The sequence below is a fragment of the Anomaloglossus baeobatrachus genome, chromosome 6, assembly GCF_048569485.1.
Source record: "Anomaloglossus baeobatrachus isolate aAnoBae1 chromosome 6, aAnoBae1.hap1, whole genome shotgun sequence".
NCBI lineage: Eukaryota > Metazoa > Chordata > Amphibia > Anura > Aromobatidae > Anomaloglossus > Anomaloglossus baeobatrachus.
The window spans coordinates 103,219,082-103,363,260 of NC_134358.1; the positions used below are offsets into that span (position 1 = coordinate 103,219,082).

The 144,179-nt window shown below is 46.4% G+C and overlaps 2 protein-coding genes across 3 annotated transcripts in view; both read right to left on the reverse strand.

Annotated features, from left to right (window-relative positions):
- Positions 1-7,096: 7,096 nt before the first annotated feature.
- On the reverse strand, positions 7,097-96,043 carry ZC2HC1A (zinc finger C2HC-type containing 1A). The gene is made up of 9 exons (XM_075353153.1): positions 95,884-96,043; positions 66,406-66,473; positions 43,634-43,750; positions 43,086-43,227; positions 39,853-40,001; positions 31,611-31,710; positions 29,439-29,538; positions 12,023-12,124; positions 7,097-9,925 (listed from the first exon to the last, which is right to left on the reverse strand). Exons 1-9 carry the CDS (start codon positions 95,897-95,899, stop codon positions 9,739-9,741), a joined length of 981 nt encoding a protein of 326 aa, XP_075209268.1. The 5' UTR covers positions 95,900-96,043; the 3' UTR covers positions 7,097-9,738.
- A 42,509-nt stretch (positions 96,044-138,552) lies between these two features.
- PKIA (cAMP-dependent protein kinase inhibitor alpha) overlaps positions 138,553-144,179 on the reverse strand; it is an 86,009-nt gene continuing 80,382 nt past the window's right edge. For both annotated transcript variants that reach the window (XM_075353155.1, XM_075353154.1), the window contains exon 3: positions 138,553-139,688. In XM_075353155.1, coding sequence (XP_075209270.1) covers positions 139,609-139,688 — 80 coding nt within the window. In that variant the 3' untranslated portion in view covers positions 138,553-139,608. The remainder of the gene's footprint in view (positions 139,689-144,179) is intronic.

The window sequence follows — 144,179 nt, forward strand, 5'->3', positions numbered from 1 at the left end:
ATAAGCAGAGGACCAGAATGGTGACATAACTACAAGATAACAACCAGGAAAGGGGCAATTACTGCAAGATGGAGAATCAGCATGACTAACAATTACAGGATAGGGACATTACTACAAGATGTTGGCCAGAATTACTATACAGTATTTATTGTAAAAAGAAAATTACTGTATGGGGGCAATTTGGAGAGGAAAAAAAAAATGTAAAAAACAATGTCAAAATAAAGGATGAAAAAAAATATTTTGTCACTAAAAATGCTATTTTATGTCTAAACTAAACATAAAAACTGAACTGCATGGTTGGTATCTCTGCATCCATAATGACCCAAGCTATAGAACTGCACCTTTACCAGTTCAATTAATGCCATTTAAAGAAAAGAAACAAAAGAAAATAATTATAATATATATATATACACATACACATACATACATACATACATACATACATATATATAAAAATTATTAAAAAGGTGTATCGAAAAAAATAATGGTATCACTAAAAATATTATCTCGTCCTACAGAGAAAGCGGCCAGTCAAATTAATTTTTGTTCTATGTGCGGACCATTTACCCAGCCGAGTTTGAGACCCCTGCTATAAATGGTTGACAAGTTCTTATTTACAGAAGAGGCACAAATTTTGCTCCAACAGTTGAACTACTGTGTGACATAGAAAAGACGCATGCACAAGTACATACACAAGCAGAGAAATACTATAAAGTGGATTAATACTTTATAAAACACGCATACTAGTCAAGAAAGCACAGCGTTTGCTTTGGACAGGTTTTATTTGAGTATTACAACAATTAACTAAAAGGGCTCTGTACAGTGAAATGGTCAATCTGTAACCCAGCAAATAGAAAGTATGAAACTGACCACTATATTAATAGTGTTTTATTAGATAAAAAATGTAGTGACATGAAAAACAAGAAGGAACGCCGTACTCCGAACACGATCTTGTAATGTGATAAACATGGCTGCTTATCTTAGTGCACAGTACAGGGGATCACAACGCATGGACTGGACTGATAACCTAGAACACAAGACCCTATAATATACAGATATTACCAAACTTAGAAAGGTACCCAGCATTTACACAAACATTTTATGAATAATAAGGGCTGCTATGTGCTGCTGATCAGTGTCTGGGTCCTGAGACCGCTGCGGGACCCCCACAATGCTCCCAGTTCCTGTAGTGGTGTAGACACCCATAGGCTTATTACTGTTGAGCATGAGGACCGCAGCAGTTGCAGGAGCTGCTCACTTCTGAGCTGTGTTAATGATCAGTGGGGGTCTCAGAACCTGGACCCTCATTAATCAGCAGCCCAAAATAATACAGTTTTGTAAATTAGACTTTCCCTTTACAGTATTCCCTAGAACATAACATTTCTAATAAATATCAAATGGATTTGGTACCAACAACAATGTGCTAACACAGGAGAACATGGTGCTACAGAACATGTGTTCCACGTATAAGTGTCTAGGTCCTCTAGTGACTCTAGGAGACCATGGTCCCAATTCAGCGCAGTTTACAAAATGAAGGTTGTTATCTGGATGATACGGCACAGGATATGTTACCTCTTCATTGTACACAAGGATATGTGTAGATTATACTCCTATTACTAGGAATATGGATAACAGATGTGATCAAGCTCATTAGATGACTGGTTTCACAAATGGAGTTTCTGAAAAGACCACTAACATTTTTTATGGAGTTTTTAAACCAAAAATGAGAAGGGGATGGGGAGATCTTTCCTGTATATTTCCTCACTTATGAATTCACTTCTGGCTTTAGCTTAAAATACTGCATCAAAAACTGCAGTGGTGTTTTTTCAAAAAATGTGCTGTGCGAATATCTCCTTAAAGAAGATTAGAAAATAATATTTGTAACATGGAGATACCATATAGCTATCACCAACATGCTTATACTGTCAGCTTTTCAACTAAAGGCACATCTTATATATAGTGTTCAGCCTAATACAAAGCTTAAAGGTAATCTGTCAGATGATTTTGCAGTACAATACTGTACTAAGGTTATTGTTAAATAGGGCTTAAGGAGACCTTTCAGGATCAGTAAGTTTTATAGCTCTACCTTATATTGTTATCTTGCTTTAAGCTCCTGAGAATTCAGTGTCTGATGCACACTAGTTAAGTATATGTAAATACAATGGGGGCAGCAGTGCAAATTCAGTGCATATTTACTATCACTGATACCAGCACTGTCAGGTAGGAGGAGAGAGTCGGGCATATGCAGTTTGTATTTACATATTCTTGACTAGTTACTACCTCACACTGAATTCTATGGAGCTTACAACAAGATAACAGGAAGAGGGAGAGCTATAAAACTTAAGGCAATGTCTCACTAAGCAACATCGCTAGCAACATCGCTGCTGAGGCACGACTTTTGTGATGCAACAGCAATGTTGCTAGTGATGTTGCTGTGTCTGACATCCAGCAACAACCTGGCCCCTTCTGTGAGGTCGCTGGTTGTTGCTGAATGTCCTGAACCATTTTTTAGTTGTTGCTCTCCCGCTGTGAAGCACACATCGCTGTGTGTGACAGCGAGAGAGCAACAACTGAATGTGCAGGCAGCAGGAGCCGGCTTCTGCGGACGCTGGTAACCAAGGTAAATATCGGGTAACCAAGAAGCCCTTTCCTTGGTTACCCGATATTTACCTTCGTTACCAGCGCCCGCCGCTCTCATGCTGTCAGTGCCGGCTCCTGCTCCCTGCACACATAGCTAAACTACACATCGGGTAATTAACCCGATGTGTACTCTGGCTAGGAGTGCAGGGAGCCAGCACTAAGCGGTGTGCACTGGTAACCAAGGTAAATATTGGGTTGGTTACCCGATATTTACCTTAGTTACCAAGCGCAGCATTGCTTCCACACGTCGTTGCTGGCTGGGGGCTGGTCACTGGTTGCTGGTGAGATCTGCCTGTTTGACAGCTCACCAGCAACCAGTGTAGCGACGCTCCAGCGATCCCTGCCAGGTCAGGTTGCTGGTGGGATCGCTGGAGCGTCGCTTAGTGTGACGGTACCTTTACTGATTCTGAAAGGTCTTCTTAAGCCATATTTAAGGATCACATTAGTATTGTCCTACAAAATCCCCTGACAGATTCTCTTTAGGGGGCAGTGTTTCATGCAGGGATGCAGTCTGGGTTTTTGTTTTTTTAAAAAGGGTTTTATCATAATCATAAATAGATAAAATGGTAAAAGCAAGCAACAAGCAATTTAATGCTTACAAAAAATCCTCTCTGCTTTCAATAAAAGCAGTTTATCAGTGGTGGCTGTTATCTAGGCAAGGAGCACGTGCTTACAAGCTGTTTGCTATATGGCTTGCAAACGCTAACAGCTTCAGTGATACTTCAATGCTGCAGAGGCAAACCAGTCTCTGCCTGCAGCATGAAAGCACACACAATTCAGGCCAGGGGTCACCCATAAATGAGTCAGGATCTGGCTCAACTGTACGTTGCGGTGCCCTGAAGTAATCAGACAAGTCTTATGGAAAACTGCAGCACTCTTATGGGAAAAATTAAAGAAATGAAGAAAGGAGATATTCTTCATATAGTTGGCTCTTATATCCTCATACTGAATTATCAATATTTAGGAGCAGAACGACTCCGGCAAGCTCAATACCAGGCGGCAGAGAAGCGGTGTGCTCCTGAAGAGAGATATTGAGAGTAACCTTTTAAATCCCTTTGTCAATTACAGCATCATCAGGCTCTACATTTGGCATAACACAATATATAAGTTGTGCCCTGGATGCCCAACAAAAAAATGTATCAACTAACTGCAAGATAGGTGACCCATGGGGATTCTTAGGCAGGCTTTACACATTGCGACATCGGTAACGATATATCATCGGGGTCACGTCATTAGTGACGCACATCCGGCACCGTTACCGACATCGCAGCGTGTAAACCCTCGGAGCGACGATCACCGATCGCACAAACGTCAAAAATTGTTGATCGGTGACACATCGCTCCTTTTCATAATATCGTTACTGCTGCCAGTGCGATGTTGTTTGTCTTTCCTGCAGCACCACACATCGCTGTGTGTGACACTGCAGGAATGACAAACATCTCCTTACCTGCGTCCACCGGAAATGCGGAAGGAAGGAGGTGGGCGGGATGTTATGTCCCGCTCACTTCAGCCCCTCCGCTTCTATTGGCCGGCCGCTTAGTGACGTTGCGGTGACGTCGCTGTGACGCCGAATGCACCTCCCCCTTGAGGAAGGGATTGTTCGGCGGTCACAGCGACGTCGCCAACCAGGTATGTGCGTGTGAAGCTGCCGTAGCGATAATGTTCGCTACGGCAGCAATCACCACATATCGCATGTGCGACGGGGGCGGGTGCTATTGCGCTCGACATCGCTAGCAATTGCTAGCGATGTCGCAGCGTGTAAAGCCCGCCTAAGAGGAAGGCCCCCAACAATTATACATGACAATGGGGGACCGGTGTCACGGCACATGCACAATCACTGCTCCATTCATGGTCTATAGGATTGGCGGCATATAGGGTCACAGGAGGTACACTAGAACCACATTCTTAGGATTGGTAGGGGTGTCTATCAATAAAGTACAGGCTCCATCCCCCATAACTGTGTTGAGGAGAAGTGTAAATGAAGCAATGATCAAACATTAGTTATATGCAAATTATATACGCGTTATAGGAGTGGAGGGTCTCTGGACAAAAAGTTAAAACGCAGTTTATTTGAAGCTTTTCCCATAATAATATTAACGTCATGGTGTTTAACTAGCGGAGCTCCACTGTGCCTGAGCCAGAACTATGAAACAGCCTCAGAAAATAGAGAGGTGGAATTTAGCCTACAGACTGTCTAAGGGGCGGCTATGAGGTCCATTATTAGCTCATTAGCACCGTAAATGCACTCACACCAGCAGACATAGACTTGCATATGTTCATATAACTGAATGCAGAACACACATACAGACAGTATATAGCTATAAACGCTGTTACCCAATGTAGCGATGGCTGATTTTTTTCTATTACAAATGCATTACAATGACTTAAGGTGCGGCTGATACTTCACTACAACTTTAAAAGTTTAAGTTGTTTCAAGTTCTTTAGTAAAATTAACATGAAATTAAAAAGTTTGACTTATTACTGAAGTCATTGATATCCCACCTGAGTTTCACAAAAAGGCAGAATTCTTGTGCAACACTTGGAATTTGGCTTTTCTGGATTATTAACAAGCTTTGTACTAAAATGTCCAACGTTTGCTATAACCATGTCCAGACGTCTGCTGTGACTGATAAAATTGACAGAACTGAGTCTAGTAACTGTGGCCTTACATTTCACATATAGCGACTTATGAAAACATTGCTGATCATGTTTTTTCGGGTTCGCTCAAACAAACATACTAAAAAAAAAAAAAATCGCAGATCTGCACTGCTACATTGAATAACGTTGGTCCGAGTGCAATATTTACTTTCTCGCATTGGCACTCATCCAAGCTATACGCCAGTGTGAGCAAATCCTACGCGTAAAGCGGGCTTTACATGCTACAATATATCTTACGATGTGTCGGCGGGGTCACGTAGTAAGTGACGCACATCCGGCATCGTAAGTTATATTGTAGCGTGTGACAACTACGTGCGATTGATCGTTAAAACGCTCATCGCATGCACGTCGTTCAATTCCTAAAAAATGAACGTGAGGTTGTTCAATGTTCCCGAGGTACCACACATCGCAGTGTGTGACACCCCGGGAACGATGAACAGATCTTACCTGCGTCCTGCGGCTCCCACCGGCAATGCGGAAAGAAGGAGGTGGGCGGGATGTTTACATCCCGCTCATCTCCGCCCCTCCGCTTCTATTGGCCGGCTGCCGCGTGACGTCGATGTGACGCCGAACATCCCTCCCACTCCAGGAAGTGGATGTTCGCCGCCCACATCGAGGTCGTATGGACGGGTAAGTACGTGTGACAGCAAACAATCGTTTGTACAACACATTCAACAAATTGAACGTGCCGCACATACGATGGGGGCAGTTACGATCGCATACGATATCGTATGCTTAATCGTAACGTGTAAAGCAGGCTTAAGAGATACCACAGAATAAATGGAGGTCCTCCAGAGGGAGATAGGACAATAAAGTGTCACTTTACACAAGCCAATAATCAGACAATTGAGCTTTAAATATAGCACTCACTGATCCTCCGAAAAAACAAAACTCTTGTTTATGGGCTGATTAGTTCAGTTATGCTGGCATCATTAAAGGGAACCTGTCAGCAGGTTTTTGCTACCTCATCTGAGAGCAGCATGATATAGACAAACAGATCCTGAATCCAACAGTGTATCACTTAGATTATCGGCTGCAGCCGTTCTGACACAAACATTTTTAGCTTTACTCATGTAGCAGAGCTGAGAGAGCTGCCCCTGCCCACACTAGGCTCTCTATAGAGATTGTGGATTGACAGTGAGGTGTCAGAGGATGGGGTGTGCTGGCCTGCCTTGCGTGTGACCTTGTAGTCCTCACAATGATAAGGGTCTTACAGTCTAAAGGGAACCTGTCACCAGATTTGGGGCCTATAAGCTGCGGCCACCACCAGTGGGCTCTGATATACAGCATTCTAACATGCTGTACATAAGAGCCCAGGTCGCTGTGTAGAATGTAAAAATCCCTTTATAATACTTACCTAAATGGCCGCTGTGGTGGAGTTGGGTCATATGGGCGTCTCCTTTCTCCGATGCGGCGCCTCCTCTTTCGGTCATCTTCGTCCTCCTTCTGAAGCCTGTTTGCCTCATGCGTCCTATGTCATACACACTCGCCGATCCCGCACAGGCGCACTACAATACTTTGATCTGCCCTGCTCAAGGCAGATCAAAGTGCGCCTGCGCAGGACCTCAATGCCAACGAGTGTAGATGACGTAGGACGCGTCATGCACCCCGGCTTTAGAAGAAGGAGGATGAAGATGGCCAAAAGAGGAGGTGCCGGCACCGGAGAACGGAGACGCCCATATAGTCCAACTCCACCGCAGCGGCCGTTTAGGTAAGTATTAGAAAGTCATTTTTAGGTTCTACACAGCGGCCTGGGCTCTTATATACAGCATGTTAGAATGCTGTATATAAGAGCCCACTGGTGGTGGCCGCAGCTTATAGTCACCAAAACTGGTGACAGGTTCCCTTTACACAAACATATCAAATAAACAACAGATCGGACTGTGATAAGACAGTCATCCCTGAATTTTCTGTGTTAACCCTTGCAGCATGCTGGCTTCAGTGTACATAGCAAAAACCTGCTGACAGATTCCCTTTAAAATAGTCACTGTAGGCTGCAAACCTTCCAGTGTAAAAGTGATATGCAGCCACCAATATGCAAACAACATGGGAAATCACATCAATGATCGTTCTGCCTTTATACAGTCCATGTAAGAAGATGCAACAAAAAGCACAATCAACTTGTTATAAAATTGATCAGCACTCGTTATGGACAAAGATCTCTCTATGTAAAACCCCAAAAGGCTCCATTGACACATTGACTTACATCTGGGTTTTTGATGAGAAGCCAATTGTTTTAACAAAAAAAAAAAAAAAATGTACAGGGCTGTGCTTACCATTAAATATTATGGAAATGGTGGATGCAGATGTGAACATAGACTGAGCTGTCATCCCTGTACAAAAAATTGGATTCAGCAGAGGACACAGAGGTTGTTTGAAAATAGCTTATACTGTATGTGTGCAGGGACGATCAGACTGACCCCAGATGTCGGGGAGTTTGTATGTTGGATTTTAGCAGTGGTTATTCTACTATTCACATAAAAATAAACTTGCACATACAGCAGAGCCCAATCTACAACATACATGCCTATGGTGGAGGTGCGTGACTGAGCTGGCAGATACTGTATTGGATGGGGTAGTCAGCTTTTTAGACATCGGTGACCAAAATGCATTTCCAGTGGATAAAACTCTTGGTGATTGTAATTATCATAAGCAATCAACCTGGTTCTTATGTTAGAAACGCTTTAGAAGGACTAGCTAGGTCCCCTTTGTGAGGGGAGCATGGGATCGAAGGGGCAGCATAGGGTCGGGGAGGGGGGGGAGCTTAGTTTTGAGGGTAGTTGGATAGGGTAGAAGGGAGCAGCATAGGGCCTGGTACTCCTAAAGTGGAAAATGTACATTGATTACCTTGATAATCTGCAACTGAAACCACAAATAATCACCCATAGATATCACCCATCACCGAGTATTGCAAAATCATGTTTTTTTCAATGGTGGTCACCTCTCACTATACATCTGGGGATATGTTAAGCCAAAAGCAAAATGTAAGGAACGGACACAACTGTAGTTAAAAAAAAAAAATAAAAATGCGTTTGCATAGCTGTAAAACAACAATAAGATTAGACCTCCTGATAGCACGTATTGCTTTTCCATGTCAAAACACGCAGCTCCTTAAATGGAGAAGGTGGCGATGGGATCGTAAAATTTAGAACTTCTTGTACAAGGTCTGACTGGTGAATACAGAAATTGTACAGATATGAAAATTAAATCTGAGAACTTCCCCACAGTTATACTATTAAGAAGGAGAAGTAATGTGAATGGGAAGAAGCTGATGATTCAAGCCAAGATTTTCCACCTTTCAGGATGACTTAGAAAAGGTGCCAGAAAATTAAGATCTTCCCTTGGTTTTTTTATGAAGATTTGGGTTCTTATAAATCGGTCCAAGATGGGGCCGCAATGATCAGACTGGCCATGGCTCCTCCAACCAGAGAGTGACCACTTTATATACTTGTATGCAGCAATCACACTTGGCTCGGGAGACTCATGGCCAGTCCGAGCATGGAGGTCCGATCTTAGACTGATTTATACAGTTGTCTGAATGAAACCTTTTGCAAAAAAAAGTTTAATTTGTTCTTTAAAAATGGACCATGATTTTGTAAACCAAAAAAATGAAAGAGTAAAGGACAAAAACTATAGAAAAGTAATAAATATAAATAAAATAAGACATTAAGATAAAATGGTAAAATCCTTCCTGTAGATTTTAGAGCACAAACAAAATGGACCGTAAACTCAAAACTGTTCATAAATCGCAGCCATACATAACTAATAAAAAGTCCCATAAAACGAAAGACCTGCAGACTCGGCATTCTTAGAACTATCCTAGTACTAGTGAACATGCAGTTATTATAGCAAAGTAAAGCTTCCAGTGCCAGACTTAAGAGTGCAATAGATAGGGCCCTTGTGGTAAGCTGGCCATAGACACAGGATAACAGTTGGCCAATATTTAGCATTCCTGTTACCCCAAAGCAGCCACATATGGTATTCAAAACAGCAACAGGAGATAAGCGGCTGCCAGAAGACCCAACCTCTCTGATCTGCCCAAACCTCAGGCGTTGGGAAGTATCTGAGAACCACACAGACATCCGACCCATGGTCAGAAGCTGAAGGTCTAAGTTCTTCCATCTAAAGTCCCATCTCCGGTCCTAGTGTTCTTCTCCGCAGAATTTGCCGTCACCACATCTTACTAAAATATTCACAACCATTAGTGACTTTTACAGGTGATACAGATTTTTTTTTTTTTAATTTGGATCCAACTTTAATATTCTAGCATGATAATCAGATATTCATTTTCTTTTACTTGTTGACCGCTTTGCCGACGTAGACTGAGTTTCCTCATGGGCTTCCTGTATTTCCAGTCATCTATATACCATACATTTCAGCAGTCTTGGTAAACCCCACTTTTAGGTGGTAGAAGGTTTGGCTTTCTGTAGGATAAGACGCTCAGAGAATCATTCTTCGTACTCCACATTCACAGCAGAACTTGGCTGACTGAACGGGGTATTTGGTGCCACACTCATGGCAAAACTTTGTCATCTGCCCTGATCCATTGTTATCTCCAGTTTTCATGCGGCCTCCATTTATGGCATCAGAGTGGTCTCCAGTATCATAACCCATTTTGTTATCAAGCCTAAAAAAAAAAAAAAAATTAAGGAGAGATTCACATGAAATTCAACATTTTATGAGGTGTGATCCAGTTAGTGTCTACAATTAAAGCTGAAAAGTGTATGGCACAAAACGGTCATGTCCATACAGACTTCAATATTAACACTATCAAGAAACTAAACCCCTTGAGGAAAGCCACCATACAGTACATGTTTGATGGATGTGGGTCCTGCATGTATTGTGCAGATACAGCTCCATAATGTGTGCAGCGTCATACTGCCTGTACCTGAGCCTAATGCCGGCGTCAAATGCTACGATCTACCGTGCGATCGCACGAGCGATTGTACCCGCTCCCGTTGTTTGTGCGTCATGGACAATTAGTTGCCCGTGTCGCACAAAGTCGTTAACCCCCCGTCACACGTACTTACCTCCTGGACGACGTCGCTGTGGGCGGCGAACATCCTCTTCCTGAAGGAGGAGGGACGTTCGGTGTCACAGCGACGTCACACAGCGGCCGGCCAATAGAAGCGGAGGGGCGGAGATGAGCGGGACATAAACATCCCGCCCACCTCTTTCCTTCCGCATTGCCGGCGGGACGCAGGTAAGCAGTGTTCGTCGTTCCCGGGGTGTCACATGTAGCGATGTGTGCTGCCCCGGGAACGACGAACAACCGGCGCACAGAAGAAGAAACGACTTTTTGAAAATGAGCGACGTGTCAACGAGCAACGATAAGGTGAGTATTTTTGCTTGTTCACCGTCGCTCGTAGCTGTCACACGCTACGATATATCAAACGATGCTGTATGTGTGTCACTTACGATGTGACCCCGCCGACATATCGCCTGATATATCGTACCGTGTGACGCATTTTGGATGCAGCATGTTTTTGCTGTGTCCAAAATTCTACGTTGTACAGTACAAACACAATGGATGGATTTATAGAAATCCCATGCCCACTGTACGTGTACGGCCCGCAGCAAAAAGAGACTTGCGATGTGGCTTTCCGAGCCGCAGCATGTAAATTCTTTGCTGCGGAGTTGCAAGCGTGCTCTTCAGGGAGAACAGAGAAAAAGACCTAATCGTGGGCTCGAGCAGCTGCAATCTGCTGCTGTGGAGGACTCACGGCCCCGCAGGTCAGAACCCGCCGCGTCCAAGACGCCACATGAGTATTTTTGATTAGTATTTCATCAGTATTTGTATGCCTAAACTAGGAGTGTCTCAAAAACAGAGAACCATATAATCAGTCTCTCCCATACATGTGTGCGCTCGCTTTGCTGCCCACTCTTGTGTTCCGTACGAGAAAGCTACTACTAGATATGTCTGGAGGTATTGTATCACAGAGAAACAAAGGATTAGTAGTCCGAAATAGGTCATACTGGATACTTAGCTTTCCCCGACACTCATTTATCGGGGTCCCTATACACATTACACTTTCAGGCAAACCCATCAATATCAGTGGATTTTGCCAACGTTCGTCTAATGTGGATCCATTACCTTCCCATGAGCTCTCCAGAAAGACTTCACACACATTACTACAATACATACAGGCACATTAGATAGATATTGTCTGTGTAGGGTCTGACAGCTCACGGATCTGATAGCACAATACATGCGGCACTGCCACGATCGTTCAACCACTAAGCGCTCATGGGGAGTTCTTTTCAGTGTAAGCAATTTTACATGTGGGCATTTTTCTTGCGTGAACAAATGAAATTCTTATACACGGGACATCACATATTCACACAGAAAACACTATAGTAGTGTTTATTAATAATAATAATAATAATAATAATAATAATTTAATTTAACACCCCAAAAATAGATTTAAAGAATAGGCTAAGGCCGGTTTCACACATTTGGCTTTTCGCAGGTTTGCTGGTTCCGGCGCACACCAGTACAGTGTATACAGTACAGTGGCAGCACTGTAACTTCCGGGTCACATGCTCCGGTCACATGACAGCATGTGACCGGAGCTTGTCGCGCTGCCACTATACTGTATACACTGTACTGGAGTGCGCCGGAATGAAAAGCTGGATGTGTGAAACCGGCCATAATGGTTCCAATTTTACTTATGTAAAATCTGAATCTCCCTTTACGGTCACTAGGAGGAATGGAGCCCGGTACCGTGAGTAGTTTTCTGCGTTGTACGCTTTCCTTTTGTTGGCGGACAGCCCTGGAGCTGGGTTTCTAGCCATGCTGGGTGGTGTTCTTGACTTTAATGATCCTCTACAATGAAATAATCAATGGTTACAGATCAGGTGCAATGGAAATGCTGCAAGATTGTATATATAATTTCGCACACGTTAACTGGAGAATGATTTATAGTACAAGGAATCTGCATAACATCTTAAATTTTATCCCCGTGTCAATTTTGTTCACAATGGATTTCCCTTCTTGGGAGCAAAGTATACAGTAAATCAAAGATGTTTTTTTGTCTTAGAGCTTGTACACACTGCTCTGAAGCTGCCAGATTATTGGGACCAGCAGCACAACCAGGCTACTGATACCAAACTGTCAATCATCTGGAGCGCCTTCGCATTGTTGTTCGTTTTGCACCATTCATACATTTCTGTACCTACAGTGCACTTGCCTTGTGCTACAATATTACAGGCACTTTGCTAATTACATCATGGATTATGACAGCATCATTTTATGTATGAGACGTGAAAAATATTTAGAAAATTTGTTTTGATTTTATCGCATGCAAGAAAAAGGAAGGTAAAGTTCATCTCCAGAATGTCAGGAACATAAAGCATTGCACATTCCTTTCAGGGGTGATCGTCCTCCCATGACAGCATGCAGCAATGCAAGGAATTCACAATTCCCTTCAGTCTGTGGTCTGTTATCTCATCGGTGAGAGATAACTTTTTAGCTTGGTATAAACCCTTTTGGGCCAACTGGAACCAGTGGGGGTCTTAAAATTGTTTGTTGGAGGGTTGTAGTGTTTCAAACCTTTACCAATAATGATTGATTGCGCTCAGTGAGAGAAACAAAATTATAATCTTACTTCCTATAGGATAATTAATCCGGAAGAAAAATAATGACTTCAAGAAAATGTAACTTGTAAAAGATTAACTTTTTATTATTTAAATTTTTATTTTCTTAAGAAATAGATTAAAAAAAACTTAATAAAATAAAATAATGGAGCCTCCAATGCAAAAAATACACATAAAAAGAGGCTGCTTGGGATGATAGGGGGTGTGTGTGCAAGAAGTCACATGTATGAAACGCGCGTCGGGCTTTAGAGGCGAGCTGGGAGTGAATACTTACATCTGATCACATACAGGTATGCAGCTGGGATTCACCTATTTAGTTTGGGCATTCACGCTATAGCAGGAATTTAGATGCAAATAATTTAGTGGCAGGAGGTGTCCCTGGTGGGTCTATTTATTTGTGTATTATTCACTATACTATGAGTGCATTGACACTTTAGTTACCCATATAATACTTGGGATTACTAGCAGCAAATTGTGTATAGCTGTGGTGTTGCCATTTTTAGGAGTGCTTTTAAGGGTGTATTTCTCTGCCTACCATCCCTAAGCAGCCTCTTTTTATGTGTACTTTTTGCATTGGAGGCTGCATTATTTTATTTTATTTATTAAGTGTTTTTTAATCTATTTGTTAACAAAAAAAAATTTAAATAAATAAAATAATATTCTTCTACAAGTTACATTTTCTTGAAGTCCTTATTTTTCTTCCAGATTAATTATCCTATAAGAAGTATTTTTGAGCCTAACTGAGTTTTTCAAATTACTATAATGACATGAGACATTTGATTAAAAATTATAATCTTGTAGTTTTTTTTTAACTAAACCTTACCATACATGGTCTCCAGGTAGGGCAGTAGTTATTTTTCAATATCTGCGTTCTGAATCTGTGTAGCGCCTGCCAGTAACGCGACTCCGCTAGCGATTGTGGTGTCACGTTGATAAGTCACATAGACCAGTGGCCCCAAAGTGATGCCCTGTCAGCGGGACATCAACATACTTTCCTACCACTTGTACATAAAGGGGTTCTACGGTGAAACCAACCTAAAGGGTTATTCCCATGTCCAAGATCCTATCCCAGTATATAGTATATAGTAGGTGGAAAAATAATAATATTAGGAAAAATGAAGTACAGTTCTTCTGAGTCATAACCATGGATACCTAAGCTCCTGCAATGCCCTACACTTTAGCTAAGAGACATGGTAAATAAGGAAAGCCATACCACATTTCTAATTGGATGTATTTGCTAATTTTATTACACCTACTAATAATAATAATCTTTATTTCTATAGCGCCAACATATTCCGCAGCGCTTTACAATTCAGAGGATCGTATATAAGCAAGTAACAGTTATAGAAAATACAATAATTAGAGCAAAAATAAAGACAACCCTGCTCGTGAGAGCTTACAATCTACAATGAGGTAGGGTGGGGGGGGCAAGGTACAGATGCTTATTTACAATGACAATCCAGCCATCTCAAAGAAATGGGGATAGACAAAGTTTGAATGAAACAGTCGTCAGCCAATATCCGTGATACTTTTGGGTGCGGTGCAGTTTGACGGAGAGTTATGTTCTGAGAAGTCGTGGAGGGACTCTGAATTGAATTCGATTAGGGAGTGTCATAGGCCACCCTAAAAAGATGTGTTTTTTAGGGAGTGTCTAAAGCTGAGTAAGTTGTGGTTCATCCTAGTTTCTTGGGGTAGGGCATTCCAGAGGACCGGTCAGGCTCAGGAAAAGTTTTGGAGCTGGGAGCGGGAGGTTCGGAGTTTGGATGTTAGTTGAAAGTCGTTTGCAGAGCGTAGAGAACGGGTGGGGTGATAGACAGAGAGGAAAGTGGAGATGTAGGGGGGGTGCATTGTGGAGAGCTTTGTGGGTGAGAACAAGCAATTTTAATTGGATCCTATGATATATGGGCAGTCAGTGCAATGATTGGCACAGAGTGGAAGCTGGGATAGGATTTTGGAGATGGGAATACCCCTTTAAGCAAAGCATACTTGACAGATTGCTGAGCGGTGGGGTTGGATAGCTGAGATTCGCACTGACTGTCAGTACGGGGCACTTTAATTCCTGTTTGATGGCAGTGTGCATGCTTTACTGCTGCTCAATTCCCTGTAATGCTGTCTAGCAGTGTGCTCGGCTTGTTCCAGTAACCTAATAGAAATGAATGGAGTGGTCATCGGCATCTGACCTTCTGCTTCATTTTGTTACGGGGATTAAAGTGCAACAATGGGGATAAAAACATCCCCATTCTGAAGATCTGTGCAGATTCCACAGGTAGACCCCCAACCAATGAGTAAAGGGGGCTTTACACGCTGCGACATCGCTAATGCGGAGTCGTAGGGGTCACGGAATTTGTGACGCACATCCGGCCGCATTAGCGATGTTGCTGCGTGTGACACCGATGAGCGATTTTGCATCGTTGCAAAAACGTGCAAAATCGCTCATCGGTGACATGGGGGTCCATTCTCGATTATCGTTACTGCAGCAGTAACGATGTAGTTCGTCGCTCCTGCGGCAGCACACATCGCTATGTGTGACGCCGCAGGAACGAGGAACCTCTCCTTACCTGCCTCCCGGCCGCTATGAGGAAGGAAGGAGGTGGGCGGGATGTTCCGGCCACTCATCTCCGCCCCTCCGCTTCTATTGGGCGTCCGCTCAGTGACATCGCTGTGACGCTACACGGACCGCCCCCTTAGAAAGGAGGCGGTTCGCCGGTCATAGCGACGTCGCCGGGCAGGTAAGTATGTGTGACGGGTCTGCGCGATGTTTTGCGGCACGGGCAGTGATTTACCCGGGTCGCACAACAGATGGGGGCGGGTACCCACGCTAGCGATATCGGGACAGATATCGCAGCGTGTAAAGTAGCATTAAGTTACCTATTGTACCATCACCCATTCCCTGTAGACTGTGAGCCCTCGCGGGCAGGGTCCTCTCTCCTCCTATACCAGTCTGTCTTGTACTGTTAATGATTGTTGTACGTATACCCTCTTTCACTTGTAAAGCGCCATGGAATAAATGGCGCTATAATAATAAATAATAATAATAATAATAATAATAATTAAGTTGTCCCCTATTCAGAGGATAAGGGCTATCGTGTTTTCACTGGACAAACCCTCTATTTGGAAGGATCGGCTTTGGGAGTGTTGGGAATAAAGAGGCATCGGGGCATTCGGGCTACTAAGTAACAAGCTCATCTTGACTGTCCAGTCACTTTGAATAGATCTGCAGGTAAAAAAATATGGTGGGACAACCCTTTCAACAATCCCCTGATTTGGCAGAGAATAAGTGGGGCCACCAGCAAAAATGTGCAGCTATGACAACCTTAACTCTAAATTGGCCCTAAGCGGTGTTCTAGCCCCCCCCCCCAAAAGGGCTCAGAAGATTAACCCCTGTGTTGTCTGAGATATCTGCTTCAGTAGCATTACATGATCCTGCAGACTGACAGCGAGGACAAGTTTACTTTTATTATTCCCTCCTAGGTTTAGGGTTCCTTTAAGGCATTCTACAGTCAAATGACTGTCCTTAAGAGATAGGACTGTGGGAAGATTGGATTCAATAAACAGGAGGTTTTCCCTTCGTGCTTGAATTAATCACATTGTTATCAATATTGTACTCGCTTCCATCTTGTGTCATGTGGGAGAATTACTGTAATTAACAGACAGCCCTGATGACCCACGTGAAATTGTGTTTTCTATAAATGTCTTCCTGGAAGAGATAACATCTGTAACTTTCTTAGACTGCAAACAATGAGAAAATTAATTACCCTACAATAAAACCCTGGTAGGTTTGTATACTATGACTTGCAAGTTCTTGTCTCCCGATCCTGGGCCACGTCAGAGAGCGGATCAGCGACACCCAGCACCCTATAATCAGGAGAAGCTTCGCACTATACCGGCGCACTTCTTTTTTTAAAAAAGAAAACTTTGTTTCCGTAAATCCTATTTACTACTACAGAAATGAAGAAAACAGCAGAGCTCAGGGCACACGACTGTTTCCAGAGACCCAACCTTCTGTGGCCAGTGTGCAGAGACCGACATCCCATTTCCCACAAATGGCCGAGATATACAGTCAGGGCCAGAAATATTTGGACAGTGACACAAGTTTTGTTATTTTAGCTGTTTACAAAAACATGTTCAGAAATACAATTATATATATAATATGGGCTGAAAGTGCACACTCCCAGCTGCAATATGAGAGTTTTCACATCCAAATCGGAGAAAGGGTTTAGGAATCATAGCTCTGTAATGCATAGCCTCCTCTTTTTCAAGGGACCAAAAGTAATTGGACAAGGGACTCTAAGGGCTGCAATTAACTCTGAAGGCGTCTCCCTCGTTAACCTGTAATCAATGAAGTAGTTAAAAGGTCTGGGGTTGATTACAGGTGTGTGGTTTTGCATTTGGAAGCTGTTGCTGTGACCAGACAACATGCGGTCTAAGGAACTCTCAATTGAGGTGAAGCAGAACATCCTGAGACTGAAAAAAAAGAAAAAATCCATCAGAGAGATAGCAGACATGCTTGGAGTAGCAAAATCAACAGTCGGGTACATTCTGAGAAAAAAGGAATTGACGGGTGAGCTTGGGAACTCAAAAAGGCCTCGGCGTCCACGGATGACAACAGTGGTGGATGATCGCCGCATACTTTCTTTGGTGAAGAAGAACCCGTTCACAACATCAACTGAAGTCCAGAACACTCTCAGGGAAGTAGGTGTATCTGTCTCTAAGTCAACAGTAAAGAGAAGACTCCATGAAAGTAAATACAAAGGGTTCACATCTAGATGCAAACCATTCATCAATTCCAAAAATAGACAGGCCAGAGTTAAATTTGCTGAAAAACACCTCATGAAGCCAGCTCAGTTCTGGAAAAGTATTCTATGGACAGATGAGACAAAGATCAACTTGTACCAGAATGATGGGAAGAAAAAAGTTTGGAGAAGAAAGGGAACGGCACATGATCCAAGGCACACCACATCCTCTGTAAAACATGGTGGAGGCAACGTGATGGCATGGGCATGCATGGCTTTCAATGGCACTGGGTCACTTGTGTTTATTGATGACATAACAGCAGACAAGAGTAGCCGGATGAATGCTGAAGTGTACCGGGATATACTTTCAGCCCAGATTCAGCCAAATGCCGCAAAGTTGATCGGACGGCGCTTCATAGTACAGATGGACAATGACCCCAAGCATACAGCCAAAGCTACCCAGGAGTTCATGAGTGCAAAAAAGTGGAACATTCTGCAATGGCCAAGTCAATCACCAGATCTTAACCCAATTGAGCATGCATTTCACTTGCTCAAATCCAGACTTAAGACGAAAAGACCCACAAACAAGCAAGACCTGAAGGCTGTGGCTGTAAAGGCCTGGCAAAGCATTAAGAAGGAGTAAACCCAGCGTTTGGTGATGTCCATGGGTTCCAGACTTAAGGCAGTGATTGCCTCCAAAAGATTCGCAACAAAATATTGAAAATAAAAATATTTTGTTTGGGTTTGGATTATTTGTCCAATTACTTTTGACCTCCTAAAATGTGGAGTGTTTGTAAAGAAATGTGTACAATTCCTACAATTTCTATCAGATATTTTTGTTCAAACCTTCAGATTAAACGTTACAATCTGCACTTGAATTCTGTTGTAGAGATTTCATTTCAAATCCAATGTGGTGGCATGCAGAGCCCAACTCGCGAAAATTGTGTCACTGTCCAAATATTTCTGGACCTAACTGTAGTAACCATAAACTCCAAAATCAAAAGTTTAAGGACATTATGTCAGTGGGATTTAAAATGTGACCATCGTTTAATTTTTATTTCATAAATCAATAGCACACATGAAAATAAGCAACTGTTTAATATATCTTATTAGACAAATTTGCTTTGGTCTCTGTCAGAATTGATCAATCATTATCAATATATCTCAATTCTGAGGTAAAATCTGTATTCAGTTAAGACTTTCCCACTACTGAGATACGTAGGAGATAGCAGATGGTGCTTATGAGATTCTATGATGACAGAACGAGGGAGGAGCTAGATACAAAGGGAGGAGCTAGTGGTAGGGGGGGGCAGATGAAGAGTAAGGAGCTAGATGAAGGAGCTAGAATAAGAAGCAGGAGCTAGAGGGAGAAGCTATATGCAGAGGGATGGGCTAGAAGCAGAGGGAGGAGATATATTCAGAGGGAGGAGTTACAAACGGAGGGAGGAGCTAGAAGCTAGATCCAGAGCTCCACCCCCTCCTCTCTTCTTTCTACATAGAATCTCATCATCTCTCAAACACGCACCTTTTACCTTGTGTTTCATCCCTATTTCTGTAAGTTCTTGGGACCAGTACCCTCAATCATTTTTTTCATATCCTAAATTAGTTTGCTAATTTTTAATGGAGTTGTCCATTTCTTGGACACCCCTTCACATTCTCCTTGTTCACCCCCCTTAAACTAAATAAGCCTATGGTGCGGTCGTAATTCCAGCAATGTCTGAGTCGCATTCCCCTGGCCCATGTGATATTATTATGACACACGGGTCCTGAAACCAATCAGTCCCGGCTTCCTCCACCCCGCCTTCAGACATATGAGCAGGAAGTCAGCATAGCGCTTACAATCTGCTCAAATGTCCAAAGGCGGAGAGATAAACGCTGGGCGGTGATTGGTCGTGGGGCTTAATAGTCATAACAATGTCATGTGGGCCCCGGGAACATCACTTCGGACATTTCTAAAACCACGGCTGCAGGAGGGGAGTATAGGCTTATTTATTTTTACAGGGCCGAACAAAGCGAATGAGAAGAAGTTGTCCAAGTAGTGGACATTCCTTTTAATTACAAGATTGTATGTATACCCTCTGAAGAATAAGGCGATGCAGAATATGTTGAAATTATACATACGTGGAAAAAGAAAAAAAACATTAGATGTTCAACTGATCAATTTCTTTCTTCTACAGTTGAAAAAAAAGCCTAAAAGTGGCATTCAACCTCTCACATTAATAAAGGGCAATAACATGAAGAAAAGTTCCTAATATCTTTTCCACAACAACTAGACAAGGGGGGGTGGGGGGGAGATAACAATATGATCTTCCTGATATCACTTGCACACCCCATCCTGTCACCTAACCTGAATATTGCACCTAGATTAATCCGATATGATTCTGGCCTTTTATATGACATCATAACATATCATATAAATCCTTTGTAATTAAAGATTTACACATAAAGAACCGTTACTGTAGACTTTGCACCTCTGCCAACCTAAGTGAGCCACACATGTTTTGTAAGAAGAGCCAATCTAATATATAAAGCTGAGTGTAATGTATGAGTGTATGTATGAGTGTGAGTGTGTGTGTGTGTGTGTGTGTGTGTGTGTGTGTGTGTGTGTGTGTGTGTGTGTGTGTATGTATGTATGTATGTATGTATGTATGTATGAATGAATGTACCACTGGCTGACTATGGGTGGCGTGTGTCTTCCAGCTGAAGTTGCCAGCGTTCAGCTACAGCCAATGGGAAGACACCACACCCTTCTTAGTTCCCCTCCTGTCCGCTGACCTCTGCCAGAGATAGTTCTGATTTCCTGGCTCCTGTTACCTCCTATTCTGTTTAGTGATTCCTGTGTGCTGACTTCTGCGTGTTTTCTGACTAACCTTCTGCCTGCTGTTTTTGTACCTCATTGCCTGATTTGGATTTGACCCTCTGCTACGTTTTCTGATTACGTCCTTGCCTGCCGATTCTGTCCCTGTTCTGCTATTCCTGGTTTGACCCTGCCTAATGACTACTCTCATCGGACTGCAGCCTTCCACAGGTAGTGATCTCCAGGGCGCTGTGTAATTCCAAATCCCTGTATAGGGATTAAAGGGTTTCAGGGTTCTGGGGGTCCTGCTTGGTGAGTGGCTTCCCTCTAGCCTGTCCATTACATCCCATCTGAGTTTGTTGATCCAGGCAGGCGTTACAGTATGTATGTATGTATGTATGCTAAAGGAATCCGCACCGTTGCATTTACAATCACAAAATTTTGCACAGACGCCTCATTTGACCCAGGGAACGTCATAGACTATGTTTTGAGGGGAAAGTTTGACCCCGCGCTTTACAGTTATACACCAAAAAAAAAAAATGCTTACTTACTGTTTGGATGTGTGAGGTAATATATTGGTTGTTTTGCTGGATATTTATCAGGTGGACTATAGCAACCAATCACAGCTCTGCTTCTATTTTGCTACAGGTCATTAATAGGAGCTCTGATTGGCTGCTATAGGCAATGAAGGACATTCTTAGTATAAGAAGCTTATGTGTCAGTTAATATGATTTTGGTGGTGTGAGAGTGGGAGAGAGAGACTTAGTTACTATCCCGGGCAACGCCGGGAACCATAGCTAGTCAAAAGTATAAATAATAATTTTCATTTGTATAGCACCAACATATTCCACAGCCTTTTACAATTCAGAGGGAACCTATACAGAATAAAAAAATGAGAGAGAGAAAAAGAGAATGTGTACATATATAGATATAAATAAAGAAAGTGTGGAAGAGAGAACATGGGATAGTTCGTTAGATTAGTGAGGTAAGAGGCAAGTCTAAAAGAAAAGTGTTTTTATGGCACACTTAAAACTGCGGTTATTGGGAATTGGTGTTGCATGAAAGAAATCCTGGAGACGGGAGTGGGAGGTTTGGATTATAGAGGATATTAGTCTTAGGTTATTAACAGAGCAGACAAGATGGGTAGGGTGATAGACAGAGTTAAGGCAGAAGATGTAGGGTGGTGCAGAACTGTGGAGAGTTTTGTAGGCGAGAGTGATAAGCTTATATTGTACTCTGTAGTGGATGGGCAACCAGTGCAATGACTGGCACAGAGCAGAGGCATCGGTGCAGTGGTTGGACAGAAATAAAATCCTGGCTCAAATTCAAATAAGATAGTAATACTTTTCACAAATTCTTAAAGGGCCACTCTGCTACCAATTAGTAATTTGTGTACATAAAGTGTATTCATATAGTTACTGGTCACTGTCTTCTGCAGTTTCCAGTGTTGTTCCAGTCTGCTCTGGCATCATATGACCACATTTGTAACCTGCCATCTCACACAGTTTCTGTGTGGACTGGAGGTGACTTTATCAACCAAATACATAAGACTCAGAACAAGGTTCTCCTTTTGAGTCTCAGACTTAGGCTATGTGCCCACGGGACTCTGTATCTGCAGATTTTTCTGCAGCTAAATCCGCAGCATTCCCCCGGAATACGCAGCTTTTCATAGGTGCTCATTTTGTGTGGATTTGTTGCGGATTTGACGTGGATTTTGTTGCGGATTTTGCGATTTTTTTTTTTTACATTCAATTGAATAGGCAAAATCCGCAGATAAATCCGCAACAATAATTGACATGCTGCAGATTTTTCCGCACGGAAATCCGCATGATTTCCGCTGCAGAAAAATCCGCAGCGTGGGCACAGCATTTCCCAAATGCCATAGAAATGGCTGGGGAGTAGCTGTGCTGCAGATTCCTGAAAAATCAGCGGCATTTCCGCGAGAAATCCGCGGCAAAATCCACGCATTTTCCGCAGCGTGGGCAAAGAGCCTTACAGTAAGAAATTTACCTTAGGGCCACACAGCAGACTCTGTGAGCCGGCAGGTTACAAGTGCGTCACGTGATGCCAGGTGGGAAGGCAGTGGAAATGGCAAAAGATGGCAATGTATTTGGAAACAAACATTATTGATTACAAACAGAAGGGATTCTGAGATAAATCGTGAAAATAAAAGTCTTTTATTTATAAATATATATATAAATAAGTCTTTTAGAATAGGGGAATTGCCAATTTTAAGGGATTGTTTAGAAAAGATCAAATATAGAATTGGTGGAGTAATACCAGGATCAGCTGTTGTAAATGATGTACGGAGCGGCACACCACGGCGCCCCACACTGTTTAGTGGCCATGGCTGGGCGCTGCAGATCAGCACAGAACAGGAGCTGACCTGCAGAACAAGGAAGAGGGCAGTACACGGTGTATGGAGCTAAGGTCCGGCTGCCAGCAGCGCTGCAAACTACTGATTGCTGGGGGGAGAGTGTCGGACCCCACTGATCTTATATTAATGATCTTCCCAGAGAATAGCTCACTTGTATAAAAGTAGTTTAAAACCTCTTTAACTTTACAGTATTATGAAAATCTCCATCACATGATCTCTGCGTCTAAAGCTTTTAGTAAAAGCCAAGCTGTCAATAAAAGCAAGTAGAGCGTGCACCATGACATTACCACACTGGAAAAAAAATAACGCAGCGGATTAATTTCATCCACCTCATCATGGTCCATGTATTCTGTATAGGACAGAGACTCACAGACACTGCCCTATTATAAGGAATTGTCTGACCTGAACCTATTAGGGAATTCTGTGTTAATTAATGGAGGTTACTCTGTTCAAAACCCTCAACCCTCAACTTGAGCAGAAAGAGGTGAAGATGGCATCTCCGTGTCTGCAGGACCCATCATTATAGGAACAGTCCAATCATTTTGAAAAGGTGCGATGTAAAGCTTCATTTCTACAGTTATGACGCTACATGGGAATAAAACACTGCCTGTGGATTATCATCACTAGTGACAGCCTCTATGAAGGTCCTCTCCGCTCTGCTCCAGTCTGTTAATGTTAGCGTGCAGGACCTCTCTGCTCTACTCCAGTCTGTCATTGTTAGCGTGCAGGTCCTCTCCGTTCTACTCCAGTCTATCATTGTTAGCGTGCATGCCCTCTCCGCTCTGCTCCAGTCTGTCATTGTTAGCGTGCAGGTCCTCTCCGCTCTGCTCCAGTCTGTCATTGTTAGCGTGCAGGTCCTCTCCGCTCTGCTCCAGTCTGTCATTGTTAGCGTGCAGGTCCTCTCCGCTCTACTCCAGTCTATCATTGTTAGCGTGCAGATCCTCTCCGCTCTGCTCCAGTCTGTCATGGTTAGCGTGCAGGTCCTCTCCGCTCTGCTCCAGTCTGTCATTGTTCGCGTGCAGGTCCTCTCCGCTCTGCTCCAGTCTATCATTGTCAGCGTGCAGGTCCTCTCCGCTCTACTCCAGTCTATCATTGTTAGCGTGCAGATCCTCTCCGCTCTGCTCCAGTCTGTCATTGTTAGCGTGCAGGTCCTCTCCGCTCTGCTCCAGTCTGTCATTGTTAGCGTGCAGGTCCTCTCCGCTGTACTCCAGTCTATCATTGTTAGCGTGCAGATCCTCTCCGCTCTGCTCCAGTCTGTCATTGTTAGCGTGCAGATCCTCTCCGCTCTGCTCCAGTCTGTCATTGTTAGCGTGCAGGTCCTCTCCGCTCTACTCCAGTCTATCATTGTCAGCGTGCAGGTCCTCTCCGCTCTACTCCAGTCTATCATTGTTAGCGTGCAGATCCTCTCCGCTCTGCTCCAGTCTGTCATTGTTAGCGTGCAGGTCCTCTCCGCTCTGCTCCAGTCTGTCATTGTTAGCGTGCAGGTCCTCTCCGCTCTACTCCAGTCTATCATTGTTAGCGTGCAGATCCTCTCCGCTCTGCTCCAGTCTGTCATGGTTAGCGTGCAGGTCCTCTCCGCTCTGCTCCAGTCTGTCATGGTTAGCGTGCAGGTCCTCTCCGCTCTGCTCCAGTCTGTCATTGTTAGCGTGCAGGTCCTCTCCGCTGTACTCCAGTCTATCATTGTTAGCGTGCAGATCCTCTCCGCTCTGCTCCAGTCTGTCATTGTTAGCGTGCAGATCCTCTCCGCTCTGCTCCAGTCTGTCATTGTTAGCGTGCAGGTCCTCTCCGCTCTGCTCCAGTCTGTCATTGTTAGCGTGCAGGTCCTCTCCGCTCTGCTCCAGTCTGTCACGGTTAGGCCCTGTGCGCACACTGCGGATTTACCGCGGATTCTGCCGCAGAATTGCTGCAGAAAATGTGTCTAACATTGCTGCAGTCATTCCCCAGTAAATCCTATGGGTTTTAAAAAATGCTGTGCACACACTGCGTTTTTTTTTATACCCACGGATTTACCCGCGGATCTTCCGCTGCGGAATTAATGAGCATGTCACTTCTTTTCTACAGGCGGTTTTTGCCATAGATAATGGTAAAAATCCACGGGAACCAACCTGCGGAAAATCCATGGTAAATCCACAGAAAATCCGCGTTTTTTTTACCGCGGGTGCGGGTTTCTTTAAGAGGGTCTGTTTTTTTCTTAAGAAATAGTCACTATCTAGTGCGCACATAGCTTTAAGGGTGCTTTACACGCTGCAACATCGCTATCGATATATCGTCGGAGTTACGGTGTTTGTGACGCACATCCGGCGTCATTAGCGACATCGCAGCATGTGACAGCTAGGAGCGACGATCAACGATCAACGATTGAAAAAAAATGGCAAAAATTGTTGATCGTTGACACGTCGCTCTTAATCATAATGTCGTTGGTGTTTTATTCCGCAGGTTGTTCGTCGTTCCTGCGGCACCACACATCGCTGTGTGTGACACCGCAGTAACGACGAACATCATCCTACCTGCGCCCACCGGAAAGGAGGAAGGAAGGAGGTGGGCGGCATGTTCCGGCCGCTCATTTCCTCCCCCCCTCTTCTATTGGGCAACCGTTTTGTGACGCCACTGTGACACCGAACGCACCTCCCCCTTGAAGGAGGGATTGTTCGGCGGTCACAGCAACGTCGCTGAACAGGTATGTGCTTGTGACACTGCCGTAGCGATATCGTTTGCTACGGCAGCGATCACCACATGTCACACGAACGACGGGGGCGGGTGCTATCGCTCGCGACATCGCTAGCAATCGCTAGCGATGTCGCAGCATGTAGAGCACCCTTTAGACTGCAGGCCTTCTCTGCTCTGCTCCAGTCTATCATTGTTAGCGTGCAGGCCCTTTCCGCTCTGCTCCAGTCTATCATTGTTAGCGTGCAGGCCCTTTCCGCTCTGCTCCAGTCTATCATTGTTAGCATGCAGGCCCTCTCCGCTCTGCTCCAGTCTATCATTGTTAGTGTGCAGGCCCTTTCCGCTCTGCTCCAGTCTATCATTGTTAGCATGCAGGCCCTCTCCGCTCTGCTCCAGTCTATCATTGTTAGCATGCAGGCCCTCTCCGCTCTGCTCCAGTCTATCATTGTTAGTGTGCAGGCCCTCTCCGTTCTGTTCCAGTCTATCATTGTTAGCGTGCAGGCCCTTTCCGCTTTGCTTCAGTCTATCATTGTTAGCGTGCAGGCCCTCTCCGCTCCCGTCTGTCTTTGGTAGACTGCAGGCCCTCCCTGCTTGCCTCTAGTCTGTGATTATTGCCCTCTGCCCCACACAAACATGGGGAGAACATACAAACTCCTTGCCGATATTGCCCTTAGTGGGATTTAAACCCAGGACTCCAAAGCAACAGTGCTAACCACTGAGCTAACCCTAAAGAGTACAACAGCAACACAGTCTCCTCTCTGCACAGAAAATGCGTGCCTACTCAGCCTGAGCATAAATGTGTATGGTGACAGCTGGAAAGTTATTTCCACAGCAATTCTTAGATCTAAAGCCAAATGTGTATGGAAGCCACTTACTCCTCTCTCCTCATACAGGACACATGCATGCTCTGTTAAATTGATCGTGCATGCAGGTGGCGAGAGATAGCTGTCAGCTGAATGAGCATTTGACCAACAGAAACATCCATCTGATGTGCATAAGCCCCTGACAAGTGCAGAACACAGCTCCGATCTCAACGTAGCCCACGTTAGTTGCTGTCTGTGCCTACTGGTCCGGTCTACCAACCAAGACATCTCAAAATATCCCATATGAAGATCTAATTGTATTGTAGGGATTCCCAGATCAAGGACGACCCCTGACATGTTGGAAGCTTGGCCAATATATTGACTAAACCCTCATATTTTTATACATCTTTTTTTATTGCACATTTTTCCATTTTTATGCAGGGTGTAGCTGGACCTTTAAGTGTTAGCAGGGTGAATTGGGGTCCTTGTGGGGTGCACTTATATAGTGCTGGGCAGCCCGCCTGCTGTAACAGTACAGGGGTCACTAATAGGCTGTATCCGCATGCACCTGTGTGACCGGTGCCCTATACAAGCTTCATCTGTGTATCTATACAATACGAGGCAATGACCCCCTCCATGAACGGCAGGTGTGAGCGGTTGTTTCATCAGTATTTTGCACCTTTGCTGCCCCCGCCTTTATCATGGGGGCTGCAGCAGCCTGCGCTACATTAGTATTATAACCTGGTTTGCCTGTTTTCTGTGTTTTTTTTTTTGTTTTTTTATTTCCTTCACATGAAAACGTAATCTAATGATAACTCACATCTTTTATTGATTAGGATACAAGGGGCATTAATAGTGAATCTTACTGTAACAGATAATCTCCTCCATATTCAGAGGCCCATACCAGCAAGTAAAGGGTGAACAGCGACACCCAGTGGACAGTAGGTAGAATGCACATAATGTAAGTCACAGGGAAGGGATTTGATGGTGATCTGTAACATTCACCATTGATTTTATTTTGTTCCCTTTATAATCATACATATCTACAAACATATACTGTACATTACTGTAACAGTGGTCTGACCGCTTCCAGATAAACAGCTCTGAGAATATTGTAAAATAATAAAAAAGTTAACACTCACTTTACCTATTCCTTGCCAATTCAGTGTCACTGATACCCAGGTGCCCAGCTGGTCTCTGTACGTCCTGATCCATCTGGGCATGGATGTGACTACTGCAGCCAATCATTGTCCCCAGCTGGTCTGTGTACTTCCTGTTCCATCTGGGCAGAGATGTGACTGCTGCAGCCAATCATTGTCCCCAGCTGGTCTGTGTACTTCCTGCTCCATCTGGGCAGAGATGTGACTGCTGCAGCCAATCATTGTCCCCAGCTGGTCTGTGTACTTCCTGCTCCATCTGGGCAGAGATGTGACTGCTGCAGCCAATCATTGTCCCCAGCTAGTCTTTGTACTTCCTGCTCCATCTGGATGGAGATGTGACTGCTGCAGCCAATCATGGAGATGTGACTCCTGCAGCCAATCATTGTCCCCAGCTAGTCTTTGTACTTCCTGCTCCATCTGGATGGAGATGTGACTGCTGCAGCCAATCATGGAGATGTGACTCCTGCAGCCAATCATTGTCCCCAGCTAGTCTTTGTACTTCCTGCTCCATCTGGATGGAGATGTGACTGCTGCAGCCAATCATGGAGATGTGACTCCTGCAGCCAATCATTGTCCCCAGCTGGTCTCTGTTCTTCCTGCTCCATCTGGGCAGAGATGTGACTGCTGCAGCCAATCATTGTCCCCAGCTGTGACCAACACTTCACAGATACAGTGCTATTTGCAAGCACATGTCCCTCAGGACCAAGCAAAAAGTAGAGTTGATTTGGTACTTCTTACTTGGTCCATTCGGAGTTATGTACTAAATTATGTGAATGAGGGCTTCAGTATATGTACATGTTGTGGCCAGCTAACTGCGTATTAGGGGGATACAACAATGGCTACCTGCCTTTAATGAGCTTTAGTCAAGAAATCATAATATCAGGTGTGGAGAAAATTACCCATAGACTTAGCAATGTCACAGAGTCTGAGCTGTCCCGCATTCAGACACCGCAGCAGACTCCCCACAATCACTGCCACCACTGCAGATAGGGAGAACAGTAGTGAGGGCCTGGTGATACCACGAGCACAGGATCACTGCACCCAGAATTACCGAGTAAAGAGTATCTGGAACCACAATGATGTCCACGCAGTGATACCCCTACAGTACTGCACTATTATCTAGCCTGGTATGGCTCTGTACTCTGCTAACAGAAACATATAAATGACGGCCAGTCAGGAGCCTGGCAGGTGCAGCCATCTTGCCCTGTGGCAACCTGGATATTGAAAGGATGGAGACATACATTGTACGTAGTCGTACTTGCCAACACTGAGACAAAGACTGAGAAGTTTCAGGAAAATGGGGAGACGTCCTAGATGAGTTATGAAGCCTCCCAGGAACGCACAAAGCTCCGGCACATAATCTGGCCCATGTTTTTATTTCTTCGTTGTGATACCGATCCTCAGCGCTCAGGCCACAATCACCGGTAGCACAGCGTATCGATGGGGAATGTGGCGGGATTTGTGAATAAATCGCATATTCATGTCAATAAGTGGAAATCTCTTGGAGAACAGTTTAGAAAATGATCATGTATGGCCTCAAGTGAGCCAAGAATGATGTCCTCTATGTAAGGCAAAGGTAACATATGAGTGGTATCGTATACCAGGGATCATTGATGGCCTTGGTGAATTCTGGTTGTCATGAGACTGGAGAATTGGGCTAACAAGCTCTTTATGGCTCTTAAGCCGTATACATAGGTAATTCAGCTACAGCACATGGGGCGAAGAGGAAACACATGGTGCTGCTGCAGTTTTGGGATCTGCAACATTATTTGGGGTCTGAAGATGTTTATGTCATAGACATATGTGATGGCAACACGCCTGTATGAACACCTTCACATTTATTGATTGCCCTTCTTTGCTGGTCCTGTTGCGTGCTGTTCCGGCATTTACGTCGCACTCCTGTTCCACTTTCTCCAGTGCTCACTTCATCTTTGAACTTTTGTCACCATAACATACACATTAAAAATACAACTACAGTATCACCCATACGTAAACATTGATAGCACCTACCCGGTCTGAGGACTTGATACCACAGAGTTTTTCTGGCCTGGGGGAAGTGTCTGAAGACGGCTACCTGTTACTGCAGCAGAAGGTTTTCCTGAGGGTATACCTGAATGATACATAAAAAAACGTAAAAGAATAGAGCTGAGCAAGAAGATCCGCAGCCACCATGTCAGTAGTGTCTGGACCTGATCCCTGTGAACCTCCTCCGGCATCTCTTCTCATTGGTAAGCTTGGTGTGACGCATGGAGACCACGTCTCAGAATCTGAAGATGTGAGAAGAGCTGGTGATGCCGGTAGGTAGGAGGGCTTTGTGTGACCCTGATTCCAGCCATGTGTTTCTTACTGGGCTTCCTCCTGTTATATTGATAAAATCACAGTTTCTCTTCTACAGATCAGTCTTCTCACTTACGAGCTGTGTATAACTCAATCCCTACTATTGATTAACAGCTTTCTCCATACACTAAGCATAGACAGAAAGCTGCAATCAGTGGTGAGGGATGGGGAGAGGTGGAGCTCCTAAATATGAAGGGCTGCAAGGCACGAGCTCACCATTGAGAGTACTAGCAGAGCTGCAGCAGATAGAGTTGTATTGTATCAAAACTACAGCAAGTAGCCCAGTAAGTGACACATCAATGGAATCCCGGCCTCTGCCCCTACCTGCGCTCATGCTCAGCTTCAACTTGGTGACAGATTCCCTTTAAGACTTCATTAGGTTACCCCAACTTGTTATCCTAGAGAGTATATAGACGTATTACCACTGATACAAAAAGGTACCAGCATTTCATGTATGCATACCAGGAGGAAAATAAGACATTTGTGTAACCTCATTATGCAGCATAAATATAAAACATAGGGGAATTTACTAAGACGGAAATGTCACACTCCGGTATGTGTCCAGAGCACAATGTAGAGACAGGAGACACATCAGTGTCACAGAGGCCAATGATTGATTGGCTCTCAGTGACAGAAACAAAATTAAAATTTTGTAGTTGTGATACCTTTTAATGGCTAACTAAAATAAAAATAAAATATGATGTTATAAAGCAAGATTTCGAGACATCTCAGGTCTCTTCATCAGGCATGGTATGACAAAATATCTGAAGAAACACAAATATATACACAAAACAGGGCAGAGCGATGCATAGTAAAAGGACATTTAAATAAACAAACACTGAGCTTGGAAAGTGAATCCTTAATTAGCTTTGATTAGTGGTGTGAGAGTTTTGTTGTCCCAATATCCATGTAGGATCAGAGGTCTGGTCAGTCTCTGGAATAGACTCCTCAGATTTTGTAATGAGTCATAAATCCTTCTGAGAGGTTGAGTCCTGTGTCCACAGAGTTAATTTACAGAGTTTAACTCAGTGGACACAGGACTCAAAAACTGAGGAGTCTGCTCCTGGGGGCTGAGCTGGGGGCGGGTGCAGTAAAACTCACCGAGCTCCAGCCAATGGCCAGTGCTGCAGCTGCACTGACATAGCTGGATTTCAGTGCTTCAGCCATTTTCAATGGCTGAAACATTACACTGGCTGTGATTGGCTGAGCGGCGTTCGTCAGCCAATCACAGCCTCCGTAGGTCCGGGAAAGACACACCACCCCTCCTGAGGTCAGGTACAAGTCCTCTCCTTCCCGAATCTACAGTTTTTGAAAACCGATCGCGGTGCCCGGGGCTCCGGGGCCGTGATTTCGCCATGACGGATGTATCCGTCATGGGTCTTTAAGTACCAGGGCACCATGACGGCTAGATCCGTCAAAGGTTGTGAAGGGGTTAAAAGCTATGACAACTACAAAATTTTAAATTTTGTTTCTCTCACTGAGAGCAATCAATCATTTTTCAATTGGCTAATACGGTACCAAAACCTTTTTTTTTTAACTAAAAACAGAGGCCAATGTCATGTATGGCAGAGCTGTTCTCCCAAAATCAACTGACCTGTTTATACAGAGAATCAGTAGGAGCCTAAAGGGCAAATTAAGTTATTTGTCCAATGCTACCTAATGATAAAAAAACAAGCGCAAATGAGAACTATGTAGACTGGTGTCATTACAGTCTACATGAGGCTGCGGCTTAGACCCCGGGCACAGGGTTGCCACCTGTCAGACACTTTCCTGACATCATAATGGTAGAACTGTGCGCGGCTCTGACTATATCACACACAACACACTATACATAAAGCGTCATACCTGAGGATGGTTTACCCAAGCTCGGTGGTTGGGGTAAGCGGGAATTTGTTGTAGCCATGGAGGCAGGGGAATTCGTCTTCTTCAGTGATGGGGGCTTGTACTGCACGTAAATACACATACAACACAATGAACACATCATTTATTTACTTCACTCACTTATATTAGCGCCATTAATTCCACAGCGTTTACAGACATGATCATCACTGTCCCCATTGAGGGTCACAATCTGCACTCCCTATCAGTGTCTTTGCGTGGGTTTCCTCCGGGTCCTCCGGTTTCTCCACACTCCAAACACGGGGAGAACGTACAAACTACTTGAAGATGTTGTCTTTGGGGGCTGTTGAACCCAAGACCGCAGCGCTCCAAGACTGCAGTGCTAACCACTGAGCTACCATGGAGTACTAACCACTGTGCAGGTAATAAGATCAGGGTTGCTGTGCATCCAGAAATCAGTGCTACACGTGACAGCAGCTCATTTTCAACAAGAATGATGGCCCAATTTACCAAAGTGATTAAGCCAGAATTCTGACGTTAATTGCTTTGAAAAGTTGCTACATTTCTGTGCAATGTAGAGAGTTTTGCTATTTTTATGCCAGTTTCGCCAAGCTCCAGAAAAAAAAAAAAACAGGGAGCCTGGGCTCGACACCCCATCTCGTCTAATTCAGGACACGCTGGGGCGTTCCTCATGCCAGAAATCCTACTCCAGTGTGTGATGAAGCGCCTGGAAGCGCACACCACTCGTCAGACACTCCGGATTCATTAAGAGCCTGGTAACCAATCAAGAGCATCTGTCTGCACCGCATCAGGACCACCGCTGGACTAGATCATAGATTCTTTGTGATCGGCAAGATCCCTACCTGAAGTCATTGAATAGGAACTATGGAAGTAACTACTGAAGGACAGCAGACAGAAAACTGGAAGAAATATACTGTTTTTAGCAATCAGACTATCGCAGGCTGCTGCACCATGTGAATGAGAACCTAGAAGAACAACATGACAAATAATGTAGTGCATTAGTGTACCTGATCTGCTTCTGTTTCAATGTCTTTACCAGATCTGTCATGGATAGGGGTACACCATGTCACAGTGGGATCGCTTTTACGCTTTTTTAGATCAAAATAGTACTAAGTACCCTATATTATTACTGTTTACTTACTGCAGGGTATACAGTATGTATCAGTTGTATTGACACGCAGTCACCACTAGAGGGAGCAATGCACATTGCTTTTCTAGTGAGGTCATCCATAAACGGTATACTGCTCACGGCAGACCTATACATGCACTGATCTCAGCTATAGCCTTTGTACTGCATGTACTTATATTGCACCTTTGGGTATATTTTTTTCTCCAACTGAATGCATGTATTCCACGCTAAAAATAATTTTTGCAATTGTACGTCATTACAAAAATGTCTTCTTTTTATTCCTTAGCCTCTGTGTTGCAATGTCTATTGCTGACTGCAAAATGAGCTAGCTGAGAATCTGTCAGTGAGCGCTCTATGACAGGGACTTTTTTATCTGCCTTTTTTGTAGTTCCTTAACCCTCTTCATGACTTACATGTACGGTGCAAGTCAGAAGCAGGTATATGGAGCGGACTCATGGGGTGAGCCTGCCCCATACTGGGGAAGAGATGGCTGTCTACTACAGCCAGGGCATGCCTCTAACTATTGGTAACCTGCTAGATCCTGTTAGCAAACTCTGACAGCGGGATTTAACATGTGCTGGCATGCGGCTGAGCGATTGTAAGAGTTAGGCCGAGGCCAAACAGGGATTTGTGCGGGTCCTCACATGACACTCGGCTCTCGCTCGCAACGGGATCTGTGGTCTAATCGTGCGATCAGATCACAGTTGCGCGGAGGGGGGGGGCCGACACTGCAGAAGGGAGCGCCAGCACTGCGAAAGGGAGCGCCAGCACTGCGAAAGGGAGCGCCAGCACTGCGAAAGGGAGCGCCAGCACTGCGAAAGGGAGCGCCAGCACTGCGAAAGGGAGCGCCAGCACTGCGAAAGGGAGCGCCAGCACTGCGAAAGGGAGCGCCAGCACTGCGAAAGGGAGCGCCAGCACTGCGAAAGGGAGCGCCAGCACTGCGAAAGGGAGCGCCAGCACTGCGAAAGGGAGGGCCAGCACTGCGAAAGGGAGGGCCAGCACTGCGAAAGGGAGGGCCAGCACTGCGAAAGGGAGCGCCAGCACTGCGAAAGGGAGCGCCAGCACTGCGAAAGGGAGCGCCAGCACTGCGAAAGGGAGCGCCAGCACTGCTGAGGAGTGGGAGGGATTTATCTCCCTATCTCCTCCTTTGGCGGCTGATGCGAGAATCGCACTGCTCTCATGTTACACTGATGTAGCGCGAGAGCAGTGCAATGTTTCTCTCGCCCCATAGACTTGTATGGTTGCGAGTTAAACACGATCGCATTGCACCCACAGCATGCTGCGACTATTTTCTCGGTCCGATTAGAGCTGAAAAATTGAGTAATATTGGTCAGATTGGAATGCGATTTTTTATCGCATTCCACTCGCACCATTTTTCTCACCGTGAGTCCTAGGCCTAATTGTGCAATGGTGCGTTCGTGACGTTATCAAGGGTCGCCAATGGGTTGATATGTCAGCAGGGGGTCTGCTGAAAACCTTTGTGCTTGTCAATATAGCCTGTGGCCAGGCTTCAAAGGAGACAGTGGTTTTCCCTAGCAGCAATGCTGTGGTATAGTCTCTGGAATTGCTGTATACAGCACAAGTGATTGGACGATCGCAGCTTCATGTCCCCTAAAAGGACTATTAAGAACAGTAAACATAAAAAAACAGATGTTTTTAAAAAAAAAAAAAAAAAATAATATATGAAAAAAACACCCTATAAAAAGTTTGAATCTCCCTTATTTTCCCCCATTAAAAATAAAGAAAATTAAATTAAAGAAATACACTTGGTATCGCCGCGCTCAGAAAAGTCCAATGTACCAAAAAATAAAAACAATTAACCCTATAAGCAAAGAATTTAGTTTTTTTGACTGCTGTAATACCAAAAAATGCTTTAACAGATCAAAACATCACATTTTTGTAAACTTCAGATTTTTTTCACCACTAGAATGAAAAAAAAAAAAACGGACATGTTTGATATCACCGGAGGAGGAAGCACTGACAGCGCTTCCTTTACAGAATACATAAGTGTTCAGAGCTGTGTATACAGTGATCGGGAAGGCAGAGACAGTAATAAACCTTCTCTGCATTCTGTACGGAGAGTCTGGCTGTGTCCAGCTACTGCAGCTGCATGATCTTGTGCAAGAAGGATGTGTTAGAACGTTCGTACAAACTAAAGAGCGGACCGCCTGGATGTTTAAAGTCTATGGGCCGTCAAGACGAAGTTAAATTAGCACCGATACAGAAGGTGCTACCTTCAGTGCAAAATCCACACCTGTGGTCCCTGTACTATCTTGGATCTGTTCACATTTACGTTGTGGCTTCGAATACAATTGTATATACAATTGTTTATCAGATCCATTCTGAGATGGACAGTAGGTAACTCGGAAAGAGCTGTCGACATGAAGTACTGTAGGTGCCATTGTGCTCGGCTGGGGTCACAATGGACAATAACCAGTGGAAAATCACGTGCCATGCTGGGCCCCCCGAAGAAGCCCACGTGAAACACGCATTGGGGTCCTGGAGGTGCATCCCTCCACAGACAAAGAGTGATTATGGTGTTCTTCTATAGGCGGCTAAATACACTTTGCAGGACTATACATATGCACTTAGATTGGGTTAAGTACTTACAGCATGGCACGTGATTGCCCACTGGTTATTATAGATTTGTAGTGCATGACTGGACTACCCTTCTCTTCTGTGTGCAATATCTACAATTTGTCTGCTATTTTGCATTGGCACTTTATACCCACCTCCTATAAATTAGTCTGTCTGGGTGTGCCTTCTCTTCTGTTATCCTCATCAGCACTATTTTTTAATTTTTATCTTGTACTAGCTGTAGTACCCTGCATTGCCCGGGATAGTAACTGTCTCTCTCTCAGTCTTTGTCTTTCTGTGTCTGTCTCTCTCTCAGTCTTTGTCTTTCTGTGTCTGTCTCTCTCTCAGTCTTTGTCTTTCTGTGTCTGTCTCTCTCTCAGTCTTTGTCTTTCTGTGTCTGTCTCTCTCTCAGTCTTTGTCTTTCTGTGTCTGTCTGTCTGTCTGTCTATGTCTCCTTCCCCGCCTGTCTCTCTCTCTCTCTCCGCCTGTCTGTCTCTCTCTCTCCGCCTGTCTCTCTCTCTCTCCGCCTGTCTCTCTCTCTCCGCCTGTCTCTCTCTCTCCGCCTGTCTCTCTCTCTCCGCCTGTCTCTCTCTCTCTCCGCCTGTCTCTCTCTCTCTCCGCCTGTCAAATTCAAATTCAAATTCAAATTCAAATATGCTTTATTGGCAGGACCAAAATGCAGTTAGTGTTGCCAAAGCAAGAGTAATACAGTAAGTAAGGTGGGAGGGGATCAGGGTTATGGGGAGTTGGGAGGCACAATTTGGGCTCTGACAGTCCATTTAGGGGTCTTAGGTTCCCCTCAGCTTATGACATGTGGTGACATATTGGGCGGCGATCTCCACCATTGATTCCTCTTCCCCCAGTAGGTTGCGGAGTTTCATGTCCTCATCCATGGATGGAAAGCCCGGGCTATGGGTGGTAAATTTCTGGAAGTGGGAGGCCCTCACTGCTGAGTATTTGTCACAGTGCAGTAGGAAATGCGTCTCGTCCTCCAGAGCCCCCTGCTGGCAGTGGTGGCACAGTCTGTTCTCTCGCGGCTTGTATGTCTGTCGGTGCCGCCCTGTTTCCACCTCTAGGCTGTGGGCACTCAGTCTGTACAGACTCAGGGTCTGCCTGTCTTTGGGGTGGCGTAGCCTTTCCAGATATGGGGCCAGAGTGTAGTCCCTCCGCAGTGACCGGTAGATGGTGAGTTTCTGGGAGTTCTCTAATTCACTCTTCCAGTCCTCTATGTATTGCATCTTGCGGCTCTCTGAGATCTCTTTTATTTGGGCTTTTGTCAGGGTGTGTTGCTGACTTTGGTTGCCGCAGTTCTTGGCTTGCTCTGGGCTCCGGCTCAGCAGGGCTTTATGATGGTAGGAGCTGGGGTTGCTGTTCTGTATGTGCGCCTGGTGTGATAGCGCCCTCTTGTGTATAGTGAACCATAAGGGGAATCGGCCCAGCTCTGCCCGACAGGCTATGTTTGAGGTGCTGCGATGGACTTGGAGGAGATATTTACAGAACTCCATGTGGAAGACTTCGGTAGGGCTGGAATCCCACTTTGTGTGGTCTGGGTAGGTGTCTCTCTCTCTCTCTCCGCCTGTCTCTCTCTCTCTCCGCCTGTCTCTCTCTCTCTCCGCCTGTCTCTCTCTCTCTCCGCCTGTCTCTCTCTCTCTCCGCCTGTCTCTCTCTCTCTCCGCCTGTCTCTCTCTCTCCGCCTGTCTCTCTCTCTCCGCCTGTCTCTCTCTCTCCGCCTGTCTCTCTCTCTCCGCCTGTCTCTCTCTCTCTCTCCGCCTGTCTCTCTCTCTCCGCCTGTCTCTCTCTCTCCGCCTGTCTCTCTCTCTCCGCCTGTCTCTCTCTCTCTCTCTCCGCCTGTCTCTCTCTCTCTCTCTCCGCCTGTCTCTCTCTCTCTCTCCGCCTGTCTCTCTCTCTCTCTCCGCCTGTCTCTCTCTCTCCGCCTGTCTCTCTCTCTCCGCCTGTCTCTCTCTCTCTCCGCCTGTCTCTCTCTCTCTCCGCCTGTCTCTCTCTCTCTCCGCCTGTCTCTCTCTCTCTCCGCCTGTCTCTCTCTCTCTCCGCCTGTCTCTCTCTCTCTCCGCCTGTCTCTCTCTCTCTCCGCCTGTCTCTCTCTCTCTCCGCCTGTCTCTCTCTCTCTCCGCCTGTCTCTCTCTCTCCGCCTGTCTCTCTCTCTCCGCCTGTCTCTCTCTCTCCGCCTGTCTCTCTCTCTCCGCCTGTCTCTCTCTCTCCGCCTGTCTCTCTCTCTCCGCCTGTCTCTCTCTCTCCGCCTGTCTCTCTCTCTCCGCCTGTCTCTCTCTCTCCGCCTGTCTCTCTCTCTCTCTCTCCGCCTGTCTCTCTCTCTCTCTCTCCGCCTGTCTCTCTCTCTCCGCCTGTCTCTCTCTCTCTCTCTCCGCCTGTCTCTCTCTCTCTCTCTCCGCCTGTCTCTCTCTCTCTCTCCGCCTGTCTCTCTCTCTCCGCCTGTCTCTCTCTCTCCGCCTGTCTCTCTCTCTCTCCGCCTGTCTCTCTCTCTCTCCGCCTGTCTCTCTCTCTCTCCGCCTGTCTCTCTCTCTCTCCGCCTGTCTCTCTCTCTCCGCCTGTCTCTCTCTCTCCGCCTGTCTCTCTCTCTCTCCGCCTGTCTCTCTCTCTCTCCGCCTGTCTCTCTCTCTCTCCGCCTGTCTCTCTCTCTCTCCGCCTGTCTCTCTCTCTCTCCGCCTGTCTCTCTCTCTCTCCGCCTGTCTCTCTCTCTCTCCGCCTGTCTCTCTCTCCGCCTGTCTCTCTCTCTCCGCCTGTCTCTCTCTCTCCGCCTGTCTCTCTCTCCGCCTGTCTCTCTCTCTCCGCCTGTCTCTCTCTCTCCGCCTGTCTCTCTCTCTCCGCCTGTCTCTCTCTCTCCGCCTGTCTCTCTCTCTCCGCCTGTCTCTCTCTCTCCGCCTGTCTCTCTCTCTCCGCCTGTCTCTCTCTCTCTCTCTCCGCCTGTCTCTCTCTCTCTCTCTCCGCCTGTCTCTCTCTCTCCGCCTGTCTCTCTCTCTCTCTCTCCGCCTGTCTCTCTCTCTCCGCCTGTCTCTCTCTCTCCGCCTGTCTCTCTCTCTCCGCCTGTCTCTCTCTCTCCGCCTGTCTCTCTCTCTCCGCCTGTCTCTCTCTCTCCGCCTGTCTGTCTCTCTCTCTCCGCCTGTCTGTCTGTCTCTCTCCGCCTGTCTGTCTGTCTCTCTCCGCCTGTCTGTCTGTCTCTCTCCGCCTGTCTGTCTGTCTCTCTCCGCCTGTCTGTCTGTCTCTCTCCGCCTGTCTGTCTGTCTCTCTCCGCCTGTCTGTCTGTCTCTCTCCGCCTGTCTGTCTGTCTCTCTCCGCCTGTCTGTCTGTCTCTCTCCGCCTGTCTGTCTGTCTCTCTCCGCCTGTCTGTCTGTCTCTCTCCGCCTGTCTGTCTGTCTCTCTCCGCCTGTCTGTCTGTCTCTCTCCGCCTGTCTGTCTCTCTCCGCCTGTCTGTCTCTCTCCGCCTGTCTGTCTCTCTCCGCCTGTCTGTCTCTCTCCGCCTGTCTGTCTCTCTCCGCCTGTCTGTCTCTCTCCGCCTGTCTGTCTCTCTCCGCCTGTCTGTCTCTCTCCGCCTGTCTGTCTCTCTCCGCCTGTCTGTCTCTCTCCGCCTGTCTGTCTCTCTCCGCCTGTCTGTCTCTCTCCGCCTGTCTGTCTCTCTCCGCCTGTCTGTCTCTCTCCGCCTGTCTGTCTCTCTCCGCCTGTCTGTCTCTCTCCGCCTGTCTGTCTCTCTCCGCCTGTCTGTCTCTCTCCGCCTGTCTGTCTCTCTCCGCCTGTCTGTCTCTCTCCGCCTGTCTGTCTCTCTCCGCCTGTCTGTCTCTCCGCCTGTCTGTCTCTCCGCCTGTCTGTCTCTCCGCCTGTCTGTCTCTGTCTGCCTCTTTGTCTCCCCACCGATATCATATTACCTCACACATAAGCTTCTTATACTTTTTATAGCAACCAATCAGAGCTGCTATTAATAACCTGTAGCTTCCAGCTCCATTGACTTTAATGGAGGCAGGTTTTTTGGAGAGTAACCTTAAAGCGCGGGGTTACATTTTCTCATCAAAACATAGTCTATGACGTTCCCTGAGTCACATGGGGTGTCTGTTTAAATATATAATCGAATAATCGTTTGTCGCTCCCTGTATGGAGACAGGCAATGAAACAGAAGAAAACTGGTACTGTGGGTGCGGAAAGGTAGACATGTCTGTGTATGTGACACCCTTTACCCCCCAGCTTTTTGTGTGAGTGCTTTCATCCAATCAGAGGTCCCATGGCCATAATACATTTGCGTATACGTGCCTCTGGCTGAATTATACACTGTTTAGCGAACGGGTGATTTCCAATTACAATGATCTAATAACGAGCAGCAATTGTTTTATTCCCCAGCTAGAAAGAGCATTTATGGTCCCATCGTCCGGTCGCTCGCACCATTTATACTCCACAATTATCCTGCATGATGGGTTGGAACTGATAACATTTATATGATCTTTTTGTGTAAACCTGTCCTGGTTCTCCGATGGCTGACAGCGCATACAGTCTAATTACCTGCGTCCGAGGAGCGGCTTTCCCTTTGGGATCTGCCCCTAATTTGCCTTTATTGGCTATGCGGGCCGCTTGCTCCTTGCAGAAGATGATGTGTCTGTCAGCGGCGTTCTCATTAAACCTTCTCTGACAGTACGGGCACTGAACATAGTCTGGAGGAATAAAGCGGAAAGAAAACCGACAGCGTCAGTGATTATTAATAGCCAAACTCAGAAAAACACAACTATGCATATTTTGGATGAAATATGTGTGATGTCAAAGCTCAGGCTCTGCACCGGAGATGCAATTCATTCCGGTCACACCCCAAGGAATAAGATGACCAAGGGGAATAACATGTGCCCAGTGTACACTGACAACTGCTGTTTAACATTACAGCATTGAAGGAACAAAGCCCATTAACCACTTCACGAACATATAATGTATATTTAGGTCTATAACAACAAGTCTGCAGTCACTATGTGTCCCTCTATGTGACTGCAGACATATGAATCCTCACATCACGAGCACTGTGCAAGGAGTCTAGTCTGATTTTTGGCCAGGAGTCTACATAACACATACTTGCGGTCACGTGACCACATTTCCCATCTCTGACACCGGAGAATACTTATGTGGCGCCCCTGAGGCTCTGGTCGCCACAGGGTACTGCACCTCAATTAAGGTGCGGTATCTAACTCAGGTAAGGAGGGGGTTAATCACCGGTGTTCCACATTCACACACTACATAGGAGCCTTCACATAGGGTGAGTTGGCTCAGGGTAGGCAGGGGGTGGCCATACGATCATGGGACTTACCGGTCACTGAAGCCAGCCACCTGGGGGGTGGATTCCACTTAGAGTAGAAATAGGCGCAACACCTGCACTTTAAAAACAGACCCGTCAGGACCATAGTTCTGGCAAGACATCTCTGGAAATCGTGGACTTTACTGGCCCAGGGGCTTGAAGCAGGAGCTCAGCCGGGGTACCTAACTGCTGAGGGGGACACGCTAGAAATAGGACTCTCTCTCTCCTTCTCTCTTAAAACACCGGTGGTGACCCCTTACCGGATCTGGGATTGACCGGAGCAAATCACGGAGGTGACCAGTGTGACTGTGCTGGCAGCTGAACTTGTGAGTAAACTACACCCTGAACCTGCAGAGACCTTGTTGGCTCGTCCTTACCGGCGGCGCCGCCCAGCGCTTAGGCGCCAATGGCCATAAAACCCTCATCATCGACCCGGGGCCTGCTCCGCCTGTGGGGAGTGACACCATCCCGGCTGCCATAACACCTGCCCCAGCGAGGAACCCGGCAGCAGCGGCTATTCCCTGGCCACATACCACATCGGCGTCACGACAAACTTTTCCCAATACCGCACTTCCCCCACCATTTACTGTACGCCTTGGGGCAATGGAACTGGGCAAGGCCACCCCGTGACAACTGACCTGACCCGAAACGGCCCTACGACAAGGAGTTTAACCGCCTGGCCCGTGGGGAGCTACACTTACAGGGAGCGCAATATGAGGATTCACAAATCTGCAGTCAAATAGCTTTACTGCAAACTTATCATTTTAGACCAGACAAACTCTTTCAAGAGCAGGCTCAGGACCTGAGCCAACACTATCCCTGGCAGAGGCTAGCTGTGTTACAGCAGTTACGGGGCCTGCTGCGATCACTGCGGTTTAAATGCTGCTGATGGCAGCAGTCTAATGACTGGATTGCTGGTGTGCCCATGCAGCAGCACCCATCCCTCCACAATGCAATTGCAGGGAGCAGATGGGTTGCCAAGGCATGCCATGCTGATCCTCATATGAAAACTATCCATTCAAGAGCCTCAGTTAACGCAAACCTGTCATGAGATTTATGCCTCCCGAACTACAGGTAGCAAGAATCACGAGTCTGGATGAGCGACTACAGCCAGGTATGTTTTACTCTCAAATGTTGCGGTGTTTCAGAGTACAGGTAGTTAGAAAAGTCGACCAGGGAGAGACTTGGTTAGTCCTCTGCAGTCCCCGGCCATTTTTCTCTGCCACGCTCTAGGTGATTGGCAGGTCTCTCCTATGTGTACACATATTCAATTCAAATGGCTTGATGGAAAAATAAAAACATTCTCCCTTAGAAGAGGAAAAACCCCCGAAAATATAAAAATTAAATGAAAGGATTAAAAAAGTCAAAAACTGAAAAGGACATGCAACAGTATAATGGAAAGCGATGATCTGTTATCTCAATATAGAAATCATGTATCCAGATTTGTTTATTATAGATAGATAATTTTTTCAGAAAGTGGCAATTCCGCCTCAGCCCTTGGATGTCGTAGAGCTGACTTTCCAATACACAGACTGGTAAAATATACGACAGATGCATTAACAGTACTATGGCCCCACTTACACCAGCTTATCTTGTATTAACACTGGCATCTATTTTAGTGTCCACGAACAGCAGACTTCAGAAATAAAGCACCAGAAGTCAGGGTCAGATTGCAGACTTCCACGATTGGCAGTCTGTAATCCGCTCAGAGCTCATCTTCCATAGCCGGAACGCTGCAAAGACGAGGATTTCCTTTACTCTATTTCTGCAGCTAGGTCAGATTGCTACTCAAGCTAGTTAAAGGGGAAATACCAAAACTGCCTAAGGCCCTGTACACACTCTGTGGTTTTTGCCACGTATTTGCCGCGGTTTTGCTGCATTAATTGCTGCAGAAAATGTTGATAACCTTCCTGCAGTCCTTCCCCACGAAAACCTATGGTAAAAAAATGCTGTGCGCACACGGCGTTTTTTTTCCCCTACAGGTTTTGCTGCAGAATTTCTGCAGAAAAAAGAATGTGCATGTTACTTCTTTTCCGTAGGTACCTGTGGTTTTTGCCATACATAAGGGTAAAAAAACGCAGGTAACAACCCGCGGCAATACCGTGGCCAAACCGCAGTAAAACTGCCTGCGGTTTTCGGGTGAGGTTTGCTGCAGTTTCTTATCGCAGGTGCGGTAATCTTTCAGAGGGTGCGGAATTTTCTTAAGAAAATTCCATTTTCTAGTGCACATTGGGCCTCAAGAATCAAGAGTCAAACTTCAAGGTCTGATCCTTTGGTTCTCCAGAGAGGGGTCCCATACATAAGCTTGCAGACATCAGACCTGCAAACCCAATCCTGGAAAGGGGCAGCGCTGTATGGGTATTTTATGCCCAATTTCCCTAATAGAAAGCTGAAACTGTCAGTGGCTACCGGTGTCCGATCATTCATAGAACACCGGTCCATACCCTTCAGTACCTACCGGGGTCATATGAAGGTGGAGGCGGGGGAGGAAGTTCTCCGCCTTCTTTTAAAATTTGATCAAGCCCTTTAGCGGCTCGGATTGTGGCGATGAACTCCTCATGCTTCCTCCTCCAGTTGGATTGCTTCTTTGGAGGTTCAAGCTGAAACAGCGAAAAAAATATATATATATAATTTAATGAGATTGACTGGAAGAAAACAACTACAAAAGGCAATGGATGAATCTAGGTGTAATCAGAGACCAGCTGCAGCCCTAAGTAATGGCTGAAATCACGATGACATCAGATCCCTTGTAGTACATGACATCACTGCAGTCCCTGTACATACCCTGGTAACCTCGCAACCTTAGAGGGGATGTCCAGACATACGATACTGATCACCTACCAGAGGGGCGACTTGCTGTTGGCAGAGCTAATCACAGCTGATCGGTGGAAGTGACGGGCATGGAACCCCCAATGATCTGATATTGATCGCCTATTATGAGGATGTTATCACTATTTATGACCACACAGCCCCCATAAGAATATAATATCCTTTTCCAATACTTACTTTTGCCTTTACTGGTTTAACAATGGAGATTTCGGTTCCTTCTGCTCGCTGCCTGCTGGAGTCAAACACTTTCCTTTTTTTAGATGCGGATTTTTGGCATATCGGAGTATGTTTTTTCTAAAGAAATAAAAAAAGAACAGGTTTTTAGGGACACAATACTGCATTAGGACCAATAACTGTCCATCTATCGGACGGCCTCTGCGGCCCCTGTACCTGCAGGAACATGACTAACTCTGGTGGTCAGTGCTTTTCTAGAAGCTCAGAGGGGGGTCTCAGAACTATTTCTGTGACCCTACAGGACAACTGAGGCCATGGCAGCAATTCCATTGTCTGTCGGCATCCATGATACCCAACAAACCACATACTGAACCGACAAAAGGTCCAACAGGCGCCATCATTACACCCGTTGTTTTACCAGAAACAAATATGACAGAATCATGACCCAGTGCAACACAGCGACATCTAAAGCTTCATCAAAGTGTGAGGATCCCAAACTGCCCCCTGCATCTCAGCTTCCGGGACCCCTGGCACATTTCTGCATGCCGCAGACTGGAAAGAAACAGTTGTACAGCTGGCTGCAGAATGAGTTAACAGAGAAGCCACCAGTGAGCTCATTCTCACAGAAGGGTCTGTACGGCCTGTTTTACACTTTTTACATTCACAGGTTCGGGTACTAAAGATGTCTAGACCAGCCGCAAGTCTCCTAAAATGAACTCACCAGCCTCATATAGACCCACAGCCGGTCCAGACACCATGGTCCGATTCTGGGTCTTTCTTCTTTATTAAGCTGATCTATTACCACAACAAAATACAACTTTAATGTCATTAATAATCAACTTACAGTAGTTCAGGAGACAAGAGATAAGGTGTCAGACCCTGCTGTTGGTATAATGAGCTCACTGACAGATTTACTGTTAACTCATTCTGCAGTCAGAAAAAGACATGAACCACACATCCAAAAAATCATACTTTGATCTAATGCCGCTAGGCCAAAATTGATGTACCTGAACATGAGGTTCTTGGTTTAACATTCTTGATCAGACTGTATGAAGCCACTGCCACGTCACAGGGAACCTCTGAGTGGGTCCCTAACTTATTTGAAACCTTAAACAGTGCGGCGCTGCGTGCCAACCATCGCGACAGTGCACCAGCGGGGCAGGTGACCTGATGCCTCACAACAAGGCTGTGTCCCCATGAATCCAGGCCACACCGACACAAAACCACCACAACAATGGCCACCAGACAGCACCAACACCCTGTGGAAGGAGCTGGCTGATTCACTTTCCACAAGCTTACAGTGTGTGAACTGAGAGCAAAAAGGCAGAATCCTCCTTGCAGTCTCCTGCTGATTAAAATGCCTAGACCAAATGGGAGGAGTGCTGGTCCAAGAAACAAACCCAGAGGGGATACACCAAGCAATGCAACAGCTGGAGAAAAAGAAATGGACCACACATCCAAGTGATGCTTATGGAAAGTGAGTTGGCCAGCTCCATTCATATGAGTGCTGTGTGGCGGCCATTGCTGTGGTGGTTTTGTCGGTGGGGCATGTCCTGGAGTCATGGGGGCTCAGCCTTGCAGCACGGGTGTTGTGAGGCACCAGGTCACCTGTCCTGCTGGTGCATTGTCAATGCGGTGGTGGTTAGCATGTGACGCCGCACCTTTAAGGCTTCAAAGAAGTTAGGGACCCACTCAGAGTTTTGCCGTGACGTGGCAGTGGCTTCACACAATCAGAATGTTAAACCAAGAACCGCATGCTCATCGTATTATTTTTGGATGTACGGCCATGTCTTTTTCTACAACTATGGCATAATAAAAAGAACTAGACTACATTTCTAATTGGAGGTAGTTGATAATATTCTTACACCTACTATATATTGGGATAGGATCTTAAATTTATTCATTTTTTAAAATTGATGATGGCAGATTTTCCCCATATCACAATCTGTATTAAAGCTGGGTTCACACACAACGACGTCGCTGTTACGTCACCATTTCCTGTGACGTAACAGCAACCTTACATGATCGCTAGTTAGCTGTCAAACATGTAATTTTAAGCAGCGACGGAGCAGCGATCATAGCGACCTCGACGGTCGTTGGGACGTGTCACACGCGTCTCTGTGCGACGACTAAGACCTTGATAGAGGCGCGGTGTTTAGCCCTAGACATGTTTTGCGTTGCCTCTTTTCACGCCCCTCTGTTCCGATTGGTGATCGCTACAGCGCCTTTGCGTTGCCTTTTTCACGCCCCTCTGTTCCGATTGGTGATCACTACAGCGGCACCGGATTGGGTGACCGTGCCAAAAAAAGGAAGACACAAAGAACGACACACTAGCGACACCAGACATAGACTCCACTACGTGGAACAAAGAATGGAACTTAAAGAATGAAATCACTGTAACGCCTTCGGCAAGTTACCCAATCGGAACGCTGTTATGACCACCAATCGGAGTTGTGGGGGCGTTGTAAAATACACAGTAAAAACACGCCCTGGTCCTGCCTTCAGTCCTACGTCACTGCCTTCAGTGTCGTTGCGACCGTCGCTGCTGCGGTGTCAAACACAAGGATGCATGTGGCGCAGCGGGATAGCAGCGATCAAAAAATTACCTGGAATATTCAAGAGCGAGCAGCGTTCTCGCAGCAGGGGTCTGATCGTTGTTATGTGTCACACACAGCGGCGTCGCTGTTGAGGTTGTTGCTGCGTCACAGAAAATGGCAACTTAGCAGCGATGTCGTTGTCTTCGTTGCTGTGTGTGACACCACCTTAAGGGGTACTTCACACACAGCGAGATCGCTACTGAGATCGCTGCTGAGTCACGTTTTTTTATGACCTCATTAGCGATCTCGCTGTGTGTGACACTGAGCAGCGATCTGGCCCCTGCTATGAGATCGCTGCTCGTTACACACAGCCTTGCTTCGTTTTTTTATTGTTGCTCTCCCGCTGATAAGCACACATCGCTGTGTGTGACAGCGAGAGAGCAACAATCCTGAATGTGCAGGGAGCAGGAGCCAGCGTCTGACAGCCTGCGGTAAGCTGTAACCAAGGTAAACATCGGGTAACCAAGGTGGTTACCCGATATTTACCTTCGTTACCAGCCTCCGCAGCTCTCACGCTGCCAGTGTCGGCTCCTGCTCCCTGCACACACTAAGCTAAGTGGTGTGAGCTGGTAACTAAGGTAAACATCGGGTAACCATACCCGATGTTTACCTAAGTTACCAGTGTCTGCAGCTTCAAGACGCCAGCTCCGTGCAAGCGCAGCGTCGCTTGCACGTCGCTGCTGGCTGGTCACTGGTCGCTGGTGAGATCTGCCTGTTTGACAGCTCACCAGCGACCAGGTCAGATCGCTGGTCGGATCGCTGCTGCATCGCTAAAGTGTGAAGGTACCCTTAAGGCCCCTTTACACACTGAAACTTTCTAGCGATCCCAACCTGGCCGGGATCGCTACAAAGTCTCTGGTGAGCTGTCAAACAGGCAAACCTGGCCAACGACGCAACAGCGATCCGGACCTGCAGAACGACCTAGCTAGTCATTGGGGACGTTGTAAAGCAGCTTTTTCAAAGGGAAGTCGCTAACGAAGTCGCTGTAAAGTCCCCTTTACACACTAAAACTTTGCTGCACAGCGGGAAGCAAAGGACCAAAGAATGGTCCTGAACGATTTGTAGCGATCACAACTTCACAGCAGGGGCCAGGTCGCTGATGTGTTTCACACACTGCAATGTCGCTGGGGAGGTCGCTATAACGTCACAAAACCGGTGACGTTACAGCGATGTCGTTTGCGATGTTGCAGTGTGTAAAGCCACCTTTAGGCTAGGTTCACACCCTGCGTTTTTTTGACGCTGCGTTTTTGTGCGTTTTTTGCGGCAAAAACCGTACAAAAACGCACCCGCGGCAAAAAACCACGGCAAAAACCACGCGTGTTTTGCCGCGATTTGGTGCGTTTTTGCTTATTGCGTCTTTATGCGTTTTTTTTTATCAGTGAACAAAAAAAAAAAAAGGTCTGATGTCATTTCCTTCTTCAATATGTTCTTCATTCTCCACTAGTGTATGCAGGAGAGCAGACAGCTGCATAACTACAAGGTTCATCATACTCCATCCAATAGTGTATGCAGGAGAGCAGACAGCAGCTGCAGAACTACAAGGCTCAGCATGCTCCATCCAGGACTGTATGCTGGAGGGAGAGTCAGGGGGAGCAGACCTACAAGGCTCAGCATCCTCCATCCACTAGTGTATGCAGGAGAGCAGACAGCAGCTGTCGAACTACAAGGCTCAGCATCCTCCATCCAATAGTGTATGCAGGAGAGCAGACAGCAGCTGTCGAACTACAAGGCTCAGCATCCTCCTTCCAGGACTGTATGCAGGATTTCTTTGCCCCCCCAAACAAAAAAAAATGACGTGGGCTTCGCCATATTTTTGTATGCTAGCCGGGTACAGCAGGCAGGTACGGGCTGCCCACAACCCCCAGCTGCCTATTTGTACCCGGCTGGGAACCAAAAATATAGAGAAGCCCCTTTTTTTTATTTCATGAATTTCATGAAATAATTAAAAAAAAAAAAATGACGTGAGCTTCGCCTAATTTTTGTGTCCAGCCGGGTACAACTAGGCAGCTGGGGATTGGAATCCACAGTGCAGGGTGCCCATGCTTTCTGGGCACCCCCACTGCGAATTGCAGTCCGCAGCCACCCCAGAAAATGGCGCTTTCATAGAAGCGCCATCTTCTGGCACTGTATCCAACTCTTCCAGCTGCCCTGATGCCGGGTGGCTCACTGGGTAATAATGGGGTTAGGGCTAGCTGTATATTATCAGCTGGCCCTAAGCCCGAAATTTATGGTGTCACGCCAAAATTAGACATGGCCACCATGAATTTCTAGTAAAGATAGAAAAAAACACAACACACAGAAAAATATTTTTATTAGAAATAAAACACAACACAATTAGTGACTCCATCTTTATTGAAATAAAGAACCCCCCCCTCCGCAGTAATCCTGGGTCAAGGGTCCCGCGCCGTCCAATCCGGATCCAATATTATCTGATCGGTTTGCTGGAAGGCAAAGCGATCAGATGATGTCAGGTTCTAGGGGCTGAAGCACATCACACATCAGCTGATTGTATAAAAGCCGTTTATACAATAAGCAGATGCATCATTGCAAAAAAAAGTAAAAAAAAATACTCACTTATGTGCTGATTACCGGCAGCTCCTGGAGCGATGGGGCGGGAGTCTGATCCTGTCCGATTGCTGCAGCAGCTGCCGGTAATCAGGGATGAAGTCTCCTGACGTATCCGCTGATAGGTGAAGCCGGCCGACCGCTGGCGTCAGCCCGAGACTTAGGCTGGTTTCACACTACGTCTTTTTAACATCCGTCGAAAACGTTTTTTTAACGGAAGTACGGATCCTGTGCAAATCCTTTTTCATGCCAATGCTTTTTCAATGGACTCGCGTCCACCTGCGTTTGCGTGCGTCTGCGTCCGTTAGACGCAGGATCCGTCCTTTTGCGTTATTTTAACATGTTTCAAAAACGCAACATGTAGCGTTTTTGAGCTCCGTCCAAATACTGCAAATTGCTGGATCCTGACTATAACGCACTCTCTCTCTCTCTCTCTCTCTCTCTCTCTCCCTCTCCCTCTCTCTCCTGCTCCTAGCAGCTCCAAACACTCCTAACCAACATAAATATCGGGTATCCAAGCCCGATGTTTACCTTGGTTACCAGCGTCTGCAGCTGTCAGAAGCCTCCTCCCAGTCTAGTTCCCCTCACTCCCGATCACATGACTCCAATGCCCGCCCCTAAACATCCAGTGCAGGATCCTGCAAAATAACATATGCGTTTGCATACGTTATTTGCTGTAAAAACAGGATACGTACTTCCGTTAAAAAAACGTTTTCAACGCATGTTAAAAAGACGTAGTGTGAAACCAGCCTTACTATCAGCTGATGTGTCAGGTGACTGCATCAGGTGATCCATTGCGAGGTCCTGCATCCTGCAGGCATACGTACCCGGGGAGACTGCACACACCCAGAGCGGCGATACCGGGAGGAGGATCTGGGAACGGGCATGGCACCGGGAGTCTGCAGACAGGTGAGTATAACTTTTTTTTTTTCTACTGTTCACTTTTGCCGCTTCCACCTCCTGCCTGTACATGACGCCGCACGGCAGCTGACATGCACAGGACGGGAGGTGGAAGCGGCGGTGACGGTACCGGGAGGATTCACGCTTCTGTATTTACTGACAGAAGGAATCCTCTTCCTGTACATGTCACTTTACTACCCACCTCCTGCGTTTATAGCTGCGTTTTTGGTCTTAGAAACGCACCAAAACGCAGCTATTTGCGTTTCTCATTGCGTCTTTCAACATCCCATTGCACTCAATGGATGAAAAGCGCAGTGAAAAACGCGGGAATACTTGACATGCTGCGTTTTTGTGGCACCACAAAAACGCAGCTGAAAAAAAACGCTGTGTGCAGACAGCAAAAATGAAAACTCATACACTTTGCTGGGGAAGCAAAGTCATGCAGTTTCTCTGAGCAAAAACGCACGCGAAAACTGCGCAAAAACGCCGCGAAAAACGCACTGTGTGAACTTACCCTAAAGCTGGTGTCACACATAACGACGACGACAACGACGTCGCTGCAACGTCACCATATTCTGTGACGTTGCAGCGACCTCAACAGCGACGTCGCTGTGTGTGACACATAACAACGATCAGACCCCTGCTGCGAAATCGTTGCTCGCTCCTGAATGCTCGAAGTCATTTTTTGATCGCTGCTATCCCGCTGCGCCATGCTGATAAGCTGATAATCCTTGTGTTTGACACCGCAGCAGCGACGCTACGCTACGTCTGAAACCACACAACGACCGTCGACGTCGCTATTATCGCTGCTCCGTCGCTGCTTTTTCTAACATGTTTGACAGCTTACTAACGATCATCTATGGTCGCTGCTACGTCACAGAATATGGTGACGTTGCAGCGACGTCGTTGTCGTCGTCGTCGTTATGTGTGACCCCAGCTTTAGTATATAGAAATCTTGCAACTTTCACAGTGGCCACAGGGACTCTAAATTCCTATTGTTTCAGGAAACAATACATGTACAAAGTCATAATGGACCCTTATCTTTGCATTGAAGCATCTAATTGTGATGGAAGGGGGAGTAGGGTCAGCTGTGTTGTGCCTATTATAGATGATGTGTTATCAGCTGAGTACAGAGGCCATGCCTGTCCTTGTAATTATCCCTCTGATGATAAGAAGTCTGCTGACAGCTATCTGAAAATACAGGAATTATGAGCCTAAAAAAGTTCTAAGGGCAAATTGCTATTTTTTTTTTTAATAAAAATAAAGATCATGAAAAAAGAAATAAAAAAAATTGACAAAAAAAAGTAAAGACAAAAATATAATATAAACAATGAGTTCATCACATGAACAACAAAAACAAAACAAAACAGAGATGAGCTGGGATATTTATCCCAAATCTGCAGGGGGAAGATATTCTACACCATTTCCAACCAATCTGGACCTACCCTTAGGCCTTGTTCACACATCCATGTTTCCTGTACGTGTGATATTATACCCTAGGGGGCAGAACACATGTCCGTGCTTGTACAAACTGTGTGTCCGTGCAAAACGTGTGGAGACGTGGGTTTTCCGGAAGCGCAGATGATAAGGGCCAATACAAGTCTATGGGTCCGTGAAAAGCACGTACGGCACACAGAGGGCATCAGTGTACCATCCTTGCGCTGTACGCATTTAACATTGAAAAGTATAGAAGCTTTGTTATTTATTGATTGATTGATCCATACATGAGATACACAGAGGACAATGTTACCATTATGTCACATACATGTTTTATAACGAAGTGTGAAGGCCGCAGATTATGTCCTCACAGCAGATTTTTACACTGAGGTTTGCAGAGTCATCCACACATGAATTAACCACAACTTGGGTGTTGGCTGCCAGACGGAGATCCTGGGTGGACGAGTGATGGGTCATTTACCGCATTATTGCATATCTGCAGTGGAAACATTTGTGCTGTATGAACAGAATCCTCGTTCTGCGCACCCTGAATCTTTCTACAGAGCTGACTTTTCAGTCTATGGCAGATAAGGATTTAATAAATCATGATGGGTGAGGTCGAGGAGCAGTGTCGCTGCGCTCCTGCCGTTCTGATGCGGTTACTTCCAGGATGCTGAACTCCTTATTTTGCACTTAATATATTTCCAATTACAGACTAATTCACGAAGGAAGCAGCAAAATGCACATGATCTAATATTACAGGTGACACATCCCTTATGTCAGCCCCTAGTAAAGAAATCCAGCATTGTGTGTGTCTGTTTGGAAAATCTGATGGACTATACAATGTAAGAAATATGGTTCTGATTTCAGGGCAAAAAATGCCAATAAAGGGGGTTTTTTACCTATATTAAGAAATTGAGGGAAAAAAAAAAGTTAAATCAGAAAAAATTCCATTTAAAAAAAATTCTCCATCAAATCTCTATAAAAAAAAGGGAAACCACATACATAAAAGCAACAAAACTGCAAGAAACAGGGCAGATTGCCATTCTGAAGAAACTAATTCCAAAGTTGCACCTCTCGTTACCTTAAAAAAATGGTCTCAGTCTTTGGACGTGTTCCTGTTATTTTGGTGTAAAACATCTACTGAATGTAACAGATCATGCAGAGTGAATGTGGCTCAGGCCCTATGTGTATATAAATGCAGAGTGAATGTGGCTCTGGCCCTATGTGTATATAAATGCAGAGTGAATGTGGCTCAGGCCCTATGTGTATATAAATGCAGAGTGAATGTGGCTCCGGCCCTATGTGTATATAAATGCAGAGTGAATGTGGCTCCGGCCCTATGTGTATATAAATACAGAGTGAATGTGGCTCCGGCCCTATGTGTATGTAAATACAGAGTGAATGAGGCTCCGGCCCTATGTGTATGTAAATACAGAGTGAATGTGGCTCCGGCCCTATGTGTATATAAATGCAGAGTGAATGTGGCTCTGGCCCTATGTGTATATAAATGCAGAGTGAATGTGGCTCCGGCCCTATGTGTATGTAAATACAGAGTGAATGTGGCTCCGGCCCTATGTGTATATAAATGCAGAGTGAATGTGGCTCCGGCCCTATGTGTATATAAATGCAGAGTGAATGTGGCTCCGGCCCTATGTGTATGTAAATGCAGAGTGAATGTGGCTCCGGCCCTATGTTTATATAAATACAGAGTGAATGTGGCTCAGGCCCTATGTGTATATAAATGCAGAGTGAATGTGGCTCCGGCCCTATGTGTATATAAATGCAGAGTGAATGTGGCTCCGGCCCTATGTGTATATAAATGCAGAGAGAATGTGGCTCCGGCCCTATGTGTATGTAAATGCAGAGTGAATGAGGCTCCGGCCCTATGTGTATATAAATACAGAGTGAATGTGGCTCCGGCCCTATGTGTATATAAATACAGAGTGAATGTGGCTCCGGCCCTATGTGTATGTAAATACAGAGTGAATGTGGCTCCGGCCCTATGTGTATATAAATGCAGAGTGAATGTGGCTCCGGCCCTATGTGTATATAAATGCAGAGTGAATGTGGCTCTGGCCCTATGTGTATATAAATACAGAGTGAATGTGGCTCAGGCCCTATGTGTATGTAAATACAGAGAGAATGTGGCTAAGGCCCTATGTGTATGTAAATGCAGAGTGAATGAGGCTCCGGCCCTAAGTGTATATAAATACAGAGTGAATGTGGCTCAGGCCCTATGTGTATGTAAATGCAGAGTGAATGTGGCTCTGGCCCTATGTGTATGTAAATGCAGAGTGAATGAGGCTCCGGCCCTAAGTGTATATAAATACAGAGTGAATGTGGCTCTGGCCCTATGTGTATGTAAATGCAGAGTGAATGTTGCTCCAGCCCTATGTGTATGTAAATGCAGAGTGAATGTGGCTCCGGCCCTATGTGTATATAAATGCAGAGTGAATGTGGCTCAGGCCCTATGTTTATATAAATGCAGAGTGAATGTGGCTCAGGCCCTATGTGTATGTAAATACAGAGTGAATGTGGCTCCGGCCCTATGTGTATATAAATACAGAGTGAATGTGGCTCAGGCCCTATGTGTATGTAAATACAGAGAGAATGTGGCTAAGGCCCTATGTGTATATAAATGCAGAGTGAATGTGGCTCTGGCCCTATGTGTATATAAATACAGAGTGAATGTGGCTCTGGCCCTATGTGTATATAAATACAGAGTGAATGTGGCTCCGGCCCTATGTGTATGTAAATGCAGAGTGAATGAGGCTCCGGCCCTAAGTGTATATAAATACAGAGTGAATGTGGCTCCGGCCCTATGTGTATATAAATGCAGAGTGAATGTGGCTCAGGCCCTATGTGTATATAAATACAGAGTGAATGTGGCTCCGGCCCTATGTGTATATAAATGCAGAGTGAATGTGGCTCAGGCCCTATGTGTATATAAATGCAGAGTGAATGTGGCTCAGGCCCTATGTGTATATAAATGCAGAGTGAATGTGGCTCAGGCCCTATGTGTATGTAAATGCAGAGTGAATGTGGCTCAGGCCCTATGTGTATATAAATGCAGAGTGAATGTGGCTCAGGCCCTATGTGTATATAAATGCAGAGTGAATGTGGCTCAGGCCCTATGTGTATGTAAATGCGGAGTGAAAGTGGCTCAGGCCCTATGTGTATGTAAATACAGAGTGAATGTGGCTCAGGCCCTATGTGTATATAAATGCAGAGTGAATGTGGCTCAGGCCCTATGTGTATATAAATGCAGAGTGAATGTGGCTCAGGCCCTATGTGTATGTAAATACAGAGTGAATGTGGCTCCGGCCCTATGTATATGTAAATGCAAAGTGAATGTGGCTCAGGCCCTATGTGTATGTAAATACAGAGAGAATGTGGCTCAGGCCCTATGTGTATGTAAATGCAGAGTGAATGTGGCTCTGGCCCTATGTGTATATAAATACAGAGTGAATGTGGCTCCGGCCCTATGCGTATGTAAATGCAAAGTGAATGTGGCTCAGGCCCTATGTGTATGTAAATGCAGAGTGAATGAGGCTCCGGCCCTATGTGTATATAAATGCAGAGTGAATGAGGCTCCGGCCCTATGCGTATGTAAATGCAAAGTGAATGTGGCTCAGGCCCTATGTGTATGTAAATGCAGAGTGAATGAGGCTCCGGCCCTATGTGTATATAAATGCAGAGTGAAAGTGGCTCCGGCCCTATGCGTATATAAATACAGAGTGAATGTGGCTCAGGCCCTATGTGTATGTAAATACAGAGTGAATGAGGCTCCGGCCATAGGGGTATATAAATACAGAGTGAATGTGGCTCCGGCCCTATGTGTATATAAATACAGAGTGAATGTGGCTCTGGCCCTATGTGTATATAAATGCAAAGTGAATGTGGCTCAGGCCCTATGTGTATGTAAATACAGAGTGAATGTGGCTCCGGCCCTATGTGTATATAAATGCAAAGTGAATGTGGCTCAGGCCCTATGTGTATATAAATGCAAAGTGAATGTGGCTCAGGCCCTATGTGTATGTAAATGCAGAGTGAAAGTGGCTCAGGCCCTATGTGTATATAAATACAGAGTGAATGTGGCTCTGGCCCTATGTGTATGTAAATGCAGAGTGAATGTGGCTCAGGCCCTATGTGTATGTAAATACAGAGTGAATGAGGCTCCGGCCCTAAGTGTATATAAATACAGAGTGAATGTGGCTCCGGCCCTATGTGTATATAAATACAGAGTGAATGTGGCTCTGGCCCTATGTGTATATAAATGCAGAGTGAAAGTGGCTCAGGCCCTATGTGTATGTAAATACAGAGTGAATGAGGCTCCGGCCCTAAGTGTATATAAATACAGAGTGAATGTGGCTCCGGCCCTATGTGTATATAAATGCAGAGTGAATGTGGCTCAGGCCCTATGTGTATATAAATACAGAGTGAATGTGGCTCAGGCCCTATGTGTATATAAATGCAGAGTGAATGTGGCTCAGGCCCTATGTGTATGTAAATGCAAAGTGAATATGGCTCAGGCCCTATGTGTATATAAATGCAGAGTGAATGTGGCTCAGGCCCTATGTGTATGTAAATGCAGAGTGAATGTGGCTCAGGCCCTATGTGTTTGTAAATACAGAGTGAATGTGGCTCAGGCCCTATATGTATGTAAATGCAGAGTGAATGAGGCTCCGGCCCTATGCGTATGTAAATGCAAAGTGAATGTGGCTCAGGCCCTATGTGTATAGAAATTCAGAGTGAATGTGGCTCAGGCCCTATGTGTATGTAAATTCAGAGTGAATGTGGCTCAGGCCCTATGTGTATATAAATGCAGAGTGAATGTGGCTCAGGCCCTATGTGTATGTAAATTCAGAGTGAATGTGGCTCAGGCCCTATGTGTATAGAAATTCAGAGTGAATGTGGCTCAGGCCCTATGTGTATATAAATTCAGAGTGAATGTGGCTCAGGCCCTATGTGTATGTAAATTCAGAGTGAATGTGGCTCAGGCCCTATATGTATGTAAATTCAGAGCGAATGTGGCTCCGGCCCTATCTATATATATAATTGCTTTATTCTGTCTGTCTGTCTGTCTTGCTCCACAATTGTGTCGTTACAGTGAGAACTGTCGGATTGGCTGCTGGGCTCGGCCTGGCCCCACACGGATTGGCCGCTTGCCTCAACCTGGCCCAGCCCCCTGCATGGATTGGCCGCTCGCCTCGGCCCTCCGCACGCATCACCCGCTCGGCCACGCCCCTTCCCCCGAATCCTAACAAAGCCCCGACTCCCAGGTGACTGCTGCAGTGCACTCCCAGGAGTCCACACCGGCAACCCAGCCCAGACATAACTTTGCGATGCTGGGATCGTGACGGAGCCGGTGTACGCTGGTAACCATGATACACATCGGGTAACTATAGGAAGCGCTTCCCTTAGTTACCCGATGTGTATCATGGTTACCAGCGTACACCGGCTCCCGGTACACATGTGCAGGGAGCCGGCATATGCTGACGCCTCGCCCGCTCAGCCCCGCCCTCGCCATACGTTTGCCTGCTCGGCCCCGCCCCCGGCACACGTTGGCACGCTCGACCCCACCCCCGGTGGCCCGCTTAGCCCCGCCCCCAGCACACGTTAGCCCGCTCGGCCCCGCCCCGGCACAAGTTGGGCACCTATATACCTCCCCCCCAGGACTACTCCTCCCATTATACTCCTCTTTCCCAAGGACTACTCCTCCTATTATACTCCTCTCCCCCCAGGACTACTCGTCCCATTATACTCCTCTTTCCCCAGGAGTACTACTCCCATTATACTCCTCTTTCCCCAGGACTACTACTCCCATTAAACTCCTCTTTCCCCAGGACTACTACTCCCATTAAACTCCTCTTTCCCCAGGACTACTCCTCCTATTATACTCCTCTCCCCCCAGGACTACTCCTCCCATTATACTCCTCTTTCCCCAGGACTCCTCCTCCTATTATAGATTATAGTCCTCTTTCCCCAGGAGTACTACTCCCATTATACTCCTCTTTCCCCGGGACTACTCCTCCCATTATACTCCTCTTTCCCCAGGACTCCACCTCCTATTATAGTCCTCTTTCCCCAGGAGTACTACTCTCATTATACTCCTCTTGAATGTGAGTGAATGTGGCTCAGGCTCTATGTGTATGTAAATGCAGAGAGAATGTGGCTCAGGCCCTATGTGTATGTAAATGCAGAGTGAATGTGGCTCAGGCCCCATGTGTACATAAATGCAGAGTGAATGTGGCTCAGGCCCTATGTGTATGTAAATGCAGAGTGAATGTGGCTCAGGCCCTATGTGTATGTAAATACAGAGTGAATGTGGCTCAGGCCCTATATGTATATAAATGCAGAGTGAATGTGGCTCAGGCCCTGTGTGTATATAAATGCAGAGTGAATGTGGCTCAGGCCCTATGTGTATATAAATGCAGAGTGAATGTGGCTCAGGCCCTATGTGTATGTAAATACAGAGTGAATGTGGCTCAGGCCCTATGTGTATGTAAATACAGAGTGAATGTGGCTCAGGCCCAATGTGTATATAAATGCAGAGTGAATGTGGCTCAGGCCCTAAGTGTATGTAAATACAGAGTGAATGTGGCTCAGGCCCTATATGTATGTAAATACAGAGTGAATGTGGCTCAGGCCTTATGTGTATGTAAATGCAGAGTGAATGTGGCTCAGGCCCTATGTGTATATAAATGCAGAGTGAATGTGGCTCTGGCCCTATATGTATGTAAATACAGAGTGAATGTGGCTCAGGCCCTATGTATATGTAAATGCAGAGTGAATGTTGCTCCGGCCCTATGTGTATGTAAATACAGAGTGAATGTGGCTCAGGCCCTATGTGTATGTAAATACAGAGTGAATGTGGCTCAGGCCCTATATGTATGTAAATACAGAGTGAATGTGGCTCAGGCCCTATGTGTATGTAAATGCAGAGTGAATGTGGCTCAGGCCCTATGTGTATATAAATACAGAGTGAATGTGGCTCAGGCCCTATGTATATGTAAATGCAGAGTGAATGTTGCTCCGGCCCTATGTGTATGTAAATACAGAGTGAATGTGGCTCCGGCCCTATGTGTATGTAAATGCAGAGTGAATGTGGCTCAGGCCCTATGTGTATATAAATGCAGAGTGAATGTGGCTCAGGCCCTATGTGTTTGTAAATACAGAGTGAATGTGGCTCAGGCCCTATGTGTATGTAAATACAGAGTGAATGTGGCTCCGGCCCTATGTGTATATAAATGCAGAGTGAATGTGGCTCAGGCCCTATGTGTTTGTAAATACAGAGTGAATGTGGCTCCGGCCCTATGTGTATGTAAATGCAGAGTGAATGTGGCTCAGGCCCTATATGTATGTAAATACAGAGTGAATGTGGCTCAGGCCCTATGTATATGTAAATGTAGAGTGAATGTTGCTCCGGCCCTATGTGTTTGTAAATACAGAGTGAATGTGGCTCCGGCCCTATGTGTATGTAAATGCAGAGTGAATGTGGCTCAGGCCCTATATGTATGTAAATACAGAGTGAATGTGGCTCAGGCCCTATGTATATGTAAATGTAGAGTGAATGTTGCTCCGGCCCTATGTGTTTGTAAATACAGAGTGAATGTGGCTCCGGCCCTATGTGTATGTAAATGCAGAGTGAATGTGGCTCAGGCCCTATGTGTTTATAAATGCAGAGTGAATGTGGCTCAGGCCCTATGTGTATATAAATGCAGAGTGAATGTGGCTCAGGCCCTATGTGTATATAAATGCAGAGTGAATGTGGCTCAGGCCCTATGTGTATGTAAATGCAGAGTGAATGTGGCTCAGGCCCTATGTGTATATAAATGCAGAGTGAATGTGGCTCAGGCCCTATGTGTATATAAATGCAGAGTGAATGTGGCTCAGGCCCTATGTGTATGTAAATGCAGAGTGAATGTGGCTCAGGCCCTATGTGTATATAAATGCAGAGTGAATGTGGCTCAGGCCCTATGTGTATGTAAATACAGAGTGAATGTGGCTCAGGCCCTATGTGTATGTAAATACAGAGTGAATGTGGCTCAGGCCCAATGTGTATATAAATGCAGAGTGAATGTGGCTCAGGCCCTAAGTGTATGTAAATACAGAGTGAATGTGGCTCAGGCCCTATATGTATGTAAATACAGAGTGAATGTGGCTCAGGCCTTATGTGTATGTAAATGCAGAGTGAATGTGGCTCAGGCCCTATGTGTATATAAATGCAGAGTGAATGTGGCTCTGGCCCTATATGTATGTAAATACAGAGTGAATGTGGCTCAGGCCCTATGTATATGTAAATGCAGAGTGAATGTTGCTCCGGCCCTATGTGTATGTAAATACAGAGTGAATGTGGCTCAGGCCCTATGTGTATGTAAATACAGAGTGAATGTGGCTCAGGCCCTATATGTATGTAAATACAGAGTGAATGTGGCTCAGGCCCTATGTGTATGTAAATGCAGAGTGAATGTGGCTCAGGCCCTATGTGTATATAAATACAGAGTGAATGTGGCTCAGGCCCTATGTATATGTAAATGCAGAGTGAATGTTGCTCCGGCCCTATGTGTATGTAAATACAGAGTGAATGTGGCTCCGGCCCTATGTGTATGTAAATGCAGAGTGAATGTGGCTCAGGCCCTATGTGTATATAAATGCAGAGTGAATGTGGCTCAGGCCCTATGTGTTTGTAAATACAGAGTGAATGTGGCTCAGGCCCTATGTGTATGTAAATACAGAGTGAATGTGGCTCCGGCCCTATGTGTATATAAATGCAGAGTGAATGTGGCTCAGGCCCTATGTGTTTGTAAATACAGAGTGAATGTGGCTCCGGCCCTATGTGTATGTAAATGCAGAGTGAATGTGGCTCAGGCCCTATATGTATGTAAATACAGAGTGAATGTGGCTCAGGCCCTATGTATATGTAAATGTAGAGTGAATGTTGCTCCGGCCCTATGTGTTTGTAAATACAGAGTGAATGTGGCTCCGGCCCTATGTGTATGTAAATGCAGAGTGAATGTGGCTCAGGCCCTATGTGTTTGTAAATACAGAGTGAATGTGGCTCAGGCCCTATGTGTTTGTAAATACAGAGTGAATGTGGCTCAGGCCCTATGTGTATATAAATACAGAGTGAATGTGGCTCAGGCCCTATGTGTATGTAAATGCAGAGTGAATGTGGCTCCGGCCCTATGTGTATATAAATGCAGAGTGAATGTGGCTCAGGCCCTATGTGTTTGTAAATACAGAGTGAATGTGGCTCAGGCGCTATATGTATGTAAATACAGAGTGAATGTGGCTCAGGCCCTATGTGTTTGTAAATACAGAGTGAATGTGGCTCAGGCCCTATGTGTATGTAAATACAGAGTGAATGTGGCTCAGGCCCTATGTGTATGTAAATACAGAGTGAATGTGGCTCAGGCCCTATGTGTATATAAATGCAGAGTGAATGACTACTGCAGGCCTGCTGAAAATTTAAATGTAGGGCTGCAGAATGACATGGAAGAGGAGGGTAAAGTCTAATGCTACAATGGGCGCATTGTAAACTGCTATGGAATATGTATTCCACTATCTGAGCCTCAATGAGGGACCGCCCAAATGTATAAGTAACTGCAGTCCCTCCAAACAGAAATGTTACAGGACCACTTGAGGCGCCTCAGGTGAAAAATCAACATACCAACGGGCACGTTCTAGTGCGCCTTGTAAAGTGCTGGGGAATACCTAACTAGAAATTATGTATGACAGAGAGACCTACAAAATGTAAAAATCAGGGCCCTCCCAATTGTAAAAGTAAAAAAAAAAAAGCTAAAACACTACATGTGAACAAACGCTAAAAGGGATATTTTTTTTTTCTCCGGTTAATTTAGCCTTATATACAAGTGATTACACAGGGACAACTGTTTCTTAACCTTTTTGGCGTGTAAAATGCAATTTAGATTAGGTTTGGTAGCTGCTCTTGTGCATCTGTAAAAGTGGTGTAATACTGTGATGACCTTATTCCCAAAAACTATATGCAACTCAGAAATGCATGCAGGCATATTCCCCAGGCTCTCTCCATTCAGTTTCATCACTTTACCATCCATTACAGCCTATCCTTATGCCCTCAGACCTCTTTGTTGGGTCCAGCAGGAAATTACTTGCATTTCCCATTGACTTGCATTATACTCGCTATTCGGAAGGAATACGTGAGTATTACAAGGTACTCGTTATGAGTATAACGAATACGAATATTACGGTACTGGTTCATCTTTCCTCCCATCAGCCCCAGGTTGGTTCTCATTAGTGACAGATCCTATCTGCCCATATATTTGTAGACTTTTAGTCCAGGAAAGGCATGATAGTAGTATAGGGTCCCATCAAAGAAAGGTCACCTTGCCGTGGCTGATGGGCATGTAAGAATTGGCCCATTTTTACGCTAAGAACCCTAATGTTTCTAAGAATATTTTATATAGCATTTATGTAGTTTCAATTCCATATATTCAATGTTCATTTGTCTTGGCACTTACTGAGTTCTGCTGTATCCTTTTGTTTGTGTTTCGTGTAGTTTAAGAAGCTAGCACCTGTTCACACTTGCTGTATTTAAAGATGCAGTTTTTTGTAATTTGACTTAAATTTAAAGTTTGGTTTCAACTAGCCACACTAACCTCCCTACTCACTCCTTTCCTTTCTCCTCATCTTCTCCAAGATAGATATGATGCAAGACTTGAGTTTTTACCAGTGTGAGACATGTAATGGCTGACAGTACAGTCTGTTCTCCTGATATAACTGCAGATCTATCACTTGCATGCCTACAGATGGCATAAGAGGGTTGATCCTACTGATAGATTTCCTTTAAGCACTCTTTATAAATAAAACAAAATTAAACAGGTTGTCCTGGACTTTAAGGGGTACTTTGCACGCTGCGACATCGCAAGCCGATGCTGCGATGTCGAGTGCGATAGTCCCCGCCCCCGTCGCAGCAGCGATATCTTGTGATTGCTGGCGTAGCGAACATTATCGCTACGCCAGCTTCACATGCACTCACCTTCCCTGCGACGTCGCTCTGGCCGGCAATCCGCCTCCTTCCTAAGGGGGCGGGTCGTGCGGCGTCACAGCGACGTCACACGGCAGGCGGCCAATAGCAGCAGAGGGGTGGAGATGAGCGGGATGTAAACATCCTGCCCACCTGCTTCCTTCCGCAGAGCCGGCGTGACACAGGTAGGAGATGTTCCTCGCTCCTTCGGCTTCTCACACAGCGATGTGTGCTGCCGCAGGAACGAGGAACAACATCGTACCTGTCGCTGCACCGGCATTATGGAAATGTCGGACCCTACACCGATGATACGATAATGACGCTCTTGCGCTCGTTAATCGTATCAAAAAGGATTTGCACACTACTATATCGACTGCGACGCCGGATGTGCGTCACTTTCGATTTGACCCCACCGACATCGCACCTGCGATGTCGTAGTGTGCAAAGCCCGCATAACACTGATAACTTCTCCTTAGGATAGGTCCTCAATGTCCGATCAGTGGGGGTGTGACACTCCCAATTCCCGATGCAGACGGCTGGAATCACTCAGCTGTGGAGCTGCACATCAAAGATTAGAATGGGGCGCAGATATGAAGTAGCCATAATTAGAGATGAGAGAACCCAAGGTTTGGTGTTCGGAATCCAGTTGCTTTACATATGAACACCACTCACGCGAGCATCGCTGTGCTTGGGTACGCTCGGTGCTTAGCCCAGTGCAGGTCGCTTGCAGTGTTTGAATGGCTCACACTGGGGGTACAATAGCATGATCGGATGTAGTATGCACCCCCCAAAACAAAACAAAAAAAAAAAAATATAGAAACACCATCCCCTCCTCTCTCGTAGTGATCTGTTTATGGCTGGCTGCATGTGGGCACAGACCTGAATTGCCCAATTAGTGACTTTCATTGGAGTTCAGGTCAAGTTTGGGTTCCAAACCGTACTTAATTTCAAGTCCGGCTGAACCCACTGAACCGAAATTCCACAGGTCCGCTCATCTCTACCCATAATGTCCCGGACAACCTCTTTAAGCTTTTGATAACCTGGTATCATACAGCAGAACATTTGCTGGCATTGTGACTCCCTTGGAGCATCACTCTACTATATCTATTGGACATGGCTCTTTATCATGTCTTATTGGAGAATGGGAAAAAAGGAAGTTCTCAGCTCACCTGCTATCCAGACTGCTGCTCCTTACGGGTGCCTTGGATCCGCCGGTGAGTCCCGACCGGTTAGGTACGCCAAGAAAAATAGATGAAGGATCCAGCACGATTTTTCTTTTTTGGTAAAAACATCAAAGCTTTATTTTAAATGATTAAAAATAGTAATTATGTGAAGACCGAGGTATTGAGAAAACAAAGTGGGAACTTAACGCGTTTCGGACTTCATTTTTAAAAACATACAGAGTCCTTAATCATAAGTGACTTTTCTTGACTTATGATTAAGGACTCTATGTTTTGAAAAATGAAGTCCGAAACGCGATAAGTTCCCACTTTGTTTTCTCAATACCTCGGTCTTCACATAATTACTATTTTTAATCATTTAACCCCTTAACGACCGCGGGCCGTAAAATTACGTCCTAGCGGTCATAATGTTACTACTTGCGGTCTGCTGGTGGCAGCATGCTGCGATTGGCACACATCTCAGCTGATTTTCACAGCTGAGATGTGTGCCTGCTAGGCACGAGCAGAATCGTTATCTGCTCGTGCCATTTAACCCCTTAAATGGCGCTGTCAATATGTGACAGCGCCATTATAAGCGTGATCGCGGTAAACTTTTACTTACTGCCCGATACCGGAAGTCACGTGACGCGATCACGTGACTTCCGTTAGTTGTCATGGTAGCACAGGGTCATGTGAGGACTCCTGTACTACACAGGAATTGCTTTCACTTTCGCTGTGCCAGCGGCACAGCAAAAGAGAGAGAGCGCGTATCTGCTGTTTACAGCTGTGATCAGCAGATAGTGCAGAGCGATCGGAATGCTGATCGCAATAGCCCCCTAGGGGGACTAGTAAAATAAAAAAAAAAAAAAGTTAAAAAAAGTTTTAAAAAATTAAAAAAAAACAAAAACCTAAAAGTTCAAATCACCCCCTATTCGCCCCATTGAAAATTAAAGGGTTAAAAAAAATAAAAAATATACACACATTTGGTATCGCCGCGTTCAGAAACGCCCGATCTATCAAAATATAAAATCAATTAATCTGATCAGTATACGGCGTAGCGGCAAAAAAATTCCAAACGCCAAAACGACGTTATTTGTCACCACAACTTTTGCGCAAAATGCTATAAAAAGCAATCAAAACGTAGCATCTGCGCAAAAATGGTACCGTTAAAAACGTCAGCTCAAGACGCAAAAAATAAGCCATCACTGAGCCATAGATCCCGAAAAATGAGAACGCTACGTGTCACAGAATATGGCGCAAAACGTGCGCCACTTTTTTCGGTCAAACTTCCGATTTGTTTTTAACCCCTAATATAAAAGTAAACCTATACATGTTTGGTGTCTACGAACTCGCACTGACCTGAGGCATCACACCCACACATCAGTTTTACCATATACTGAACACTGAATAAAATATCTCAAAAACAATAGTGCTATTGCACTTTGTTTGCAATTTTTCTGCATTTGGATTTTTTTTGCCGTTTTCCAGTACACTATATGGTAAAACTTATGGTTTAATTTAAAAGTACAGCTCGTTCCGCAAAAAATGAGCCCTCATATGACCATATTGACTGAAAAATAAAAAAGTTACGTCTCTCAGAAAAAGAATGGCGAAAAAAAAAACGGAAAGCGAAAAATCGGCCGGTCGTGAAGGAGTTAAAATAAAGCTTTGATGTTTTTACCAAAAAAGAAAAATCGTGCTGGATCCTTCATCTATTTTTCTTGGCTTATTGGAGAATGGCAAGAGACCAACTGGAAAGAGTCTTTGTAAAGGAAAGAGTGTTTTGTAAAATATACTTACTGGTCAACATATTCTGGATATTTCTGCGCTGCCCCAATACTCTCCTGGATGGTGTGACCGCAGCTGGGTCCTGGTGGCTCACACAACATGGACCAGAAGTAACTTTCTCAATGTAAGTCTATGAGGCTCAGAACGAGCCTCTCATAGGCTTATATTAATAAACTAGTGGTCTGTGGTGAAATAAAAAACAAAACAAGCCGAAATGGCACTTTAATGCTGGATGAAGGGCAGAGTGAAGCCATTACCTGTAGCAACCAATCAGCTTTTTGCTCGTAATATAAAAACCGCTTCTGACAAATGAGAGCTGGAATACTGATTGGTTGCTATGGACAACTTATCCAGTCTTCCTTTGCACCAGTAGAAAAAGATATCTTCCATAATGAGGGAGATTTGTCAAACCAAGAGTAAAGAATAAGCGCCCAAATTGTCCAGAAGAATCCTCCAAAAGTAGAAGCTGACTGACCGCTATGACTTCTTCACTATTAACTTGCACCAATAGATAAATCTCTCATTATACCCCAATGGGAATAAAAATACTTTATAATATACACACACACACACACACACACACACACACACTGTGGTCCAAAAGTAGGTGGACAGTATGTGTGATAGGGTTATCAAACATGGTGTAAAGTGAAACTGACTCAGTTGCCCTTAGCCAACCAATCAGATTCCACCTTTCATTTTCCAAAGAGTCTGTGAAGCATGAGAATTGGAATCTGATTGGTTGCTAAGGGCAACTGAGTCTGTTTCACTTTACACCATGTTTGATAACCCTATTACACACACTGTCCATTTACTTTTGGACCACCCTATATATATTATATTATATATCATAATTAGTTTTGGGCGGACTCGCAGATAACCGGGATCAGTGGGTCCAGCCGAGTTTATAATAAAAAAAAAAAAAAACTCAAACAACTTGGTTCGGGCTAAGAATTGATCACAGATATTTGACCGGATGTCTGTCCCCTTATAAGTCTATGGGGGCTCGAATCAGGAGCTTAAAAATGGTGGTAGAAGGGATAGGGGGATTGGAGCAAGCGCTTTATACCTATCGAGTCTCCTGCGTGGCTTTAATGCTACTTCCAAGGCCGCTCATTAACCTCATCCATATGCACTGCTTCTCCCGCCCACCATCAGTCCTGGCGTCTCTCATTGGTTGCAGTCAGACTGCGCCCCCACCCTGTGTGACAGCGTGTCATACAGGGTGTGGGCGCATCTGACCCTACGCCAATTTTTTTCTTTAATTTAAACACACACACACATAATATATATGCCCTGACTTAATTTCATACATACCAAAGCAGGTGGAAGAAAAGTTCTGCCGCAGATTTTACAGGGCTTCAGGTTTTCAGATGAAATGTTTTCTGAAAAATATAGATTAGAGAATAAGTACGGAGGCCCACATGTGTAATCCTGCCTAATCAACAAAGAGTACACGTCGGTCGATGTATTTTCCAACAGTCTGGACAAACTATCCCAGTGATGGACGTTGTGTGATAGATTTCATCTTGAAGACATATTAGACACCTGCACTCTGATTCCTCAATTCTGATGGAAAACATTTTAAAAAAAAAAAATGGCAAAATTCTTGCGCAATGCAATGATTTTGTGGCTTTTGGCATTTTTGACTAGCTCTGCCAAAACGGGCAGTGCGAGAGCGAAACAGGGTGGGTGACATCTCTTCGTCTAATTCATGACGAGCTGTGTACCTGACTATGGTGAGGAGCACGGAGGCCACTTATTAGACGAGCGTCTCTTCATGAACCAGACAGCTCCAACACGCTCTCTCATCAAGACTGGCTAGCTTATAACGTTTTATGACTGCTGAAAAAGCTTTTTACCATAACTTTAACTCAGAATAAGCAAAAAAAAAAACCTTAGGTAATGTAGGACATAGTTCTATAAAGTAGATGTAAAAACTTAGCACTCAACATAAATGTGAATAGTGGTCTTTTATTGAGAAGAACTTGTAGGGCCAGTACAAGCACAGACGTTTTGGTCAAAAACCTTCATCAGTGTACGTGCAGGGGGTCCTCAGAAGGTGTAACAACTTGGCAACTCACGTAGCTGGGTATGATGCGGTGTCCACATAGACAGCAGTGGACACCTCATCATATCGGGTTACACCAGTTGTCAAGTTGCTATACCTTCTAAGGACCCCCTGCATGCACACTGATGAAGGTCTTTGCCCGAAATGTCTGTGCTTGTGCTGGTCCTACAAGTTCTTCTCAATAAAAGATCACTATTCACATTTATCTTGAGTGCCAAGTTTTTACATCTACTTGAGACAGTTTTGGACCTTACTTGAACACCACCCCAGAAGTGCCGTGTGCATCAACTCACTATAGTTCTATAAACACACTGCATACTACGACATGACTCCGTCCTGTCCTACACAGTGCAGCTGGTCCAACACTCCCTCTACTAATAATCCATGAGCTCAAGGACCGTATTCAGCCAAGAGTCCCCAGAACACCCAGAAATCTCCTCTCTGAATAACAAAGCACAATCTGAAATACTTCTACTAATTTTTAACTGAATTTAGGTTGTTCTTTTTTTGGTGGGATGACCAGATCTGAGACATGACACTGCAGCAATCATTGGATGACAGTCAGGTATCGTTATATACAGTAGCTATGGCTTAAGTGACTGTATGTTCAATTAATTTCTTTAAAGTGAACCTGCCAGGTCAAAAAAGCGTTCTGACATACAAGCAGGAGCATGTGTGAGCTGCTAACCCATTCCTAATCATCCCCGTGTTGTTATATTGTGTAATCTGAAAGTAATAAAAAAGTTTTATTATTTTCATATGTCCTATGTAAATAGCTTAGGTCTCTAGCCCCATGGGCGTCTCAGCGCCCTGTGAGCGTCTACATGCTTTCCATGGTATCACGCCCCTGTGGGATGGATTTACATCAGCGACGTCACTTCTGCAGCTTCAGAATCTCGCGTGCACGCTTACCATTCTCGTCGCCGCCTCATCCTGGCGCTTGCTTCTTTGCTTCTGACGCGCACTGCACATGACCGGAACCGCAGGCGTTTTCTGAGCAAGCGCAGTGCACATCAGAAGCTGTCACGCAAACGCCAGAATGAGGCGGCGAGAACGGTAAGCACGCGTGAGATTCTGAAGTAGCGACAGTCACATCGCTGATGTAAATCCATGGTATCACACCCACAAGAGCATGATACCATGGAAAGCATATAGACGCCCAGGGCATGGGGCTAGAGACTTATGTTATTTACATAGGACATATGAAAGTAATAAAACGTATTTTATTACTTTCATATTACACAATATAACAACACAGGGATGGGTAGGAAGGGGTTACTAGCTCACACTGGCTCCTGCTTGTAGGTCAGAACGCTTTTTTGACCTGACAGGTTCCCTTTAAGGCCGGGGCCACACGGGGGACTACTGCAATCCTCGCATGACACTCGACTCATGCTGGCAGCACAGTGGGAGCCGAGTGTCATGCAAGTGTCCCTGCGACTGAGGTCTGATCATGTGATCGAACCACAGCTGCGGGGGGAGGGCTGGCACTGAGGAGGGGTGGGCCTGCTCTGAGGAGGGGAGGGAGGGAATTATCTCCTTCTCTCCTCCATTGCCGGCTATTGCCATTCTCGCTCTGCACTTGCAGTACACCAGTGTACCGCGAGTGCAGTGCGATCTTTCTCTCGCCCCATAGACTTGAATGGGTGCGAGAGAAACAACGATCACATTGCATTGTTTTCTCGGTCCGATTGGGGCTGAGAAAATAATCGCTCATGTGCACTGACACATAAGGCTAATATTCGTTCGAGTGGAATGCGACGTTTTATCGCATTCCACTCACTCCGATTTTCATGCCGTGTGTCATAGGCCTAACCCTTTCTCCACTCCAGCTTCTCTTCACCTTCCTGACCTGGCTAAACTTTACAATCCTGACCTGTGTCAATTTATGAGGTTACCTGAGATGTCTCGAAAGCTTGCTTTGTAACATCACTTTATTTTATTTTAGTTAGCCATTAAAAGGTATCACAAGATTATAATTTTGTTCCTCTCACTGAGAACATTCAATAATTTATGAGGTTATAACTCTGGAACGCTTCAACAGATCCCAGTGATTCTGAGCCAGTTTTTTCAAGACATATTGAACGTTATGTTAGTTTTCAATTTTGGTTGATATGATTTGCGTATATTTATGAAAATATTAAACATTTGCCAAAAAATAGGAACATTTTGCAATTTCAAACTTTGAATTTTTATGCCTTTAAACCAGTCAGTTGCATCTCACAAAATTGTTAATAAATAACATTTCTCTCATTACATCAGCGCCATGTTTTTAAACATTTTTTTTTAAAAGTTAGAAGCTTAAAAGTTCATCAGCAATCTGTCATTTGTCCAACAAAATTTACAAAACCATTTATTTTTTTTAGGGACCACTTCACATTTGAGCGACCTCAGTGACAGCCAATACCCAAAAGTGACCCCATTCTAAAAACTGCTCCCCTCAAACTGCTAAAAACCATATTAAAAAAAGTGTATTAACCCTTTAGGGGCTTCACAGGAACTAAAGCAATCTGAAAGGCAAAAAAAAAAAATTATGAAAATTTTACTTTTTCCCACAAAAACATTGCTTTAGCCCCAAATTTTTGATTTTCACAAGGGTATCAGGAGAAAATACACAGTACTCAGTGACCAAGGGCTTTACTGCCAGAAAAGTGTATGAGCGTTTCTTCATCTCCCAACATTTGGGATTTTTAAAGATGTTGAATAAAGTTTGAATTTTTACATTTTAAAAGCCTGGTTTTTCAACATAATTGCTTTTGCAACGTACCGCAGGTTAGCAGGTTTTTTTTTTTTGGATTGGAGGCTTGACTAAATAAGGAATGGCACTAATTTAACTATAGCCACGGTGAGATAATCTAAATCATTTTACTTACTGAAGATCTGTATAGTATATTTTAGGTTTGGCTATTATCACACAAAAAAATGCTTTTTATACAAAATAAAGGTTTTTGTTTTTTTTTGCATCAACAAATTTTGAAGGATAGAAACAGCAATTCAAGAATTCACAGTGTCGTAAAAGTGACAACACAGCTTTTTGCTTCGGGTCAGTTCAATTACAGTGATACCACATTTATATATTTTTTTATGTTTTATCGCTTTCACACAATACAATAATTTAAAAAAAAAAAAATAGTTTTTGCATTGTTGCACTATAGCTATAAAGTTTTTTTTCCCCTGCCAATAGAACTGTATGCCAGTTTGTTTATTGTGGCACAAGATGACGTTTTCAGTGGTACCATTTTTATATATGATTTATGTTTTGATCACGTTTTATTCCACTTTTTTTGTCAACTTTATGATAAAAAGACTTAGCTTTTACTACGTTCCATTATTTTATTTTTTTACGTTGCTCATTGTAGGGGTTAACCAGTAATTAAGAGCTGTGGAATAAAAGCACAATAGGGTCTTAGCCCAATATAGAAAGGGTACAAATGTAAATCAAACTCACCTATAGCGGTTGTGCCAGTCACAACCACTATGCAAGCATGTAAGAATCCAAGTCCAGGCAGCAGTCCCAAGTAGGGCTGATAACAGAGAGTAGACGAAGAAAGGGTTCTTAATTCCGCGCCAAGGGCACAATGGATTCGGAAGGAGATTAATGCTTCTTTAATATCATGCACAGGTCAACGCGTTTCAGGAAACACGTTGACCTGTGCATGATATTAAAGAAGCATTAATCTCCTTTCAAATCCATTGTGTCCTTGGCGCAGAATTAAGAACCCTTTCTTCGTCTACTCTCTATTAGGGGATAACCAGTGTGACAGCTTTATAGATCGGGTTGTTCCGGACGCAGTAATACCACTGTGGTTTACTATAATATATATATATATATATACACATTATATATATTTTATATATATATATATATATATATATATATATATATATATATATATATATATATATATATATATATATACATATACACACATATACACATACATACATACATACATATACATACATACATACATATACATACATATACATACATACATATACACTATTTTTATTTATTTTTTTGCTTCTTTATTTTCTGATTTTTTTTCTTATATTTTTTATTCTTACATTTTTTTTTCACTTTTTTACTTAGTCCCTATATGGGACATTAATTTTTATTAGTCTGATTGCTGGTATAATGTATTGCAATGTACATACATTGCAATACATTACACCTGTCAGTGCTGCACTGACAGAACGCCTGTTAGACCATGCTCCTGGCGTGGTCTAACAGGTCACCATAGCCTGGGAGACCCATAGGTCATCATTTGACCTCGAGTTGCCATGGCAAATATCGGGCCCCTACGATCACATCGCAGGAGTCCTGATTTAATGGAGAGGGAGCACACTCCCTCTCCATGCCTCTGAAATGCTATGGTCGCTATTGAATGCGTCATTTCAGAGGTTAAACAGCCATTGGTGGTGTGGCGACTGTCCCTGGCTGTGTCAGCCGGAGCTCAGCTATAATTTATTCCGAGCTCCAGGTGATCTTGCAGGTACAGTCTCTGTGCCCGCATGAATGCCAAGACACAAGTTTACATCATTTTGATGGAACCCTTTCCCGACCAGGATGTAAACATCAAATGTTAATAAGGGTTTAATATAAAAATGTACAAGCAGTTAAGGTCTGAATTAGACTTTGTAGAAATCCATACACACATTCGCAAAAACTCTCTCAGTGAAAAAGTCTCTTAGGCTAGTTTCACACTTGCGTTGAACGGCATCCGTTGCATTGCACTGTGTGACGGATGCAATGGATGCGTTGCATATAGTGGCACAACGGATGCAACGGATCATACAAAACTGCGGAATCTGCTTTTTTTTTTCTTTACATTTTTACCGGCGGCATAATATTGTGAACGATCAGCTGATCACCCGGCCGCCGGGTGATCAGCTGATCGCTCACAGCAGCCGGCCGCCGGGTGATCAGCTGATCGCTCACAGCAGCTGGCCGCCGGGTGATCAGCTGATCGTTCTGCCGCCGAGAATGTGTGCGGGGGGCGGAGTGCGGGGTGGGTGGAGCCGAGCTGGCGGGGCCGAGCTGGGCCATGGCGCTGAGGACCTCAGTACCGGACACTGCATGGCTGGGGACAGGTGTGTGTGTGTGTGTGTGTGTGTGTGTGTGTGTGTGCGTGTGTGTGTGTGTGTGTGTGTGTGTGTGTGCGCGCGCCCGCGTCTGTGTGTATGCGGAGTGGAGTGGGGGAGGGGCCGGAGCCAAGCGGGGAGGTGTCGGGCTCCCTGCACACGTAGCCAGGGTAAATATCGGGTAACTAAGCAAAGCACTTTGCTTGGTTACCCAATATTTACCTTGGTTACCAGCGTACACTGCTTAGCGCTGACTCCTTGCACACGTAGCCACTGTAAATATCGGGTAACTAAGCAAAGCGCTTTGCTTAGTAACCCGATGTGTACCCTGGTTACGTGTGCAGGGAGCTAGAGAGAGCATGCGCACCGAAATCCTAAAGATTCCGCTGCTCAAAAAAAGTTACATGCTGCGTTCCTTCCGCCCGGCGGAAGCAACGCAGCGTCGGCCAGCGGAAGCAACGCAGGTCCATCAGTCGCAATCCGTCGTCCATACAACTCTATGGGAAGCAGCGGAATCCGTTAATGGATTCCGCTGTTTTCCAAAACAGCGGATTGCGACTGAAGGAAAAAAACCGCAAGTGTGAAACTAGCCTTAAAAAGGGAATCTATCACCAGTTTTCTGCCACTTAAAGGGGTGGTTCACCCATTTTTTTATTTTCTCTATGAGTGTAACTTACCATTATAGGCGTTTTCTTCATTGGCCTCTATTTGCAGTTCTGGCACTGAGCGGCGCTATCCTGCACGCTCAGTGCCGGTCAAATGACCCACTGGTGCTGCGGCCGTTAGTATCCTCTTACGTCCCGTCAAGTTCCGAGCTCTCAGACTTGACGGTTACGTCAGAGGATGCTGGCGCCACTCACAGTGATTGACTGGGCTGTGGGCGGTGACTACCGCACGTCACAGCCCAGCATCGAGGGGAGGATCCGGAGGATGGCACGGGACGCCAGTGTGGAGTACAGGGAGGGTTTCTTCAGCTGAAATCCCCCCTGTCACGCAAGTATGTGATCACACTATCCGCCCGCTGTGCTCAGCTGTCAGGAGAGCCTGCGGTGTCGGCAGTGTGATCATGTGCTCCTACCAGCAGCACAGGTGACCGGACGCTGCATGGGACCAATTTGCTCCACTCTGTCCCCTGCTCAACAAGTCCCAGAGTGGAGACAGTGACATGCTCTGCTCTGACACATAGTGTGCTGCATGTCACTAACTGTCTCCACTCTGACACTTGTTGTGCAGGTGACCGGATGATACATGTCACTAACTGTCTCCACTCTGGGACTTCTGCTGCATAGGACCCACTTTCTCCACTCTCACATGCACAACAAGTCCCAGAGTGGAGACAGTTGGTGACATGCTCTGCTCTGACACATAGTGTGCTATATGTCACTATCTTGCTCCACTCTGGGACTTGTGCAGGTGAGAGTGGAGGAAGTGGGTCCTATGCAGCAGAAGTCACAGAGTGGAGCAAGTTAGTGACATGTATCATCCGGTCACCTGCACAACAAGTCCCAGAGTGGAGCAAGAGAGTGACATGCAGCACACTATGAGTCAGAGCAGAGCATGTCACCGCTCTGCTCTGTCACCTGTCCTGCTGCATGGGACCAAATGGCTGCACTCTGTCACCTGCACAACAAGTCACAGAGTGGAGCAAGTTGGTGACAGAGCACCTCTCTCCCCCCTCTCTCTTGTCACCCCCCTCTCTTCTCTCCACCCCCTCCTTCCCACCCCCCACTCTTCTCCCCCCACTCTCTTCTCCCACCCCTCTTTTCTCCCCCCTCACCCCTCCCTCTCTCCCTTTTCCCTCCCTCTCTCTCTTTTCCCTCCCTCTCTCTCTTTTCCCTCCCTCTCTCTTTTCCCTCCCTCTCTCTCTTTTCCCTCCCTCTCTCTCTTTTCCCTCCCTCTCTCTCCCTTTTCCCTCCCTCTCTCTCCCTTTTCCCTCTCTCTCTCCTGGCATGGTCAGTACAGAAATCTCTCGATCGTGGAGGGGTGAGAGGGAGTAATAAACATGGAGTCCCTAATGTGTCTGTGTATTTATTTCTAATAAAGTATTTTTCTCTGTGTGATGTCTTTTTTTTTTTAACCCTTTATTGGAGATTCTTAATGGCCGAGTCAAACTTGGCCTGACATTAAGAATCTCGGGCTTTATACCAGCTGGTAAAACATAGCTGGTATTAACTACTTACTACCCAGCGTGCCACCTGCCACCAGGGCCACTGGAAGAGTTGGCTACAGTGCCAGAAGATGGCGCTTCTATGGAAGCACCATTTTCTGGGGCGGCTGTGGACTGCAATTCGCAGCGGGGGGCTCAGAAAGCTTGGGCCACCCTGCGGTGCGGATTCCAATCCACAGCTGCCTAGTTGTACCTGGCTGGACACAAAAAAATGAGCGAAGCCCACGTCATTTTTTTTTTTAAATTATTTCATGAAATAATTTAAAAAAACAGGACTTCCCTATATTTTTGGTTCCCAGCCGGGTAGAAATAGTGGGGTGGGGGCAGCCCGTACCTGCCTGCTGTACCTGGCTAGCGTACAAAAAATATGGCGAAGCCCACGTCATTTTTTTTTTAAAGGTTTTTAGGCAAAAACCTATAATATATATATATATATATATATATATATATATATATATATATATATATATATATATATATATATATATATATATATATATATATATATATATATATATATATATATATATCACAAACCAGGAGGACAGATTGAAATAGCTTCTACAATATCAAAAAGTTTATTCATGTACATATTAAACATATAGTGTCAATATTTTAATAAAACAGGCACGAGAAAGGGATGGTAAAAATGGCAAACACCTGGGAGCTGCACAAATAACAATAGAGAAACGATCAAGTATCCATCCACCAGGCCTTGTGTATCCAAAAGGAAAACATGAAAAAAACCCAAGTGGGCTCATATATCAAAAGCTCAGTAGAAATCCTGATAGTTACACTGGCAAAAAAAGTGGAGGATATATAGCAGGAAAACAGTGATTATATTGAAGGGATCAGATGCATCGGGCAGCCCCTGACATGTAAATCAACCCATAGGGGTTTAATATAGAGAAGGGGGAACGGGGCAAGCCAAATACAAGTAAACCCAATCTAAAGATACCGCAAACCTGTGTGAAAGGATGGAATTAGCAGAGCGTGCAGTCAGCCAGGGGTGACAGAGGAGGTAAAACCCCCACTAGAGACTCCACGTACGTTTCACGATTGTGAAGTATTCGCTTCGTCAGGGAGTGGGTAAGTAGCACAGAAGGGCTGCTAGAAATAGCCCTAAACACAGCTGGGGCACCACATTGGTGATTCAGCGCATGCGCATACCGCACCATACAGGCTCGGAACCCCCCCTCCTCCTCCTCTCATCCGGCCGTCATGATCCCGCGCGGGAGCGGGGACGCATCCCCATGGCTCCCGCGCACCGACCAGCCAAGGCAGGGCACCGCACTGGGAATACGGCGCATGCGTACATCGCGCCGCACGGTACATCGCGTCAGCACTCCCTGACGAAGCGAATACTTCACAATCGTGAAACGTACGTGGAGTCTCTAGTGGCGGTTTTACCTCCTCTGTCACCCCTGGCTGACTGCACGCTCTGCTAATTCCATCCTTTCACACAGGTTTGCGGTATCTTTAGATTGGGTTTACTTGTATTTGGCTTGCCCCGTTCCCCCTTCTCTATATTAAACCCCTATGGGTTGATTTACATGTCAGGGGCTGCCCGATGCATCTGATCCCTTCAATATAATCACTGTTTTCCTGCTATATATCCTCCACTTTTTTTGCCAGTGTAACTATCAGGATTTCTACTGAGCTTTTGATATATGAGCCCACTTGGGTTTTTTTCATGTTTTCCTTTTGGATACACAAGGCCTGGTGGATGGATACTTGATCTTTTCTCTATTGTTATTTGTGCAGCTCCCAGGTGTTTGCCATTTTTACCATCCCTTTCTCGTGCCTGTTTTATTAAAATATTGACACTATATGTTTAATATGTACATGAATAAACTTTTAGATATTGTAGAAGCTATTTCACTCTGTCCTCCTGGTTTGTGACATGCTTTAAGAGTAGCTCTGAAGTGGTGTGGTGATTGTGTATGATCCACCCCATTTCCTTGTTTGTATGGACTCATCTGGTATATATATATAAAAATAAATAAATAAAAAGGCTTCCCTGGATTTTCCATTGCCAGTGAAGGTAACACCAAGCAGCGGCGGTTAGCAGCCAGTAGCTGCTTGGGTTACCCTTCGCAATAGAAAATGCAGTGGAAGTCCACACTTTTTTTTTTTTTTTTTTTTTTACCCCGTTATGTGTTTGGGTTTTTGTTTTTTTATTTTTAATTAATTAAAAAAAAAAATGCCATTGGCTTCGCCCATCAAGCACCAGAGCATTTTACTGCTCACTCATGCCTATTCCTGACCACAGCGCCAGCATAACAAGTAATCAGATGACTCCAGTGCCGGACGATCACTTGTTCGGTGTCCCCCTGTATCCATCGCAGCGTGTGCGGGTTGTGAGGTTACCTGAGTTCAGTCCGGCACTGGAGTCAGCTGATCTGAACTCCAGCCCGCAGACGCTGCGATGGATGCAGGGGGACACAGAACAGTGTGTCCCCGAGTCCCTACAGTCGGACTCAGTGGGCAGGGACACACGAGTGACACTCGGCTCTGCTGTACTGCCAACGTGAGCCGAGTGTCATGCGAGGGGATCGCAGTAATTACCGTGTGGGCCCCGGCCTAATCGGCCGACACAGGAGTCAGCTATCTGAACGCAGCTGAACTCCTGACCACACAGCCTGCACACGGTCACGTGTGATCGGCAGCAGGCAGTGACGGCTGTTAACCTGCATCCATCGCAGCCTGTGCGGGCTGTGAGATCAGGAGTCAGCTGACTCCAGTGCCGGCCGATAAATTCTGTGTCCCGCTGCAGAAGGATCCGGTAAAATAATGGTTGCATGCGTTGCACATTTAATCCACAGGATCCGGTTATATGCGGTTTACATTTTTTTGCCTACAGGCAAAAAAACGCTGATGTGAAAGTAGCCTGCAAAATGCATGCCACACGGATGATACAGACGACACACAGACTAGGCAAGAGGGAAAAAAAGCAATCTCATGACGCCTTCATTTTTTTTTCCCCAATTATTTTTTTTACATGTTGCGCCGGCTAATAATCATAATTTCTGTACACACACACACACACACACACAGACTATGAACTATTTGAGAACAAGCAGAAGATAGACGCTTTCTTCCCCTGGTTGTGCAGAGCTGGGAGCTTCGGCTGTCTCTGCTGTGATTTCTCTCAGTGCATCCACAGGGAAGAGGTAGGGAGGAGACTTTGGGTGGCGAGGAGAGTGGGTGTGTTAGACACAGTGGGTGTGTTAGATAAGTTAGATACAGCCCTAGAGCCACAAAGAATTATGGGAGTTTTAGGAACTGAACCCAGGAAGTCAGAAGAGAGATTAACCCCATCAGAGCTGCAGCCAGCAATGACCGTGTGCTGCTAGAGCATAAAAGGTAATAGTGCTGAAAAAACATAATAGATGTGTGGAGCGGCACATATTAGCAAGATTTATCAGAAAAACAAAAATCAGTTTTGGTAACTGGACAACTTCTTTAATCTAAGGGGTACTTTGCACACTACGACATCGCTAGCCGATTGTAGCGATGCCAAGCGCGATAGTCCCCGCCGCACATGTGATATCTTGTGATAGCTGCCGTAGCGAAAATTATCGCTACGTCAGCTTCACATGCACTTATCTGCCCTGCGACGTCGCTCTGGCCGACGAACCGCCTCCTTCCTAAGGGGGCGGGTCGTGCGGAGTCACAGCGACGTCACACGGCAGGCAGCCAATAGAAGCAGAGGGGCGGAAATGAGCGGGACGTAAACATCCCGCCCACCTCCTTCCTCATTGCAGGTGGGACGCAGGTAAGGAGATGTTCCTTGCTCCTGTGGCTTCATACACAGCGATGTGTGCTGCCGCACGAACGAGGAACAACATCGTACCTGTCGCTGCAGCGACATTATGGAAATGCCCGAGGCTACACCGATCATACAATTTCGACACTTTTGCGCTCATTAATCGTAGTTAAAAGGATTCACATACTCCGATGTCGACAGCGACACCGGATGTGCGTCACTTTCAATTTGACCCCACCGACATCGCAGCTGCGATGTAGTAGTGTGCAAAGTACCCCTAAGAGTGGAATAATGTAAGGATAGAGTCCCTCATTCCAGCGATGTGTCTCTTACTGGCCTGCTGCTGTAATTTTGACAAAATCATTGTTTTACTAGGAGATTATCACAGACAACTAGTAAACATGCTTCTATGCCATCCTCCATAATAAGCCCTGTATAACCCCACCACAACCAATGATTGTCAGCTTTCTGCCTATGCACAGTGTACATAAAAAGTTGTCAATCAGTACAGTTGTGGGCAGCACTATTTAGAGCTCAGCATTCAGAGAACTGTTAGATTTGCAACAGAAAAAACTGCGATATTATAACAACTACACCAAGTGATAATACATTGCTGGAATCAGGGTCTCTGTCTCTACATTTTGCTGCTCTTAGAAGGGGAAGCAAAAACCTGATGAAAGATTCCCTTTAAAGGGGACGGCCACTACACTAACATTGATGGCCTATCTTTAGGATAGGTCATCAATATCTAACTGGCCGGGGTCCTCGACACCCCTGCCGAACAGCTGTGCTTGGTCCTGGCGGCGCCAGCAGGAAATGCTCAGTCTCTGAGCTTCTGATAGCGGCGTTGGCAGCTCTGGGACTGAGCATTTCCTGCTGATGCCGCCGGGACTGAGCATGGCTAATTGTCAGGAGTGAAGGGGTTAAAGTTGTGGCCAACCTCTTCAAATTATATGATCACGCACTGCTTTCATGATCTATTTGTACAGTATATATAGGAATGCACATATTTCGTCTAGATATATCTACTGTACATAACATACATTACTTTTCTCTGACGCACATCACTAACAACAGAAAAAACACAATACATTAAACCATCGCACAAAACAAAAAGAAATGTGTTCTGCAGGATCCAAAGAGGGTCCTCAGAGGTTTTTTTACAACCACCTAATATTGATGTAGAGAATTATTCCTGGTATTAGAAATGATGACTTATCCAGAGGATAGGTGATAGCGAGCTGATCGGTGGGGTCTGACACAGTCTCGTGAATGGGCCTCTATAGAGCTCCGTCTGAATGGAGCAAGAATGAGTGTCTACAGAGCTCCGTCTGAATGGAGCAAGAATGAGAGTCTACAGAGCTCCGTCTGAATGGAGCAAGAATGAGAGTCTACAGAGCTCCGTCTGAATGGAGCAAGAATGAGAGTCTACAGAGCTCCGTCTGAATGGAGCAAGAATGAGAGTCTACAGAGCTCCGTCTGAATGGAGCAAGAATGAGTGCCTACAGAGCTCCGTCTGAATGGAGCAAGAATGAGTGCCTACAGAGCTCCGTCTGAATGGAGCAAGAATGAGTGCCTACAGAGCTCCGTCTGAATGGAGCAAGAATGAGTGTCTACAGAGCTCCGTCTGAATGGAGCAAGAATGAGTGTCTACAGAGCTCCGTCTGAATGGAGCAAGAATGAGAGTCTACAGAGCTCCGTCTGAATGGAGCAAGAATGAGAGTCTACAGAGCTCCGTCTGAATGGAGCAAGAATGAGAGTCTACAGAGCTCCGTCTGAATGGAGCAAGAATGAGTGCCTACAGAGCTCCGTCTGAATGGAGCAAGAATGAGAGTCTACAGAGCTCCGTCTGAATGGAGCAAGAATGAGTGCCTACAGAGCTCCGTCTGAATGGAGCAAGAATGAGTGCCTACAGAGCTCCGTCTGAATGGAGCAAGAATGAGTGTCTACAGAGCTCCGTCTGAATGGAGCAAGAATGAGTGTCTACAGAGCTCCGTCTGAATGGAGCAAGAATGAGTGCCTACAGAGCTCCGTCTGAATGGAGCAAGAATGAGTGCCTACAGAGCTCCGTCTGAATGGAGCAAGAATGAGTGCCTACAGAGCTCCGTCTGAATGGAGCAAGAATGAGTGCCTACAGAGCTCCGTCTGAATGGAGCAAGAATGAGTGCCTACAGAGCTCCGTCTGAATGGAGCATGAATGAGTGCCTACAGAGCTCCGTCTGAATGGAGCAAGAATGAGTGCCTACAGAGTTCCGTCTGAATGGAGCAAGAATGAGAGTCTACAGAGCTCCGTCTGAATGGAGCAAGAATGAGAGTCTACAGAGCTCCGTCTGAATGGAGCAAGAATGAGTGCCTACAGAACTCCATCTGAATGGAGCAAGAATGAGTGTCTACAGAGCTCCGTCTGAATGGAGCAAGAATGAGTGCCTACAGAACTCCATCTGAATGGAGCAAGAATGAGTGTCTACAGAGCTCCGTCTGAATGGAGCAAGAATGAGTGCCTACAGAGCTCCGTCTGAATGGAGCAAGAATGAGTGCCTACAGAGCTCCGTCTGAATGGAGCATGAATGAGTGCCTACAGAGCTCAGTCTGAATGGAGCAAGAATGAGTGCCTACAGAGTTCCGTCTGAATGGAGCAAGAATGAGAGTCTACAGAGCTCCGTCTGAATGGAGCAAGAATGAGTGTCTACAGAGCTCCGTCTGAATGGAGCAAGAATGAGTGTCTACAGAGCTCCGTCTGAATGGAGCAAGAATGAGTGTCTACAGAGCTCCGTCTGAATGGAGCAAGAATGAGTGTCTACAGAGCTCCGTCTGAATGGAGCAAGAATGAGTGTCTACAGAGCTCCGTCTGAATGGAGCAAGAATGAGTGTCTACAGAGCTCCGTCTGAATGGAGCAAGAATGAGTGTCTACAGAGCTCCGTCTGAATGGAGCAAGAATGAGAGCCTACAGAGCTCCATCTGAATGGAGCAAGAATGGAGTGCCTACAGAGCTCCGTCTGAATGGAGCAAGAATGAGTTCCTACAGAGCTCCGTCTGAATGGAGCAAGAATGAGTGCCTACAGAGCTCCGTCTGAATGGAGCAAGAATGAGTGCCTACAGAGCTCCGTCTGAATGGAGCAAGAATGGAGTGCCTACAGAGCTCCGTCTGAATGGAGCAAGAATGAGTATCTACAGAGCTTCGTCTGAATGGAGCAATGGCTGAACACATGCATCTCTGACAGAAAATGCACAGCACTTGGCTTTTTCCAGCAGCTTCATTAAAAATGTATGGAGCCGAAGTGCACGTGTCCAGCCGCAGACACAGGACGTCCACCGAGCCGCAAGTAATCATCTGTCCTATGGATATGTGAAAACCTCTAAAGATGTGAATCACCCTTTAAGAACATGCCAGGTTTTTTAATACATCCTGTCATTAGTTCCCCTATATAATTCAGCTATTATTAAATTACTCATTCATTCTTCTCTATCAACATTCATGTTATGTGGGATTTTCAAATCTTTACGTTCTTTGAAGGGGATTACTATTACATCATATACAAAGTGACTAGCTGTACTACCCGGCTTCGCCCGGGTTAATAACTGCTGTTAACAAAATAGAATGTATTAACAAAAATGTATTCTGCACACAAAACCCACAAAACAAATAGATATAAATGTAATTATGTCTGTCTCCCCCTCTGTATATATCTCTCTATATCTTTCTGTCTGTCTCTGACTGTGTCTGTCTCTTTCTCCGTCTGTCTATCTATCTCTTTCCCTGAATGTCTATCTATCTCTGTCACTTTCCCTGAATGTCTATCTATGTCTGTCTCTCCCCCTGTCTGTCTCTCCCCCTGTCTGTCTCTCCCCCTGTCTGTCTCTCCCCCTGTCTGTCTCTCCCCCTGTCTGTCTCTCCCCCTGTCTGTCTCTCCCCCTGTCTGTCTCTCCCCGTCTGTCTCTCCCCCTGTCTGTCTCTCCCCCTGTCTGTCTCTCCCCCTGTCTGTCTCTTTGTCTGTCTCTTACCCTGTCTGTCTCTTTCCCTGTCTCTTTGTCTGTCTCTTACCCTGTCTGTCTCTTTCCCTGTCTGTCTCTTTCCCTGTCTGTCTCTTTCCCTGTCTGTCTCTTTCCCTGTCTGTCTCTTTCCCTGTCTGTCTCTTTCCCTGTCTGTCTCTTTCCCTGTCTGTCTCTTTCCCTGTCTGTCTCTTTCCCTGTCTGTCTCTTTCCCTGTCTGTCTCTTTCCCTGTCTGTCTCTTTCCCTGTCTGTCTGTCTCTTTCCCTGTCTGTCTGTCTCTTTCCCTGTCTGTCTGTCTCTTTACCTGTCTGTGTCTGTCTCTTAACCTGTCTCTCTCTTTCCCTGTCAGTCTGTCTCTTTGTCTGTGTCTCTTTCCCTGTCAGTCTGTCTCTTTGTCTGTGTCTCTTTCTTTGTGTCTGTCTATTACCCTGTCTATGTCTGTTTCTTTCCCTGTCTGTGTCTGTCTCTTTCCCTGGCTGCATTGTAACACGCCAGCATTCCATTTAAGGGCATGGCTGCGCATTCTTCTGAAGTTCTGGCTGCACTGTGGCTCCCAGCTCCATTCGCTTTAATGGAGGCAGGGTTTTTGGCGAATAACTGTAAAGCGCGGAGTTAAAATCTCCCCTCAAAACATAGCCTATGACGCTCTCGGGGTCAAGAAGTGTGAGTGTGCAAAATTTTGTGGCTGTAGCTGCGACGGTGCAGATACCAATCCCGGACATACATACATACACACACACACATACATACACACATTCAGCTTTATATATTAGATTAACAGACTGTAACACTAACGTTCTCCACAAAGGAAAGGAGATGTGAAGAATGGATAAAAAAGGGGGAGGGGAATGGGTGTGTTTAGAAACTCCTATTAGGCTATGTGCGCACTGGAAAATGGAATTTTCTCAAGAAAATTCCGCAGGCACTGAAAGATTATCGCACCCGCGGTAAAAAAAAACGCGGCAAACCGCATGCGGTTTGCTGCAGTTTTACCACGGTATTGTTCGCGGTATTGCCGCGTGCGAGTTGGTACATGTGCTTTATTGCATTCAATGCAATAAAGCACATTGAAAAAAAAAATAAAAAAAAAATCATTTCCTTCTGAGATAGATAGTAGATAGATAGACAGATAGGGGGATAGATATAGAGACAGATAGAGGACAGATCGCTGCATTTCTCACGGTCGGCAGTGAGTTCATATTACCGGCCGTGGGAAATGACCGGTAATTACCTCTGCCGTCTCGCTGCATTCATTCAGCGCTGTGTGTCAGTCGCGGCTGGATGTAAGCAGCGCAGGACCTGTGGATTACGCCGGAGCTGTGGATTACGTCGGAGCTTTGTTTCGGGAGGGGTTAATAAAAGGGTGAACGAGGGTTTTTAGTGTTTTATTTAAAATAAAGGATTTTTCGGTGTGTTTTTTCACTTTACTTATGGGTTGATCATGTCAGCTGTCTCATAGACGCTGTCATGATCAAGCCTGGAGTTAATGGCGGTGATCCGCCGCCATTAACTCCTTGTATTACTCTGATTGCCACTGCATCACGGCAGCAGGAAGAGCCGGGGACACTCCGGTACTGCCGCATAATGCATGCGACAGTCCCGGGGCAGCGGCGGCTGATATTCTCGGCTGCGGGAGGGAGGCGGGGGACATTAACCCTGCCCCTCTCCCTCCCCAGCCTGAGAATACCGGGCCGCCGCTGTGTGCTTACCTCGGCTGGACGGTAAATATATAGCGGAGCCCACGTGTTTTGTTTTCTATATTTCCGTTTGCTTTCTATGTGTGCTCTATGTGTCTGTGTTCTATGTCTGTGTGAGTGTGGTGTGTGTGTGATCTGTGTGTGTTTACTCTCTGCTCAGCTTCCTCTTCCTGTCATAATGACATCACTTCCCTGCAAAACTGCAGGCAGCGATGTACATTACCGCAGGTAAACCGCGAAATACCGGAAAGAATAACGCAGGAAAACGCAGTGAACCGCACAGAATTTGCTGCCTGCGTTATTCCCTGTGGGATTTCACAATTACATGGCAGTCAATGGAGTGAAATCCCGCAGCGACGTGCGGAAAAGAGTTGACATGCAATTGTTTTTGCTGCGGGAATCCCGCAGCAAAACATGCAGCTGTCAAATTCCGCCCAGTGCGCACAGGATTTCTTTTTCCCATAGGTTTTGCTGGTGATTCACTGCAGAGATGTTATGAACATTTTCTGCAGTGAAACATGCAGCAAAACCGCAGGAAATCCACGGCAAAATCCGGTAAGTGCGCACGAGGCCTTACAGTGACTGATGATGACTACACAGTTCCTAATAATCAAGAAGATTGCAGTTCAGCTTTCATGTGTGTATACTGTAGTATAGTAATATAGATGAAAGGATATTTAAGGCCGGGTCTACACGGGGACTAATGTGATCCTCGCATGACACTCTGCTCACGCTGGCAGCACAGTGGGAGCTGAGTGTCATTGCGACTGAGGTCCGATCGGACCTCAGCTGCGGGGGGTGGGGGGTCGGGGGGGCAGGCCGGCCATGAGGATGGGAGGGAGGGATTTATCTCCCTCTCTCCTCCGTAGCCGGCTATTGTGATACTTGGTGTACCGGTGTACTGCAAGTGCAGTGCAATTTTTCTCTTGCCCCATAGACTTGAATGGGTGTGAGAGAAACAAGGATCACATTGCACCCGCAGCATGCTGCGATTGTTTTCTCGGTCCGATTAGGGCTGAGAAAATAATCGCTCATGGGTGCTGGCACATAGGCTAATATTGGTCCGAGTGGAATGCGATGTTTTATCGCATTCCACTCGCTCTGATTTTCATGCTGTGTGTCTTAGGCCTTTGCACAGGAGGCAGAGACGGCACTGACTAAGTGGTCAGGTGATGTGGGCTGATGTATCTAGGGAGTGATGACAGAGCTCAGCATAGACGTACCCAATCTGTGGCTCGAGGGTGCTATAGTGCCATATTGCTAGGTCATGCCATCCCTTTCTATTGTTTAATGCCCAACCTGTAGGATTTCCACTGCTCCTCAAGGAGCAGAGGTACTAGCATACTGCTGCAATCCCCTCATACTCGGCAGTGCAGGGATCTTATTCACTTGAATAGCGCTCTTCTGCACTTCCCTGCTCAGTGATGGCCAGGAAGACACGAGAAGACGGCTGCCGCTGACATCTGCTGTTCACGTGTCACTGGAAAAATGTTATTCCAGGGAAAATAAGCTTCATACGAGTGAGGTCATTGTTCTGGTAAAGTAACGTCCGCATGGAAAAGGCCAGAGAAAAATGTATCAGTCTGAGAAGAAGCAAACATGGAGGAAAAAGAAGTGACAATGTCAGATGCTTCAGAGGAGCCTCCCCAAAATTCAAAGACCAGCAGATCTTAGATGTTTATGGCAAATCCCGTGGAAAGGCTGGCAATATCTGAGAGATCCGGGCCCCGAATCTGGGACCTCACAGAGAAGATCGGGGGTGAAATGGCTTCCCTAATTTAAAAGGAGTCTGCCAACCCAAACTATAGAATAAATTAAGTGTGACGCCCTGGCGCCGCCAGGTGGTCACAGAGGTACACAACACCCTACATAACACCTTCCCACACAAGATTCCATCAGCCACAAAATCCTAGCCACCCCCCAGGGTAAGAAGGACACACCAGTGGGCAGGACTAGGCGGATTGGGAGCGCCCACCTAGGGGGTCTTGAGGATCCGGGGGCGGGAACAAGTCAGATCAGTTTTGAGTTTAAAGTTGGAGGTCAGGTGGACAGGAGTGACAGTGACAGACTGTCAAAAGGAAAGCTGAGCCTAGTGGAGAGTAGACAGGGTAGTTGCCCTAGTCTACTGGCTAGGTGGCAAGCAGTGGACCGTGTCCAGAGGCAACGGGAATACGGTCGCGGGAGATCTAGAGTGGACAGAGATAGGGTTGGAGCCGCCGATACTGACAGCGGAGATCCGGTCCGGAAACCGTGCACAGGCGGGGTACCTGGACCCTAGTTAGAAGACGGTTGCAAGCCCCTTCTCTAATTCACCAGGCCAGGAGCAGGTTTCAGGCCTAGCTCCAGAAGTTGAGCCCAGATAGAGCAAAACGGCAGACACCGCGGGGATAGGGTATCCGCAAACACTCACTGAAATCCCAAGGGTCAGTTTTCGCAGGCAACGGCTCCTCAGGTACACAAGACACCGGGAGCGGATTTCTCCCGTTCCACACGGGTTAAATCAACACAAGAGAAACACAGAGTGCCGGAGGAAGGGACAGCGGTACACCAGCCGGGTGTGGGACCCGAGTACACCTGGACGCGGCAGCCGGCCACTGACTTTTGGTTTACCAGCGGACTTGTGTGCAATTATTCCACAGTGAGTACACCAACACTCCCCGATCCGGCCCGGCGCGCCACCTCCAGCCTACAACACTCCCCGTGTTCTGGACACTGAGCCCCTGGGCAGCCATCCCTACCCACGGAGGGGTTAACATCCAGCTGCTATCCCATCGCCCCCGGGTGCTCCACAACAGCAGCGGTGGTACCACAACTTGTCACGCACCATAGGTGGCGTCACAAAGTATTTACAGCAATCCCCGTACATATACGTCCCCTTTTTATGTGAGTGTCCGCGCGACCCCCGGGTCCGGAAATCCCTCGAGCCACTGCGGATCCGGATCCGAGCAGCTCGGCTGCTACTGACGTGGGGACGGCACATAAGCAGCTGGATACAGTACGTATACAGATGTCATCTTTAGACCTCATGCGTATGCTGCATGTTTTGTCGAGTCTTTGGTGCGTTTTTTGGGTGCAGTTTTGGTGCCAAATCTGCATGCATCTCCTTCCTCAGCAAAGTCTATGAGATGCGCTTTTTGGATCTATTTTTGCCATGGGAGCGTTTTTTTTTAATTCAAAAACGTGCATCTTTGTGGTTACCACAAAGCTATAGAGTGCGCACAGAGCCTTAGGGGTACTTTGCACGCTGTGACATCGCTACTGCGATATCGTCGGGGTCAAAACGAAAGTGACACACATCCGGTGCCGGTAACGACGTCGCAACGTGTAAAGCCTAGATGCGCCGATAAACGATCGCGAAAGCGTCGAAAATCGGTGATCTCTGTAGCGTCGGTCATTTTCATAATGGAGATACGATGTTGTTCCTCGTTCCTGCGGTAGCACACATCGCTGTGTGTGAAGCCGCAGGAGCGAGGAACATCTACTTACCTGCCTCCACCGGCTACGCGGAAGGAAGAAGGTGGGCGGGATGTTTACGTCCCGCTCATCTCCGCCCCTCTGCTTCTATTGGCCGCCTGCCGTCGCTGTGACGCCGCACGACCCACTCCCTTAGGAAGGAGGTGGGTCGCCGGCCAGATCGACGTCGCAGAGCAGGTAAGTGCGTGTGAAGCTGCCGTAGCAATAATGTTCGCTACGGCAGCTATCACAAGATATCACATGTGCGATGGGGGCGGGTGCTATCGCGCTCGGCATCGCTAGCCGATGCTAGCGATGTCGCAGCGTGCAAAGTACCCCTTAGGCTTCGCTCTCGCAATAAACTTTTGCTGGGTTTTTGATATTGCAGAATCTCTGCATCAATTATGTAAGTTAGGTTACTTGCGTTTTTTATGTTTGTTTTTATCGCATTTTTGACACTTTTTGTCTTGTGTTGATATATCATGTTTTAAATAAAGCGGTTTTGTTTTTGATACTTATTTGGTATCATGTGTGGATTACATGCGTTTTTGGTGTGCATGGGCGTTCTTTACTTGTGGATTTTCTGCATCTAATGTAAGTCTATAGGCAAAATCTGCACGGAAAACTCAGTGTACCCGCAAGAGAAACTGACATGTTGTGGATTTGGAAAATACATTCCAGGAGAGTTTACGCCGAGTGAAATAGAAACTTAATGGCCATGAAATTCCTATAAATCCATTTCCTGGAATGTGAAGATGCACTGCGAAAATACACTGCACCAAAAACCCACCAAAAGCTCATTGTGGGAACATAGCCTTAAAGGGGTATTCCCATCTCCAAGATCCTGACCCAATATGTAGTAGGTATAATAATAAGAATATTAGCAAATAACTCCAATTAGAAATGTAGTATAGCTCTTCTGATAGTCATGTCACTTACCTCATTGCAGGACCTTAGGTATCCATGGTTACGGCCATGCATATAGTCAGTTACTCGTGGTCATAACCATGGATACCTAAGGTCCTGCAATGCCCTGGACATGAGGTAAGTGACAGTGAATCAGGAGAACTATACTACATTTCTAATTGGAGGTATTTACTATTATAATTATTACACCTACTACATATTGCGATAGGATCTTGGAGATGGAAATACCCCTTTAAGCCATGTGCACACTTTGAGTATTTGGAGAGTTTTTTATCTCAGTATTTGTAAGCCAAAACCAGCAGCAAGTAAGAAATTAAGTGGAGCCCGTGTTTCTATTATACTTTTCCTCTGATTGTTCCACTTCTGGTTTCGGCTTAGAAATATCGAGGTAAAAAACTGACCAAATACTCAGCGTGTTCACGTGGCCTTAAGGTCCAGTCACACTAAGCAACTTACCAGCGATCCCAACAACGATAGGGATCGCTGGTAAGTTGCTAGGAGGTTGCTGGTGAGATGTCACACTGCGACGCTCCAGCGATCCCACCAGCAACCTGACCTGGCAGGGATCGCTGGAGCGTGGCTACACAAGTTGCTGGTGAGCTCACCAGCAACCAGTGACCAGCCCCCAGCGCCACGTGGAAGATGCTGCGCTTGGTAACTAAGGTAAATATCGGGTAACCAACCCGATATTTACCTTGGTTACCACCGCACGGAGCTACACGTGCAGAGAGCAGCGCACACTGAGCGCTGGCTCCTTGCTCTCCTAGTTACAGCACACATCGGGTTAATTAACCCGATGTGTGCTGCAGCTAAATGTGCACAGAGCAGGGAGCAGCGCACAATGCTTAGCGCTGGCTCCTTGCTCTCCTAGTTACAGCACACATCGGGTTAATTAACCCGATGTGTGCTGCAGCTAAATGTGCACAGAGCAGGGAGCAGCGCACAATGCTTAGCGCTGGCTCCTTGCTCTCCTAGTTACAGCACACATCGGGTTAATTACCCGATGTGTGCTGCAGCTACATGTGCACAGAGCAGGGAGCAGCGCACACTGCTTAGCGCTGGCTCCCTGCTCTCCTAGTTACAGCACACATCGGGTTAATTAACCCGATGTGTCCTGCAGCTACATGTGCACAGAGCAGGAGCCGGCACTGACAGTGAGAGCGGAGGAGGCTGGTAATAAAGGTAAATATCGGGTAACCAAGGACAGGGCTTCTTGGTTACCCGATGTTTACATTGGTTACCAGCCTCCGCAGAAGCCGGCTCCTGCTGCCTGCACATTTAGTTGTCGCTCTGTCGCTGTCACACACAGCGATCTGCGCTTCACAGCGGGACAGCAACAACTAAAAAATGGCACAGGACATTCAGCAACAACCAACGACCTCACAGCAGGGGCCAGGTTGTTGCTGGATGTCACACACAGCAACATCGCTAGCAACGTCACAAAAGTCGTTCGTTAGCAGCGATGTTGCTAGCGATGTTGCTTAGTGTGACGGGGCCTTTAGTGTTCTGGTCATTGCATCCATTCTGCAGAATTGAGTGTACTCAGTAGTGGTTTGCCTGCACTTTCTCTGCAGACAGTGCTCACAAGTCAGAGCTGTCAATCACCAGTGAGGGAGGTGGAGACTTGCAAAACCAATGGGCGGAGAAATGCGCTGAGCCTCTTTGCCCCGCCCGAGATGCGCTAAGTGGGCTAATTATGATATGATAAAATGTCAGTTTCTGCAGCGGTATAGAACACTTTTATCACTGTATTTGTGCCTTTTTTAATCTATTTTGAAGAAAAATGACAATGAATACCACAAGACAAAAAAATAATTAATTGGGGCCTAATTGTGCAGTTTTTATAAGGGCTACATGTCCCACAAAGCTGTGTGCTCATACAGTCAGTTAGGGCTGACACACGAGGGCGCCCACCTCTCCACTGAAGTGTATGACAAATATGGCGGACAGAAGGGTTCCCAATGACGGATCTGCAGGACAAGTAAAATAACTGCCGAAGTAACCACTCAGCTTTCTCAGAATCCTGAAAAGACGTTATACAGTCATAGTTATACAGCGATTAAAGACCAGAAGACGTTCGGCTATGTAAGGAGGGGTCTAGGAAAGCTGTGTGGTATTCCCGAACAGGCAGTAATGGTGGCATACTAGAGCCCAGTAACGTCAGCAGAAGCCATTGCTGGAATCGCACAGACCCATCACATATATGGGGCACTCTGACAAATATTGTGTTCTGTCACTAGAGGCCACTGACAGCAGCTTATTCACCGCTCTATACTGAAAACATATGCACTTTTACCCAAACTGAGTGTGAATGGGTCGGGTGGGAAGGTCATAGTACTTGCCAGCCAAAAGCTAGCTAAGGCCTCTTTCACACCTACGTGCCTCCGGTACGTGTTTGGTCAGTTTCCGCACGTACCGGAGACACGTACACACATACACCTAGGTATTCTTATGGTTTAGGACACACGTAAGCATTTGCGCACGGAACATGTGTCCGTTCCGTACATATGCGTGTCCGTGTGTTTCTTACGCCGACATGTACGTTTTCTCTCCGGCATCACGGGTGTCACACGGAACGCAAACGTGTCACACGTAATACACACGGACCACACGGATGTGTTCCGTGTGACACGCACCGGAAAAAAGACGTGTCTGTGAGAAAAAAAAAAAACAACACTTTACTCACCTTCTCCAGCCCTCCTGTAAAAAACACCTTTCTTATACTCACCTAGGGGGCGGTACAGTCCGAGGGTTGTCACTACTCTTGGTCTGGGCCTACTGCATCTAGTGCTATCGATGTCCTCCTGCCCAGCCCAATGTGCAGGACCCATGCTGTGTCATTCACACATGGGCCACCATTGCGGTCCTGCGCAGGCACACTTTGATCTGCCCCGTTGAGGGCAGAGCTAAGTATTGTAATGCGCAGGCGCAAGAAAAGGTCAAAGACCACCTGCACACTACAATACTTTGCTCTGCCCTCAGCCGGGCAAATCAAAGATCACAAGTGCAGGAGCGCAATGGAGGCCTCTCTGATTGTCGCAGGATGTATCATTCACATGGGGCTGGGCAGGAGGACAGCGATCACAAAAGATGGAGGAGGCCCCTGACTGAGAACAGTGACACCCATCGGACCGGACCGCCCCGCAGGTGGGTATAATAAAGGTGTTATTTACATTTTACAGAGTGGCCAGGGCTCTTATATACAGTATTTTGGAACACTGTATATAAGGGTTCACTGGTGGTGGCCGCAGCTCATAAGGGAAAATAGTGATGACAGGTTCCCTTTAATGCGTATGATCAGCTTTCGCCAAGGACTGTTCTGGGTACATTCACACCACATTTATTTAAAATAGATATTGGCCCAAAATCCCCCAGAAATAACTTCCCATTGGTTTCAATGTGAGATCTGGAAAAAAGCGATGTCCCTTATAGAAGCAGAAATGAATGGAGTAAATTGGCGTTCAGATCTACGGCAAATTTCACTCTGCAATCTGTGTGAACGCAGCCGTGCAGAGAAGACTCGGCTGACGAGAGCGTCCTCTACAGAGGACACGGGCCGGGCTCTGCCATCTCTCATTGTTAGGAATATTTTTAGAAGTTGGCGTTTTGCAGTGTTTTATATTTAGTAACAGGAGAGGAGATCTATGTGTGTCCTCTAATCTGATGTCATCCGGCTTGGTAATCTACACCCCTCATCAGGGATGGCGGTCTCCAGCAGAGGTGACCTCCAGATTCTCAGCTGTCCCCCGGCGGCACAAGGGGGCTACGATTACCGGACCACCTAATGTTCAGGGCCCCCAGCATGACCCCTGCCCTCAGGACACACCGTCATTGTGGGGACGGACCCCGCTGCCTCTGATACCCACCATCCACACAGGAGGAGATGCAGAATGTTTTCTTTTGTGGATGTGCAGCAATTTGCACAAATCTCATCCACATGCTGAGAATATTCTGCAATCTCCAAGCGTATTCTCAGAATATTGTTACAATTTTTATAGGGATTGTCCAGGATTAAAAAGAAAAAAACACCAAACAGCCCCACATCTGTGTACAGGTGGAGTGCGGTATTACTGCTCAGGACAATTCACCACACAGAAGCTGACCTGCCATACCACACGCCACCTGCAGAGAGCGGAGGCGCTGTCAGACATTTTTCTCTAACTCTCCAACCCTAAAAGACTTGTGGTTTTAGCTGACAGCATATAAGATTTTAAAGGGGCGGCCTGCCTGTGTCAGACAAGATCTACCTCTCCATCCCACCGTGACATAGGACGTCTGCCCCATCATCTTTTGGTCGCTCAGCATGGCCCCATTCACTGTCCTCACCTGTCCCTCCTTGCTGATGGGCTCCGGTTACCATGCCCTGTAGCGGGCCGCACATCCAGAGACCACCCTGTGTCGCTGCTGCATCGCAGTGCCAGGCAGGTGAATCAGCCGCTTACCACCTGACATCCCACCACCTGCTGGTGTAGACCCCCATCCAGTCTGATTTTTTGTGAAACTCACCATATAGCCCAAGCCCTAATGTTCCCATAGGCTCTACCTTGTGTGTGTACCCCAGGGTCACATGCCATCCCTCTGGGGGTACAGTGCAGTGTGGGGGGCACAGGTTATGGTACCCTGGGTGTAAACATTCAAAGATAAAAAAAAAAATAGTTTTTTTATTTTAACATTTTAAGTCCTAAGCAGTGGTGTGCACGTCCCCCGGGCCTTCAGGGAACGGCCGCTCTGCAATGCATGGGCAGAAGAGGGCTCTATACAGCAGGAAGCCATAGTGTCCACCGCTCCGTCCTGCCGGCCACAGGAGTCAGCGTCCAGCGCAGGTGGTGCCACCTGTGCCCACCCCTGTGTGCGGGGGAGGGGAAGACTGTCACACGGATTAAGCGAGTATAAGCTTTATTTTTTTGTGGAGTGGCAGAAAGGTGGCGTTATATCTTTTTAACGATAATACTTTCTAAAGGGGGCCCTCAGATGGCTTTATTACTGGGATGTGGGGGGCAATGCCAGGCCCGGAAAGCTCCCTCTAGGCCAGGGGTTCTGTCATAGATCTCTTGCAAAATGCCCTGGTCATTGACACAGGCTGGCATACAGCAGAGGATGGAACACGCAGCAGAGAATGGCACACATGGGAGAGGCTATGACACACAGAGCAGAGGCTGTCACGGCTGAGGCTATGACACACAGAGCAGAGGCTGTCACGGCTGAGGCTATCACACACAGAGCAGAGGCTGTCACGGCTGAGGCTATCACACACAGAGCAGAGGCTGTCACGGCTGAGGCTATCACACACAGAGCAGAGGCTGTCACGGCTGAGGCTATCACACACAGAGCAGAGGCTGTCACGGCTGAGGCTATCACACAGAGCAGAGGCTGTCACGGCTGAGGCTATCACACACAGAGCAGAGGCTGTCACGGCTGAGGCTATCACACACAGAGCAGAGGCTGTCACGGCTGAGCCTATCACACAGAGCAGAGGCTGGCACGGCTGAGGCTATCACACAGAGCAGAGGCTGGCACGGCTGAGGCTATCACACAGAGCAGAGGCTGGCACGGCTGAGGCTATCACACAGAGCAGAGGATGGCACGGCTGAGCCTATCACACAGAGCAGAGGCTGGCACGGCTGAGGCTATCACACAGAGCAGAGGCTGGCACGGCTGAGGCTATCACACAGAGCAGAGGCTGGCACGGCTGAGGCTATGACACACAGAGCAGAGGCTGGCACGGCTGAGGCTATGACACACAGAGCAGAGGCTGGCACGGCTGAGGCTATGACACACAGAGCAGAGGCTGGCACGGCTGAGGCTATGACACACAGAGCAGAGGCTGGCACGGCTGAGGCTATGACACACAGAGCAGAGGCTGGCACGGCTGAGGCTATCACACACAGAGCAGAGGCTGGCACGGCTGAGGCTATCACACACAGAGCAGAGGCTGGCACGGCTGAGGCTATCACACACAGAGCAGAGGCTGGCACGGCTGAGGCTATCACACAGAGCAGAGGCTGGCACGGCTGAGGCTATCACACAGAGCAGAGGCTGGCACGGCTGAGCCTATCACACAGAGCAGAGGCTGGCACGGCTGAGGCTATCACACAGAGCAGAGGCTGGCACGGCTGAGGCTATCACACAGAGCAGAGGCTGGCACGGCTGAGGCTATCACACAGAGCAGAGGCTGGCACGGCTGAGGCTATCACACAGAGCAGAGGCTGGCACGGCTGAGGCTATCACACAGAGCAGAGGCTGGCACGGCTGAGGCTATCACACAGAGCAGAGGCTGGCACGGCTGAGGCTATCACACACAGCAGAGGCTGGCACGGCTGAGGCTATCATACACAGCAGAGGCTATCATACACAGCAGAGGCTGGCATGGCTGAGGCTATCACACACAGCAGAGGGTGGTACACAGCAGAAGCTGGCATGGCTGGTACACAGCGGAGGCTGGCACATAGCAGAGGTTGGCACAGCTGAGGCGGTCACACACAGCAGAGGCTGGTACACAGCGGAGGCTGGCACACAGTGCAGGCTGGAAAGGATGGCACACAGTGGAGGCTGGCACACAGTGGAGGCTGGAATGGCTGGCACACAGTGGAGGCTGGCACACCGCGGAGGCTGGAATGGCTGGCACACAGTGGAGACTGGCACACCGCGGAGGCTGGAATTGCTGGCACACAGTGGAGGCTGGCACACAGTGGAGGCCAGCATGGCTGGCACACAGTGGAGGCCGGCATGGCTGGGACACAGTGGACGCTGGCACACAGTGGAGGCCGGCATGGCTGGCACACAGTGGAGGCCGGCATGGCTGGTACACAGTAGAGGCTGGCACAAAGTGGAAACTATCACACACAGCAGAGGCTGGCATGGCTGGCACACAGCGGAAGCTGGCATGGCTGGCACACAGCGGAGGCTGGCACATAGCAGAGGTTGGCACAGCTGAGGCGGTCACACACAGCAGAGGCTGGTACACAGCGGAGGCTGGCACACAGTGCAGGCTGGAAAGGATGGCACACAGTGGAGGCTGGCACACAGTGGAGGCTGGAATGGCTGGCACACAGTGGAGGCTGGCACACCGCGGAGGCTGGAATGGCTGGCACACAGTGGAGGCTGGCACACCGCAGAGGCTGGAATGGCTGGCACACAGTGGAGGCCGGCATGGCTGGGACACAGTGGAGGCCGGCATGGCTGGGACACAGTGGAGGCCGGCATGGCTGGGACACAGTGGAGGCCGGCATGGCTGGCACACAGTGGAAGCCGGCATGGCTGGTACACAGTAGAGGCTGGCACAAAGTGGAGGCTATCACACACAGCGGAGGTTGGCATGGCTGGCACACAGCGGAGGCTGGCATGGCTGGCACACAGCGGAGGCTGGCATGGCAGGCACAATGTAATCACTCCCCATGGTGCCTGGCACACACGCGGGCAGGAGCAGACGTCAGCTGTGCTGTACCCGGGCCTGGCAGTGCTCCGTGCCGCCCTGTATCCGCCAGTGACAGATGTGCCGGGGCCTGTGCTGCTTCTTATCGGATTATGAGCATCCTTGGCCGAGCTGTGCCGCCCGCCTGCAGCGCTCCCGGATTTGCCCCATCAGCTGATGCTGTCGCTTGGGGTGACCCGGAGTCCCCAGAGTCCGTTCTTACCTTCCACATCCTCCATGGTAACTGCCCCTAGATGTGTCGCTCCGCCGCACTCTCCGGCTACCACGGTAACGGAGACACGCCCGGCTCTCCGGGAACCAGGACAGCGATTGGCTGAAGGAGCCGTGTCACCAGGCAGCGAGCACACAACAGTGGGCGTGTCTGACCGGGAGGACGACGTCACACATCTAAAGAAAGGGGCGCGATCTGTTACCGGGGCGTGGTCACGAGCCTAAGGCAAATACATGAGCAATGCAGGACAGGGGCGTGGTCTCTGTGTATATCCACAGGCGAGGTCTGGGTGGCGAGCGTTATCCAATCAGCGCTTGAGGGGGTGTGGCACATTTCAGCATTCGTTTGAGTGGTCAACCAATAGCTGCAGTTCCGTCCATGTGTATCTGTCAGATGTGAGTGTGGGAGGAGCCGGAGGTGTGCAGTGGGAGGAGCCAGAGGTAGGAGGAGTCAGAGGTAGGAGGAGCTGTGAGGTGAGAGGACCGCGAGATGTGTTGTCCAAGAAGCCGAAGCTGTGCAGTGGGAGGAGCCGGAGGTAAACGGTGGGAGGAGCCAGAACTGTTCTGTGCAAGAAGCTGGAGCGCAGAGCTATGCAGTGAGAGGAATCGGAGCTGAGGTAAAAGGAGCTGTGGGAGGAGCCACAACTGTCTGGTGGGAGGAGATGTGGGAGGAGCCAGAACTGTCTGGTGGGAGGAGCTGTGAGGTTGGAGGAGCTCTGCAGTGGGAATAGCCAGATCTGTGCAGTGGGAGGAGCTGGAGCTATGTGATAGGAGGAGCTGTGAGATGGGAGGAGCTGTGAGGTGGGAGGAGCCATACCTGTCTGGTACACTAGTGATGGGCAGTCCGGCTCTTTTTGATGAGCCGGCTCATTCGGCTCGGCTCACCAAAAAGAATCGGCTCTTTCGGCTCAAAAAACGGCTCTTTTTTTAAAAAAAACCCCTCTGCTACACCTTGTGATGATACAGAACCTCCCCTGTACATTGGGAACCTCATTCTACACCCTTGTATGTATCTAGTGAAGCAGTAAAAACAGTTTTTAGCATTATTGTTTCCGTTTCCTCAGATTGTCAGCTCTTCTGGACAGGGCCCTCGCTCCTCTTTTATGTGGTGTTTTTTGTACATGTCCTTTCTACATTAGTCAGTGCTCTGATATGTGTCGCTCCTACAAAAGATTATAATTCCTGAAAATAAAGGCGAGCTGCATTTACTGTGCTGCCTGTCACTATATGTGCAACACACACACACTGTACATACTGAACACAAAGGACACACATACATACACACATTGTACACACATACTGTACATACTGAACACAAAGGACACACATACACACACACATTGTACACACACACTGTACATACTGAACACAAAGGACACACATACATACACACATTGTACACACACACTGTACATACTGAACACAAAGGACACACATACATACACACATTGTACACACACACTGTACATACTGAACACAAAGGACACACATACATACACACATTATACACACATACTGTACATACTGAACACAAAGGACACACATACACTGTACACACATACTGTACATACTGAACACAAAGGACATACATACACACATTGTACACACATACTGTACATACTGAACACAAAGGACATACATACACACATTGTACACACACACTGTACATACTGAACACAAAGGACATACATACACACATTGTACACACACAATGTACATACTGAACACAAAGGACACACATACATACACACATTGTACACACACACTGTACATACTGAACACAAAGGACACACATACATACACACATTGTACACACATACTGTACATACTGAACACAAAGGACACACATACACACACACATTGTACACACACACTGTACATACTGAACACAAAGGACACACATACATACACACATTGTACACACACACTGTACATACTGAACACAAAGGACACACATACATACACACATTGTACACACACACTGTACATACTGAACACAAAGGACACACATACATACACACATTATACACACATACTGTACATACTGAACACAAAGGACATACATACACACATTGTACACACATACTGTACATACTGAACACAAAGGACATACATACACACATTGTACACACACACTGTACATACTGAACACAAAGGACATACATACACACATTGTACACACACAATGTACATACTGAACACAAAGGACACACATACATACACACATTGTACACACACACTGTACATACTGAACACAAAGGACACACATACATACACACATTGTACACACATACTGTACATACTGAACACAAAGGACATACATACACACATTGTACACACATACTGTACATACTGAACACAAAGGACATACATACATACACACATTGTACACACATACTGTACATACTGAACACAAAGGACACACATACACACATTGTACACACACACTGTACATACTGAACACAAAGGACACACATACACACATTGTACACACACACTGTACATACTGAACACAAAGGACACACATACATACACACATTGTACACACACACTGTATATACTGAACACAAAGGACATACATACATACACACATTGTACACACATACTGTACATACTGAACACAAAGGACACACATACACATATTGTACACACACACTGTACATACTGAACACAAAGGACACACATACACACATTGTACACACATACTGTACATACTGAACACAAAGGACATACATACACACATTGTACACACATACTGTACATACTGAACACAAAGGACATACATACACACATTGTACACACATACTGTACATACTGAACACAAAGGACATACATACACACATTGTACACACATACTGTACGCACACTAAAATATGGAAGCATAGGATACTGAATAGCAAAATCAGTTTATTTCAACACAACCTGGAACAGAAATGTTTAAATGCTAACATAGCATGGGTCCAACGTCTGCTGGTGGTGCACAGCACTACAAATCCCAGCAAGTGGAACACAATATGGCAATGCAACACTAGTTACATACCAACTTTTTTAACAGTTAAGTGACAATAAATGTCATTGAGGTAGTATTGCACATAAAACAAATGTATAGAGGTTGTGTGCAGATGTCAGATCTATTTACATTAAAAATACCAGGATTTGTTAACAGAAATAGAAAAAAAGTCTTAACTGCGAGAATTGTGACACCACAACGCCACAGACACATGCATATAGAGGCTAATGAATATGTTGTATGTAGTCACCAAACTAGTAAAAAAATATCAATTGTGGTCACAAAAAAAAATAACACACACACACACATGCACAGACATTCACACACACACACACATGCACAGACACACACACACACACATGCACAGACATTCACACACACATGCACAGACATTCACACACACACATGCACAGACATTCACACACACACATGCACAGACATTCGCACACACACATGCACAGACATTCGCACACACACATGCACAGACATTCAAACACACACATGCACAGACATTCGCACACACACATGCACAGACATTCACACACACATGCACAGACATTCAAACACACACATGCACAGACATTCGCACACACACATGCACAGACATTCGCACACACACACATGCACAGACATTCACACACACACATGCACAGACATTCGCACACACACACATGCACAGACATTCGCACACACACATGCACAGACATTCGCACACACACACATGCACAGACATTCACACACACACAGCAGCTTCAACTAAACATTGAAGGAATGGAGACATGGCTTATTATCAATGATTTTCTCTTTTTTATGCCAGAAAGAAAACCTTACAGGGTTAAATGAAGATGTCAGGGGTCATCTGTTCTGTGCACACACTGGACAATAAGTGCTGACTTCTATTACTAACTGTATACAATGATTGAAGCTGTATACACTTCTTTACATATGTTTGGTCTAAAATGCTATTACTTACCCAACAACTGGGCAGGTCTTTACTGTGGTGGTCCTGAACCCTGATAATACCTAGAGAAGATGATCATTGTTATCAGCAAACAAGCTGAGCCCCTCTCCTCCTACACATTACCATATGTGCCAGTCGAGGTCAGAAAATTTAACCCTAGCACATCATTCCCTGGTACTCAATTGTGCCCACTGAACTAAGGAAGAACCACTATGTGTGTATAGCTTTAAGTGTCAGCTCCTGCCCAGAGCTTGTGTTTACTTTACTCTTCTCCTTATCTCCTGCTTCCCCCTGAAGCAGAGAGAAAAAAAAAAAAAAAAGCGGCTCTTTATGGCTCGTTCACTTTGATGATTCGGCTCATATCGTTCACTTCAAAGAGCCGGCTCAAAGAATCGGCTCGTTCGCGAACGACACATCACTATGGTACACTGTACTGTGTGGAGGCGGTGTAAGGAGCTGAACATGCTGTACACATTCACCCATGAAGATGTGACGCCCTGGGCAAGCCAGGGGGTCACAGGTCACAACACCACATGCACCCCACATTCCCTGCAGGTACACCAGCTAACCTAAAAATCCTTGTTGCCTTCCTCCAGGGGCTGGTGTTCACACCACGGGGTGGAGCCAGGCGGTTGGTGTCCGCCCACCAAGGAGTTCACAGCCCTGGAGGCGGGAAGAACCAGAGAGGTTTAGCTCAGGCAGAGCTTGAGTGAGGGATAGTTAAGAGGAGTGGAGTGAAGGAGTAGGAGGTGAACAGAGTGTAGCTCGGGAGGGAGCTAGAGTGAAGTGAAACATCAGTGGAAGTGACAGAAAGCCTGAAGTTGGTCTGTGGCTGTGTGCCCGGACGGAGTCAGCAAGGTCAGCAGACGGCGGTGAAGGTCTGCAGTGGGACTGTCTGGAGGTTGCTGGAAGGACCACGGAGGCTGTGTGCCCGGGGGTCTGGAGCAGTATACAAAGGGTAGTCAGCACCAGGGCAGGGGCCTTTCGGATCCCGGAAAGGCTTGGAGTCGCCGTATATTGCCAAATCCGTTAGTGAAGGGGACGTCTGTCTCCCAACAAGCAAGTCCTGATTGACGGCAAAGGTCCAACCACAACGGGGAAACACCGCCACCGCCAAGGCACCAGTTTCCCAGTGCCGGCGCCTGCGGGCAAGAGAGTGGCTCCTCCGGTCCAGATTGTAGCCGGGGAGCGGGTAACCGGTGGGAACCCATCGCTACAAAACAGACATTTCAAAGGTGCAGGGAAGAGACCGTCACCGCTAACTGCAGGGAACCGCAGCACCGTGAACCGTCCGAGGGACCCGTCCAACCAGCCGTTTGTTTACCGAGAACTGTGTCGTGTTTACTGGCTGAGTGAGTACCACAGTGCCGCAAGGCACAGCGCTGCCCCCTGCGCCCCTGCACCTCCAAGGGTCCCCTGCCCACCTGCCCACCATCACAAGTCCATCCCTGGGCCCCGGGAGCACCACTACCCCTACCCACGGAGGGGCTCATCAACAACTGGCTGCTCCGCACCATCACTCCCGGGCTTCCTAAACAGAGCAGCGGTGGTGTTAACAAGTCACCACAACCGTGGGTGGCGTCACGGACAATAAATTCCCAAAACACCCACACAACCCCCCCCCCCCCCCATTTCACTCACGGGCGAGGAGTGCCGCTCGAGAACCCCCGGGATCCGGCCCACCGCTCGAGCCACCACTGAGCAGCAGCAGCCGGACCCGAGCAGAGGGGTGAGCGCGGTGCTGTCACCCTCCTCCCCGCCCGCGACAAAGACACCAGTACTGTTATGATGTGACAATGGCTATATTTGTTATTATATACATTGTATATTTTGCCGACAGTAGGGGGAGTTAGGGTTAATGTTGTGATTAGCCCAGTGTGGGAGGGGTTGAAATGTAGGGACAGAGACTGTTTCTTGCCAGGAGGTTAGATAGGGCCCAGCATGCAGTAAGAGCAGACCTAAGGTCTGACTAATGAGCAGAGCCACATGATGTGGGTGTGCCTGAGGTGAGAGGAGAGCGGGACAGTGGAGATTGTGTGATCCTGAGTAAGAGAAAGGCAAACAGAAGGATAGAGTGTCAACCAGAGACGGGTCCTGGGACAGAACACCTAGAAGTACGGCCCCGAGTCAGAGAGGTAATGGACGGGATGGAACAGAGAAGGTGCGATGAAGACTATACCCCATGCAGGAGTGCCAAGGAGTCAGAAGAAGAGAAGCTAAGGACCAGCAAAGCTTTGTACTGTGTCTGAAAAGTCGGTTTTGACCACATATGGGGGTATTGGTCCACTCAGAAGAAATTGTTTAACAAATTGTGCAATTCGTTTTCTCCAATTACCCTTTTTGAAAATTAAAAACTTGGAGCCAAAAAAAACATTTTAATGGAAAAAATGCACATTTTCCATTTACTCAGCCCAATAGTCTACAATTCTGTGAATCACCTGTGGGTTAAATAGGTTGAAATTGCTCACTACATAAATTCCTTGAGAGGTGTAGTTTCCAGAATGGGGTGAACTTGTGGGGGGATAATGCTGTTTTGACACATCAGGGGATCATCCAATGTGACATGAAGTCCGCTATCTATTTCAGCCCCTTTTGTGGTCTGAAAATTTAAACAGCGCTCATTCCCTTCCAAGCCCCTCCGTGCATCCAAATTGTAGTTTTTCACCACATATGGGGTATCCTTGTGCTCAGGTGAATTTGCACAATACATTCTATGGTGCATTTGCTCCTGTTAGCCTTGTGAAAATTAAAACTTCGAGACGAGAGCACATTTTTTTGACGCAAAAATGTCTTTTCTAATTTCCACAGCTCAAAGTTATAAAATTCTGTGAAGCACCTGGGGTTCAAGGTGCTCGCCAAACATCTAGATAAATTCCTTGAGGCATCTAGTTTCCAAAATTCAGTCACTTGTGGGGGAACTCCACTGTTTAGGCACCTCAGGGGGGAAGGGGGGGGGGGTGTCACCAAATGCAATATGGCGTCTGGTAATGATTCCAGCTAATTTTTTGTTCACAAAGTCAAATGGGGCTCTTTCCCCTCTGGGCCGTGCCATTCGCCCAAACAGTAGTTTTCCACCATATATGGGGTATCGGCACACTTAGGAGAAATTGCACAATTCATTTTACTGTCTAATTTCTCCTGTCACCTTTGTGAAAATTAAAAATTGTGGGCTAAAGCAATATTTTTGTTAAAACAAAAGTAAAATTTTCATTTTTTCCTTCCACGTTGCTTTAATTCCTGTGAAGTGTGATGCCCTGGACTATCCAGGTCGTCCCAGGTAGACACAACAACACTACACACCCCCCTTCCCAGTTAGGTAACAGCAGTCAAACTAAAAGCCTTGTCACCACCCTCCAGGTTTGAAGTCCACACCAGGTGGGGCGGAGCCAGGCGGTTGGCTCCACCCACCGAGGAGTTCACAGGCCTGGAGGCGAGAGAAACAGAGTAGTTGGAGTTGTGAGGAGAGAGAGTGGGAGTCAAGTTAAAGTCCAAAAGCAGACCTGTGCTCAGGCCTGCCAAAGACTACTCCGGTGGCTGAGTTGGAGCCCAGTCACAATTGGCAAGGAGGTAGACGGTAGTGGCCGCCTGCAGGAGACCGGGAAGACGACCGGTGGAACCGTAAGGGACCGGGACAGGGTAGTGGCCCGCCGGAACCGAACCGGGGAGCCAACTGGATATCGGAGCACCAGGCAGGGTACTCAGACCCCGAACTAGGCTAGAAGCCACCACCATAGTCAAATTAACTGATTGCGGTCTGGACCTCAGGGGTTCATTCCCACCTAAGTCCGGATTGAAGGCAACAGCCCAACCATTCCGGATAAGTGCCACCGCCAAGGGCCAGAGATGCAAAGGGCCAGCGTCTGCGGGCAAACGGGCTCCTACGACAGATACACGCCGGGGAGCGGACTACCGGTGCCTAGGCACAGGAGTCAAGATTCACATATATAGGTGCAGGAGAAAGGCGGACATTACCAACCTAACCTGGGAAAAGCTGCAGCCGGCTGCGGGCCCCGTTCATCACTCCGTTTGGTTTACCAGTGACTCCAGTGTCTTGTGTCAGAGTGAGTACACCAGTGCCATCAGACGCCGCGCTGCACCGCAACACTACACCCTGCACTCGGGCCTCGGCCCACCGGACCCCGGGACCAACTACCCCTACCCACGGAGGGGTCAACACCTAGCTGCGCTATTACACCGCTCCCGGGATCCCCATACCTTTGCCGCAGCGGTGGTGTCCACAATCACCACAACCCGTGGGTGGCATCTCGAACTATCACCTCAAATCCAAACACCCCGAATCCCCGCGTGTAGCGCCAACTCCCTTGCAGAGCGACGTGACCCCCGGGTCCGTGAGAGGCTCGAGCCACCACCCGCAGTGCGAGCACGGATCCGAGCGGCTCGGCGGTCGCAGCCGAGCCCGCGGGGCGGTACAGAAGCACCTAAAGGGTTAATACATTTTTTGAATGTGGATCTGAGCACTTTGAGGGGGGGGGGGCAGATTTTAGAATGGTGTCACTATTGGGCAGTTTCTGTCACTTCAAATGTGATGTGGTCCCTAAAAAAAATGATTTTGGAAAATTTGTTGGAAGAATTAGAAAGAGAGGAACTGAAAAGATAAACTTTTAACATCCTAAGGAAAAAAATATATACTTTAAAAATTGTGCTAATGTCAAGTAAACGTGTTAAATGTAATTTATCAACAATTTTGCGTGATAAAATTATTTGGTTTAAGGGCATAAAAATTAAAAAAGTGAGAATTGTAAAATATTCATATTTTTTGTCAAATCTTTGATATTTTCATAAATAAATGCAAATCGTATTAACCAAATTGTACCACTAACATAAAGTACAATGTGTCACGAAAAACAATCTCAGAATCGCAGCATCTATTGATGTATTCCAGAGTTATTACATCATAAAGTGACACTGGTCAGAATTGAAAAATTTGGCTCTGGCAGGAAGGTGAAAAGAGGCTGTGGGGGTGAAGGGGTTAATGTTGGAATGTATTGAAGAAACATTAGAATTTCATTCTTTCTTTATCTATATCAGAAAAACACTGATGACACATTGATGGCACACTGATCCAAAACACCGATGACGCCGATACTTTTTTTTTCACGTACGTGTTTTATATAGGTGTGTGAAGGGAGGCTTACGAGGAGTATGAGCACTGTCCGTAAGGCCTGCGCCACACATCCGTGCCTCCGGCACGTGTTTGTCATTTTTTACACGTACCGGCGGCACGGAGACACTTTAACCAATGCTACCCTATTGTAGCAGGCACACACAAGTAAAACCACACGGAACGTGTGTCCGTGTGCGTTTGTACGTGTGTGCGATTTTCAAAGCGCTGACATGTCCGGTTTTTCGCCGGCAGCACGGGTGTTACACGGCCCGCACCCGTACTACACGGGTGTAGTGTGGATGCGGTCCCGTGTGACACGCGCCGGAGAAAACAAACATGTCAGTGAAAAAAAAAAAAAACATTAACTCACCTTCTCCAGCCCTCCTGTCTCTGCCGCTGCTGCCTCTTGCTGCCGACCGCCGCTCATTATTCTCATTGAATATTCACTTCACAGCCTGGCAGCAGAAGCAGCGGGGAGACGGGAGGGCTGGAGACCGAGGATCAGCACCACGGACAGCAGCGCGGACAGCAGGAAGGACCAGGTGAGTATAATAATTACTGATTCTACGTGTGCTATCGCGGATAGCACACGTAGAACCCACGTGTCACGCACGTACCAGAGACACGTACTTACCTGCACACAACACGCAGGGAAAATACGTGTCTCTCGGCACGTGCGTGAAATTCACGTGAGTGTGGCAGAGGCCTAACATGCAGTAAAGTGTAGGAAGACTTGGCATCTTCTTTTTATGGTGGCAGTCGGCCATTTTGCCTAAAGGGCCATTTATGGTATGCCTGCTTCTATTTTCAGGTTGTTACGTAGAAAAATGTCCTAACAATTCGAGTAATTTTCTATCTTCATCACTTGTTCAGCCAAGTGCGTATTATAATTATCTCAATGTGTTCTTGTCTGGATTTGCCCAAAGCTGAGAAGACCTCTTGCTTGTGTCATAGATCACTTATGTTATATACAGTTGAAACCACAAGTTTACATACACTATCTATAAAGACACATCTGCATGTTTTTCTCACTATCTTACATGAAATCAAAATAAACCTTTCCCGTTTTAGGTCAATTAGGAACCAAAATTATTTATATTTGCCAAATGCCAGAATAATGACAGAGAATGTTTTAAGGCGTTTTTATAACTTTTTTTTTTACATACATTCCATAAGTATTTGGTACCATTGCCCTTAAACTGTATGACTTGGGTCATACATTTTGGATATCATTCCTCAAGCTTCTCACAATATTTAGTAGGAATTAGGGTCCATTCCTCCTGACAGAACTGGTGTAACTGAGCCATGTTTGTAGGTCACCGTACTCGCATCGGCCTTTTCAGCTTTGCTTATAAATTTTCAATAGGATTGAGATCAGGGTTTTGTGATGGCCACTCCAAAATATTGACTTTGTAATCCTTAAGCCACTTTGAAACCAGTTTGGCAGTAGCTTCGGGTCATTGTGCATTTGGAAGACCCATTTCCGCCCAAGCTTTAACTTCCTGGCTTATGTCTTGAGACGTTGCTTCAGTATTGCCACGTAATCTTCTTTCCTCATGATGCCATCTATTTTGTGAAGTGCACCAGTCCCTCCTGTAGCAAAACAACTAAACAACATGATGCTGTCACCCCCGTTTCACAGTTGGGATGGTGTTCTTAGCTTCAAAGCTTCTTCCTTTTTCATACAAGCATAACGATGGTCATTATGGGCAAACAGTTCAATTTTAGTTTCATCAAACCACAGGAGGTAGCACACATGTTAGATAAGATAGGGAGGAGTCACAGATGGCCAGTGGGTTGGTTAGAGAGATGGGCCTGGTAAGAGGGAGTTCTGAAGAAGGGGTTCGAGGACTAAAGACATGGCACAATGTCAGGAGCCTACTGCTAACCCTGGTGGGGTCAGAGAAGTCACACAACTAGACAGCCCTCGGGGCTCAGAAGTGGACAGCGGTGAGAAGAGTGGGGGATGGTAGACACAGTTGCCTGGCAGCTTGTGGACTAGTTCCAAGATACCGGGAATAGGTCGAGTGAGAGTACCCAAAAGAAACAGTAAATGCAGAACCGTCAGGATTGAGGCCATATCTGTCCTAGTGTGAAAAGAATAAACTGCTCAAGTCTTGGTTTGCCAAGAGTACTCCGGTGTCATGTGTTTGTCTACTGTATCTACAACAGGGACCAGCCACGGGGTGATGGACTCCAACCAGAAGAAAGCAGTAAAGGTTACACACCCCACCCACAGGCATACACACACACACTGACTCTTTCTAGTGGAGGAATACAGAGCCCCCATGGCCCGGTGTTCTTACCATCCCGCGAATGGCTTTGTGAGCAGGGTCACTTCCGGCACACCCCTTCAAGACAGGCTGTGGGGAAAACGCCTTCGATGAAAAGACTGTGACACCCCAGGGGGCCGGGGGAGATTACTTGTCACCTGGCTGGTGCAGGTCAGAGGATGTCACGGGTAGACCTGGCCGGTTTCGTGACCCTGAGGTGTACGTGGAGGGAGAGGGGGTCAATAAGGAAGATGGTGGAGGTTGATTTTGTGACGTCACCTGCGGTATGCGGCCAGAGAATTAGCCGCCGCTTCTGTCACTGTCCTCCGGGACAGATGGTAGTAGCAGCCGAGGTGTTTCTGCTCCCCACAGGTGGAGTGGGCCCCGGGGAGGATGATGAGGAGAGTAGTAATGGCGGGCGCCAAAGCGCCATGCGGCGGCACCGGCAATGATAGGCGGACACAGTATCTGAGGGTTCCAGGTGTTTTACTCACTGTTCTTTAAGCAACCCGGTTGCCGCTCCGGAAGTACTGGCCACAGCTGTGATGGGCCCCAACCGATCCCGAGCAATTCGATGTCACCACCGGTGTTCCCACTTTGAGTTCTTTCTGGTTGGGGTCTCTCCAATCCCGGTGTATGTGGAATATGGAACGGGTCACGGGTGTTTTCGACACTCACCACGGACCCTGGAATCCCATTTAGCTGTAGAGAACCCGGATTGAGCTGGATGTTCCAAGCCACGAGCCCTATGGTGCTCCCAGAAGTGTAGAAGAGGTAGAAGAGAGTGGACCGAGGTCCCCAAGTGCGTCTCACCCCAAGCGGTGCCCGGGGCTAACTGACTATGTGTGAAGATGCTTCTTCCCTTTTCCCCAAGTGGTGCCCGCCCCCCAGGTGGCTGTCCTAGTGGCCAGGAAAGTCCCATGTCTCGTGGTGGCAACCCCCAGCCTACCCTAGTCCTTCCCCTCTTTGGGAAAGCACATAACTGTTTGTGGTGTGTGAATGTGAGAATCACCAGCGATTAACTTCTCCTTACCGGGGATGAGTACTACATTCTAAGGGAAATGCAGTAACCTGTGGCAACTGAAGCCTCTGGGGCGCCACATTCCCCCACAGCAAATGGCAGCAGTCCCAGGCTGCAAACAAATAAAGTTAGTACACCACACACCACAATTTTTGTATGCAATAACAAGTTAACAATTTTCCCTTTATGGGAGGTAGCATCAAAGATTTCAACCTTGTACTGGTTAGCAAGAAAAATCAAGTGCATCAAGAAAAACAAACATCAATATCGCATGAATAACAGTTATTCTTGCTTGGCTCGTGGTGGTACCAGAGGGCTGGTCCCAGCCTCTTGGCTCTGGGCACGCAAGGGACATCACGGGCAAAGTGTCCAACTTTGTCACAGCCCAGGCAGATCGGCTGCCCATCAGCATCATACCGGTCAGGAACCGGAGGCAACGGGTTCCTCCCATATCGCCGCCAAGGAAGGTCGTCAGCACCGGAAGCCAGTTCTATGGTTGCAGGTTACTGAGCCCCCGGCCTGGTTTGGACCGCTTTGATCAAAGTGGCCATGTTTTGAATCAGTTTCAGGACCTGGGGCTGCAGTCGAAACAAGCTGTACAGTCTATCTTTGAAGTCACTCAGGTATGCAAATCTCCTCAGTGGACAAGTCCTTGCAGGCAAAGGGTGTCCTGCTGGTTTCCGGCGGTGGGGCTCTCCTTCGCGCTCTTTCTGGGCTCCACCCACGCTTTCACACTCTTTTTGGGTCCCTCTCACGATGGCACGCCCTTTAGTTTTCCACTCTGCGCCAGTAACAGTGACTGTCATTTTTCAGAGACACAGTTCAGCACAGTTCTATAAGGTGCACAGTACCCGATTGTTACGGGCACACTATCCTGTTCGTGACGCCAAGTGTGACACCCCAGGGAGATTACTCGTCACCGGGCCGGTGCAGGTCAGGGGATATACGGGTGGCCCTGCCCAGTTTCGTGACCCTGAGGTGTACACGGATGGAGAGGGGGTAAATAAGGATGATGGCGGAGGTTGGAGCTGCGCTGTACAGAGGTGGGGGGATTCTCCTTCCACTGTTGCACTGCATGTTACATTAAGGGAGAGGTTGAGGGTGCAGGTGGAGGCCCTAGAGGAGGTTGAGGAAGCAGAAGCAGTGTAAGAAGCAGTAGATCCATAGTTTTGTACTGCAAGCTTTTGGGATTTCAAGACTTCTGTAGCGCAAGGCACAGCTTTATTAGAGAAGTAATGGCGACTGTGCAACTGGAATCAGGATCTTATCATACATCAGATTGCAGATATCAAGGTATCATTTTATTCAGCTTCCGATGACCTACATGCTCATAAAGAATGCTTACGAAGGTTGATCCTACTGATATATTCCCTTTAAAATACCTACATTAACAAACAGAGATGGTAATCATCCTCCTCAGGCCCAACGCCGGCTTCCCATGACTGGTAGGGTCTCTCTGTTTTGGATGTAGCAGTGGCATAATTTTGAGGGCACAAACACTGCCATAGCCTATTACTGAGCTCATTGATTATCTACAACAGTGATGTATGCTATCAATATGGCGTCACCAACAAAGCCAAAACACCGAGCAGTGGTGAGAACTCAGCATTGGACCCCAGGAAGATGACTTCCTTCATTGTTTGTTATTTTAGGTATTTTAGAGAGTTTTGAGTTGACTTTCCCGAGAGTGGGAAACCTCAATAATGTGGACCTGTGACTTTTTAAAAAAAACTGAGTTAAATATCTTGTAAAATCCCAGAGCTCCCCTGATGCTGCTACTCTTTTACATTTTTCTTTGTGTCGCTCCATTGTAGAAATATTCACAGTCAGGGCTGCCGTCAGAGCATTACAACCATGACTGGTGTATGAGACCCTGTAAAGAGAGAGGCCTGACTGGGCCCATGGTAATTACTTAGCTTTGTTAAGTCTTGGCCCAGCCGGGCCCTCCTCCATGATAACCCTCAACTAAACACTCAAAATATAAATAGCCCTCCAAATAGTATCATGGCCCCCACAAAGTACTCTTTTTGATTATAAAAATAAATACTCACCGCTCCCCATACCCCTGCTGCTCCACTCTCTGCAGTGTGGGCTGCGCTGCTCGACACAGCAGTCGCAATGTAATGACATCACAACCCTTTTCCATCATTGATTTTAACTGTATGTATCCAGGAGGCTGATAGAGGTTGAAAATTGGGCTAGGCGGGCGCTGGCACCTGTATAATAGGGGGGCAGTGCCCCATGGTGTAAATATGCTATGTTTTATTTATTTACTGTCATGTATTATAAATGCATGTGGAGATATTTAATTGTTTTAAAAGGAATGCCCTTAAGGTGTAGCAGAGCAAGTATTGTGCAACAGGTTGCCAAAGGTTGTATCTGTTGTCAGGTTAGCTGATGGTAGAGCGAGTAAAGCGGGCTTTACACATTGTGATATCGGTCCCGATATCGCTAGTGTGGGTACCCGCCCCCATCTGTTGCGCGACACGGACAAATCGCTGCCCGTGCCGCACAACATCGCCCAGACCCGTCACACATACTTACCTGCCCGGTGACGTTGCTGTGACCGGCGAACTGCCTCCTTTCTAAGGGGGCGGTCCGTGCGGCGTCACAGCGACATCACTGAGTGGCCGCCCAATAGCAGCGGAGCGGCGGAGCTGAGCGGGATGTAACATCCCGCCCACCTCCTTCCTTCCGCATAGCGGCCGGGAGGCAGGTAAGGAGAGCTTTCTCGTTCCTGCGGTGTCACACGGAGCGATGTGTGCTGCCGCAGAAACGAGGAACAACCTCGTTACTGCTGCAGTAACGATTTTTGAGAATGGACCCCCATGTCACCGATGAGCGAATTTGCACGTTTTTGCAACGATGCAAAATCGCTCATCGGTGTCACACGCAACGGCATCGCTAATGCGGCCGGATGTGCGTCACCAATTCCGTGACCCCAACGAGTTCGCATTAGCGATGTCGTAGCGTGTAAAGCCCCCTTTAGAAGAGATGTTAGATAAGATAGGGTTAAAGTATTTAAGGGAAGTGTGAGGATTGGCAGAGTGGATGGTTGGGAAGGGGAGCTCCAGGGGGAGTCAGTGAAGAAGTGGGTTCACGGTGAAAAGACATGGCCTCGGTGCTAGGGCCGATCATAGAACACGTAGTTAACCTCTGGAGGTCTGGACCCTACGGCTCACCCCAGTGGGCTTAGAGAGTTTCCCAGCTAGAGAAACATCAGGGCCCAGAAGTGGACGAAGCTGTGCGGTATTAGGGGGAAGAAGGCATAGACACCGGAGTATTGAGGGTGCGGTCCAAGATATTGGGAGACAGAACAAAGAATAGTACTCCACAGAGAGAGGAAGGAAGGTCATGATTCTCATAATGGTGTGAAATAAAAAGTAAACAAAACTGGTTGGCTAAGTGAACTGTGGCGTCGCGTGTCTTACTTCGTCGAGGACCAGAAGCAGGGGTGACGGACACTGGCTTGAAGCAGCAAGTAAGTGTCGTGCACCCCAACGAAAGTAAGTTCTGCACACAGAGTCTCCTTGGCAAAGGAGAACGGCCTCCTCACAGCCTTGGCCCCAGCACTTTCCTTGACCAGGCCCCCCTGACTCATGGGCCCCATAGTGGCCACATGATCTGCCGCTATGAGTTGTATGTCACTTTCTGGGTGATACTGATGCATACTAGATTTTTGAAGGTCCATCCGAGGGCCCTCATTAATCGCCAGAATTTGTGACTTTCCATGTGAATGTCAAAAGCAGGAGGACAAAAGGAGTAAAGTGCAAATAAATATTTTATTGAGGAACAACTGGCATCATTAAGATCGGCAGCAATCTAAGCCGGTTATGTAGATAGTAATTGTAAAAGTACAAAATACAAGTTAATGTAAAAAAGAGTAATGGAGACTGACAGTCTGGGTCCTAAAGTGAGTCATATTAATATTTAAACGAGAGCACCCCAAATACAAGGATCATAAATACAGGGGTTTATAAGTAAGTTAGTATGCACAAAGAGTCGTACAGTCCAACACTGAGTAGACTGCAGTGATAAAATTGTACACTCTAAGATAACAGAGAAATGCTACATGTATAAAGACATAATAGTATCAAAAATATCACCGGTATGCAATTCACAAAGATGCTGGTAAAAAGAAATATAGAGACTCTAAAAGTGACACAATAACACTATAAGGGTATGTGCGCACGTTGCTTTTTACCTGCTTTTTACCTGCTTTTTTGCTGCTTTTTCTTCTGCGCTGTTTAATGCCAAAATGGATGTGTTCTTCTATTCAAGCAAAGTCTATGGGAATTTGGGTTTCTTGTTCACACTATGTTGTTCAAAATGCTGCCTTTTTGTGGCAGAACTTTGGTCAAAAACTCAGCTTTTCAAAGAAGCAACATGTCAATTGTTTTTGCCATTTGGGTTTTGCACTGCAAAGCTGAGTTTTTGACCAAAGTTCTGCCACAAAAAGGCAGCATTTTGAACAACATAGTGTGAACAAGAAACCCAAATTCCCATAGACTTTGCTTGAATAGAAGAACACATCCATTTTGGCATTAAACAGCGCAGAATAAAAAGCAGCAAAAAAGCAGGTAAAAAGCAGGTAAAAAGCAACGTGCGCACATACCCTAAATGCAAAACCATGTCTGTATTGAAATGCAGAGATTATCCACAAGGTGGTGCTCACAAAATGCCAAATGAAAGACAATAGTTGTTAGGGACACCAGGTAAGGCAGGAAGACCCAATCAATTAAATAAACATATCCATGGGGGTTACAAAACAGGCTTAAAAAGCAGCGAAGAGGACCCCCTGGAGGAAGAGCCCCGACGCATACGTTTCACGATCAAACAAGTGAGATCATTTCATCAGGGGGGAGGTGGAACACCATACAACAGCCATGTGCATTTATACATGGCGCTCGGTCGCTCCAGCTGCTCCGCCCCCACAACGTCAGCGCGAATGGACCAATTGCGGCTGGTTCCTGACGCTGTCAGCCGTCAACGCCCATAATTGGTAGCGCGCATGCGCGGAAAACGGGGATGCGTCACCCGGAAACCGCGCCGACAGAGCCAGGCCAGCAGGCCATTGATGCAGTCGCGCGCGACAGGGGGAGGAGGAGCGGGAGCGAGCACATGAAACAGAAAGTAGGTAAATACAGGCAGTGTGACACAAGTGGGGAAGCAAATCAATCATAAGCAGCACAGAATTTTCGGTATCGCTTCCAGGCATCCCAGATGTGGCACACAACAGGAGGTAGTGAATAAGTAATATGTCCATGTCCGTCAGCCGATGCCAAAGAGATGTCAGTTCCATTTAAGTGCCAGCAAAAGGAAAAATAAATGTATCTAAAAATTAAAATAAACAAAAATGAAATTAAAAACAAGGCACAAAAACCAGGGGGATACAAGAAGAAGGCGATCATCGTAAGAAGGGCGCAAAACTCAGATGCTCATTCAGCCCCCTTGGGGATAATGTTCCCAAAGTATAAATCCAGTGTGTTTCACGTTGGGCAAGTATTTTGCGTACATTCCCACCCCTCGCCCCCCCATGTATGACATCAATGCCCCTGATTTTCAGGGACGTTGGGTCACAGTCATGGAAGGCATGAAAGTGGCGAGGAAGAGTTTTTAAGGTGGAGATGTCAACCACTGTCCGGGCGGCTGCAATGTCCCTCACATGCTCCCTCACGCGTCTGCGCAGTTCTCTGCTAGTAAGGCCCACATATATCATGCGGCACCCGCACGTGGCATAATATACCACATTGCTGGTACCGCATGGTACGTAATGGCGAATATCAAAACTGCGCAGACCATCCGCAGAGGTGAAGGAGGAAATGCAAAGGACATTGCTGCAGGCCAGACAGCGTCCGCAAGGGAAACAACCCCTAAGGGGAGTACCAAGGTCCAGAAAGGTGGTAGGTCAGTTTGGAACATAATGGCTCCGTACAAGCATGTCACGTAAATTACGTGACCTGCGGGGCGTCATCAAGGGGCTTTTGGGTAAGAGGTCACGTAAGGTAGAATCAGAGAGGAGAACATCCCAGTGCCTGCTCAAGATGGATCGCATACTGGACCACTCATGGTTATAGGTGGAAATAACACGAACCTGGCCAGGATCCGAGGAACTGCTGGATTTAGCCCCATTATCGTATAATAAAGTAGATCGAGGGGTATGCTTCGCCCGTAAATAAGCCCGCTTAATGCTCCTATTTCTGTAGCCCCGCTCCTGAAACCGAATTTTCAACTCTGCCGCCTGCTCCTCAAACAAAAGGTCAGATGAGCAAATACGTTTCCATGTGAATGTGTTGCGGCTTCTCTATTCTATCATTATGGGACTGCCAAAGAAATCTGTGTCTTATAGACTCTGATTCTTGCAACATACGAAACTTCAGCCATTGGCATATATGTAACCAAACACCTTAAATCTTTTGGGCTGAAACACTGTTACTGAGGAAAAACAATACACTTTCTTGGTTATTTGACCTCCCCCATCAAAAAAAAACCAGTACCACACCCTGCATCTACAGTCATGACTGAAAATGTAGGCATCCTTGAAGTTGTTGCAGAAAGTGAAGTATTTCTCCCACAAAATGATTGCAATTACACATGTTTATTTCATTTGTGTATATTGGAACAACACAAAAAAAACAGAAAAATGGGAAAATAGGACATAATTTCACAAAAAAACAAAAATGGGCTGAACAAATTTGTTGGCACCCTCAACTTAATATTAGGTTGTACACCCTTGGAATAAATAACTGTAATCAATCGCTTCCTATTACCATCAACAAGCTACTTACACCTCTCAACTGGAATTTTGAACTTTTGTTTAGGCCACGACTGTGTATTCTTACCTATTGCACTAAAAATGTACATGATTACCTTGTAACAAATCACCAATGTCTCCTTCCAACATGTTATGGCCCCCAAGAGACCTGAGAGAATGAGAGACCTGTGCATTCAGTAGTTTGCATACGCAATCAATCACTGTAGGGTCTCTTATCTCCCTCTTAAACTTTCTGGCCACCGCACCAGGGCAATCTGGAAGAGCCAGAAGTGATGCGTCTAATGTGTTGGGCCTTCCCAGCCTGATAATATCAGCCCCTAGCTGTCTGCTTTACCTTTGCTGGTTATCTATAATGAGGGTAATTATTTATTAAGTTAAACCAAACTAAACACCCATTTGTGCAACATGAGAGGCACTAAAGGGTGCAAGTGAACAATACACAATGTACTGCAATTAAACACTGCCTATATGCCTGCTCTAATCTAAGCTCTGCTTTCTATATCAACTCTCCCTGAACTGCTTTCAGATGAGAGTGGGCCAAGTGTCTCATATAAAAGACCCGATGATATGATGTGGCCGGCCAATCACGGTAATGCCAGTAGCCAAAATGGCTAAGGCATTACCATGCATGACAGGCAATTCCCACAAATTTATTGGCTGTGTAACAACCGCAAAAAATGCAGGGTGGGGACTTGAGCATGGCATTGGAGCAGTTGCGATACTCGATTGAGTGACGAGCACGCTCGCTCAACACTAGTTTACATTGACATACAGTTAGGTCCAGAAATATTTGGACAGTGACACAAGTTTTGTTATTTTAGCTGTTTACAAAAACATGTTCAGAAATACAATTCTATATATAATATGGGCTGAAAGTGCACACTCCCAGCTGCAATATGAGCGTTTTCACATCCAAATCGGAGAAAGGGTTTAGGAATCATAGCTGTGTAATGCATAGCCTCCTCTTTTTCAAGGGACCAAAAGTAATTGGACAAGGGACTCTAAGGGCTGCAATTAACTCTGAAGGCATCTCCCTCATTAACCTGTAATCAATGAAGTAGTTAAAAGGTCTGGGGTTGATTACAGGTGTGTGGTTTTGCATTTGGAAGCTGTTGCTGTGACCAGACAACATGCGGTCTAAGGAACTCTCAATTGAGGTGAAGCAGAACATGCTGAGGCTGAAAAAAAAGAAAAAAATCCATCAGAGAGATAGCAGACATGCTTGGAGTAGCAAAATCAACAGTCGGGTACATTCTGAGAAAAAAGGAATTGACTGGTGAGCTTGGGAACTCAAAAAGGCCTGGGCGTCCACGGATGACAACAGTGGTGGATGATCGCCGCATACTTTCTTTGGTGAAGAAGAACCCGTTCACAACATCAACTGAAGTCCAGAACACTCTCAGTGAAGTAGGTGTATCTGTCTCTAAGTCAACAGTAAAGAGAAGACTCCATGAAAGTAAATACAAAGGGTTCACATCTAGATGCAAACCATTCATCAATTCCAAAAATAGACAGGCCAGAGTTAAATTTGCTGAAAAACACCTCATGAAGCCAGCACAGTTCTGGAAAAGTATTCTATGGACAGATGAGACAAAGATCAACCTGTACCAGAATGATGGGAAGAAAAAAGTTTGGAGAAGAAAGGGAACGGCACATGATCCAAGGCACACCACATCCTCTGTAAAACATGGTGGAGGCAACGTGATGGCATGGGCATGCATGGCTTTTAATGGCACTGGGTCACTTGTGTTTATTGATGACATAACAGCAGACAAGAGTAGCCGGATGAATTCTGAAGTGTACCGGGATATACTTTCAGCCCAGATTCAGCCAAATGCCGCAAAGTTGATCGGACGGCGCTTCATAGTACAGATGGACAATGACCCCAAGCATACAGCCAAAGCTACCCAGGAGTTCATGAGTGCAAAAAAGTGGAACATTCTGCAATGGCCAAGTCAATCACCAGATCTTAACCCAATTGAGCATACATTTCACTTGCTCAAATCCAGACTTAAGACGGAAAGACCCACAAACAAGAAAGACCTGAAGGCTGCGGCTGTAAAGGCCTGGCAAAGCATTAAGAAGGAGGAAACCCAGCGTTTGGGGATGTCCATGGGTTCCAGACTTAAGGCAGTGATTGCCTCCAAAGGATTCGCAACAAAATATTGAAAATAAAAATATTTTGTTTGGGTTTGGTTTATTTGTCCAATTTCTTTTGACCTCCTAAAATGTGGAGTGTTTGTAAAGAAATGTGTACAATTCCTACAATTTCTATCAGATATTTTTGTTCAAACCTTCAAATTAAACATTACAATCTGCACTTGAATTCTGTTGTAGAGATTTCATGTCAAATCCAATGTGGTGGCATGCAGAGCCCAACTCGCGATAATTGTGTCACTGTCCAAATATTTCTGGACCTAACTGTAGTTCAATGTGGCAAATGCCGGAGATATGGGGGTTCCTGGGTATGACCTTCGGGGTCAGAGAAAAAGAGGAGACTATGTGTCGTGGAAACCACTTTCTTGGGAGAGCTAATTTAGGGTGAGATACAAAGTGATCTCCAGATCTGCCAATGTTGGTCCAATTAATAGCGATGCATTGGAGACAAACACACGAACACACAGTTAATGTCCGTGTACCAGGCTTTGTCTGAATCTCAGATGCCCAGACAGTAGTTTATTACAACCACAAAAGAAAAGGGGACGGCTTAGTACATGACCAAAAATGGAATGAAAGTTGAAAATAACAAAATCGTAAATCATGGATCGGCTGCATTCCTAAAAATCTAGTTCTGTCCAGTTTTCTGGACCTTCATTAACAAAGACATTTGAGACAAAAGCATCTTTATAACAAAGAGTACACCCTGTGTTATTGCTTTTATGAATAACACTTATGAAGCTAATATAAAAATACAAAATTATCAAAGATATATAGATATATAAATTGCTTAAATGATAATCAAACTTAATATAAAATATTAACCATAACAATTCCTCCCTTTTTATTATTTACAGACAATTTATCCATTAGCTATATCCCCATGCTGTGACAGCATGAAGGGGCCAACCCCGTTCACTGATAGATATCTTGTTTGTAAATTTCATCATATATATATTTACTAAGGGAGCACTTTGATGTTTTGCAGATGTGTTAACTGACGGCCTGTGATGTTTGATCTTACGAGTCTCTTTACATAATGTTGTCACAACAAATATACCAATTCTTGCAGCTACATACACTAGTAGTATCAACATTCCCATCTGTAGAATGCCCATCAGCCACCCAGTGATACCTGAGAACCAAATTGTCGGATACATTTGTCTGCAGCTCGGTTATATAGGGAATGTTTAGGTAAAGCACTTATATCTAGAACACCATGAGGAAATATAAAGGTAGCGGCATAAGGCATGCAGAGGTGTCGATCCCCTCTGCACTCCGGGAAAGTCATTTATAGGCCTGGTGACCACATACTAGATATAAATCCTTAGGAATTGTGCAGTGTATTATGTCAGTGGTTCTCCCAACACAACACATATCAGTCAAACATCCTTTGCTTCGAAGGTTTGGCGCACCAATTTCAGCAGTTTTTTTTTTGAGACAGACCTCATTCCTTCAGGATGTCTTAGACTCAAAATGTTAGTTAAATTGGTAAAGTTGTTCACAAGTCTACACAGAATGTGTAAACCACAGTTCACTATTGCTCAAAACATCCATGGTCACTTTTCTGGAAACAACTATCATTACAAATAATCACGAGTAATTGAAGTACTCTCACAGTTTTTCCAGTCCTAAGAGTGTGAGCATCACAGGCGTAACTTATAGTCCTCATATAGGGTCAGGGGATCTGCAAGATATGGCGTAGAATTAGAAGATATTGGGCTCGGAGTGCATACCCAACAGTTCTTAGTGCTTTAGAGTCCATATCTTGGAACAGAACTTGGTGATGCTTTAGCAGTTTGTTATCACAGTCCTCTTTTAGTGCCTCATTGATAGGACAAGAGGTACAGTTGCCATCAGCATAATCCAAAAGGCAGAGTGGTTATCTTTGTATCTTTGCCTTGGATCTTGACAGAAGTGGCAGTGGTTAGCATCACTTAGAATGGCTCCCTGGATCTAGGCTCCAATGGTCTCTTTATGTGTCTCTTGACCACGACCCAGTCACCTGGTGCCGGTGTGTGTGTGCCACTTATAAACATGGGGTCTGGGATGGAGGAAAGAACACAGTTATGAGTAACAGTCAGATGTTTGTGCAACTCAGGGACATATTCAGTGAGAAAAGCATACGCATATTCAGTGAGAAAAGCATACGAGGCCTGCAATTGCTGTGGGAAATATAATTCTGTCTCAGGAATACTACCAAACATTAATTCATATGGGGACAGCTTCTTTATACCTCTTCGGGCAGTTCTCACTGAAAGCAATGCGATGGGCAAGCAATCTACCCAGGGCAAGTGTGTTTCCTCCATGCACTTTAATTTAAGAGTACCGTTAAAGCGTTCCACCTTCCCACTACTTTGTGGGTCATAGGGAACGTGGAAAGCATGTTCTAATCCCAAAGTAGCCATGATCTGTTTCATTTAATTCTCCATTGAAGTAAGCACCTCTGTTACTTTCTATAGTTTTGGGAAACCCATATCTGCAAACCACCTTACTTATTACTTTCTTGATGGTAATTGTGGTCTTTGTATTATCTTTCATCACGGTCTAAGCTTCAGACATACCAGGACATATTCATAAGTACCCACCTTAGGCAGCAGTATGTAGTCCACCTGCAGTCTCTGAAATGAGTAATCTGGTTTTGGTACTGAATTTCTGCGGAACTCAAATAGGCCTACCGGGGCTGTGTTTTGCACAAACAAGACATACTTTGCAGCCATATTCGGGAACCCTGGGGCACATCAGTTTTGCAGCACTACCGCACACGTCACACCTTTGCACCGGAGAACGTGCCAGGGCAGCCATCATGGGGAACAGGCAGCGTGGAAGGCAAATCCGGGTGTTTACCTGCCATACCCCTGACTCTGACCGTACAGCGCCCACTTTGACCCACGCATTCTGTTCGTTTGAGGGGGCCTGGGTCTGGAAGACCTGCAATAGTTCACGATCAACAGCCACTGGGGCCGGTACGGTGCCAGCCTCCTTTGCTGTAAGGGGGCACCCCGCACTATCGGTCACTAAGCTCCCTGAGAGGGCTATGTCTGTTATGGCCAGTATGTCTGTCAGAGGTAGTCTTGCTGCTTCTTTAGCCGCCTTGTCGGCCAGTGCATTCCCTACTGCAAGGGGAGTTTGTTCCCGTGTGTGTGCCGATACTTTGACTATGGCTGCCCTTCGGGGAAGGGTGAGTGCTGTCAGTAGCTGCTCTACCGCCTGTCTTTATGGGTTTGCCAGCAGAGGTCAGGAAATTACGGCTTCGCCAAATGGCGCCAAAGTCGTGTGCTACCCCAAAAGCATATTGTGAGTCAGAAAATACATTACTCTTCTTACCTTTTCACAGACTGCACATTACAGCGAATGCTTTCAACTCAAACCTCTTGCGCAGAGTAGCTCGAAGGGAATGGTTCTTACTGCCTTACCATTGTGGACTACTGCATACCCGGTGATGAACAGTCCTTGATCATTGTCCAAAGCTCTGGAACCATCTATAAAATACTCAGCAGAGGGGTTAGTGAGTGGTACATCAGTGATATTTGTCAAGTCCTCTGTTTCTGCCTCCACCAATGCCTGACAGTCATGTGTCATATCAAACTGAACTTCTTCATCTGCTAGTTTGAAAAACAGGGGCAAGTCTTGTCTCATGGTCCCTCCCTCAGGGACATGTCTTGTCTCATGGTCCCTCCCACAGGGACAGGTCTTGGCTCACGGTCCCTCCCACAGGGACATGTCTTGTCTCACGGTCCCTCCCACAGGGACAGGTCTTGGCTCACGGTCCCTCCCACTTCCCCATCCAAATATTCTCCTCCCTTTTCTACAATCCACTGTTAATCATGCAGCTGGATTTAGACCATTACAGTTTGAGAGCATTATGGGGGAATGTAAAGAGGGAAAAGCTTAATATTTGTCCGGCCTTTATACTGAAAGATGGTGGGTCTGAGCCTGTTGGAGTCTTTCAGATACAGCATGAGGAGCTTGGAGTGAGGGGGCAGCTTAACACTATGTCCTCTGTCTGTCTAATAGAGTCCTGAAACAGCTGCCCAGCTCTTATACAAGCAGGGGTCACTGTAATAACTGAATGTAGTATCCCAGAGTAATACTCTGGAGGGTGCTGTCTGCCACCGTGTTCTTGGGTGAGGACGCTGGCTATATGTCCAACCTGCTTGTGGCGGTAAAGGGTTAAAGGTTTTTCCCACGTCTATTTTGCTTATGTGAACACAACTGTCTGGATTTATTCTCAAGTCAAACAACTAGCTTTGGGAATTGTCAGTCAGGATTCGGAGACTACACAGAGTGCCTTCTTTTAAGGGGGGGGTGGTCACCTTGGGCCCAATTAGGGTAAATTATATGCAGGTCCCAATTTTCTGCAACACGTCTGTCCTTAAATTAATAAGTGAATATGAGAAAACTAAAACCTGGGTCACAAAATAGGAACAATGAATATAGTCCCCGGGGGATGACAATGGGGTTGTGGGAGACGTCTGAATTGTCAGTTTCCTATGGTGGTGGGGGTCACGATAGTAGTTGTTGCATTTTTGGGACATTTGTCCCCTCAAAAAACAAAAAAAACCTTTTTGCCCACAAGCGCAACCTTTTACATTGCTGTAGTCTAAGCCCTTCAAAGCCTCTACGGCTGTGACAACCCCACACCCTGATGAAGGTGACACTAATCACAAAACCACACATTGGTTCTGGACATCACACACCAACAAGATGTCCGTAGCGAGGTACCATCCTCTCACACATTGTGTTATATTCCTATGCAGCATGGCTGACATACCTTCAGTCTTTTTAGCTGACACATTTACCATTGCTATTGTAATATACTTCACCATCATTATAAACATTCCTTTATAATACAACATTATAAATATTCCTTTTACATATTTTGATTGTTGTGATGCTGCCCTTTCTCGGTTGTACCCACTGCACCATTTTACTTGTTATCAATAAACATTATTGTGTTATTTCTCCTCTATAATGGTTACATATAGGCTATTTTTTTTTCCTCACTCTTTTGTGCATTCCTGTAGTTTAGTCTCTTATCTCCTTCTTGTGGTGGATTCCCCCTCTACCCCTCCCTTTTCTTCTACTTGGCTGCAGGGGGGCCAAATTAACGCTTTCCTTTCTAGTTCAGCTACCCAGGGGATATTCCCTCAAATACATCCATTTAATATTGCTCCACTTTGGGAGACTGGTACAGCGCCCTGGACTGCAGGTCTATGGGCATTTATAACACACCGCAGCAATAGTCCATGAATCTTATCATTATGTTCATACCCAAAACTGAGTATAGTCCTATGCTACAATCTGCAACAAATCTTGTCGCTTATTCTGCCTAAAACCAGTGTCTAATCCTCTGTTAAACTCCATTCTCTGGAAAGTTACCAAGATTAGGTTTTCCTATGTGGCCAGATATACCTCCTGAATACCCTGGAGATATGTTCTAAATGTAAGGGTAATTTTACAGGAGATTCAGGATCTAGGTAGCAAGGACAATATGCCTGGGCGTAGGGAAACACAGGACACGCAATATTAGCTCCAGAGGGACTGTGTTGGCCACAGTGTATGCAGGTCTATCCCAATGATCCTGCATATGGCAGGGGTGCTGAAGGGGGGAGGCAGTGCAGGTTTTACATCAGTTATAGAGACTGCAGGGTTCCCTGGGCCTTTATACTATCACAGATTACATATACACCACCATGAATGGTTTAATCTGATTTATGGTCACTCAGTGAGAGACGCTTGGATACTTTACCACATTCTAACCTGTTTGTTTTTATCTTTCAAACAGTCTTCACATTTGCAGAAAAAAAAAACCATCTCCCAAAACAAAAAAATTCCAATAACATTTTGCATCAATCCATTGCTTCATTTCCTTTTCGTCTTTCTTCTATATCCTTTGTAGGGACATGGGTGGTACCTCTGAGGCTGATTACATCCTATAGCTGCCAGTCCTCTGACTGCAACTTCAATGCCCGCAGTTAACCGTAGAACTGAAATGGGCCATAGAGTCTTAACCGCAGAAGACTCTACTCTTCTCCCAGCACCAATTTGCTCGCAAGAGAAGGATTTCTACTCCCAGAACCACTGTTCTCGCAAGAGAAGAATTTCTAGGAAGCATCAGGTTACCAGCCCTCTGTACCCGTACAATTCTGATACAGAACCAAACAAATAACAATTCATAAACTCTACTACCAACAGTTATTGGGATTACTTCTACTTCTCAATATAATATATCATGGGAGACTAAGCTAATTTCCTACAAAATCTCCATCTACCTCTGACTCAAACAGATTACATCAAACACAAAAGAGACAGTGTATCCAGACCAGAGCATATCAGATTTCAACTACTCAAACAAGTTCCCTTTCTTGTCCTGTAGAGGGCGCAGCTCCAAAAATAAAATCTTCAATAAGTTTTCCCTCTCTGGCTAATGGCTATATGTTTCTTTGTCTGGATAAACTGGATGATTACAAACTACAACTCCTATTAAGCCAATTCCCATCTTAAATGCAAATTGAAGAGAACATAAACACCAGCACAATGGTTTATCAGATTTTTACAATACATCCGTCACTCAAACATCAATCAGTCCCACATTAAAGGATCCTCATAGCTTAAAATATAATTCCAGACATAACAGTCATATAGAAAACACAGGACAACATATAATCTTTCAACTGCTGAGATGATATACTCTTCATTCAATTTCCTTCAACAATCATTCGCACATTTAAAAACACATTGATACATATAACAGATCACAGATGGCATATCTCTATTATTTCAATCATACACACAAAATCCAAACACTGGCAGAGGTTTGATAAGAATGGTCTTGTTGGACCACTACGTACCCGTCTCGGACCTCCAGAAAGCACTGAAACATTTGTAACACAATGGGTTACTCACCGCGGATTTTGTTCAGTGGTTCCTGGGAAGGTCTTTGTAGTCGGGTCACAGAGAGGTCCAGTTAACCATCCCAGGTTTCTGCACCATGTTCTGTCGTGGAAACCACTTTCTTGGGAGAGCTAATTTAGGGTGAGATACAAAGTGATCTCCAGATCTGCCAGTGTTGGTCCAATTAATAGCGATGCATCGGAGACAAACACACGAACACACAGTTAATGTCCGTGTACCAGGCTTTGTCTGAATCTCAGATGCCCAGACAGTAGTTTATTACAACCACAAAAGAAAAGGGGACGGCTTAGTACATGACCAAAAATGGAATGAAAGTTGAAAATAACAAAATCGTAATTCATGGATCGGCTGCATTCCTAAAAATCTAGTTCTGTCCAGTTTTCTGGACCTTCATTAACAAAGACATTTGAGACAAAAGCATCTTTATAACAAAGAGTACACCCTGTGTTATTGCTTTTATGAATAACACTTATGAAGCTAATATAAAAATACAAAATTATCAAAGATATATAGATATATAAATTGCTTAAATGATAATCAAACTTAATATAAAATATTAACCATAACACTATGCATTACACAGCTATGATTCCTAAACCCTTTCTCCGATTTGGATGTGAAAACTCTCATATTGCAGCTGGGAGTGTGCACTTTCAGCCCATATTATATATATAATTGTATTTCTGAACATGTTTTTGTAAACAGCTAAAATAACAAAACTCGTGTCACTGTCCAAATATTTCTGGACCTAACTGTAGTTTTTTACATGCTACACATAAAACATTATATACAAAATGGCTGGTGTCACAATTGATGAAAATTGTAATGTAATTTTTTCCAGTTACATGTGAAGAAAGGAGTCGGGGGCGGCAGACAGCAGGAGCAGCGAAGGCGGAGCCGGGCAAGGGCCATGTGTGCGGGGGTGGAGCCAAGCTTGGCCATGTGTGCTGGGGGGGAGATGCTGAGCGGGGCCATGGCGCTGGGGACGTCAGTGACGGGGACTGCATGGCTGGGGACAGGTGACTATCCAGGTGTGTGTGTGTGTGTGTTTTCGTTCGTTCAGTGTATACAGGCGGAGGGCGGAAGGGGTGGAGCCGAGTGCGGTAATGTGTGCAGGGGGCGGAGGCGTGCGGTGGGTATGTTTCGGCTGGGTTCCCGATGTGGGTTTGCGGGTGTGCAGCACTCACCGGGAAGTCGGGGCTCCGTGTGGGTGCGGGGAAAAGTGTCGGGTGTCGTCCTGTTGGCCCATAGTTCGGGCTGTTCAGTTAGGTGAGCCGTTGGTCGCAGGCTCTTTAGCGTGCGCGGTGTGGCGATGGTTGTCACTGTAATGACGTCATTTTGGAGCAAGACAGACAGAATAAGGCAATTATATATATATAGATGTAATGTTCCAATTATTCTCCTAAGACCTAATTCAGACGTCTATATACCATACTTTGAGGCCAGACTGGGACCTAAAGGGGTTATCCACTACTAGGACAACCCTTTCTAATTCCACACATTTCCCCCTGGTAAAATAATAAAGCCTATACTATACAGCTAAAAATGTAATACAACTCCAATTAAGGCCAAGTTCAGACAACCATAATCTGTGGTCAAAATACAAACTGGGATTTCCATACTGTATATTCTGATCCAAACTCATTGGCATATATGAGACTGTTTAGACTTGTGGTCAGTCCTTAAAGGGGGCTGTACACTCTACAAGGACAACCCCCTCTGATTACATGCTTCACCCAGGTAAAATAATAAAGGCTATACTCACCACCCATACCTGCGCCGTTCCAGCGGTGCGAGGGCTTGTTGTGCTCACGTGGGGTTGTGAGATCACATGAGCCATGTGTCCAATTAGTGGCGGCTTCTGTCTCCGCGCCTTCGGACCAAGTGAGTTATTCAACAAGAAGTGCTGCCACTCACTTCTTGTTGATTGTTCGTTTGGACCAAAGGTGGGGAGACAGAAGCCGACACTAATTGTATACTGGACACAGTTGAAGGACTTCTTTATTTGTGTGAAGGAGGACTTTATGCTTATGTAACAGTAGATGGCGATGTTGTGTCGTTTCCTTACTCACTGTATTGTAAAAAGTCTCGTTTTTTTCTTCTTGGTTTCGCTTTCTCTCCCTGATGTAATGCTGTATGACTGTACATATTTTTCCTTATATTCTCTAGAAGTAAAGAGCTTATTATCCCATGTAATCTGCTCTGTGAACTTTCTTCTGTAACTGGGAAGCTAGAAGCTGTGCAACAGTTTAGACTTGTGGTCAGTCCTTAAAGGGGGTTGTACACTCTACAAGGACAACCCCCTCTGATTATATGTTTCCCCCAGGTAAAATAATAAAGGCTATACTCACCACCCATACCTGCGCCGTTCCAGCAGTGCGAGGGCTTGTTGTGCTCACGTGGGGTTGTGACATCACATGAGCCCTGTGTCCAATCAGTGCCGGCTTCTGTCTCTGCGTCTTCGGACCAACCGAGTTATTCAACAGGAAGTGCTGCCACTCACTTCTTGTTGATTGTTCGTTTGGACCAAATGTGGGGAGACAGAAGCCGGCACTAATTGTATGCTGGACTCGTATGACGTCACAACTCCACTTGAGCACCACGAGCCCTGACATCGCTGGAGCGGCACTGGTAAGGGAGGTGAGTATAGGCTTTCTTATTTTACCTGGGGGAAACATGGAATCAAAAGGGGTTGTCCTAGTAGAGTGTACAACCCCTTTAAGGACTGACCACAAGTCTAAACAGTCTCATATATGCCAATGCGTTTGGATCAAGAAACACAGTCTGGAAATCCCATTCTGTAATTTAACTGTATATTATTGTTGTCTGAACTTAGCCTTAATTGGAGTTGTATTACTTTTTTAGCTAAGAAAACAATTCCCAGATAATTGTGTCTTAAATAAGTTTGAAAGAAAAAAAACATTAGTTAGAATAAGACATGAAGACATGATCCATGGGGGACTGATCTTTACCCTGTTTCCCCGAAAATAAGACACTGTCTTATATTTTTTTTTTGCCCTGAAAAAAGCACTAGGTCTTATTTTTGGGGGGTGTCTTATTCTCGAGTAGACATGGTTGGGGTACCCCCCACAAAAAGCAGGTCCCCCCCATCCCAGGATCGTCATACTTACCAGCCCCAGGCGTCTGTATGGCTCCCAGATCCTCCTGTAATCTCCCAGCAGGTACGTTGCATGCCTCCCCTGCGTCTGGCTGACATCAGATCTCACACACACACACACACACACACACACACCACATCAGTTCTCCCTATGATCTCCCTGCAGCTGTGCTCCCCTGCGTCTGGCCGACACTCACACATCAGAACACAGTCACACATCAGACAGCGTACACGTACACACACACACATACACGTACACACACACACATCACTTCTCCCTGTGCTCTCCGGTGGGCGGTGCCAGCAGCTGTGCTGCACGCCGTCCCCCTCTGCCTCCTGCCGACACTCACAGATCCGATCGCATACATTCACACACACTCACACATCAGACAGCATACACGCACACATCTGATCGCATACACTCACACACACACACACACAATATCGCACATACGCGCCCACACACTCACAAAATCCAGAGGTACCACATGCTTCCGGCCATGTGATCCTTGGCAGGTCCTGGAAGATCGCTGCACGTGTAACGCCCTGGACTAGTCAGGTCGTCCCAGGTAGTCCATGCACACACACCCCCTCCCTGAAAAGGTGACAGCAGCCAAACTTCAAAACCTTGTCACCACCCTCCAGGTTTGATGTCCACACCAGGGGGGTGGAGCCAGGTGGTTGGCTCCACCCACCAAGGAGTTCACAGGCCTGGAGGCGGGAAAAAGCAGTAGAAAGCTCTGAAGTGGTGAGAGAGAGTAGGTTGACAGTGGAGGAGAGAAGTCAAGCTCAGGGGCAGACCTGTGACCAGGCCTGCCGATAGTCTACTCAGGTGGCTGGGTTGGAGCCCAGTCACCTCTGGCAAGGAGGCAGACGGTGGTGGCTGCCTGCAGGAGCTGGGATTACAGCCGGTGGAACCGTAGGGACCGGGGTCGGGCGGTGGCCCGCCGGTACCGAACCGGGGAACCGATTGGAAACCGGAGCACCACGAGGGGTACTCAGACCCAGTACGAAGCCCAGAATCCACAGGGCTGAGTCGAATCAACTGATTGAGGACTGGACATTAGGACCTTTCCCACACAAGACCTGACTGAAGACAACAGCCCAACCATTAGGGTAGAGCTGCCGCCAAGGCATAGAGACCCAAGGGGCCAGTGTCTGCGGGCAAAGAGGTCTCTCCCAACATCCAGCAAGCCAGGGAGTGGACTACCGTTGCTTAGGCGTAGGAGTCAAAATATTCACATAAAGAGGTGCAGGAGAAAGGCGGAAACCACCAACCTGTTAAGGGAGAAGCTGCAGCCAGCTGCGGGCCCCGTTCATCACCCCGTTTGGTTTACCAGAGACTCCAGTGTGTTGTGTCATAGTGAGTACACCAGTGCCTTCGGGCCGCGCCTCACCGCACCAGCACCCAGTACGCACTTATCCCCACTCCTCAGCACCTCCCTCGGCCCCCCGGGGCCATCACTCCCCTACCCACTGAGGGGTCAACACCAAGCTGCACAACACCGTCCCCGGGAGCCCTAGTCAACGGCAGCGGTGGTGTTCATCCATTCACCACAACCCGTGGGTGGCGTCACGAACTTATATCCCTTACAAACCACCGCGGCCCCGGCCGTGGAACTCCCCACTGAAGTCCCTGCATGTAGCGCGAACCCCCTTTCAGAGCGACATGACCCCCGAGTCTGTGAGGAGCTCGAGCCACCCACCGTACGAGCATGGATCCGAGTGGCTCGGTAGCCGGCCGAGCCCGTGGGGCGGTACACACACACAGTGCACAGTATCACCGCCGAGAAGCAAGCGTGTGTGTTCTACTGCAGGACCTTGATGCGCTCACCTGCTCCCGGTCGGCATCTGGTAAGTATGATCGGGGGTCTTCTTTCTTCTGTCTTCTTTCTTCTGGGGGTGCCCTCTGCCTATAATGAAGTGTCCTGCAGTGTCTTTAACTTTTTCACCGCTGCATCACACTTCATTATTGACCATGGCTATGTCTTATTTTCAGGGGATGTCTTCTATTAAAGCTTCTCTGAAAACTCCTGGGAGGTCTTATTTTTGGGGGAGGTCTTATTTTCGGGGAAATACTGTAGTACTAAACAACACAATGTGCCAGCTTTCACCACAGAAACTAAAACATGGCTGCTCTTAGTACTGAACTTCAGCCACAGACAAGTGCGGTACTGCCTTATACAAAGGGATATGGCCCTCCAGTGAGAGCCGTGGCCATTTGTTCCAATTTTACGGGGGTCTCAGAGGACCACAAATGTGAGATCACATGTAACTGGTAACAATCACTCAAAGTAAACTACTATCTTTTAGGATATTTTGACTTGGCCAATCTACGACTTCCTTTTTGTTATCCCTTAGTTGATCCAATCTGTATTGCAAAGTTTTGTCTTTTATCTTAACTCATAAGGGTATAAGCACATGTAGAACCCCAAGGGGCAGGTGGTTAGCCTACTCGTTGCCGGGCCTTTTTGGGTTGGGTCAGACGTTGTCACCGGTGGCCTTGCTCGGTTCCGATGCTCCAAGGCGTGCAGTAAACGGTGGGAAAAGCGGGGTAATTGGGGGAAGTTTGTCGTGACGCTACCTGTGGTGTGCGGCTAGGGAGTAGCTGCCGCTGCAGGGTTCCTCGCCGGGGCAGGTGTTATGGCAGCCAGGATGGTATCGCTCCCCACAGGCGGAGTGGGCCCCGGGTGGATGTCGGTGGAATGGCGGTTCCTTGGGAGCATCAGAGCGCGGGGCGACGGCGTCACTAATCAGAGTCTGAGTCAACAACTGCGATTCCAGGTTCTTTTACTCACTGGTTCAAAACTGCACCCAGGTGCTGTTCTCTGCCGTCGTGGGCTCCAGTCAATCCCAGGCAGAAAAAGGGGCCACCACTGGTGTTTGAAGAGAGAGAAGGAGAATTTCCCTGGTCTAGGATGTTCCCCCTCCACTTTTAGGTACCTCGGCCAAGCTCCTGCTCAAGGCCCCGGGCCTATTAAAGGTTCCAAGAATTTCTGCAGTGTCTTGTCAGATCTATGGTCCCGACAGATCTCTCTGGTGAGAGTGTGTTGCGCCTATATCTACCCCAAGTGGACCCCACCCCCCAGGTGGCTGGCTTCAGTGACCGGGGAAGTCCCATGTATTGTGATGGCCACCCCCCTGCTTACCCTGAGCCATCCCACCGTGGATGAAGGCTCCTGAACTATATGTAGTGTGTGAATGTGGAACACTGGTGATTAACCTCCCCCTTACCTAAGATGGATACCGCACCTTAATTGAGTTGCAGTACTCTATGGCAACCAGAACCTCAGGGGCACCACACACAATAAGTATTTGCTGTGTTTTTTTTCTGTGCAGTTTTCTCACAAAAACTGAAGGATTTCCTAGTCCCAGCAAAGTGAAGGAGAGAATGATATTTCTGAAGTTTCATGCAAATGTTGTTTTTTCAGTGAATATGTTTTGCCTTTTCTTCTTCACCACTTTTTCACATGCCCCCCGAAGAAGAAAAGGCAACACTTATGTTGGGGTGACGGGACATGGAGAGAGTTATAGTGAGTTTTGTGCGGGTTTTTATGTCTTCTATATTTATATGGTGATTACGGCTGGGTCCGTCACTTTAAACAGGGAGTTACATATACCTCGCACACCTCATAAAACTATCAACAAGCTTATAACTTCAGGTGATCCAGATATAGCATTTGCTGCTTTATTTTAACATATATAGCAGTAATTTGGAACTATTCAGCATGGCTGATATATTTTGGGTTCTATTTAGTGATGAGCGAGTATGCTTGTTACTACTCGGTACTCGCACGAGTATCACTGTACTCGGGCTACTCGGCGGGGACCGAGTAATCTCGCGATACTCGTGCTGTACTCGTGGTCTTCATCCCTGCATGTTGGCGCTCTTTTGAGAGCCAGCCCTCATGCAGGGATTGGCTGGCAGACCACTGCAATGCCACAGCCCTGTTAGTTGTGGAATTGCAGTGATTGGCCGGCCTGCACAGCGTGACCGAGCCTTTATACCGGCGGGCGCGCTGTGCTCTGCACACAGCCATCCAGACAGTCAGTGCAGGGAGAGTGTTGCTGCTTCAGGGAAAGGTTTGCGGCCCTTTATAGTTATTTCCGTAGCAGGGCTGCAAACAGTGTGACCAGAAGTCCTTCTCAGGACTATTATAGTTGTATACAGGCAGGCAGGGTAAAGCCAGGTCGGAGTACAGTAGCAGAGTCCTTCTCAGGACTATTGTTGCTGTATACAGGCAGGGCAGGCAGGGTATAGCCAGGTCGGAATACAGGCTAGTGACCAGAAGAGTCCTTGTCAGGACTATTGTAGCAGTATACAGGCAGGCAGGCAGGCAGGCAGACAGGGTATATAGCCATTCCTAGTGGTGACCGTATACCAGCCTTCATCATATCTGGGGCTGGTGTACACAGTCTAAAACAATCCTGATAGTGTCAGACTTCTCAGTAATTGTCGCTCCTAAAAACCTGTTAGGTTCTTAGTACGTCCGTGCTTGCATTTAAAAAACGCACGTGTGTGCATGTCGGTGGCAGCGTACAGGTGCACGTTTTGCACAAACTATTATATAACGCACAAGTCTAGTGAATAATACACGTCAGTCAGCAGTGTCTGATAGTGTCAGACTTCTAAGTAATTGTCGCTCCTAAAAACCTGTTAGGTTCTTAGTGCGTCCGTGCTTGCATTTAAAAACCGCACGTGTGTGCCTGTAGGTGGCAGCGTACAGGTGCACGTTTTGCACAAACTATTATATAACGCACAAGTCTAGTGTATGATACACGTCAGTCAGCAGTGTCTGATAGTGTCAGACTTCTCAGTAATTGTCGCTCCTAAAAACCTGTTAGGTTCTTAGTGCGTCCGTGCTTGCATTTAAAAACCGCACGTGTGTGCCTGTCGGTGGCAGCGTACAGGTGCACTTGTGTGCGTTTTGCACAAACTTGGATATAACGCACAAGTCTAGTGAATAAACGTCAGCACAGCATTGCAAAATGCGCAAGGGTGTTGGCAACGAACAAGGAAGTGGACGTGATGGTGGTGCAGGCAGAGGCCGAGGTCGTGGGCAAGCTCTAATTTCGCCACAACAAAGGGCCACATCTACTCGCTCACACGTCCTGTCCCAAATTCTTGGGGACCGCAGCAGTACACCGCTCTTGAACCAAGATCAGTGTCAACAGGTTGTTAGTTGGATAGCGGATAATGCTTCCAGTCAGATTGGCACCACCACAAACACTCTGTCTTCCACACGGTCAAGTGTCAGTAGCCGTGATACTGCACCGCACATTTCAGAACCTGATCCTCCTTCCTACCACAAGGCTGAGTACACGTCCTCGGACATTACTGATCCCACACTTGGACACTCGGAAGAGCTGTTCACGTTTCCATTCGCACATTCTGGCCTCTCGCCAGCTCATGTTGAAGTGGGTCATGAGGAGATCGTATGTACAGATGCCCAAATATTTGAGCAGCCACGTTCTCACGAAGTTGGCAACGTGTCTCAACAAGGGGTGGACGATGATGAGACACAATTGTCAGGAAGTCAGGAGAAGGAGCAGGGTGCGGAAGAGGAAGACGACGTGGTGGATGATCCAGTAACTGACCCAACCTGGCAGGAGGATATGCAGAGCGAGGACAGCAGTGCACAGGGGGAGGGAGGCGTAGCATCCCAACAGGCAGTAAGAAGCAGGGTGGTGGCTCCAGGCAGAAGTCAGGCAACCGTTCCCCGGAACAACAACACGACACAAGGTGCCTGTACAAATGTTAGGTCTTCCCGAGTCTGGCAGTTTTTTAAGTTGGCTCCAGATGATTCTAAAAAGGCCATTTGCAACACCTGCCGTGCCAGCATCAGCAGGGGTACCAAAACTAGCAGCCTGACCACCACCAGCATGATCAGGCACATGTCAGCCAAGCACCCGACTTTGTGGGAAGTACAACAGAGTCGAGGAGCAGTGCTTGCTGATGTCACTGCTACGTCTTCGCTTGTTGTGCATGCGAGCCAATCCCCTGTCCATGCTGCCTGCGAACAAGCCTCCTCTGGTCCTGCACCTGCAGTTGCCTACGCAGAAATAACACCATCATCAAGCACGTCCTTGTCCCAGCTCAGCGTTCAGTTATCCATTCAGCAAACCTTTGAACGCAGGCGCAAATACACTGCCAACGCCCCACATGCCACAGTTCTAAATGCTAACATTTCGCGACTGCTTGCGCTGGAAATGTTGCCTTTTAGGCTGGTGGAGACAGAAGCATTCCGTGACCTGATGGCGGCAGCTGTCCCACGTTACTCGGTCCCCAGCCGCCACTATTTCTCCCGGTGTGCCGTCCCCGCATTGCATAACCACGTGTCACAAAACATCACACGTGCCCTGAACAACGCTGTTTCACCCAAAGTCCACCTAACCACAGACACGTGGACAAGTGCTTGTGGGCAAGGCCGCTACATCTCGTTGACGGCACACTGGGTTAATATTGTGGAAGCTGGGACCCAGTCTGAGCGAGGGACGGAACACGTCCTTGCCACACCAAGGTTTGCAGGCCCTACCTCAGTCAGGGTTTCACCCACACTCTACAGCTCCGGAATGTCATGCTCTTCAGCCTCCTCCTCCTCCTGCGCATCCTCATCCACTTTACCCTCCACACCAGTCCCAAGCTGGAAGCACTGCAGCACTGCCTCGGCGAAGCGGCAACAGGCTGTGCTGAAGCTAATCTGCATAGGTGACAAACCCCACAATGCAGAAGAGGTGTGGACAGCTCTGAAACAGCAGGCAGATCACTGGCTCACACCTCTGAACCTAAAGCCAGGAAAGGTCATGTGTGACAATGGCCGGAACCTGGTGGCAGCTTTGAGGCGAGGCCAGCTGACACATGTTCCATGCGTGGCCCATGTGCTCAACCTCGTGGTTCAGCGGTTTCTAAAGTCATACCCAGAGCTGTCTGATCTGCTGGTAAAAGTTCGCCGCCTGTCTGCACATTTTCGAAAGTCACCTACTGCTTCAGCCGGCCTTGCCGGCTATCAGCGCCGTTTGCATCTTCCGGCTCACAGACTGGTGTGTGATGTCCCCACGCGTTGGAATTCAACTCTGCACATGTTGGTCAGGATATGTGAGCAGAAGAGGGCAGTTGTTGAGTACCTGCATCACCTAAGCCGTCGGGAAATGGGTCAAACTCCACACATAACACCTGAGGAGTGGAGATGGATGTCCGACCTATGTACCATCCTCCAAAACTTTGAAGACTCCACCAAGATGGTGAGTGGTGATGACGCCATTATTAGCGTCACCATACCGCTTCTCTGCCTTCTAAAACGGTCTCTGCTCAAAAACAAACATGATGCATTGCAGGCGGAGCGCGATGAGTTGGAGCAAGAAACAGTAGTGGGTGTGGGTGATAACACACAGCCCAGCCTCGTCTCATCACAACGTGCAGTGGAGGACTATGATGAGGAGGAGGATGAAGACATGGAGCAACCCTCCGGCCAAATTGAGGATATGACATGCACACCAGTCATATCCTCGGTTCAGCGTGGCTGGCCAGAGGACAGGGTAGATGAGGAGGAGGAGGAGCAGCATGTTCAGTCATCGTGTTGGTCAAGATACTGAAGTACTGGCTGTTAAGAGTCTGGCGCACATGGCTGACTTTATGGTAAGCTGCCTGTCTCGTGACCCTCGCGTTAAGAACATCTTGGCCGACAATCATTACTGGTTGGTAACACTGTTAGACCCACGCTACAAGGAGAACTTTATGTCTCTTATTCCCGAGGCGGAGAGGTCAGCCAAAATGCAGCAGTTCCGGAAGGCCATAGTCACGGAAGTAGGCAAAGCATTCCCCTCACAAAACGCTAGCGGCATAGGTCAGGAATCAGTGGACAACCAAGGCGTACAGCCGAGAGGGGCACAAGTCCAATCCGCCAGAGGTAGGGGAACAGTCTTTAAGATGTGGGACAGTTTTCTCAGCCCCTCATGTACCACAGCCCCTGAGGTGTGGGGTAGTGCCACAAGAAATCCTAAGTTTGCCCAGATGCTCAAGGAGTACCTTGCAGATCGAACAACTGTACTCCGACATTCCTCTGTGCCTTACAATTATTGGGTATCCAAGGTGGACACGTGGCATGAATTGGCTCTCTATGCCTTGGAAGTCCTGGCCTGCCCTGCCGCTAGCGTTTTGTCAGAGCATGTTTTTAGTGCCGCAGGTGGAATCATTACAGATAAACGCACCCGCCTGTCAACTGAAAATGCTGACAGGCTGACTCTGATCAAGATGAACAAGGGTTGGATTGGGCCAGACTTCAACACACCACCAGCAAATGAGAGCGGAATTTAAAGTTTGTAACGGGAATTTGCCATGTACCTCCACTCACCCATGGGTACACACTTCTGGACTTTGGATAATCGCTGGACTGCTCCTTCTTCTCCTCATGCGCCACCATGATGACCGTTACAATAGTTAGGCCTTTGTTTCAGGTATACCCCCAGTGGTAAATTTTTTCGCCCATTCTTTCAGAATGGACATTACAACGACAGGAGACCCGCTCCTTTGCAATGGGAACAATGTTTTGAGGCCCTCATGCACGTCTCTATCCAGGGACAACGTGGAGCCTCCCAATTTTTGGCTGCCCTGCCAAAGGGCTATACTACAATAGACCCACTTCCTTACAATGGGCACTTCAGGTTTACAGGCCCTCATGCACGTCTCTATCCAGGGACAACGTGGAGCCTCCCAATTTTTGGCTGCCCTGCCAAAGGGCTATACTACAATAGACCCACTTCCTTACAATGGGCACTTCAGGTTTACAGGCCCTCATGCACGTCTCTATCCAGGGACAACGTGGAGCCTCCCAATTTTTGGCTGCCCTGCCAAAGGGCTATACTACAATAGATCCACTTCCTTACAATGGGCACTTCAGGTTTACAGGCCCTCATGCACGTCTCTATCCAGGGACAATGTGGAGCCTCCCAATTTTTGGCTGCACTGCCAAAGGGCTATACTACAATAGACCCACTTCCTTACAATGGGCACTTCAGGTTTACAAGCCATCATGCACGTCTCTATCCAGGGACAACATGGAGCCTCCCAATTTTTGGCTGCCCTGCCAAAGGGCTATACTACAATAGACCCACTTCCTTACAATGGGCACTTCAGGTTTACAGGCCCTCATGCACGTCTCTATCCAGGGACAACGTGGAGCCTCCCAATTTTTGGCTGCCCTGCCAAAGGGCTATACTACAATAGACCCACTTCCTTACAATGGGCACTTCAGGCTTACAGTCCCTCATGCACGTCTCTATCCAGGGACAACGTGGAGCCTCCCAATTTTTGGCTGCCCTGCCAAAGGGCTATACTACAATAGACCCACTTCCTTACAATGGGCACTTCAGGTTTACAGGCCCTCATGCACGTCTCTATCCAGGGACAACGTGGAGCCTCCCAATTTTTGGCTGCCCTGCCAAAGGGCTATACTACAATAGACCCACTTCCTTACAATGGGCACTTCAGGTTTACAGGCCCTCATGCACGTCTCTATCCAGGGACAACGTGGAGCCTCCCAATTTTCGGCTACCCTGCCAAAGGGCTATACTACAATAGACCCACTTCCTTACAATGGGCACTTCAGGTTTACAGGCCCTCATGCACGTCTCTATCCAGGGACAACGTAGAGCCTCCCAATTTTTGGCTGCCCTGCCAAAGGGCTATACTACAATAGACCCACTTCCTTACAATGGGCACTTCAGGTTTACAGGCCCTCATGCACGTCTCTATCCAGGGACAATGTGAAGCCTTCCAATTTTTGGCTGCCCTGCCAAAGGGCTATACTACAATAGACCCACTTCCTTACAATGGGCACTTCAGGTTTACAGGCCCTCATGCACGTCTCTATCCAGGGACAACGTGGAGCCTCCCAATTTTTGGCTGCCCTGCCAAAGGGCTATACTACAATAGACCCACTTCCTCAAAATGGGCACATTAGACTCAAGAGGCCTTCATGTACGTCTCTTCTCAGGGACATCGAAGTGCCACACAATGTTTTCACGTAAAATCTTTCATGTAATCTCCAAAAGTAACATACACCAGCTCTATCTCTCTATTGGGTATGTGCCCTTAACATTTCCGCCATGAAAATTCATTTTGGTGTCATTTTGGAAGGTTTTCTGGTGAGTCCGTAAAAATGGCGTAAAACGCGGACAAAATTGTTCACAGCAGTGACTTTTGAGTGATAAATGCTTCAAGGGGTCTTCCCCATGCTGTTGCCATGTCATTTGAGCACTCTTCTGAGACTTTTGTGACATTTTTAGGGTTTCTACATGCTGCCGGGGGTCATTTCATAAAAATACTCGGGTCTCCCATAGGATAACATTGGGCTCGGTGCTCGGGCCGAGTACACGAGTATCTTGGGATGCTCGGCCCGAGCCTCGAGCACCCGAGCTTTTTAGTTCTCGCTCATCACTAGTTCTATTTAATAATATGAACTATATTTTTTCTGCACATGTTTCATTAATCTGGTGAATATATGTACTAATACTAAGCACTTTATAATTATTGTTGTTTATTTATCGACACAGTCATCTACTTATCTTTATAAACTAGTTCATACAATTAATTTGAATTTAACATTGAAATATTTATTGCCTGCTTTAATATTAATGCTAACTGCTTATATATAAAGCCATATACTATTAAACTAACAGATCACTGATATAAAAGATATATATTATTAAAATATTCTAACGAAAATTAATTTATATTTGTATTTAATATATATTCTTTCAATCGTTTTTAACTCATCTCTGTGTCTCTGGTTGTAATATTGTGGAACTCTATTGGAAATTTTATAATTGTTTGTTAAAAATCTTTTTAATGATATTTGAAATAAAAATTATTTTTAATAATTTATTGCTTTCTATGGCTTCTTTGGTTTGGGAAATTAATTTTAACCAAACCATAGTGTATTACCCTAAAATCTTGTTTGCTTTAGCAGCTGCTGCCTGACATTGAGTGCTGCTGCTCAGCTTATTTGTAATGAGAATACCCAAGTCCTTCTCCTGTTCTGTAGTCCTGAATATTTTTTCAGGTGGATTCCAGCAGTGGAGAGGAAGACATTTTTTGTTTGCCTAGGGCACTACTTGTTACAATAAAGAAAACTGAATAAAGTAATGCCATGCTAATGAGTAGAAGTGTCTGCACTTACCTTCAATGGTAGTTTCAATAAAAACACTTTTTTTTTTAGATATTTTGATTACCTCCTCCTACCTATACAGGATTATTGCCATTTCCTAAGAGCAAGCATATGTGAAGAAAACGTAGCCAATAAATCCAAGATTTTTGGTTAAACTTTATTGATTATAGCTAATAAACAACCACACAATTAATTAGTAAAATGTACAAACATTAAAAAGTGCACTATTACATCCGTAACCAGAGCAGTGTTAGAAATAGGTACTAATTTTGGAAGGAATCGGTGTGCCCAGCTAACGACACACACTTCCTCAGTGCATCCCTATTCTCCAACCCTTAGTGTAGTGCTTCACTCCCTAGTACAACAAAAAATGTCCTAGAAGATTAAAAAAAGTGACAATTTTAGTGAATGAAACTTTTATCCTTGTGAAAATTCTGAATTGCCGAAGTGACATCGATAATATCCAAGTCATAGTGAGTTACGAGCTGACAAATATATACCACAGTGACTTTATTTGCTACTAAATACAGTGCATCATTATTGGCTCCTCGCTCCTTTATTACAAGAGCTATTGTTCCTATGAAACATTACGAGTTTGGAGGTGAAAAATGTAATAATTCTGTGAATAACAAAAAAAAAGACAAAAACCTGAAATAATAAAAACATAAAAAACAGCCCTTGGTTTGTGAGGCCACCAGTTCACGTGCGCACATTTTTGATGGGGAAGTATAAAATATTAAAGTGTTGCCATACAAAACAGTAAAACATAAAAAGCTATTAAAACACAAATACAAAGTTTATAATTTAATGTATCATTTTTACGCTATTTTTCTGTGGTCGGGACGTCTGGATAATTAGTTGAGCTATAGAAATCATGGAAGCCATTACAAGAGCACAGAATGAAATCCTTAGAGGGTTTGAGAAACCACAAAGAGAATTTCTGTGGCTACCTACTGGTGTTTCCTAAAAATCTCAAGTAGCTAACTGTGCTGTAAACATCTCAGCCATTGCTTATGAACAAATTGGTAGAAAGCCCTCCAACCATCTCTGCTGCCGGCAATTTTATTGTTTTACTCCGGTAATTTCTGATCTCCGGGCTGATTCCTTCTCTTGCCACACTAGATATCTTCATATTGCTTTGAGGTTGGACCTTCAGATGCAAAAAGCACATTTGTGTGTTAAACACTAAAGTTATTAGCTCTCCTGTTTTGGTGCTTGACTTTGCTCGTCCGTAGTTTTTTCACTAGGAGTTGTCTGTTCATTTTCGTCACCTTCTGCAATTAAGAAAGACACAAGTGAGTGATTAAAATCATGAACTTTTTAGCTTTTAATTAATTAAGTATGTGAAGGTTGTTAACGGTTCCAAACAGAAACCTGTTCCTTCTAAAAACAAAGAGCATTTTACTTGTACATATAATATATATAGGCATATACGCCTATCCTGGTGTTTCCTAACATGTTATATCTGCAGTGAGGCTGTGGAATACAAGACTGGAAGCAGCTCCCTCTTTTCATCAACGAGCAAGAAGTCACAGCATGGTCTCAAATCAGCAGTTTGAAGGCACTCGGTGAACACTTGGAGTCACCAGTTCGGTGAACCTTGCCACCTACTTGTTTGACATCTATATTGCCTTCAGGCCCCCTTCACACGTCTGTGAAAAAACACGCACGTGTGTTACGTCCATTTTACGGGTCCGTTTTCCGTTTTTGTGTCCTTTTTTTGTGTCCGTGTGCCATCTGTGTTAATGCCGCATGCTAGCCGTGTGTGCGTGTTGGTTGTCCGTTTATGCGTGAGTGAAAAAACTGACATGTGTATATGTTGTGCGTGTGAATTTATGCGTGTTTGTGATGCATAATGTCATAGATACACACCCGCTGACAGCAGACAGAGTCGCGCGTAGAGAATGAACTGGGGTGAACTTCACCCGACTTTATTGTCATACCATGGCTCTGTCTGTGTCGCGTCCTGATTAGCGGTCACCCGTGAAGGCCTCACCGGTGACCACTAATCCCCAGAGTGACTGAATGGAGTACCCCTCTCTCATACTCACCGTTCCCCGATCACCGGGGCGGCGCTGCACGGCTGTTCTCTAAACTCCGGCGGCTTTTCCTCTTTTGAAAAAGCCGGGCGCTCATTAAACAATCTCGTATTCCCTGCTTTCCCCACCCACCGGCGCCCATGATTGGTTGCAGTTAGACACGCCCCCACGCTGATTGACCGCTGTCTCACTGCAACCAATCACAGCCGCCGGGGGGCGGGACTATACTGTGCAGTGAAAAAATAAATAAATAATAAAAAAAAAACGACGTGCAGTCCCCCCCCATTTTGATACCAGCCAGGGTGGTCAATATAAAGGACTGGCACATGACTTATTTCTTCCAAAGACAATACTAAGGACCAGGGGGCATTCACTGCGAGTGGAAGAAAAGCGATTCTGACAGCTAAATAGGAAAGGGTTCTTTACAGTTAGAGCAGTCTGATTGTGGAATGCCCTACCACAAGAGGTAGTAATGGCAGATACTATAACAGCTTTCAAAAAAGGGCTGGATGATTTCCTCAGTACACACAACATTGTTGGTTATACAGTTAGGTCCAGAAATATTTGGACAGTGACACAAGTTTTGTTATTTTAGCTGTTTACAAAAACATATTCAGAAATACAATTATATATATAATATGGGCTGAAAGTGCACACTCCCAGCTGCAATATGAGAGTTTTCACATCCAAATCGGAGAAAGGGTTTAGGAATCATAGCTCTGTAATGCATAGCCTCCTCTTTTTCAAGGGACCAAAAGTAATTGGACAAGGGACTCTAAGGGCTGCAATTAACTCTGAAGGTGTCTCCCTTGTTAACCTGTAATCAATGAAGTAGTTAAAAGGTCTGGGGTTGATTACAGGTGTGTGGTTTTGCATTTGGAAGCTGTTGCTGTGACCAGACAACATGCGGTCTAAGGAACTCTCAATTGAGGTGAAGCAGAACATCCTGAGGCTGAAAAAAAAGAAAAAATCCATCAGAGAGATAGCAGACATGCTTTGGAGTAGCAAAATCAACAGTCGGGTACATTCTGAGAAAAAAGGAATTGACTGGTGAGCTTGGGAACTCAAAAAGGCCTGGGCGTCCACGGATGACAACAGTGGTGGATGATCGCCGCATACTTTCTTTGGTGAAGAAGAACCCGTTCACAACATCAACTGAAGTCCAGAACACTCTCAGTGAAGTAGGTGTATCTGTCTCTAAGTCAACAGTAAAGAGAAGACTCCATGAAAGTAAATACAAAGGGTTCACATCTAGATGCAAACCATTCATCAATTCCAAAAATAGACAGGCCAGAGTTAAATTTGCTGAAAAACACCTCATGAAGCCAGCTCAGTTCTGGAAAAGTATTCTATGGACAGATGAGACCAAGATCAACCTGTACCAGAATGATGGGAAGAAAAAAGTTTGGAGAAGGAAGGGAACGGCACATGATCCAAGGCACACCACATCCTCTGTAAAACATGGTGGAGGCAATGTGATGGCATGGGCATGCATGGCTTTCAATGGCACTGGGTCACTTGTGTTTATTGATGACATAACAGCAGACAAGAGTAGCCGGATGAATTCTGAAGTGTACCGGGATATACTTTCAGCCCAGATTCAGCCAAATGCCGCAAAGTTGATCGGACGGCGCTTCATAGTACAGATGGACAATGACCCCAAGCATACAGCCAAAGCTACCCAGGAGTTCATGAGTGCAAAAAAGTGGAACATTCTGCAATGGCCAAGTCAATCACCAGATCTTAACCCAATTGAGCATGCATTTCACTTGCTCAAATCCAGACTTAAGACGGAAAGACCCACAAACAAGCAAGACCTGAAGGCTGTGGCTGTAAAGGCCTGGCAAAGCATTAAGAAGGAGGAAACCCAGCGTTTGGTGATGTCCATGGGTTCCAGACTTAAGGCAGTGATTGCCTCCAAAGGATTCGCAACAAAATATTGAAAATAAAATTTATTTTTTGGGTTTGGTTTATTTGTCCAATTACTTTTGACCTCCTAAAATGTGGAGTGTTTGTAAAGAAATGTGTACAATTCCTACAATTTCTATCAGATATTTTTGTTCAAACCTTCAAATTAAACGTTACAATCTGCACTTGAATTCTGTTGTAGAGGTTTCATTTCAAATCCAATGTGGTGGCATGCAGAGCCCAACTCGCGAAAATTGTGTCACTGTCCAAATATTTCTGGACCTAACTGTAAATGACTTTGTGACCAAATGTAGAACTGGTGGAGGAAGGTTGAACTAGATGGACCTAGGTCTTTTTTCAACCTTAGTAACTATGTATATGTAACTAAGGGTAAAGTCACATGGCTGAAGGCTGGTATTCTCAGGATGGGGAGCTCCACGTTATGGGGAGCCCCCCAGCCTAACAATATCAGCCAGCAGCCGCCCAGAATGGCCGCATACAATAGATGCGACTGTTCTGGGACCCTACCCGGCTCTTCCCGATTGGCCCTGGTGCGTTGGCAATCGGGGTAATAAGGAGTTAATGGCAGCCCATAGCTGCCAATAAGTCCTAGATTAATCATGTCAGGCGTCTCCCCAAGATACCTTCCATGATTAACCTGTAAGTTACAGTAAATAAACACACACACCCGAACAATCCTTTATTAGAAATAAAAAACACTAACTAATTCCCTCGTCACCAATTTATTAACCCCAACAAACCCCTCCATGTCTGGCGTAATCCACGGACCTCCAGCGTCGCATCCAGCTCTGCTGCATGAAGGTGACAGGAGCTGCTGAAGACACCGCCGCTCCTGTCAGCTCCACGCAGCTAATGAAGGGAATAGCGTGATCTGCTGAGCTGTCACTGAGGTTAATCGTGGCGGTGGCCGCGGGTAACCTCAGTGACAGCTCAGCTGATTGCACTACTCACCTCAGTTGCTGCGTGGAGCTGACAGGAGCGGCGGTGTCTTCAGCAGCTCCTGTCACCTTCATGCAGCAGAGCTGGATGCGACGCTGGAGGTCCGTGGATTACACCAGACATGGAGGGGTTTTTCGGGCTTAATAAAGTGTTGAACGAGGGTATTTGTTAGTGTTTTTTATTTCTAATAAAGGATTGTTCGGGTGTGTGTGTTTATTTACTGTAACTTACAGGTTAATCATGGAAGGTATCTTGGGGAGACGCCTGACATGATTAATCTAGGACTTATTGGCAGCTATGGGCTGCCATTAACTCCTTATTACCCTGCTTGCCAACGCACCAGGGCCAATCGGGAAGAGCCGGGTAGGGTCCCAGAACAGTTGCATCTATTGTATGCGGCCATTCTGGGCGGCTGCTGGCTGATATTGTTAGGCTGGGGGGCTCCCCATAACGTGGAGCTCCCCATCCTGAGAATACCAGCCTTCAGCTGTGTGACTTTACCCTGGCTGGTATCAAAATGGGGGGGGGGACCGCACGTCGGTTTTTTTTATTATTTTTTTTTTTTTTCACTGCACATTATAGTCCCGCCCCCCGGCAGCTGTGATTCGTTCCAGTGAGACAGCGGTCAATCAGCGTGGGGGCGTGTCTAACTGCAACCAATCATAGGCGCTGGTGGGTGGGGAAATCAGGGAATACGAGATTGTTTAATGAGCGGCCGGCTTTTTCAAAAGAGGAAAAGCCGACTGCGTTTAGAGAACAGCCGTGCAGCGCCGCGCCGGTGATCGGGGAACGGTAAGTATGAGAGAGGGGGGAGACTGACCGACAGACAGCGAGAGAGGGACAGACAAGACAGAAAGA

Bases quoted from the DNA above. Each gene is read 5' to 3' on its own strand.
- ZC2HC1A (XM_075353153.1), bottom strand. The intron at 43,751-66,405 runs GTATGTATGAAA...TTATTTCTTTAG, and splicing joins CTTTTCTTCCACCTGCTTTG to AAAAAACATACTCCGATATG. The intron at 40,002-43,085 runs GTAGGTACTGAA...TTATTCCTCCAG, and splicing joins TCCACCTTCATATGACCCCG to ACTATGTTCAGTGCCCGTAC.